This window comes from Lissotriton vulgaris, chromosome 7 (genome assembly GCF_964263255.1).
Source record: "Lissotriton vulgaris chromosome 7, aLisVul1.2, whole genome shotgun sequence".
Lineage (NCBI taxonomy): Eukaryota > Metazoa > Chordata > Amphibia > Caudata > Salamandridae > Lissotriton > Lissotriton vulgaris.
The window spans coordinates 1244039347-1244183525 of record NC_141695.1 but is presented as its reverse complement, the minus strand read 5'-3'; the positions used below and the strand labels follow the sequence as shown (position 1 = coordinate 1244183525).

General features: G+C 46.4%; 2 protein-coding genes and 1 pseudogene across 2 annotated transcripts; 1 reads left to right on the top strand and 2 right to left on the bottom strand.

Annotated features, from left to right (window-relative positions):
• Positions 1-49632: 49632 nt before the first annotated feature.
• Positions 49633-50811, bottom strand: LOC147703317 (ras-related protein Rab-39B pseudogene; annotated as a pseudogene).
• A 7231-nt stretch (positions 50812-58042) lies between these two features.
• On the bottom strand, positions 58043-84290 carry HIGD2A (HIG1 hypoxia inducible domain family member 2A). Its single transcript, XM_086931755.1, has 2 exons — positions 84097-84290; positions 58043-58737 (listed from the first exon to the last, which is right to left on the bottom strand). The coding sequence occupies exons 1-2, from the start codon at positions 84215-84217 to the stop codon at positions 58571-58573; spliced, it is 288 nt and encodes a 95-aa protein (XP_086787881.1). The 5' UTR covers positions 84218-84290; the 3' UTR covers positions 58043-58570.
• A 324-nt stretch (positions 84291-84614) lies between these two features.
• On the top strand, positions 84615-124441 carry NOP16 (NOP16 nucleolar protein). The gene is made up of 5 exons (XM_086931753.1): positions 84615-84851; positions 117482-117590; positions 118868-118937; positions 119580-119686; positions 122843-124441. Exons 1-5 carry the CDS (start codon positions 84751-84753, stop codon positions 122984-122986), a joined length of 531 nt encoding a protein of 176 aa, XP_086787879.1. The 5' UTR covers positions 84615-84750; the 3' UTR covers positions 122987-124441.
• Positions 124442-144179: the final 19738 nt, after the last annotated feature.

The window sequence follows — 144179 nt, the reverse complement described above, 5'->3', positions numbered from 1 at the left end:
ATCCAGGATATGTAGTAACGGACTCACAGGTCCTAACGTCAGGATACACAGGAGTGCAAAAGATGGGCGGCTCAGCGGAAGTGACACGACGGCAATGTCCCGAAACACTAGAGCGCGAAGCGTCAGGTCTTAGGGAAGTCAGGCTTTTGGCTCTGCCTGACCTCCCTCGCACATGCGCAGTACAGGGCGGCCATCTTTGTCGGACGGCGTACACGGGCAGGCGAGCTGGCAGGCATGACAGTGACTCTGCAATGGAAACAAAGAGTGGATGTTGAAATCTGATGTTGAAAGGGACATAGAACCATTTGAGGTGGGGGAAACTGGTAAACAAATCTATAAGATTAATGATACTTGTTATTTGCTACTGGAGGCTTTTCCTAGTTTGAGTTATATAGAAGATCCTTTATGTTCTCTGGAACATATCTGTGATTGCTGAATATGTTTGAGAGCATCTAGTTGACTTCTGGGGATCTTTAAATGGACTACCCCTTCAGAGGCGGTCTGTAGTCTAGCATTGCATAAAATGCATGTTTGCTTCTATGAACTGATTGTCACGGAGAGTGGCGCTCGAGACTTGACTATATGCTGAAGTCTCTGATAAAGGGCTACATAGGGAGTGCTCTGTTAGGTCCAGGGAAGTGAGGTGAAACCCAAGAACATTTCTTGCACAGGACAGACCATGTGTTCCCCTTCCTTTTGGTTGGTATTGTCAAGGATTTAACGCTTCCGCGGCTCGAGTTCTGAAACCACCTCTTGACACCATTCCGGCGAGCCCCGAGGCCATGCCCCTTGTCAGAGGCCATGCCCCCCGCCGCCCCATATAAATAGACGCTGACTACAAGCGCCACACCAGATTGCACGAACCTCCTGAGGCGGAAGCCGGGAGTGCGACTTGATCTTTTTAAAAATTGTTTGTCACCTGAATAAATTGTACTTTTTAAACTCACCACTTGCCTCGAGTTCCCCGCACAGCGGATTTAACGCTGCCGCTGCTCGAGTTCTCAAACCACCTCTTGACGCCATTCCGGCGAGCCCCGAGGCCACGCCCCTTCTTAGAGGCCACGCCCCGCCGCCGCATATAAATAGACGCTGACTACAAGCGCCACACCAGATTGCACGAACCTCCTGAGGCGGAAGCCGGGAGCGCGACTTGATCTTTTTAAAAATTGTTTGTCACCTGAATAAATTGTACTTTTTACACTCACCACTTGCCTCGAGTTCCCCGCACAGCGGATTTAACGCTGCCGCGGCTCGAGTTCTGAAACCACCTCTTGACGTCATTCTGGCAAGGCCCGAGGTCACGCCCCTTCTCAGAGGCCACGCCCCCCGCCGTCACCCTACCCTCTATAAATCATGTGCTTCTTTTGGACGCACAGCAGACGAGCGCAGCGGGCGCGACGATTGCGCGCCGAAGGCGCGCCTAAGGCAAGCCTGTCTGCGCCCTTCCGCGACCAGCCGGGCCTAGGGCCCACCCACCATGCCAAGATTGTACAATACTCCTCTGCGCAACTGTATAAACTCCAAGGCCTGTGGATGACCCTGTGACTGAGCACATCGACAGATTGGGATTGACTGCCTTGTGCCCTTCCCCTTCTCTCTCGTTCTCGCCCTGTTCTCCCTCTCCCCCCTTAGCCCCTCTACCGATCCCCCTGAGCCTACTACCCTCTCCATCTACTATCTTAACACCCGGTCAGCAGTTAAGCACTGCCACAAACTTTTTGTCCTACTGGACTCGCACAAACCAGATCTCTTATTTCTTACAGAGACTTGGTTCTGTGACAGTTCCCTCCCTTCCCTGTTTGCTGCTCTCCCCGCTACTTATTACGCACCGACCGACCCTCCGGCAAATCGGGTGGTGGTGTCGCCCTGATCACCCGCAGAGAATTCCCCTTTCAGCCTCTAACCTTCCCCTCCATTGGCTCATCAGATTTTTTAGTCGTCCGCTCCCTATCCCTTAAAGTTCCACTTACCTGCTTGCTCATATATCGTCCCTCCCAACTCTTTCTCGCCGGGTTTCAAGATCTTGTGGCCACCTTAGCGGTCAACAATTCCTCCATCGTGGTATTAGGTGATTTCAACTTTTGGCCCTCTGACCCCGCAGAATGTTCTACCTCCAAAGAATTCTCTGACACCCTTCGTTCCCTCAACTTTGACTCTCACGTCCACTCCCCTACTCACATTCAGGGCCACATCCTTGATCAGATTTGGTCCCTCAACTGTCCTATAGTCTCCTTGTCCATCTCCCCCTGTCCCTGGTCCGACCACTCCTTGATTTCTTTTTCCCTGCACCTTAGCCCAGCCACCAAGCCCTCTCTTCCCAAAAACATCTGGGCACGCTCTTGGAGCCGGGTGGATGTGGCCTCACTGTCCGCCACACTCTCTTCCTCCAGCCCAGGTTTACTCGGTCTGTCAACTTCTGCACAAGCCGACTCCATCAATTCCTGGCTTCTGTCAGGCTGCGACTTGGTCGCCCCCCTCAGGCGAGTGTCCTCCAGACGGGCGAACGATGCCAACCGCTGGTTCAACGAGGAATTGAAAGCCTTAAAACTTACAGTCCGTCATACTGAGCGAGCCTGAAGGCAAGACTATTGCCCCACCTTAAAGCTCAGTACACCACCCTTCTGTCTCAATATAAAAAAGCTATTCTGACCACTAAAACTGCCTATTTCTCCTCAAAAATCTTGGCTGCCCAGAGAAATCTTCTCTATTGTCCACGATCTCGCCTACTCCAATAGAAATACCCTCAAACCCTCCCCTTCACAGGCTCTATGCGACTCCCTGAATACTTATTTCTTAGATAAAATTTCAAAGATCAAAGCCAATATCCCCCGCCCCCTCCCCTTCTTTTCTTGACCCCCGGTGTCCATCAGCCGAGGCACGCCTCGACTCGTTCCCCCTTCTGACTGAAGAGACTTTCCTCTCCCTTCTTCCCTTGGTCAAATCTGGTTCCCCTTTAGACCCTTGTCCTGCTCACATCCTCAGGCACATCTACTTGATATGTGTGCAACCCCCTCTTACTTTTCTTAACAGCTCTCTGTCTCAGGGCATTGTTACTCTATCCCTAAAATCAGCCATCATCGTCCCCATCCTCAAAAAACCTGGCGCTGACCCTTCCGCTCTCGTCAACTATCGCCCCATCTCTCTACTACCCTTTCTAGGGAAAGTATTGGAGCGACATGTGACCAGAGCGCTCAACGCCTACGTGGAGGAAAACGGAGTGCTAGCCCCCCATCAGGCTGGCTTCCGCCCCGCACACTCCACGGAGTCTGTGGTGTTATCGGTCCTCGACAACCTCAGAGAGGGCATGGACACCAACCTTCCCTAGGCCCTGGTCCTCATCGACCTCTCCGTCGCCTTTGACACGGTTGATCATTCCATCTTACTCTCCCGTGTCAGGGCGGCCGGGGTTGGAGGCTCAGCCCTGGTCTGGCTGTCCTCCTTCCTCAGGGACCGTACCCAAGCGGTGCGCCTGGGTGACTTCTCGGCGGATCCACGGAAGGTACAATGCGGGGTTCCTCAGGGCTCCTCCCTTTCCCCACTTCTCTTTAATCTGTACATAGCCCCTCTCATTTTTGCCCTTCAGCAAATGGAGGTCTCCATCTATAACTATGCGGACGACCTCCAGCTTATTTTTTCTCTGTCACCATCCCCTGAGTCTATGGCCAAGTTCCAATCTATTATGAACCTCATCCGGGACTGGATGAACTACAACCACCTGAAATTAAATCCAGACAAAACCGAACTGGTTTTGACAGGTGGTTTCTCCAGTCCCTGGACCCCCCTTTTTTGGCCTCCCTCCCTAGGTCCCCCTCCCTTTCCTTCTTCCTCTGTGAAAACTCTTGGGATCAAGCTGAAAGATCAACTCACCCTGCACTCCCAGGTTAGTTCAGCGGTGTCCTCTTCTTTTCTTTCACTTTTCACCATCCGTAGGGTCTCCCGCTTCTTTTCTTTCTCTGCACTAAAACTCATTGTCCTGGCAATGGTTATCTCGCGCTTAGACTACGGCAACACCCTATACTGCGGTATGCCCGCATACAGTATGCAGCGATTACAGCTGGTCCAAAACCAGGCTGCCCGCCTAGTCTACAACCTGGCCAAATTCCATCACGTCACTCCGCTCCTCAAGTCATTGCACTGGCTCCCCATCCGAGAACGATCCCAGTTCAAGATGGGCTGTATCACTTTTCAGGCTCGGGTCGGATCCGCCCCTGCCTTTATCTCCTCGGAAATTAAAGCCTATGCCCCCGCCCGGGAACTGCGCTCATCTTCCCAACATCTGCTGACAGTTCCCCGCTTTAGGCGCAAAAAGTGGGGGGGCTCAAAATTCTCCACACTCGCCCCTACCTTCTGGAACTCTCTACCGGCCCACCTCAGATCTTCCACTCAATACTCTCACTTCGGAAAGGCGGTAAAAACCTTTCTCTTTCTACAAGCCTTCCCACTATAAACCACTCTATTCCCTCCTGACCTTCCTGTTCTCTGAGGTTCAGTAAACTATAGCGCCATGAAACCACCAGGTGAACGTGCGCTTTATAAATGATTTAAACTCAAACTCAAACTCAATGATGCATTGATGTTTTGGTAGCACGGATCTCATTATCTGTCTTGCTGTTGGGAGAAGGTAGATAAGATGCACACGAATAAGGCCATCATTTATCGGTTCTGCTGCAGACTGGGAGAAACACACACCTACAGAACACAGTGCCGCTTGATGGTGCAGATTTTGTGCATTTAAACTTGTGATTCCAGCATCCCCCCTCTCAAAATAGTTCAGGCATCACTTTTAACAGGAGCAGGCACCTGCAGATGTTGATAGGAAAACTAAAATAAGATAACAATGTCCCAGTGGATCCATTATGGATGCCCCTGCTTTAGCATTGCACAGGATGAAGGTGAGGACAGCGTCCTCTGATGGTGCATAGGTATTGCCTGCATTCCTTCCTGTGGCTTGAGGGTGGAGACCAGACACTGAAGTGAGAAAGATTGGAAAGCGCTCCCCATAAAAATTTAATGAGGGTCTAGTTAGGAAGGAGCTTCCGATTACTCGCTTTTCCTGAGCACTGGAGGTTTGGTAGATGGTAAGTTCAATGGGTGGGACTGCAGTTTCTATTGTTTAAGTGAGGCAGTTTCTAGGACGTGCCTTTCCTTTGTGTCTCCAATTACTGCTACCGGAAGGTTGATGACAGTCGGGTGCAAGATCTCACACTCCATTGTGCCCAAGTTGTGGGTGCTCCAAACTTGAGGCAGCCGCAGTGCTACCTGCCCTAAGAAGGATTGCGTTACACAAACTCACTAAAACAAGACTCTGTTCCCCTTCATCCCACCCTGACTAATAGAGGAATAACTAAGTAGCATCTCTAGCACCACCATTTAAAATAGAACATTCCTGTTTTGCATTTTACGTTCATTAGATTTTATAGGAAATTAAATCATATGTACTAAATTTCATTAATTCTGTTGCAGATTGTGGTGTATGTGTGAGTGCTGGGGTTCTCATGGGCTACAGTGGTATTGTGACATATGCAAATAATGTTGTTCCATCTAGAGTTTTGCATATTATCCCAGAGAGGATCTACAATATTCTTAAAAACACCTCATGATAACGGAGCTTGACATAAAACTTCTGATTGTTGACTCTCCTTTTTAGGTTTCGCCTGAACAATGCATGCAGCGCATGCACTGTCCATGCAAAACATCATACATTTTTTTTTAAAAGCTTAAAAGTGGCATAGAGCCTGCCCAATACTTACCATTACTTTCCTTGCTTTTCGCTCTTGTTTCCTTGCTTCTTATTGGTCAGCGGCTTCCTGCTTCCTTCAGGCGTCAATTTTCTGTCCCTGCAGAGGAGCGTGGACCAACTACATCATCTTGTCTGTGGCCAGTGTCCTTCCACAGGCTCCTGCAGGTACTTAAAAAAAGGTTTTAGACATGCTCTCTGTAAGAAAGTGCCCCGTTTTGTATGAAACACAGTTGATGGACAGAATGTAGAACAATGTCATACATTCACCCCAGTACAAGGATCTGGGCCTAAATCCATCGTTTTTTTGCACTCCACACCACCCTGGGTTAGACACTGGCTATATGCAAATCAGCTCTGACCCTGTGCCTCATGGGAACAGTCCAGTCCGAACTACCAAGCCATGTCTTTCCCAGACCGGAATCAAGCATCCAAGGACCGGTTTCTGGCTATCAGCCTTCATCAGCCTGGATAGCTTGACTCCAGTGGTGTGGAGAGCCTGGGACTCACGTCTGAGTATACCCAGCACACTCGGGGTGAAAATTGCAAAAAACACAGTTGATGGACAGAATGTAGAACAATGTCATACATTCACCCCAGTACAAGGATCTGGGCCTAAATCCATTGTTTTGTTGCACTCCACACCACCCTGGGTTAGACACTGGCTATATGCAAATCAGCTCTGACCCTGTGCCTCATGGGAACAGTCCAGTCCGAACTACCAAGCCATGTCTTTCCCAGACCGGAATCAAGCATCCAAGGACCGGTTTCTGGCTATCAGCCTTCATCAGCCTGGATAGCTTGACTCCAGTGGTGTGGAGAGCCTGGGACTCACGTCTGAGTATACCCAGCACACTCGGGGTGAAAATTGCAAAAAACACAGTTGATGGACAGAATGTAGAACAATGTCATACATTCACCCCAGTACAAGGATCTGGGCCTAAATCCATTGTTTTGTTGCACTCCACACCACCCTGGGTTAGACACTGGCTATATGCAAATCAGCTCTGACCCTGTGCCTCATCGGGTGATCCGAGGCGGCGTGGCCTAGGAGACACAGCAGAGCCACACCCTGCCGTGCGTGCGGCCCCGGCAGCAGAGCTGAGGCGGCGGAGCTGAGGCTTGGCGCCTCGGGGACTTGGACCCCGGGTCTGCTCCCGAACCCAGGCGGGTGGCGGTCATCCTCCTGGCCCTACAGACCCCTAGTGAACCGAGGAAAGGGCAACGGCGAAATTTATTTGGAGTTGGATTCGGCAGTCCGGTGATTACCGGCGGTACCCCAGCAGGGGCTGAGGGGCTGAGAAGCCGAGGAGCCTCGGAGTTCGCAGCAGTGCAGCATGCTCCGCGTTCAACACGTTCAACACTCCAACGGGGAGGGACTGCAGCTGTGGCCAAGTGCAGTCGGCGGGAGTTTGTTTTTTACCACGAAAAGGATTGCTGTGCCTGAGGGGAGAGCCCGTTGGTCTGGCGGCTTGTTTCTCAGCATTATTACTATTCCCGCCGAGACAGCTTCTCAAAACAACACGCCAACAGTGAGTCGATATATATATTTTTTTATTTATTTGAACTGAATTGGATTCATCGCTCGCTCCCTGTGACATGCAAGGCAATTGATATAGCGTGTTGCTACATTGTATCATCTTCAACCGCCCTAACTCTTAGAGGTCTCCTGGAGGGGATATCGAGGCTCTGACAATTGCTGGTAGTAGCTTTTGCAAACCTGACTGTTTGAGGGGTAAAAAGGAGAAACATCTAGTGTCATCATCCGACAATAGGAAAAAGTGACTATATTGATTAACTGGGGAGCCGCTTTGTTCTTTTGGAGTGGAAGCTACTTTTAGAACTGCATATCCCAGGGGGCGTGTGCCAGCGGAAACTACCGAGGACTGAGACTGCGTCAGCCACTGCACCAGCTTTTCTTCAGCTTAAACGGGACCAGCGCCCTGCACCGCGAGTCCTCCCGCCGCCGCTTTTGTCACTCTAAGCGGCCGCCGAGCGGAGGACTCGCTTTCCTGTGAACACCTGCGGCGGCACACCCACACGCCGTCATTGGAGCGCCCGGAGTAGCATTTAAAGCAGTGCCACCCCCGCGTTGTGGGAGCGCGCGGGAGCGCCCAGGCAAAGGGCGGGCCCTCTGTGGCCCTCAGAGGCGAGAAGAGGCTAGGCCAGGCCACCCCTATAACATCTATTAAGGAGTATCAAGTATTAATACCTGCGATACAAGATAACAGTGTATGTGCTGTTGACCTCTAGTGACCACCTCCCAAGTCCTGGTTACCAGACGGGGGTCGGTAGGCAGCTAGTTAGAACTGCCACCGAATCGCCCAGGAGCCTGGAAAGAGGAGGGGATTTGCTTTGAGGAGTTCTCAACAGCCCTTTCACCACCACTAAACAAGAAAAGGAAATCGCAGGAAAATATACCAATTGGATCTGTTTTTTTAAAATAATTTTTATTATCAATAAGTGGGTACAAAACTAACTCTAACTGTAGCACAAACATGTCTAAAAGAAATATTCCTGTGGCACCTGAAACACCAATTAACACCATGGACAATTATCTTGTTCAGGTGGTCAACAAGATAAACAGTGAACGAAGACAGTCGTTGGGTCTGAGTCAGTCACCTATCCTCCCCCCTACGAGTCCTACTCCTAATCCACAAATAACCGATGCAACACTTCAAGATCCTAACTGCGTTGCCCCCGAAAATAACTCCCTAGTCAATGTCAGTATGGATATAAGTGGACTAAATGCGGCTGACATGGAGATACATATGGATACTGATCCGGACACACATATTGACATTGTGGTAGAAGAAGTATCGCCTGCAAAGCGGGCGACTAGGCCAGTTAGAGCGTGTCGCAAGACACAAAATAAACGTAGGGGGGCACGGTCAGGGAAGAATAAAGTTACTCCAAAGCCAAAAACTAAAGGCAAATGTCGGGAGTATGAGGAGGAAAACACTAGGGAGCTATTGGATGAAGTTTTATTGTCTAAAATATCTGACTTGCTAGAGTTAAAAATTCAGACATTTATCAAACCACTTATTAGTAAAATTGACAAACTCTCTGCGGTCATAAAGAAATTGGGAGGTACTCAAGACATATTAGTTGATGCAATAGGCACTGTTTCAAATAGTGTTACTAAGCAGTATGAATGCCAGAAGATACCTAGTGTGGGTGGGACAGCTTCAGATGCGATTCCACTAGAGGTCACTGCACCGGAGAACCCACAAACTGGCCCAATCACCCATGAATTAGCAAAAGAGGTCCCAATAGACCCACCGCTTGTACCAGCACCCTATAGCTTCGAGAAAGATTCGTCACAATTTGTAGCAGAAGCTTCACCGTTGGTTTTAGTATTAGCAAATGTACCTACCCTACCACCTGGCCAAACAGAGTCAACATCATCACTAACAAGTAAGGCATTACACTGGCTGTCAAATAACATGAGGATGGCGCAGTGGGGAGAACAGCAGTTAGCTGATGAAATTAAAATGGCAAGGAGGGTTACATGGATTGGGAATAAGCCTAAAAAATGGAAGGGTGACTGTGTTATGTTAAATCTCTTAAACCCAATCACACTTCCGAATATTCTGTCTAACATTCTTCCCCCGCAACGAAGAAGTGGCACCATAATCCCCCTTACATTGGAATTTTTTTATAACGAGTTGCAAAAAGAACCCAAACAAAATACCTTGAAGTCAGCTTGGATGGTAAGAAATAACAGATGGGGTGGGGGACCTATAGTAACTGACACCAATATTGTCCCAGGTAATAGGGTTGGGGCATGGGTAGGTGACCACCAAAATGTGCCTTGTTTTACTACCCCTGGGCCAAATTGGAATTTAGTGAGTAGACGGGGGCCGTGTAATTTTGTCAATGAGTATGGGGCGACACGCAATGGCAATTATATTGGAGGATGGTTAGGTGACCAGCAGAACTTGCCATACCCTAATACCCCAGTGCCTAGATGGAATACAGCTATAAACGGATGGGGTTTTGGGGCTCCGTCCTGTAACTGGGGAATTAGCACTTCCAATAGGTTTAGGGCTTTGGCCGGTCTTAATGACTGTGATTGACTCAAGGGGGGGGGGGGTTCCAATGAAGTAAGGGATGTTACTCCCAGGGTTAACCCCAATGCTGAGTTCAATCAAAATGCACTGGACTATAGGTTAGAACTGCCGCACTACCATTCCACTAGACAAAATACAGTGGCTCAAACATTGAATATAGATGTCTCCGAGACTACTAGACAACCACAGGTACAGGTAAATCAAGAAATGTTAGAAATAGATAAAATATTTTGCTGGAACATTGCAGGGTTGAGAAAAAATGTATCTGATCCAGCTTGGCAACAATATCTTGCCAGTGGGGACCTTATCCTCTTCCAGGAAACCTGGGGGTTGGAGAACTACTTTAAGGTTGATTATAGATCATTTTTTATTCCCACAATAAACACAAATGGGGGTAGACCTTCTGGTGGTTTAACAATATGGGTCAAAATCACAGGGGGGGTAAGCTTAAAACAAATAGATACAAATAATCCTGACCTTCTGATGATTGAACTAAAAAAAAACAAGGGACAGACCATTTATGTGATCAATGTCTACAACAGACCACATCAAGCGTGCAAAGAGTCGCCAGTCATAACCCACTTAGGTAATATTATGGCAGGGTTAGATCAGAATGCAACGGTAATTATAGGTGGCGACTTTAATAGAAGTTTTGAGCCCATATTGGGTCTTGAAGACATCTACAAAGACGAGGATAGTGTCAACAATATACCCCTGGTTGACACGACCTACAAAGTAGCCTGTACTGCGAGTGCCCAACAATTACTGAGCTTAACGTTTGAGCGTGGGCTACGTGCATGTAATGGGTGTTTGCCTTCAGATTGTCCCAGTAAGCCAACATTCATTAGAGGAGTTTGTTCTAGCCATCTAGATTATTTTATAGTTTCCTCACATTTATGGCCTATGGTAGTGGATTTAAAAGTGGATGACCGCATGGAGAGCGATCATTATCCTCTGATCCTATCTATCCAAAATTTGATCTCTAACCCTACCAATAAGAGTGCCAGACAAAATATTTACCAACTACAAGACCCCTTAGAAGCAAACAATCGTAGGTCCTTAAAGTGGCCAGCAGTCTTAGGAAATACAAACACTATTAGCCAGATCTACCACGTCTTCGTTAGACATATGTCCCCCTTGGCTGAGAATACTACTGCTAACCATAACCCTTGTCTGACAGAATCCCATGACCATTTAATTGGCCAGCTCAGTGAGATCTTGACTAGAGTGGTAAAAAGATCAAATGCCGCTCACAAATGTAAAAAAATGGGTAATTCTTGGTACAACCAGGAATGCCGGAGAGCCAAATCAGATTTAATTATTGCAGTCCGGGAAAACTCACCAGACAATGTTAAAATCAAAAGAGCTCAGTACAAAAGAAGCTTACTTTCGGCCAAAAAAGAATGGGACGAGAGGGTATGGTCTGACCTGCTAGATGCTTGTAAGCGCAAAGATCAGACTTCCTTTTGGAGCCTTATTGCTAGAGGCACCATAGGGGTCACTGAAACTAAGGATAGATTTCTTGAGGAAAGGACTTGGGTCAGGCATTTTTCTTTACTATATGCTTGTGCCGACCCTGGTGACAATGAAGACCAGGCTAATATGTATCTTGACTTGGCATTGCATGAAACCCTTCTTGTATTTACCTTGAATGAAACAATTCTAGCAATCAAAGCTGTTAAGCCAGGAAAAGCCTCAGGCCCGGACAAAATACCTGGGGACCTCTGGAAACACGCAAATTACATTTGGGCTCCCTATATTAATTTATTATCAAATGAAATTGCTAGTGGAGCCCCTGTCCCCGAAACTTGGAAGGGGGCGGAGATTGTAACATTATTCAAAAAAGGTGATAGGTCGAATCCCTCGCACTATCGTCCTATCAGCTTGATTGACGTGTTACAAAAAAATTTTGCCCGCCAACTTTTCAGGCGTCCTGACTTATGGATCGAAGACAATTCTATTTTTACGAAGTACCAGGCTGGTTTTAGACCAAAAATAAGCACAGTGGACCAGGTTTTTAGATTTGTATGTTTAGTCTGGAAATACACTATTATAAAGAGCTCCCATATATATGTGGCTTTCGTCGACTTGAAAGCAGCCTTTGACATGGTTCCAAGGGCAGATCTATGGAAGACACTAAATAATATGGGCGTGCCCGGAAACATTCTACAGTTATTAATCAGACTGCATGAGAACAAGTATGCACGAGTCAGATGGGGAACCAATGGGGAGCTAAGTGAGAAAATTAAAATAGCTAAAGGGGTTAGGCAAGGGTGTGTAATGGCACCTACCCTATTCTCCCTTTATGTTAACGATATTCCTGACACCCTTTTGGGCTGCGAGCATGACTCTCCCAAATTGTGTGGTGAAGCCGTTCCGGCATTGTTATTTGCAGATGACACCCTTTTAATCTCTCAGACACCTAGAGGACTTTAGAACCTTTTAAAGAAATTTAGTTTGTATTGTCATGACAGGAAATTGGAAATTAATTCCTCAAAAACAAAGGTCATGACAATCAACCCTCATAAAGGTTTTAAGAAAGTTTTAAAAATAAATGATGAAACTATTGAAGAAGTCCCTAATTTTAAATACCTTGGTATTATTTTAGATAGCAAAATATTATGGAAAACTCAATTAGAAAATGCAAAACTGAGGTTGACCCAAAACCAGTTCCCGATTTTAAAAAAGCACAAGAACAGTCACTTTAAATCAGTTTCAGCGGCCATTGAATTATTTAAATGTAAAGCACAATCATCCTCCCTCTATGGAGCAGATCTTTGGGGTTATGCATTGAAGGACACCTTTCTAGTATGAGAGAATACTTTCATCAGACAGCTCCTAGGTGTACCTGGTTCCACGCCATTGACCCCTGTACTGTGGGACCTCAATTTTCGACGCACAGATGATTATGCTTCTCTTCGCCCGTTGCTTTACTGGGTCCGTCTGTGGTCTACAGAGGAGCTGGTAGACTACAGAGAAGCACTGAAAGAGATAATGGCTATAAAAAATATCACTTATCTACCATGGTTAGTGTACGTTGAAAAATGGTTTGGAAAACTGGGCCTGAGTAACTTCTGGTCAGACCCAGATTCCCTCACTAATAGTTCAAAAAAGCTTCTGAAACAAAAGGTACTGGGAGTTTATTAGTGACTCAGTGTTAGCCAACCCCAATATAGGGACTCTGACTTCAAAATTTTTTGAAGTAAAAATGAATATGCAACTAGAGCCCCTTATGGATGAAATCTACCCTCCGTTGGCTAAAAGTCTATATTTAAAATTCCGGTACAGCATTTTGCAAACGAGGGACAGGACAATCAAATGGCACTGTAGTAAGGGTGCAGACAGGAAAACTGATTCAGTTCTATGTGAGCTTTGTGAAATGGGGTTGAAAGAGGATGAGTCTCATGTTTTATTTATATGTCCTGCATATCTTAACGCAAGGAAAAAATGGTTAAAGCCCATATGCAAAATGTTAGGCCTTCGTCACATTGGGGTTGGGCTTAGAATTTTTAAGGGAGACACCTCTCAACCGATAGTGTTCAGCCTGAGCCGTTTCCTCTTAAGTGTAGCTTTGATCAGAAAGAGGAAAGGTTTTAAAATTTAATTTTATCTACCATTGTATTGCACTATCGGTGGTTAGAATTGAACGTATAAGTTAGGTGCAGAAGTATAATGAACTGGCTAGCTTAACATGATATTGGTCGCTAAATGACAAAGCGTTGTTGTTTTTAGTGATCCTGGTACTGTTTTATATAGAAAATATTTTATTGTTTTATTCTGTGTATTTATCAAGTGATCTCGTTAGATGAGGCAAGCTGACTATGATGAATTGTTTTCCAACCAAAAAAAACCTTCAGGGAAATGTAATTAAATACTCTGTATTATTTGATACAAGAAAATGTGCTGCTAATTGTACCCAAATTTTACTGTGACTTTGTATCCGCTTGTATTTATTAGTTATATGTATTGTATCTTACAAGGTTTTTTTTAACCGAATAAAGATTAAATTGAATTGAAGTTATGTTCGACTAGGTAATCCCAAATTGGCAAATAATTTACCCCCTTATAAGTCCCTGGTATATGGTACAAGGGGTCCCAGGGAAGCAGCATGGTTGCTGTGTCACACTGGGTAACCCAAGCAAAGTACTGACAGCAGGCCTGCCATTGCAGACTGTAGGAGTAGTGCAAACTGCTCAAACTCATCTGTGCCCTCACCACGTTTGGCCCAGTCAAATGCACTACCTTTAATATATGTATGCCACCCCTAAGGTAGGCCTCCTCAGCACAAGAGGCAGGGTGCAGTAAATTAAAGGTAAGGACACATAAGTGCAATCCTATGTGTCCTTATAGTGGTGTTCCCCATTGGAAACTACTATAAGTGTTAGCGGTCCATAGGATAGCAGGGGCTGCCACCCGGGCATATGTGAGGTTGGCACCTACATAATAGTACCGCAAAAATAGGTAAAGTTTGATATCAAACAATGTGTCTCCTAACCCCTGACACAAATATCATGCCCTTGGTGAGGTGGCATACACCCAGGTGCCAACCTTAGAGGTTGTCCACCTGGTTGCCACAGTTATACTATGCTCTAGATGACAAGCCCACACTTTCTCACGCCTGGTGATGCAAACACAGGATTCTGATCTCCTGCTAGGCAGTGTGATCATTTCCAGGAGTCAGGAACAAAGGCTTGGGCAAGAAGGAGGTCACACCTCCCTCCTCCCAAGCAGGCTAGGGAAGTTGCACATCAAGGCAGTGCGCTTCAAAGGCTGCACTGCCTTGGATATGCATCAGGGCTGACTTCCAGGGGATGAAACAGCCCTCCCCAGACACATTTGCACCCAGGCAGGCTGGAAATTAGCTATGCACGAAGGTGTACACCCCCAAAAGACTAGCTACACCTCCTGGGTGAGCACCCTGGTCTGTACACCACAATTTGATATCTGCCATCTTTAGGAATGGCAGAATAGAGGATTCTGGGTCGAAAAGATGATCTACACCACCTAATGTGGTCACCTCAAGGGCGGACTAGCTGCAGGGATTACCTGCCCTTTGGGTACTAGCTCCCACACCCTTAACTCCTCTAAATGTAGGATTTAAGGACCCCCGACACCAGAACCTCAGATCATGGAAGGAAAAGAGGAGATCAATGTCATCAACAACCGGGCTTTGTCCACAGCACCAAAGTAAAAGAGAGGTACTTTGGGGCACATGCATCAAGCTTTTTACCGTTCGCAAACGGGCCGATTCGCAGAATCGTCCCGTTTGCAAACGGTAAAAAGCCATTTCTGATGCATCAAACTTCAATGCATTTGCAAAATAGGTAATCAGAATTTTTGCGTTTACCTATTTCACGAATGCATTAAGGGAATCGCAATTAGCGATTTGCTATTAGGAAATGTGTAGGAATCGCAATTTATTTTGCGATTCCTACATGCATAAGGAATTGCGACTCCTAAATAGCGTTTCCTTAAAAATCGCTATTAAGGAATCGCAATTCCTTATCTTGATGCATATACCCCTTAGTCCCTGTAGCAACAGACTTGGAACTGAGTGAATAAACCTCGTCCAAAACTCTGCACTCCCAAAGAAAGGCACCCCTGTCAATGCCAGAAGCACCCTCAGACTCCCCTGTCCTAGTGGCTCGAGTCCCCTGAAAACTGCATGTAAAAACACTCACTGGATCCTTAGAATCGCTGGTCATCTTGCACTTCAAGGGATCGCCCAAATCCAGGTTGTCCAGTGCATTGTAGAAGTTGTAGTCTTGCCTGCCACGAAGTTTCAGGCCGCAAGTTCCTCCCCCGGACCCAGGTACTGTGTTTACCACTGCAAAGGCTTGTTGGTCGCAAACACGGCAACTAACTCTCACCCTCGATGCTGCATCTATAGAGAGCACTGTGCAACCTTCATCCAAAGTCAGCAACTGTGTATCTATTGTGCTTTTGCATCGTTTCTTGCAGCACCATGTAAGCGTTAAAACCAGCATTCCTGCAGCTCCTGTTCAGCACCAAGGATGGCCAGGGCAACTCTGCTCCCGGACTCCACAGGCTAGGTCAAATTGATCTGACTGTGGTGACATGGTCCACGGTATGCATTACAACAACCCTGTGAGGGTTCCAGTTAACTCGACCTGCAAGTGACCAATTGTCACTAGTGCTTTTTCCTATTGAACGCAATATTATATTTTCCATGTATCATTTTCCACTGATTTAATATTGCTTCAAAAATCTATAACTCGGATTATATGTGTGATAATCTGTTCCTTTTGGTGTTTAAAGTAAGATAAAAATTCACTTTATATTTTTTAAATGGTGTTAGATTTCTCTAGAGTCGTGTCAGTTACTTATTGTCCGTGTTGGAACTCTAAAATGCTTAACATATTTTTCTCTAGTAAGAGCTCTTTGCCACACTACCAGGACTGAGCTAAGGATTTATTAGGACGAATTCAACGACCATCTTAGAGATATTGTGATAGTATTGCATGGTGTGGTCTAACCTCATACCACATAATACTCTACTTTCCTACGCGCTCTCGAAGAGTGCATGTCTTTGCAGTCCATGTACTGCGTTCCTCCCGCTCCCTCGTGTAGTTTTTAACACCTCTACCCGTGCCCCCCCACTGACAATTGTTTGAGCTCCCTCCCAACTACCCCCTCCTGCTATCCATTATTGCTCCCCACATTTTTCTTGCGTTCCTTTGCTGTCCGTTCCTGCACTTCCCTCGTGTGGCTTTCGTTGGTGCTTACAGGTCCGCCACAAAAAAAGCATTAACAAAGCCAAATAGCTCCTGCAGAGCTATTTAGCTTTGTTGATGTTTTTTAACGATGTAGCACAGCAGAGCAGGCGCTGCTGTCCAACATGGACTAAAGTAAACAAAAAAGCACTAGAATGGGTCAAAGCAGGCTGTGCCATGGCGCTTGCTATTTATTTACTCTAAGCCATGTTGCACAGCAGTGCAGGCTTGCATAGGCGAAACCTATTGGCTTTGGCACTTCTGGTTCTTTCAAATTACTCTTTCCTTCCTTTAACATCATCTGCACGCCTAATTTCTTTGAGCACATCTACTAGAAGTCACATGCATGTTTGCCTTAATTCCCATTATTATATCTCTGTAAATTACCCACAGTTCCTTTCAAGTGGGTACCTGTCCCCTTTAAAAGTCATACTCCTGCATTCTAACAAGTTCTAATCTCCTGTCCCTCATCTATTAATACAGACATCCAATGCATAAATTCACATACCCTCCTCTCTCAAAAAAGATCACACCTACCTTCTATTAATGTAATCTACAATATAGAAAATTGAGTAAATGCATGGATTGGTTTATGTTAGAGCGCAAGACTAATCACAATATCTAATAAAAAAACAAAAAAAATCCCAGATCAGTATGCTGCCCAGCATAATGCACTGCAATGCCTCGTCAGGAGTAATAAGTGCTATATAAATTAAATTGCAATACAATATATGACCCACACTGATTATAACACTCAGGGTTTAGGTAGTCGATTGTAGTTCCTACAGGCTGCATAGTAATTTTCTTTACTGCTTGACTCTTACACTCACATAAGACCAAACTTCTATTGGCCATGTCCACAGCAACAGCCCACAGCAATAAACTACCCATTACTGTAAGAAGACGGGACTTTTTGCAAATGGCCCCCACTTTTTGGCACCATTTGGACTGGAAGATTCTGGTTTTTCGAATCAGACAGTGCACTCCCTAAAACTGGTGTTTGTAATTGGCAACCCCAATTGACAAGGACTTTACCCCCTTACAAGTCCCTAGTATATTTTACCAGTGGTACCCAGCGCATGAGTTGTAAAGTGGTCCCCAGGGCTTGCAGCACTCTTTGTGCCACTCTGAGTGAACCAAGTAAACTACTGACAGCAAGTCTGCCATTGCAGACTGCCTTCACCATGTGTGACAAAGTCATTGCACTGCTTTTAATATAGGTCAGTCACCCCTTATAAAGGCCTCCTGAGCCCAGGAGGCAGGGTGCAGTACATTAAGGGTGTGGGCATGTAAGTGCAAGCTTATATGTCTCTATAGTGGCCTTTACCTTTAAAGCAAACACAAGGAGATGATGGACGGAGCACTGAAACTTTTCAGACACTCACCACCAGTCACAGATCGGGGTTGAATCTATCATTGTTCTTTAGCTCACTTCGCCACCCCAGTTCAGACCCAGCCATATGCAAAACAGTCTTGACCCTGTTCCTCATGGGAATAGTTCAGCCCGAACTGCCAAGCCTGATCTTCCCTGGATCGGAAGCAAGCATTCTGGGACCGGTTACGGGGTAACACCCCTCATCAGCAAGGCTAGCTTGAATCCAGTGGAAAAGAGGGCAAGGAACCCACATCTGGGCATACACTGCCAACTTAGGGCGAACAAAGCAAACACATGGAGATGATGGACGGAGCTCTCCGTGACACTGGAGTCAAGCTAGCCTGGCTGATGATGGGTGATACCCTGAAACCGGTCAAAGGATGCTGGTTTCCACACCAGGGAGGACCTGGCCTAGCAGTTCGAGGTGGACTGTTCCCACGGAGAACAGGGTCACGACTGATTTGCATATGGATGGGTCTAAACTGGAATGGCATGGGGAGCAAAAAAAGGATGGATTGAGGCCCAGGTCTCTCTGCAGGGGTGAATGCATGACCTTGTTCAGCATTCTGTCGATCAATGTTTCTTTTTGCATTTGTTACCCCAGTGGGACAGGTATGCCCAGATGTGGGTCCAGTGGTCTCCATGCCTCTGGAGTCAAGCTAACCTGGCTGATGAGGGGTGACACCATGAAACCAGTCCTAGGATGCTTGTTTCCAGTCCAGGGAGAACCTGACCTAGCAGTTCAAGCTGTTCGGTTCCCATGGGGAACAAGGTCAAGACTGATTTGCATATGCCTGGGTCCAAACTGGAATGGCATGGGGAGAAAAATAAATGATGGATTTAGGCCCAGATCTATGTACTGGGGTGAATACATGACATTGTTCAGCATTCTGTCCATCAATTGTTCTTTTTGCCTTTACCATTAAAGTATGCTATAATTGATAGATGGTCCTTAGGCTAACATGGAATAGCGCCGTGGCACACCCAGGGGCTAGCTCCATTATGGTACCACCTAAATATGTGACGTTTAGTGTCAAACCACGTGCCTCATTACTCCTAACATGAATCTTGTGTCGATGGCGAGGTGGCCTGCATCCAGGTGGCAACCTTAGAGATTGCCCACTTGGTTATCCTAGCTACCCTGTGCCCTGGCTGACAGCCAGCACTGGCTGCTGCCAAGACAGGATTCTGACCTCCTGTCAGGCAGTTTGATCACTTCCAGGAGTCAGGATCAAAGGCCTGGGCAGGAAGGAGGTCACACCTCCTCCCTCGCAGGAAGGCTAGTGAAGTGGCACTTTATTGCAGTGAGCTTCATGCATGCATCATGGCTGCCGGCAAAATTAGTGAACAGCCCTCCCATGCCCAGGAACATTTGCCTCCGGACAGTCAGAAAATTAGGTAGGCAGGAAATTAGGTATGCAGGAGGGGTACACCCCCAGAAGGCTAGCCAAACCTCCAGGGTGAGATGGCTGGTCTGTACACCAAAAGAAGACTTCTGCAATTTTAAAAAGTGGTAGAAATAGTGGGTTCTGAGCAGAAAAGGTGACATACACCCCGGATGTGGTCACCTCAGGGGCAGATTAACTGCAGGGGTTAGCAGCCCATTGGCTACTTGCTCTCACACCCCTAACTCGCCTAATTGCAGGATTTAGGGGACCCCTGACATCAGAACCTAAGTTCTCATCTAACTTGCATCACAGAAGACAAAGAAGCCCCCTGTGTCAGTGACAACAGGACTTTGCCCAAAGCAAATCAAAAGAGGGATACTGTGCACAGTGGCAACACTCTTGGAACTGCAAGAATGATACTTGTCCTAGGCTAAAGGTCAGTTCCTCCAGACCCCTGTGAGATCCAGAAGCAACCTTAGACTCCCTTAGACTAGGCCCCTGCAACCTGCAGGTAAATCAGTGCTCTCGGTCCAAAGAATCCCTGGCCATCTGGCCCTGTGAGGGAGCGGTCCAAAACAGTTTGTCCAGTGCATTTTGGAAAGAAACTGTGGTCCTGCCCTCCACCAATTTTCAGGCCACTCTCATATTCCCCGGACCTCTGGACGTCAAAGAAGCTCCCTGCTGAGCTTACCGTTGCCAAGGCTTGTTGGCCGTCAATCCGGCAACTAATCCTACACTCGACGATGCTTCAAGATGGAACTCAGTAGCACCTCCAAACAACTTCAGTAGTGGGTGGTTGACGAGATTTTGCATTTGTTTTCTTCCTTGCACCCCCGCACCGTCTAAGTGCTAAAAGCAGTACCCCTGCTGCTCCCGTTCAGCACCAAGGCCAGCCAGGACAACACTGCACCCAGGATCTACGGTCGTGGCCTGGTACTGGGACCCGCACCACCATTACCTTGCAAGGGTACCATGCAACTCGACCTGCAAGAGACAGATTGTCACTACTACTTTTTACCATTGAACGCAGTGCAAAGGTTCTGTAGTATTGAATTGCTGTGATATATGTTTTCTTGTAAAATCCATAACTCTGGTTATATGAATGTTATTTCGTTTATTTTGGTGTCTAAATTAAGATAAAAATAGACTTTTATAAATTGGTGTCGGATTTCTCTTGGGTTGTGTCAATTACTTACCATCCATTTTGGTACTCTGAAATGCTTATCAAGTTTCCCTAATAAAGCCTGACTGCTCTTTGCCACACTACCAGTACTGAGCTAAGGATTTATTAGTGTGAATCCAAGGACCATATTTAGGGTTGGTGACAGTACTGCATGGTGAAGCCTAACCAGCATCATCACATAATACTCCATCTTTCAACATTAGTACCAACTGAACAGTCATGGAATTACTGAAGAGCTTTGCCATATGCCGCTGGACTTTGGAGGACTTTAATTTAGTCCACCACTGCAAGTTCCAACTCGCCACAAACTACAACCGCTTCTTGCCATCTCACAATGACAATAAAATATAGTATGATATTAACAAAGTACATACCAGCTCATTAGTGCACCATTTCTCCCTTTAACCTATGCCTGTTCAGGACCATAAACATTAAACATATCTCAGAAAGGACAACCTAGGGCAGTAATCAACTAAGTGGACTATGAACACAAGAAATGCCATAAATGGACTTGCACAGCTGCTCAAAGCTGCCAGCTTACTGAAAACCATAAACTGCCCTCCTGTCTCACACTTCTTCTTCCTTCAAACTGCATAGCGCTGTATTGCAGAAGGTAATAACCATACCTCAGTGATCATTAAGCACAAGGCAGAAACACTACCCATGCAGGATCAAAACATAGACAACGTGCTTCCAACCACACCCACTCCACGGTGTAGCTTGCTTTCCCATGTAGACAAGCACATTAGCACCCCATATAGCAGTGCTAAGTGTTATATAAATGTTGCAATACCATTGTTATGGAATTGGGAGTCTGTGCATTAGATACGATGTCGCCTTAACCAGGCTGCAGGTCAACACCTGAATTCACCAATCAAGAGTGATGTACAACAGCAAAGGCAGGACATCATAAGGACAATCTTGGTTCCTGAATAACAAATACATAGCAAAAGCCTCGCCGAATGAACTGCTGTCACCCGTCTTTTTTCTCATTTTCTTTTCCCACTCAAAAACATTAAAGAAAAGTTTATGCTTAGATTCTGAAGCATGCCTAAGAACTTTTTTTGGTAGCATAAAAAAAGGACTGTACAATAAAACAAATCATGAATGTTCATTTTTAGGTCTCAGACTAGCATTGCACTGTGCAGCAGTGCTCGCGCAGCTGAGATTTAATGTTTTTTAGTATGGGGACTTAAACCCTCCCCTCTTCTCCATTGGCTGGCTTCCTAAACCGAGGCCAGCCATTGGAGGAGAGGGGCGTCACTCGGTTCAAGCCCAGTCTTTTCCAGATTCGGGGGCATGTTTTTTCTCTTCTTCCTTGTTTTCGTTCTCTCCGCTTCCCATTGGCTGGAATTTTACCTTCCAGCCAATGGGAAGAGGAGAGAACGAAAACCACGCCCCGAACCTGAAAAAGACGCTGGTTTCTCCGAGGCATTCCTGCCTCGCCTCGGAGAAACGTGGTCGTGTGGAGCGCTCCTCTCTCGAAGTAATTTCTGCCCTCTGTTCTCTCGTTTTTCTTGCCCTCTGTTCTCTCGTTTTTCTTGCCCTCTACTCTCTCGTGTTTTTTTTCTTGCCCTCTGGTCACTAGTTTTTCTTGCCCCTTTGCTCTCTCGTTTTTCTTGCCCTCTGTTCCCTCGTTTTTCCTGCCCTCTCGTTTTACCTGCCCACTGTTCACTCGTTTTTTCTTGCCCTCTGCTCTCTCGTTTTTCTTGCCCTCTGCTCTCTCATTTTTCCTGCCCTCAACAGGGAATACACGCCCACCTGACGAAAGAGGGAGGGGACTGGTGCATGAGTTGGAGGGGCGTCTGGCACGGGCCTTACATCCTTCTGGGCCCGATAGGGATGGGGGTTTACTGCCGCAAGTGCTGGGGGGATAATGCGGGGGTCGGGCGCTGTCGGGAAAGGTGATTGCAGTAGAGGATGTGGGGATGGCCGAGGGCGATGGGGGCGGGGGGGTGCCGCACAGACAAGGGTGACAGTGTGAGCGAGCGATATACATGAGGTAGCAAACGGTGCAATACAGGAGGAAGAGTGACATGTGTGCAGGTTACGAGAGGAAAACAAAAAGTACAATTAGAGGTATAATACTGCAATTTATGGCAGACACTCAAGAACAAGAACAAACGTTAACATTACGTAGGCGATGGTGGCACTTGTGCAAGTTTAAATCAATAAAATATGTGAGAGGTAGCAAAGAGTGTGTTACAAGAGGAAAGTGGCGTTTGCAGGTTACAAAAGAGTACCAAAAGACAACAGGGAATGTACGTCCACCTGACGAAAGAGGGAGGGGACTGGAACTGAAGTACTGGGTTTTAAGAACCCAGCGGTGCCAGGGTACACACCCGAAGACTTCGAGTTCTTCCTGTTTCAGACTACAGAAACACAGAGTCTTCTAGGTGAAGTCAAAGATCGTATTTATTGGCTGCAGCCAGTAACAGGTATCCTAGAAGTACAACACGGTGTATGTTCTCAGGAGACTGCTCAATCTTACAAAGCCAGCCTTCTCTTTTATACAAAATATTATGCTTCAGGCAAACATTCCTTATTTTACAGTTGACCATTCACATATTTCCACTACAAAGAAAAAGCAGAGTCATGATGACAAGCCCGTATTTCAGTTTGTTCAGCCCACAATCAACTATCCGGCAAGGCCCAGTATTTCCATCAGATATAGACGGACCCCTAATAAAAACGGGCACCTCCTCATCGTAAAGCAAGTCATAAAGAAAGAAACAGAGACAGGTGTGTGTGTGAGATTAGACACAGTTTGTGTGCGATGAAAGGTTTACGACATGTGCGCCTTGATGCTAATCTCATTCGGCCACTGGGAAAGGAACTGGCCGAACAGGTTTGGCTTCAGGCAGTGGACTCAGCTCGCCCAGGTCACAGAGGAGTCAGCGAAGGTATACGTGTCCTTCTGACTCGCTCTCGCCTTTAGTCATTTAGCCTAGGTGAGGACAATCACAAAATGGCTGCCGTTCACAAAATGGAATCCGAAGGTTCAAGACGGAAACTCCGATTTCAGGGTGATTTCGTCACTCGAATATGACGGAAATGCTTGTGCATAGTATCTCAATCATTACTGGTCTGCTGATACCAAAATCGTCATGATACGACGATGTTTATAACACGGGTCCAGAATCTTCAGTACTACAGTCCCTCCTTTTGCCGTTACATAGGCAATAACCCATACTCACGCTAATCTGAGTCCAGGTCTATATTCATAAAGTCATTGAGATGCTGTTGTAGCATCATCCTATTATGCTTCTTGATACAGGTTTCCTTACACACGATGTAGCACAGAGGCCACATATTGCAGGAGCACACTGTACACACAGACAGAACAGAAAAAGAATGGCTAAGATCATCCCAATGACTATCAGAATTTTCCATCCCCAGGCGGATATCAGTTCCCAGAACCATCCCATCAATGACCAATCCCCTTTATCCATGTGGATAGATTCGGGGATCTTATGCAGTTTGAAATGGCCTGGTAAACTGTCGGAGCGTTATCGGGGATGAAAATACAGCAACTTGATTGGATCACTCTACATACCCCACCTCGGTCTGCAAGTATGACATCTAACGCGACCCTATTCTGAAGAGTCATAAGGCGATCCGACTGGCGCTCAGCCGTCAAGTTACTAAGGGCACCAGCAGTTTCAACTATAGTGGATTCAACCACCCTTGTCAATTGCCTGATGTTCCTGCTGTTAACCATAGGTCCCCAAAACAGCAGAAAACCCTTCACGAAATCTCCAAATTCTTGTCCTGCAGTGTCTTCTTCACTCACAACACCTCTAACTATGCTTGTCCTGTGGCAATCTGCTGTAGCAGTGTAGGTGGGAGGCAACAGGAACGAACGAAACAAAACATGTGCCAGAGAAGTCAGGGGGCAGCCATGTATAGGCTCTATCATGGCAGATGAAATAGGTACCGTCAGCTGCTAGAAACGGAGGGGAAGTCTGGGACGCAAAAACGTATGTCTCAGTGCAGATACTTCTCCCTAACTGAGCTCCAGGATTCTTGCCATTACCCTGCAGACATAGGTGACCCTGATGGGGTACGATCCAAATCGAGGAGGATCTCTTTGCTCGCTGGTTCTCACTCAAAGCAACTCCATATTTTGTTACATTCCATCTAACGTAAGCTTGCAACTCATCCCTAGGAATCGTTCTATACGAGTCAATTGTTCTGCTCATATTTGCAATTCCTACTACCAATGCTTTATTGCTCGAGTTACTTCTCGTGGAACGCGGAGGATATGGTTCGATAGCATATATGAACATCGTCTGAAATGCCCACAAAGAACCATTGTAGCTAAATGGTAAGACCAAGTATGGGATACCTTTATCTGTTGTATGTGGCATAAGACCACACACCCAACAATTAGTTGTGTTCACTACTAATTGGTGTTGGTGCAAAAGCTGGATGAAAGAGTTATTGATAAACTCTAATCGTCTAGTGGACTCATGCTCAGACAGAGGGTGAAAAGAATGCGAAGAAACAGTAGGAGGAGGTATGGGCTGTGTATTGGGTGCAAAGGTCACTTGAAAAGAGAATAAAGCATATCGTATTAAAAACATCATTACACTAAACATAAAAACGCATAATATCACAAATCGTGTCTGTCATTAATATACACATTCTGGCTTTAAAGTTCATCTGTTTGGCAGGTCTCTCCATCTCGAAAAACTCCATCCTCTCTAATTAGCTGCCCGCAGCGGTAGGGTGTTCCATGCTAAGGAATGTTTCTATCAGTCCAGGGCAACTCCCTTAGACCAACCAGAACTGTTGACCTAACGTCTTCAGCTGCACTCCAAAGACTTAAGCAACCGCGACCCTAGCAGCTGAACCGGATGGCAGTTCGAAAAACAAAAATAAGCAAGTTTCTCAGATGAGAGAGCTGCACATTCAAAAATAGAAAAATAATTTTTATTTGTCCATAGTTCTCGGCCTCAGATTATAACGGCTTTTTCCAGGTATTGTCTGGTTCTGAAACAAGAGTTCAAGCTCTGTAGTGTTCAATCGACTTGACGGTGGCACAGCTTCTTGCAAGATATTATCGCTTTCTTGTTCAAAAATTGTTCCTTTTACACGTGCATCGCTAAAAGGCAGAAAACGAGGCACAGTCTAAATTTCTCAGAGTCAGCGATACTCTCCTGGATCCTACGGTCGTACGGGAGAGGCAGTGGGACCCTCTTACAGTGTACGCCGTGGATTCAGTGCTTTTTCCCTTCTACTCGAACAGCTGATCTCGTTGACAGAAGAACAAGGTGAGGTCCGGTCCAACGGGGCTGGTCATTCTTTGTCCGCTGGAAATTCCGGATCAGCACCCACGATCCAGGATCGATAGGATGTCCTGGGGCTTCAGAGACCGGAGGCAGAGTATCATGAACCTGTTGGTGTAAAACACGCAATTTAGCCATCAATTCGTACAAATAATCAAGCAGTACAGGATGTTCGAGTTCACTATATTTTTTCGGCCTTGGAACTCCCCATATATTGGCCTGATGGTCAAACACAATCTCGTAGGGACTAAGTCCCACTCGCGAGTGAATAGTCATTCTCGTTGATAGGAGTGCTAAAGGCAGAGTGTCAGGCCATTTAAGACCAGAACTCGCTTGAATCTTTGCTAGTTTCAATTTCAATGTGCCATTATAGCATTCTACTAATCCAGCTGATTGGGGGTGATTTGCAGCGTGGAACTGTTGTTGGATGCCTAGCCCCTCACATACTTTCATCACTCGACCCACAAACTCACTTCCATTGTCACTCCAGACCATTCTCGGCATTCCAAATCTAGGGAAGAATTCCTTGACAAGGGCTTTAGCTGTGGATATGGCAGTATTGGCTTTTAGGGGGTATGCTTCTACCCATCTCGAAAAGGCACAAACAACGAGTACGTATTTCAAATTGTTGCACCTTTCCATGTGAATGAAATCTAGCTGCAAATCCTCGAACGGATACGTAGGAGGAGCAAAATGACCAGCTGGAGTTGGAGTTCCCCTACCAGGATTGTATTTCAGACACACCATACAGTTCTTCACCAAGTTCTCTGCACATTTTGGAATTCCCGTATTCTGCCAAACCGGAGCCAACAACTTACAAATCCCTTTCACACTAATATGTGCCATTCCATGAGCCATTGTCACCACTGCAAGCACATATGCATCGGGTAACAACCATCTCTGATGCTCTGACAAATCAATCCAACAACCATTCGAATCCAATCTACCCTTACTTTCTCTCCATTCATTCAACTCTTTCTCTGTAGCTTCAGCTTGAATGGATTTCACGCTCTCCATCGTATCTTCACACATTCCAACATCACCAACCCATCTTGCAGGGCCTGCTACATACATTCGATTCATTACATCTTTTGCTGTTTCTTTTGCGATTTCATCAGCAAATGCATTACCACGACCAACATCATCAGTAACCTTTTTGTGTGCACTGCATTTCACAATCGCAACTTGTAACGGTAAGGTCAGTGACTCAAGAAGCTCATTCACCAACTGTCCATGCTGGATCTTCGTCCCATGCGAAGTTAAAAATCCACGTTCACGCCACAAACGTCCAAAGCTATGAGCCACGCCAAAAGCGTATTGGCTGTCAGTATATATGGTCACTCTCATACCTTTCGATAACACGCATGCTCTCGTAAGTACAATCAATTCTGCTGCTTGTGCTGAATTATGTGGAATACGTGCAGTTTCAACAATCGTATGCAAACTCGTAACAGCATATGCCGCAGTCGTATCACCATTCGGCAACTTAAAGCACGAACCATCAACCCACAAAGTACCACCACATTCAGGAAGAGGAGTATCTCTCAAATCTATTCTCCCTTTCGTTTCTTCTTCAGTTCTCAGAAAACAGTCATGCTGTTCTTCATTATCATCATCTGTCTCAACTGAAATCAGCAACAATGTGGCTGGATTCAACGTGTTGCATCGTTTAATGTGCACATGACTCGCTAACAACGTCAACTCATTACCTGACAACCGAGCACTAGTTAAATGCTGTGTCTTCTTACGGTTCAACAAGGTATCCACTGCATGAGGAACCATAACAACTAACGTGTTATCCATAACCAAACCAGCAGACTGTCGAATTGAAACAGCCGCTGCCGCCATAGCTCTCAAGCAACTCGGCAACGCTCTAGCTACCGGATCTAAAGTCGACGAAAAGTACGCACATGGACGTTGCTTATCGCCAAACTGCTGAGTCAAGACCGACAATGTACATCCCTCTCTCTCGTGAACATACAATGTGAAAGGCTTACTGTAGTCGGGAGTACCCAACACAGGACCCGAACACAAAGCATTGTGTAATTCAGAAAAACTCGTTTGACATTTGTCAGTCCAAGGAATAGGATTTGGAATATCCTTAACAGTAAGTGCTATCAAAGGCTTCGCTAACAAAGAAAAATTAGGAATCCACTGTCTACAGTACGACGTAATACCCAAAAACGCACGTACTTCTCTCTGTGTCGTAGGCACACTCATTTTCGCGATAGCTTGAATTCTTTCTGGGGTCAGTTTCCTTCCCTCCTTCGATAAGAGGTGACCTTAGTAGGTTACTTCTTGTCGACGAAATTGCAACTTCGAGAGAGAAACTTTGTGATGACAATCAGACAAGTGATGTAGTAACGACAAAGTGGCTTCCCTGCAAATCTCCTCAGTGTCAGCAGCGACTAGTAAATCATCTACGTATTGAATAAGGGCTGCACCATCAGGTAAAATCAACAGATCAAGTTGTGTCTTCAAAGCTTGACTATAGATCGATGGACTCTCGCAATAGCCTTGAGGAGCGCGTTTAAAGCGAAAACTGCGACCTCCTAAAGAGAATCCAAAAATGTCCCTACTCTCCATGGCAATCGAGATGCTGAAGAAAGCATTCTTCAAGTCAATCACCGAAAACCATGTGACAGTAGCTGGAATCAGAGTCAACAAGGCTGTAATGTCAGGCACAACTGGAAATCGTGGAACAACAATCTTGTTTACTTCGTGAAGATCGATGACAAACCTATATACAGGAGGCTGTGAAGGATCAGTTCTCTTCAGAACAGGCAAAACAGGACTATTGCACACATTACCTCTCGCTTCCTCAATGACACCCTTTTCGATCAGATCATAAATAATCGCTAAAAGTGCACGCTCACCATCACTCGAGATGCGATATTGTGGAATGCGCGGTAACTTAGCATTCGCCTTCAGTGTCACGACATATGGAGGAATGTCCAATAGACCCACATCATTTGGACCAGTAGCCCACAATGAATCTGGTAAGAGAGACAATTCAGATGGAAGACAATCTTTTGACACGTACATTGGAGAGATCACTCTCTTACCTAAAGTAAGATGTACTCCTGATGGAGAACAATACAATGTCGCATACAATCTCTTCAACAAATCCAATCCCAACAAATTCTCATTACAACCTGTAGTCAAAAGAAGGGGTGCTTCGATCTTACGCGGACTAACAGAAAGACAATGGAGCAGAAATCGGATTCGTAACGGGGGCGCCAGAAAAACCTACAGAAACATTATCGAAGCCAGACAAAGGTGCGCCAGGGAGTTTAGAATGCATAATAGAACTCTTTGTAGCACCAGTATCCAACAGAAAAGGTTCTGACACACCTGATGTAATCACTTCAACATAAGGTCCACTCTGATCTACTGGAACTGAAACAACTCCCTCTCTTTGTCCATGGCTGTCCTAACAATCATTACCATTTGCTTCATCACCTTCAACATAGTAATCATCCACATAGTACTGTGTTGTCCTACCAGACGAACTTTGCTGTTGATCAAAACTATTCATTGAGTTCTGCGGAGGCAAAAGACGTACATTCTGTTCGCGACCTCTACCTCTAGGCACTTGTTGAGCAACTCCACCTCTCACACCAGAAGCACCATTTGTGCGTTGTAACAGAACAACTATTCTTGTAATGACCCTCTTCTTTACAATATGCACACGGATTAGGACCATACGGAAAACGCTGTTGAGAAGACTCGTTTCTTTGCGAGTTTCTCGAATACTGCGGAGGCTGCTGATAATCGCGCTGACTAGTAATACGGGGTGGATAAGCTTGCTGTAGAAGAACTTTAGTCTTCAATTCCTTAGTCTTCTTATCCACTTTCTTTAACTCATCTTTGGGCCTATTTTCATAGTACTGGGCAGTAGCCAAAATTTGAGCTGACGTGGAAACAGCCCAAGTATTTCAGAATCCTTCAACTTAGTGCACAATTCAGGAAGCATATTATGTGCAAACTTGTCAACAAACAATCTCTGACCACTTTCGGTAGCCATATCCTGACCACTATGATCTACGAAGGTCTCTTCGAACCTCGTGAAAAAGTCAGACACGTTTCGTCTTTCTTCTGCTTACATGCAGACAACTTGTCCCAACTGACACGCAATTCGGGCATTAAAGTCTTCATATACGTAATCATTTTCTCAGGAAGTTCAGTAATCAAATCCTCAGGCTTAGCACCGCCTACTTGCCTATTGTCGGCGTCTCTAAGATTAACCCATGTATCACCTAATTCATCCGCATGATCCGTATGACGAATCTTACTCCAAATAGGTTGTGGAACAACATTGCCAAACAACATGTCGATGTCCGCCAAATTCATAATACACGAACTCACAGTTTGAGTTAACTCTTTATAGTACCCTGCTGGATTTTTGCGTGGATCGGGCAAAGACTGCTTAATAGCTAAAACTTCAGCACGTTCCACGGAACATGTACCCAAACACGCTGAAAATGAGCCGGTACAGCTGGCGGATTATTACCTGGACCGGCAGCCACTTCTTCCTTCCACACCGGAGGAACTTCTCTCATCAGATATTGTCGTGCCTTTCTCCCAACTGAAGAATCAGACTTAAACAATTGTCGAGAAGGAGACTCTTTCCTAAATGACAACAACGTCGCAACCGCTTTCTCAACATCAGATGGACTCACCATCGTTCCCTTTGCAAATTCGGAACGGATGCTATACAACTTGTCAGGAGCTTGCCCTACTTCCTCATCCCATTTCTCAACAAGAAAAGCACACATCGTATTGAAAACGTACCGCTGCTTCGGTGCTTCCCATTGAAGGAAGACATGCATAACCCCCTCAAGATCATACCGTGTATCGTACATAATCCATTTACGCGCCATATGGTCCAAAATCGTACACTCATCCATATTCGGCAACTGACTGTCTACGTTCAATAACAGGGGACATACCCAACTGTCCCAACAAAGGAGAAAAGAAACCAGTAAATGCAGTAGTAATTCGTTGTCTAGCAGAAGGTGAAAGAATAAGAGAAGACGGAACAGTAGCAGAAGAATTCAAAGTCGGAATGGAGGAAACATTAAGAACAGGCGTAGAAGTAGCAGACGAAGAAGGAGACAAAGGTGGCGGCCCCTGAGGAGGCTGCGCCAAATGAAGAGTAGCCAACGGAAAAGGAGCTGGCTGTGGTGGAATCACAGGTGGCACAACAACTGGGGGTTGTGCATTTACAGCTGGTGGCAGTGGTGCCGTAGCACTCTGTGCATAAGGGGGTGGTGAACTCAAGAGATGTGACATTAAAGGATCTTTCTCAAGATCTTCCCTTCCTTCCTGTTCTTTACGCGGCAAAACTGGGTAGCATCTGTCTACCGCTAAAGTCTTCACCCTAAGCATTTGTTCACTTTCTTGCTCTTCCTCATTATCCCTAAACGCAACCGCTGCTTGTACCATAGACATACCTCGTTCTCGTTTATTTTTCTTCGCTAACTTCATTTCTCTCTGTTTGGCTTCTTTGCGCCACATGCGAAAAGAGTCAAACATTGCCAGCCGGGCTTTCTTCTTAAAAAGTTTAACCTCTAAATTATCCAAAATCTCTGTGTCAAAACTACCATATTGAGGCCATTTTAAAACAGCATCTTTTCTGGTGTATCGGATCCATACTTCATTATATGCGATAGGGCCTACGCCATGCTTCACATAGAGTTCATAGGTTGGAGTTCCAATCCGAGGAACCTGACACGAGTCCTCCAATCGGGAATCCTTCTAACAGCCAAAAAAAACATATTTCCAAGTCTGCTAAGACCAGGCATCCACGCTCTCTAGTCTAGCTTCAAACTTCAAAGGATTATCGAATACGATAGTCTCGCGAATACACGAGTCCTTCGGCTTTGGGATTTGCAAATTCCAAATCAAAGCGATCCAAAAAGGATACCAAAACTAAGAACCAAACTAAGGACTGGGAGATGCTCCACTCATACTTAACTGAAGATATCGATGACGTCACCAGAAGACTCGTCTATCGTTTCGCTCTACCAATCATCAAGGGTCCAAAACAGGGCGATAGTCAGGGCAGCAGTCCTTCGTAGCCGTCGGGAAGCGGGACACCTCACAGCAAAGACTTTCGGACCACGTCGACATACAGGGTGTCGATGAAGTGGTGGCCTTCCCCCAGAATTTTCACACGAAGCTCCTCACGAACCTCTGGCTTGGACCGGTACCGCTGAAATCGCCCCACGTTGGGCGCCAAACTGAAGTACTGGGTTTTAAGAACCCAGCGGTTGCAGGGTACACACCGGAAGACTTCGAGTTCTTCCTGTTTCAGACTACAGAAACACAGAGTCTTCTAGGTGAAGTCAAAGATGGTATTTATTGGCTGCAGCCAGTAACAGGTATCCTAGAAGTACAACACGGTGTATGTTCTCAGGAGACTGCTCAATCTTACAAAGCCAGCCTTCTCTTTTATACAAAATATTATGCTTCAGGCAAACATTCCTTATTTTACAGTTGACCAATCACATATTTCCACTACAAAGAAAAAGCAGAGTCATGATGACAAGCCCATATTTCAGTTTGTTCAGCCCAAAATCAACTATCCGGCAAGGCCCAGTATTTCCATCAGATATCGACGGACCCCTAATAAAAACGGGCACCTCCTCATCGTAAAGCAAGTCATAAAGAAAGAAACAGAGACAGGTGTGTGTGAGATTAGACACAGTTTGTGTGCGATGAAAGGTTTAGGACATGTGCGCCTTGATGCTAATCTCATTCGGCCACTGGGAAAGGAACTGGCCGAACAGGTTTGACTTCAGGCAGTGGACTCAGCTCGCCCAGGTCACAGAGGAGTCAGTGAAGGTATACGTGTCCTTCTGACTCGCTCTCGGCTTTAGTCATTTAGCCTAGGTGAGGGCAATCACAAAATGGCTGCCGTTCACAAAATGAAACCCGAAGGTTCAAGACGGAAACCCCGATTTCAGGGTGATTTCGTCACTCGAATATGACGGAAATGCTTGTGCATAGTATCTCAATCATTACCGGTCTGCTGATACCAAAATCGTCATGATACGACGATGTTTATAGCACGGGTCCAGAATCTTCAGTACTACAGTGCGTGAGTTGGAGGGGCATCAGGCACGGGCCTTTCATCCTTCTGGGGCCGATTGGGATGGGGGTTTACTGTCGCGGGCGCTGGGGGGACAATGCGGGGGGGTCGGGCGCTGTCGGGAAAGGTGATTGCAGTAGAGGATTTGGGGATGGCCCAGGGCGATGGGGGAGGGGAGTGCCGCACAGACAAGGGTGACAGTGTGAGCGAGCGGAATACATGAGGTAGCAAACGGTGCAATACAGGAGGAAGAGCGACATGTGTGCAGGTTAGGAGAGAAAAACAAAAAGTACAATTAGATGTATAATACTGCAATATATGGCAGACACTCTAGAACAAGAGCAAACGTTAACATTACGTAGGCGATGGTGGCACTTGTGCAAGTATAAACAAACAAAATATGTGAGAGGTAGCAACGAGTGTGTTACAAGAGGAAAGTGGCGTGTGCAGGTTACAAAAGAGTACCAAAAGACAACAGGGAATATACGTCCACCTGATGAAAGAGGGAGGGGACTGGTGCGTGAGTTGGAGGGGCGTCAGGCACGGGCCTTTCATCCTTCTGGGGCAGATTGGGATGGGGTTTACTGCCGCGGGCGCTGGGGGGACAATGCGGGGGGTTGGGCGCTGCCGGGAAAGGTGATTGCAGTAGAGGATGTGGAGATGGCCGAGGGCGATTGGGGGGGGGGGGGGACGGGTGCCGCACAGACAAGGGTGACAGTGTGAGCGAGCAGAATACATGAGGTAGCAAACGGTGCACTACAGGAGGAAGAGTGACGAATGCAGGTTACGAGAGAAAAACAAAAAGTACAATTAGAGGTATAATACTGCAATATATGGCAGACACTTAAGAACAAGAACAAACGTTAATGTTACGTAGGCAATGGTGGCACTTGTGCAAGTATAAAAACAAGCATTTGCAATGCAATGGTCTCGGCATCATTAAAGGTAGAGCTATTGGCATTGCTCATGACATTTTTTTTTCTTTAAATCAAAAATAAATGGCAGTCATTAACATTGCCAATACACAGCACTCTGCACTCAACAGCACACAATGCTCTGCACACTCACTCTGCACTCACTGCTCTGCACACTCACTCTGCACTCACTGCTCTGCACACTCACTCTGCACTCACTGCTCTGCACACTCACTCTGCACTCACTGCTCTGCACACTCACTCTGCACTCACTACTCTGCACACTCACTCTGCACACTCACTCTGCACACTCACTCTGCACTCACTACTCTGCACTCACTACTCACTACTCTGCACTCACTACTCACTACTCTGCACTCACTACTCTGCACACTCTCTCTGCACTCACTACTCTGCACACTCACTACTCACTGCTCTGCACACTCACTCTGCACTCACTACTCTGCACACTCACTACTCACTGCTCTGCACACTCACTCTGCACTCACTACTCTGCACACTCACTACTCACTACTCTGCACTCACTACTCTGCACACTCACTACTCACTACTCTGCACTCACTACTCACTACTCTGCACACTCACTACTCTGCACTCACTACTCTGCACACTCTCTCTGCACTCACTACTCTGCACACTCACTACTCACTACTCTGCACTCACTACTCTGCACACTCACTACTCTGCACACTCACTACTCTGCACACTCACTACTCACTACTCTGCACTCACTACTCTGCACACTCACTACTCACTACTCTGCACTCACTACTCTGCACACTCACTACTCACTACTCTGCACACTCACTACTCTGCACACTCACTACTCACTACTCTGCACACTCACTCTGCACACTCTCTCTGTACTCACTACTCTGCACACTCACTACTCACTACTCTGCACACTCACTACTCACTACTCTGCATTACCACTCTGCACTCACTACTCTGCATTACCACTCTGCATTCACTACTCTGCACTCACTACTCTGCACACTCACTACTCACTACTCTGCACTCACTACTCTGCACACTCACTACTCACTACTCTGCACTCACTACTCTGCACACTCACTACTCACTACTCTGCACTCACTACACACTACTCTGCACTCCCTACTCTGCACTCACTACTCACTACTCTGCACTCACTACTCTGCACTCACTACTCACTACTCTGCACTCACTACTCACTACTCTGCACTCACTACTCTGCACACTCTCTCTGCACTCACTACTCTGCATTACCACTCTGCACTCACTACTCACTACTCTGCATTACCACTCTGCACTCACTACTCTGCACTCACTACTCTGCACACTCTCTCTGCACTCACTACTCTGCACACTCACTGCACACTCTCTGCACTCACTACTCTGCACACTCACTACTCACTACTCTGCACTCACTACTCTGCACACTCACTACTCACTACTCTGCACTCACTACTCTGCACACTCACTACTCACTACTCTGCACACTCACTACTCTGCACACTCACTACTCACTACTCTGCACTCACTACTCTGCACACTCTCTCTGCACTCACTACTCTACACACTCACTACTCACTACTCTGCACTCACTACTCTGCACACTCTCTCTGCACTCACTACTCTGCACACTCACTACTCTGCACACTCACTACTCACTACTCTGCACACTCACTACTCTACTCTGCACTCACTACTCTGCACACTCACTACTCACTACTCACTACTCTGCACTCACTACTCTGCACACTCTCTCTGCACTCACTACTCTGCACACTCACTACTCACTACTCTGCACTCACTACTCTGCACACTCTCTCTGCACTCACTACTCTGCACACTCACTACTCACTACTCTGCACTCACTACTCTGCACACTCACTACTCACTACTCTGCACACTCACTCTGCACACTCACTACTCACTACTTTGCACACTCACTCTGCACACTCTCTCTGTACTCACTACTCTGCACACTCACTACTCACTACTCTGCACTCACTACTCTGCACACTCTCTCTGCACTCACTACTCTGCACACTCACTACTCACTACTCTGCACTCGCTACTCTGCACACTCTCTCTGCACTCACTACTCTGCACACTCACTACTCACTACTCTGCACACTCACTCTGCACACTCACTACTCACTACTCTGCACACTCACTCTGCACACTCTCTCTGTACTCACTACTCTGCACACTCACTACTCTGCACTCACTACTCACTACTCTGCACTCACTACTCTGCACTCACTACTCACTACTCTGCACTCACTACTCACTACTCTGCACTCACTACTCACTACTCTGCACTCACTACTCACTACTCACTACTCTGCACTCACTACTCTGCACACTCTCTCTGCACTCACTACTCTGCACACTCACTACTCACTACTCTGCACACTCACTACTCTGCACACTCACTACTCACTACTCTGCACTCACTACTCTGCACACTCACTACTCACTACTCACTACTCTGCACTCACTACTCTGCACACTCTCTCTGCACTCACTACTCTGCACACTCACTACTCACTACTCTGCACTCACTACTCTGCACACTCTCTCTGCACTCACTACTCTGCACACTCACTACTCACTACTCTGCACTCACTACTCTGCACACTCACTACTCACTACTCTGCACACTCACTCTGCACACTCACTACTCACTACTCTGCACACTCACTCTGCACACTCTCTCTGTACTCACTACTCTGCACACTCACTACTCACTACTCTGCACTCACTACTCTGCACACTCTCTCTGCACTCACTACTCTGCACACTCACTACTCACTACTCTGCACTCACTACTCTGCACTCACTACTCTGCACACTCACTACTCACTACTCTGCACACTCACTCTGCACACTCACTACTCACTACTCTGCACACTCACTCTGCACACTCTCTCTGTACTCACTACTCTGCACACTCACTACTCTGCACTCACTACTCACTACTCTGCACTCACTACTCACTACTCTGCACTCACTACTCACTACTCTGCACTCACTACTCTGCACACTCTCTCTGCACTCACTACTCTGCACACTCTCTCTGCACTCACTACTCTGCACACTCACTACTCACTACTCTGCACACTCACTCTGCACACTCACTACTCTGCACACTCACTCTGCATACTCTCTGTACTCACTACTCTGCACACTCACTACTCACTACTCTGCACACTCACTACTCACTACTCTGCACTCACTACTCTGCACACTCACTACTCACTACTCTGCACTCACTACTCTGCACACTCACTACTCACTACTCACTACTCTGCACACTCACTACTCACTACTCTGCACACTCACTACTCACTACTCTGCACTCACTACTCTGCCCACTCTCTCTGCACTCACTACTCTACACACTCACTACTCACTACTCTGCACTCACTACTCTGCACACTCTCTCTGCACTCACTACTCTGCACAATCACTACTCACTACTCTGCACACTCACTACTCACTACTCTGCACACTCACTACTCTACTCTGCACTCACTACTCTGCACACTCACTACTCACTACTCACTACTCTGCACTCACTACTCTGCACACTCTCTCTGCACTCACTACTCTGCACACTCACTACTCACTACTCTGCACTCACTACTCTGCACACTCTCTCTGCACTCACTACTCTGCACACTCACTACTCACTACTCTGCACTCACTACTCTGCACACTCACTACTCACTACTCTGCACACTCACTCTGCACACTCACTACTCTGCACACTCACTCTGCACACTCTCTCTGTACTCACTACTCTGCACACTCACTACTCTGCACTCACTACTCTGCACACTCTCTCTGCACTCACTACTCTGCACACTCACTACTCACTACTCTGCACTCGCTACTCTGCACACTCTCTCTGCACTCACTACTCTGCACACTCACTACTCACTACTCTGCACACTCACTCTGCACACTCACTACTCACTACTCTGCACACTCACTCTGCACACTCTCTCTGTACTCACTACTCTGCACACTCACTACTCTGCACTCACTACTCACTACTCTGCACTCACTACTCTGCACTCACTACTCTGCACTCACTACTCTGCACACTCTGCACTCACTACTCTGCACTCACTACTCTGCACACTCTGCACTCACTACTCACTACTCTGCACTCACTACTCACTACTCTGCACTCACTACTCACTACTCTGCACTCACTACTCTGCACACTCTCTCTGCACTCACTACTCTGCACACTCACTACTCACTACTCACTACTCTGCACACACACTACTCACTACTCTGCACTCACTACTCTGCACACTCACTACTCACTACTCTGCACTCACTACTCTGCACACTCTCTCTGCACTCACTACTCTGCACACTCACTACTCACTACTCTGCACTCACTACTCTGCACACTCACTACTCTGCACACTCACTCTGCACACTCACTACTCACTACTCTGCACACTCACTCTGCACACTCTCTCTGTACTCACTACTCTGCACACTCACTACTCACTACTCTGCACTCACTACTCTGCACACTCTCTCTGCACTCACTACTCTGCACACTCACTACTCACTACTCTGCACTCACTACTCTGCACTCACTACTCTGCACACTCACTACTCACTACTCTGCACACTCACTCTGCACACTCTCTCTGTACTCACTACTCTGCACACTTACTACTCTGCACTCACTACTCTGCACTCACTACTCACTACTCTGCACACTTACTACTCTGCACTCACTACTCTGCACTCACTACTCTGCACTCACTACTCACTACTCTGCACTCACTACTCTGCACACTCTCTCTGTACTCACTACTCTGCACACTTACTACTCTGCACTCACTACTCTGCACTCACTACTCACTACTCTGCACACTTACTACTCTGCACTCACTACTCTGCACTCACTACTCACTACTCTGCACTCACTACTCACTACTCTGCACTCACTACTCTGCACACTCTCTCTGCACTCACTACTCTGCACACTCTCTGCACTCACTACTCTGCACACTCACTACTCACTACTCTGCACACTCACTCTGCACACTCACTACTCACTACTCTGCACACTCACTCTGCATACTCTCTGTACTCACTACTCTGCACACTCACTACTCACTACTCTGCACACTCACTACTCACTACTCTGCACTCACTACTCTGCACTCACTACTCACTACTCTGCACTCACTACTCACTACTCACTACTCTGCACTCACTACTCACTACTCTGCACTCACTACTCACTACTCTGCACTCACTACTCTGCACTCACTACTCACTACTCTGCACTCACTACTCACTACTCTGCACTCACTACTCACTACTCCGCACTCACTACTCACTACTCTGCACTCACTACTCTGCACACTCTGCACTCACTACTCACTACTCACTACTCTGCACACTCTGCACTCACTACTCTGCACTCACTACTCTGCACACTCTCTCTGCACTCACTACTCTGCACACTCACTACTCTGCACACTCTGCACTCACTACTCTGCACTCACTACTCTGCACACTCTGCACTCACTACTCACTACTCTGCACACTCTGCACTCACTACTCTGCACACTCTCTCTGCACTCACTACTCTGCACACTCACTACTCACTACTCTGCACACTCACTCTGCACACTCACTACTCACTACTCTACACACTCACTCACTACTCTGCACTCACTACTCACTACTCTGCACTCACTACTCTGCACTCACTACTCACTACTCTGCACTCACTACTTTGCACTCACTACTCTGCACTCACTACTCACTACTCTGCACTCACTACTCACTACTCTGCACTCACTACTCACTACTCTGCACTCACTACTCACTACTCTGCACTCACTACTCACTACTCTGCACTCACTACTCACTACTCTGCACTCACTACTCTGCACACTCTGCACTCACTACTCTGCACACTCTGCACTCACTACTCTGCATACTCTGCACTCACTACTCTGCACACTCTGCACTCACTACTCTGCACTCACTACTCACTACTCACTACTCTGCACACTCTGCACTCACTACTCTGCACACTCTGCACTCACTACTCTGCACTCACTACTCTGCACTCACTACTCTGCACTCACTACTCTGCACTCACTACTCTGCGCACTCTGCACTCACTACTCACTACTCTGCACTCTGCACTCACTACTCTGCACTCACTACTCTGCACTCACTACTCTGCATTACCACTCTGCACTCACTACTCTGCATTACCACTCTGCACTCACTACTCTGCATTACCACTCTGCACTCACTACTCTGCATTACCACTCTGCACTCACTACTCTGCATTACCACACTGCACTCACTACTCTGCACACTCACTACTCACTACGCACTCTGCACTCACTACTTTGCACTCACTACTCTGCACTCACTACTCTGCACTCACTACTCTGCACTCACTACTCAGCACTCTGCACTCACTACTCTGCATTACCACTCTGCACTCACTACTCTGCATTACCACTCACTACTCTGCATTACCACTCTGCACTCACTACTCTGCACTCACTACTCTGCACTCACTACTCTGCACTCACTACTCTGCACTCACTAATCTGCACTCTGCACTCACTACTCTGCACTCACTACTCTGCACTCACTACTCTGCACTCACTACTCTGCACTCTGCACTCACTACTCTGCACTCACTACTCTGCACTCACTACTCTGCACTCACTACTCTGCACTCTGCACTCACTACTCTGCACTCACTACTCTGCACTCACTACTCTGCACTCACTACTCTGCACTCACTACTCTGCACTCTGCACTCACTACTCTGCACTCACTACTCTGCACTCACTACTCTGCACTCACTACTCTGCACTCACTACTCTGCATTACCACTCTGCACTCACTACTCTGCACTCACTACTCTGCACTCACTACTCTGCACTCTGCACTCACTACTCTGCACTCACTACTCTGCACTCACTACTCTGCACTCACTACTCTGCACTCACTACTCTGCACTCACTACTCTGCACTCACTACTCTGCACTCTGCACTCACTACTCTGCACTCACTACTCAGCACTCACTACTCAGCACTCACTACTCTGCACTCACTACTCTGCACTCACTACTCTGCACTCACTACTCTGCACTCACTACTCTGCACTCACTACTCTGCATTACCACTCTGCACTCACTACTCACTACTCTGCATTACCACTCTGCACTCACTCTGCACTCATTTAATAGGTCTCACCGTTTTCTGCATACTTTTGTGAGAGACTGTTCTATTTCCTTGTCACTATTTCGTTCCATACTTCGTCTTTTGTTTGTAAAATTCTGGTACATTTCCTGTTTGTCTCCAATGCCGTCGTTTTGTTTAGTCTGCAAATTCTTCTTTCAAAGAGATCTTTTAAAAGTTTACATCATAAAAACGTCTCGCAAAACATAATTTCAGGCCGCCTGTCACATTACACAGTAGGAGGCACTTTAAATATAGAATTGAGTATGCCCCCGGAATGCCGCCGCGGCCGCCCCGGAAGTCAGGCACAGTCGCCTGTGACGGGGGCGGGGCCACGTCCAGACCGGAAGAGGAGGCAGGCGGAGTGAAATGCATCTCGCGCCCGGGGCTCCTGTGAGCGGTGTGGAGCCCCGGGCCGCGCCAGCAGGAGGTTGGGCGCCGCGTGCTGAGCAGAGTCCCCGACATTGGCCAGGTAAGTTCAAAAAAAGGCTGGGGGGGCTTGGTGCACTTGTGTGTGTGTGTGTGCGTGTATGCTCGTGTGTGTATGTATGCGTGCGACGGTGACGGCGGGGGAGGGAGGGAGGGGGGCCTCAGTGCACTTGTGTGTGTGTGTGCGCGTGTGTGTGTATGTGTCAGGGGGGGTGTCTCTGTATGTATGTATGTGCGTGCGTGCATGGGCGCTTGTGTGTGTGTATGCGCATGCGTGTGGGGTGCTTGCGCTTCCCAGGAGACAGCGCCTGGCCACAGCGCGCGTTCCAGTTACAAATCGCCTCAAAGGATGCGCGTGGCCGACACGGTCTCCTGGGAAGCATAGTCGCTGACAAAAGATCTCGGCGGAGACGCGCTTCCGCGCGTTGAGCCGAGACCTAAAAAAATGTGAGAGGTAGCAAAAAGTGTGTTTCAAGAGGAAAGTGGCGTGTGCAGGTTACAACAAAAGAGTCTCTCGTTTTTCTTGTCCTCTGTTCTCTCGTTTTTCTTGCCCTCTGTTCACTTGTTTTTCTTGCCCTCTGCTCTCTCGTTTTTCTTGCCCACTGTTACCTCGTTTTTCTTGCCCTCTGTTCACTCGTTTTTCTTGCCCTCTGCGCTCTCGTTTTTCTTGCCCTGTGTGTGTGTGTGTGACTGTGTATGGCTCTGTGTGTGTGTGTGTGTGTGTGTGTGTGACTGTGTGTGTGTGTGTGTGAGACTGTGTGTGTGTGGCTCTGTGTGTGTGGGGGTGGCTCTGTGTGTGTGTGGGGGGGGGGGCTGTGTGTGTATGTGTGTGGGGCTCTGTGTGTGTAGGGGGTCTCTGTGTGGCGCTCTTTGTGTGTGTGGGGGGCTCTGTGTGTGTGCGGCTGTGTGTGTGACTGTGTGTGCATGAGTGTGTGCATGACTGTGTGCGTGACTGTGTGTGGGTGGCTCTGTGTGTGTGTGGGTGGCTCTGTGTGTGTGGGGGGGATGCTGTGTGGGGGGCTGTGTGTGTGTGTGTGTGGGGCTGTGTGTGTGTGTGGGGGGGTCTCTGTGTGGCGGTCTGTGTGTGTGTGGCGGTCTGTGTGTGTGTGGCTCTCAGTGTCGGCAAATACTCTCTACTACTCTCTAATGCTCACCTATTGCCATTGTAAATGACAATACCATTTATTTAGGTTTTTTAAAAAAATGTCATGACCAATGCCAATAGCTCTAACTTTAATAATGCTGAGACCATTGCATTGTAAATGCTTGTTTTTAGTTGGCTTGCAACAATTTCCAAAAGCTCAAAGGTCGGCTTACACAAAGTCGAGATATTTATAGGGATTCTTAACTTGTTATACCAACAATGAACTGAGTCACTCGAAGGGCGTTGTTCAGTACGCATAGCTGTTCTGCAGACATTTCCACACCCAATGTTTGATTGCTTTGGTCTTGTGCAAGGGGGTGGGTGTGGCGTCTGAGACCAAGGACGGAGAATTGAATATTAAGTGCATCGCACTTTTACATCTTACATAACTACAAAAAAAGAACAGGGCCCATTTTCTGTGCGTCTTTTCTTCGAGCTCAGTTTGGTGCTCTGTTTTAAACCGAAGCCTTTAAAAATACAAGCATTTGCAATGCAATAGGTCTCGCAATTGCAAGATTTTGAGCTATTGGCGATGTAAATGACAATACCTTTTATTTATGTGTTTAAAACACCTGCAATAATAAAAGGCATTGCAATTTACAAAACAAATAGGTCAAAGTTTCTAAAATGCGAGACCCATTGCATTGCAAATGCTGGTTTAGGACTATAAATGTGATGGGTGGGAGGGGCTGATCGGTGTAAATGTATATGTATATACACATATGCATATACATACATACGTGCTAGACTCAGTTCATCTATCTATCTGCAGAGTCACGCTCGCTGGCCCGGGACATAAAAGCCACACGCAATTATACTGTGCCATTCAAAGAATCTTAGGATTTGTGGTCACAGTAACCAATGGCAGGCATCATTCAGCATCTGGTTGTTGTCGCTCTGTTCTCCCCCTGAACAGCTGACTGAGGGATGCCAGGAAAAGATAACCTTTGGAGGCATTGGGGATTTAAAAAAATATTTTAAAGAATCTATTTCCAGGGAAACTTAAGCAACCTGCCGAAGATCACAGTTGATGCAGGGACTCAAACATTGTTACCTGGTTTAAGAGCAGGCTGTTATACCACTTCTGCCCTGGAACTGAAGGAGGTGCTCTGTGCCACATCAACCGTCGGCAAGGATATATCTCATGGCATAAATAATCATTGGAATGTATGGATCTGTGTAGTAATTGCACTGGTAAATCTAAAAGTGCTCTTTATCATCAATGTAATCATTTTACATTCCTCATAGCACGGGAAACTTCTTTTAATTGACAACATTGGAGCAGCCAACGTGCATCTCTTTCCCCTCGAAACAAGCCCAGCCCACCACTCACAAACCTCACCAGTCACCACTGCATCTCCGCCCCTCAAATGTCACCTTCTCCTCCCCAGTCTTCATCTGATCCACCCCCTTCTGCCACCCTGTGTTATAGTGAACCCGGGAGAACCAAAACATTGAAACCAATAATTAGAACTGTAAAAAGTTGGCAGCATGCGCGATGCTATGCAATACACGCCGTGCCAGGACCGACTAGAACCTTCTCAGAGGAAGACCAGAGAAGTCATGAGGACCAGTTTCCTCCTGAACAGAATTAGTTATTTATATAAATATAGGTTTACAAAAAAAAAAAATAAGCTCAAAAGAGGAATTCATGCTCTTAAATCTCCGACGAGCAGCAGGCAGAACGGTGGGACTTCAGGGAGGTTTCGACTGCTCTTCTTGACAAGAGCAATAAACAAGATTCAGGATTTTGAACTGCAGGAACCCCTTTGGGTCTACCTTTAAAATATATGGTAGTGTTCTGTCCAGGGTTCATTTTTATGACAACCTGGGTATTTGATGGCAAGCTATCATGGTTCGAGCAAGAAACAAAAAATTCGAAGGTACTCTGCGCCCAATGGAGTAGTCTGGTGGTCCAGCTTACTGTCGACAGCACAGGCCTCCCTCAAAAACACATGAACATTCCTGTGTTCTCAGAATATCGTCTATAAGGAAAGTTAAGACCACGTTTCATACCCACTCCCATACACCTAACATACCAGCTCCACCCCTCGCCCAGCTGGACATCTATTTTACTGTTTAGAAGAGCGCGTCACGGAAAGGCGTCTCACTGTACAACTAGGTATCCGGAATAGAAAACGGTGATCCCAACTTCAAACTGGCTGCAGAGGCAATCCACTGGAAATACCTCGAACAAATGTACATTCCGAGCAGATAGGAGCGCTAGTTTTTAGATAAAAAAAACCTCAAAAGAATAGGTGCCACAGCTATGACACCTGACCACATGCGGCGTTGTTATGGTGGCCCCAGCTGGCTGACCATTATCTCTGTACACTAAACCACCACCTCGCGAACATAGTTCCTTAAATACCACAGAAAAGCAACTGTGCTATGCTCATTTTTTATCAGCCTTCAACACATTCTCCTGCAACCGAGACTATGGCTGCAGGCATGGGGCACAGGGGCAGTGTCCTATAACGCCGGTATGACAGCCACACCTAGCTCTACTCCTAGAATCGGGAACAGGTTGTGGCTCCATTCAGACAGCTGTACTCGGGCTCTTATATAAACTCATGTAAATGCATTCTGAAACCCACCCCTATCCAGACGGTTAAGCTACCCAGCAGCCTTTAAAATTAATATGTACTCACAGGTATGCTTAAGCACAGTTGGTCCGTTCGGCATGCCCCGAAGTCAGGCGTTCCGTCACTAATCGTGCCTGATCAGAGGATGTGGAGGGCAGACAAACACACAACTTACCACTGGCAGGACTATAATGACTCAAGTCGAATTAAGTCTCAGCCTCGCCAGTTTTCAATACCTAGCCCGGCCTAGCCGGCACGGTGAGTCAGCAGTGTGTGACAGTGAAGCCCTTCACCCTCGCTAACCACTCACAAGATAGTCCCAGCATAAGCCCACCATGGCCTCTCATCGATAGAATGCAGGATGTCGATGCTCGCGTCCCGGTCCGTGCTGAGCAGGGTCTGCGCCCGCTGAAACTCCACTACCGCCGAGGCCGCCATATTCCACTCAACTCAGCAGCACCAGCCTCCGCACAGCCAGGCGACCGGAAATGCGTGCCGGAAGTACCGACGCCGGTTTGTCAAGCGCTGCGCGCTGGGAATCTTAGTCCTGCAGCAATCTAAGGGTGCACAAAGATCTAAAACAATTAGACCGCCCAATCGACGGAATCTCCCATGGTCGGCATGCCAGAGTGGTGTCCTCATTCCTTCCACAAGGGTGGAAATCAGAAACTTAGTGCTTTTTTTCACGCACACGCTTATTGGTTTTCGATCTAGTCTTTGAAATGGTTTGAAAACCGATAGACAGTAAAATAGGACTACCACACCAAAGCTTCCGAGTACGAGTGAATAATTCTATGGCCGAGGCGAGGATTATGCATTTTTTTATTTTTTTTATTTAAAGCGATTTATATAGCACGAACTTTACCCGAAGCTGTCATAGCGCTTTACATAAAAAAACAAGTCTTAAAACCAGCACCCCCTCTCCCCTACCTCCTCCACCGCCGAGGAACGTGCTGCAATGACGGCACAAACGAAAACAAAAAAAACAAAAACAGGGCGGGAACAGCTACTGAATCCCTCCCCTCCAGGACTCCATGACCTGCCTCATGGTTGCCAAGGCAATATTTCTGAAAATATTGTCGTGCTACCGTAAGGCAGGTCATGGGGTCCTCGAGAGGAGGGATCCAGAGCAGACAAATCTGCTAAACAGGAGCTTTTTCCAATGGCAGGCCTCCGTTTCGAGAGGCCTGCCAATGGAAAAAGGGGGCGTGGTTTCACGCAGTACTGAAATTCTCCTGTTCACAATAAGTCTTTGCCTCCAGCAGGGCCATGCCCTGCATTGGAGGCTTCGACCTAATAAATGATATATTAGTTCTAAGAGGGTGGCTTTCCGTTGAGAAATTAAGCTTTCATAACATTCCAAACCCTCTAAGAGTTTGGGGCAAAGTCTGTGGCCTGACTCTTTAACCAGCCCCACGAGTTTTTCGGTGGTAAAAACCTGTTGCAATACTTCCAGATTTCTCCACATGCCTGTTTGCCCGTGAGCATTGTTGATGTCTAACTCTTCACGTCTGGTTTTGCCTTATGCCTTCCAGTTCTAAATGATAAACAAGCATTTACAATGCAATGGTTTCGCCTTTTGAAAAGTTTGAGCTATTGGCACTGTAAATGACAAAATTTGTATTTATGTGTTGGTCTTCACAACAGATAAATAAATGGCATTGTCATTTACAATGCCAATAGTTTAATCTCTGGCAAATGCCACACAAAGACACACATACAGACACATACAGACACACACAGACCCACACACACCAACAGAGCCCCCCCAACACACGCACAAGCAGGCAACAGGGGCACACAGAGGCACAAGCAGGCAACAGGGGCACACAGAGGCACAAGCAGGCAACAGGGGCACACAGAGGCACAAGCAGGCAACAGGGGCACACAGAGGCACAAGCAGGGGCACACAGAGGCACAAGCAGGCAACAGGGGCACACAGAGGCACAAGCAGGCAACAGGGGCACACAGAGGCACAAGCAGACAACAGGGGCACACAGAGGCACAAGCAGACAACAGGGGCACACAGAGGCACAAGCAGGGGCACACAGAGGCACAAGCAGGCAACAGGGGCACACAGAGGCACAAGCAGGCAACAGGGGCACACAGAGGCACAAGCAGACAACAGGGGCACACAGAGGCACAAGCAGACAACAGGGGCACACACGTGCAAAAGACACCCACAAGCTGACAGCCCAATTATCTTGAGCCACAAAATGTATACAGACCCTTAATTCGGATCACGTTTATTTTAGTTTCAAGTCACCATACCTAGAAAAGACATTATGTAAATGCAAAGATTGTTTACTAAGTGTTTGTGAGTATATCTGGCTGCACCAGGTTTGAAGTGTGCTTACATCGGCACAGTGGCTGTAGTGGGGTTTGTGGAGGGTTTTTGTTTAAATCTGACTGGAAGGGTTGAAATGATGAGTGGTCTTCCCGCGCAGCTTCTGATCTGCTCTACAATGGCTGTCACATCCCTCCACACGGACCCATCCTTGCACCCCTTGCCCCCAGACATCACTCCACTTACCACCGGCGGCTTCTTCATGGTGAGCCCTGTGCGGGGCGGCTCAGGCGGTGCTCCCCGGGCACCCCCGCCTCCTGGCGCCTTCCATTGTATGCTGTCCACCGGTCTGGTGCTCCGGGAGCAGTGAGGCTGCGAGCCCTGGTTCGGAGCTGCTGCTGCTGAGCTGCAGATTGAAGGCAGCGTTCAGCAGCACTCTCTTTGGGCTTCCAGTGATATCCACACACACCGCCGCCTCCCGCCGTCTCTGCTGGGTCCTAAAGCCCGCCCCCGCCATCAGCTTCGGTGTTTCATAGACACGCTCATCTCCAAAGCTAAGCATGTTTCCTAGAGCATTTCACCATGTGTGTGCCTTACCTAATGACGAGGGGTTATTACCTAACGTGCCTTTACTTTGACCAGTGTAAAACGCAGAAAAAACAGCATGCTGTAGATTTTACACTTCTACGTTTTATCTAACAGGAATGATTCTCGCAACTGAAATACCGACTTATTCCGATGATCCTTTTATAATTTGATTGGGTCGAGGCGGGGCTTTCTGATGTTTCCTGCAGAGCCGAAATTTAAATAAATTGTACTTCCGTTGTGAACTTGGCATCAAGTATTTTATTTTATGCATTTTCGCTGTCTCTCGTCATATTTACATAGACAGAGACTGTGTTCAATTGGGTCTATATTTAAGTACCGAGGTGAGCACTTGCTCGCGCAGCTCCAGGTGTGGCGGAGGGGCAGACGGAGGCGTGCTCTGCCTCCTCATAGCTGACAGACACCGTGTGTAGCCTCCATCAGCAGGCAGGTGATGTCTGCCGCAACCTCGGGTCTGCCGGATCATATCCCAGCAGGACTGACTCCCGGCCCCGCGGAGCGACAGCGGACTGCGCCTCTAATGGGGTCTAACCGAGAAGTGACATGTCAGCAGGGCAAGAAGGAGGGAGGCTCGGGAGGGGTAAGTGCCGCACCCGGAATTAGAGCGAGCAGACCCTTGCCGGCCAAGGACTCCCGCGCACCAGCCTCTCTCTCTCACCTTGTGATCTGTGGCATGTATCCTCGGGTGGAGAGACCGAGTTTGGAACGTCCCGCGGGGAGGCAAAGCCGATATACCAATAAGGCCAAGTATACAAAAGAGAGCGATTAAGAATCCGGGAAGATCGGAAAGATAGTGGATCCGCCACACCATACAAAATTAGATCATTAAAATATACAAACTCCTGTGGTACATCTGTTTCACATTTTAGGACGGAGGAGAAAGAGCAACATAAAAACACATAAAAACAGTAATTAAATATAAAAGTTTTGGCAAATAGGATTTCTCCAAGGGCTGAAAGTTAGTTCACACAACAAAAGAAAAATCACAGTAAATGGATTTGAGCGTCCTCCGAGATCTGTAAAGTCGGGTACAAGTCCCAGGGAAGGCTAAAGAAGGCTTGGAGTTCACAAATGTAAAGTCTAATGGAACAGAGTTACAAATAATTTGAACAAACCCTTGGGTTGCACTAGTTTGAAGCTTTACTTTAAACCAATGCTACACAGACAATTGGCCTTTGGTGCATGCGCATCAACCCACACACACACATACATATGTTGTACCCTCTTACTTTTTCTCAAAACAATGCAACATTTTTATTCACACACCCACGATAGGCAGTGCAGGCTTTAAATGAAAGCTCACCTGCCAAATCACAGCACAAGCCATCCCTCAGGGCCTGCACCAAATATCTTGCTATTGCAACCCAGTCGAGTCCCAGACAGACAACCTCTTGAGCAAGTCACCCCAGCACTGAGCACTCTGCCAAGAACCCCATTCTATGCCAGTGGGGAGGCATCATTAGCACCCACCAGTGTCCTGTTCCCAAGAGCACTAGATATGACACTACTGGGACATTCACTCAGACCATCACACTAGCAGTGTCTTCAGCTAAACACCCCACTGGGGCCTCACTCCCACCATCCTTCCTGGTTCTCATCCTAGCAGCACAAAGAGGAAACCCCTTTAATTGAGATGGCCCAGCAGGCGGCACTTCGGTGGAAGGTTCTCCCTCCCACTTATACTAAAGTACATGGATTGTGGATACATAAAATTATAAAATAAATATTAAGAACAGTTTATAAAAAATGCTGTAGTGTAAACATCATCCCGACTGCACAGGCTTACCCCTCTTATTTATACAGCTGGAGGTGGTCCTCGCCACCTTGATTACAGTTATTGCTATCAATGTTCATTGCCAACTCTTCAACTTTCCCTCTTGGCACTACACTTCTTCACCAAGCGTCCGGTGCTAGCAACATGTGATGAACTGCACTTCTTTCCTAATAGCCTTCAATAGAAGTGTCCCAGCATTGTCCCACTCAGCACTGGCACTGGCTTGCAGTCTTTTCTTTCTTGGGAGTGAAGTTATGAACCCTAAAAACCACCTTCACTCCATCCCAGCCTTCAGAAGGGACAACCATACCTCGGTCTACAGCCCCATGGGTGACCGCATCATAGATTTTGGTTGCAAGGGTGTGGAATAGGTGGTCTACGTTTAAGTTGCTCTTGGCTGATGTTTCGATGTAGGTCATGCCCAGATGAGCAGCCCAGGCTGCAGCCTCCTCACTAGGCACAAGATAGCCAGAATCCCGGTCGCTTTTCTGTCCCACCAGCACAAAGACAGCCCGTTCGGAAAGCACATTCATGGCCTCCATATACCAGTCGTCCAAGGAAAGGAAGGTGGACCGATTACTCCGATCAAAGACCAGGAGAACACCAACAGCATTACGATAGAAAGACCGTGTAATGCACCTGAAGCGCTCCTGCCCCGCAGTGTCCCACATCTGCAGCTTGACCCGCACGCCGGGCGCCAGCGTCAGCATCTTCACGTGGAACTCCACGCCCAGGGTGCACACCGCCTGCTCCAGGAAGGACTTCTCGGTGTAGCGCTGCACCAGCGACGTCTTCCCCGCCGTGGCGTCCCCCAGCAGGATGACTCGGAACTGGTAGTGTCAGTCGGCGGCGCGGACCGGGGCAGGGGAGGTGCGGTGGTGGCGGTCCATGCCTGCAGAGCCAAGCGGTGTTTGTAGTGGTCCCATTCACTGCCTGCCTGTGGGGAGGGCCGGGGGCTCCAAACAACTCGACGAAGCCCCGCCCTCCCCACACTTCTAGCTCTGCCCACTCTCCCTGTTCCCCATGGCTTTCCTCTCTCTCTTTCGGCTACCCCCACCCTTTCACCCGGGAAGATCGTGCTTGGCCTCCTCCTCCGCCTTCTTCCTCTGCAGGCCCCGGTCCGCCAGGGTCATCAGGTAGGCCCACACCTCGCTCCTCGGCCGGGGGGCACGAGCGGGCCCTGGGGGGGCCTGGAGCGGCCCGGGAGAGGTCCAGACGGAGCCGCTGTGTCCCGCCCGCCTCCATGGAGCTGTGTCCAGGCTCAGCCTCCAGGAAAGAAGCGGGAGGGGGCGGGAAAGGGGGAGGAGAGAGCTGACGACGGCCGGCCGGGGCAGAAGGCGGGCATCAGAGAGAAGCGGGAGGGGGCGGGAAAGGGGGAGGAGAGAGCTGACGACGGCCGGCCGGAGCAGAAGACGGGCACCAGGAACAAGCGCGGGAGAGAACGAGGGGGGCGGGAGAGTACACGAACGGCGGGAGGGGGGCGGGAGAGGACGAGGGAGGCGGGAGAGTACACGAACGGCGGGAGGGGGGCGGGAGAGGACGAGGGAGGCGGGAGAGGGGCAGCTAGGAACAAATAAGGAGACCCGAGCAGCAAGGGAGGTGCCGGCAATGCCGGAACAGACTCGGGGGCGTTCCCGGCGTCGCGTGACGTCGGCAAAAGCCAAAGAATCTCGGGAACGCCCCCGTGTCTGGTCCGGCATTGATGGACAGGCCCCTCGTCCAATGGCTAGGCTCCATTTATGGAGCTAGCCAATGGGACGGGGGGGCGTGTTCTATAGTGCTTACTATACTCAATAGATTTCTCTGGAGGAGGAGCCTAACGGCTCCGCCCCCCCAGCGAAACCTAAAAATTGAGGATATTTGTGTTGCCTTCCCACTGCAAAACAGCTATGTGAAAATAGGTAAAATAAAATGTACCTCCAACTTCACATAGGCCAGCCTGGTCTTGCCTTGAGTCAGGCCAGCGTTTACAAGAACTAGGTTTCGGTCCCTGAGCACATCTGCAGATAATCTCCAGCAATCACTATAGAGAACCGCTTTCAATGCCTCATCAGGGGTAGTAAGCATAAGCGCTATATATATAAATACTATAACAGTTTGATCCGCTTCCACCATATATTCAGCATGTGAAACTGCTGGTCACTTAACAGATACACAGACTTATGTGAATTATCACAAAACTCCATATATCCGGGGGAGACCAGGTAGAAACTCCAAAGACCACCACACTGAAGAACCAATATGCCCTGAAGGCACCTGAGACAAGGTAAGTAAAGCTGGTACTCATCAACCCCCTCGTCTCTGAGGGCATTGTAAATCAGTAAATGTTGGACATTCTTGCACTTAACTGGAGATATCGTTGAATAATTTTTCCAACCGAAGAGTCTGTAACCGCTGAACAAAACAGTTAGGAAGAAATATATTGTTAATATATTGTTTAATAAGAATAAGATAAAATAAGAATTGATAATGAAGTCTCAATGCACCATCATTCCCCTACGCCCCACCTTAGTAATTTGCAAAGGTAGGAGTAGAAAGGTTCCAGGGGGAGGGGGTTGTTTGCACATGAGGTAGGGAGCATAGGGAGAAAATGAAAAAAATGCCTCACTCAGGTTGGTTAGGGTCACAATTGTGGGGAGAATTAGGTTCAGGATTATGGGGGTGGGGGACTGCCAATTTTATGCTGGAATGTGAAAGGGCTGTGGGTCAGAAGAAGACAGCGCCCGGTGCTTCAATATTTGAGAGAAATCATCCTGCTGCAGGAAACCGATTTATTGCGGTCGAAGTGCATGAATCTCTTCACAAAGCAAAGGTGGGTGGAGAAAGTAGTGGCCTCAGATCAGAAACATTGCACAAGGGGGACAGCCATTCTGATTAAGGCAATAATGGGGTTGAAGTAGCGAGATATAAAGCAAACACAAGGAGATGATGGACGGAGTGCTGAAACTTTTCAGACACTCACCCCCTGTCACAGATCTGGGTTGAATCAATCATGCTATTTTAGCTGACTTAGCCACATCAGTTCAGACCCAGCTATATGCAAATCAGCCTGGACGCTGTGCCTCATGGGAACAGTCCAGCCCGAACTGCCAAGCCAGGTCTTCCCTGCACCAGAAACAAGCATCCTGTGACCGGTTTCTGGGTAACACCCTTCATCAGCCAGGATAGCTTGAATCCAGTGGCAAAGTGAGCAAGGGACCCAAGTCTGGGCATAGCCTGCCAACTTAGGGTGAACAAAGCAAACATCATTCTTTAGCTCGCTTTTGCCACCTTAGTTCAGACCCAGCAAATGGCAAATCAGTCTTGACCCTGTGCCTCATAGGAACAGTCCAGCCTGGGGTGAATGTAGGACATTGTTCTGCATTCTGTGCAATCATTGTTCTTTTTGCATTTGTCACCCCGAGTGGGACGGGTATGCCCAGACGTGGGTCCTGTGCTCTCCATGCCACTGGAGTCAAGCTATCCTGGCTGATGAGGGCTGAAATCCCCAAACCAGTCCTGAGATGCTTGGTTGCAGTCCAGGGAGGACCTGGCCTGGCAGTTTGGGCTGGACTGTTCCCACTGGGCAAAGGGTCAAGACTGATTTGCACATGGCTGGGTTCAACCTGGAATGGCATGGTGAGCAAAAAACAATGGATTTAGGCCCAGATCTATGTACTGGGGTGAATGTATGACATGGTTCTGCATTCTGTCCATCAATTGTTCATTTTGAAGTTGTGAGATATAAGGCTGATGAAGGGTGCAATGGATAGTAGCAGAAAGAACCTGAAAGAAGAGGGGACAGAGTCTGGGTCACTTGCCAGTGACCAGGGGCATGATAGTCAAATGCCCACCGATGTCGGGTGATTTCAGGTGAAAGAGGTGAAGCTTGACTCTTCAGCCACGAGGACCAGGAGGCGTCGACGACAACCAGGATCTGAAATCGAGCTGTCCCACGAAGGATGTCGAGTGCTGCGGTGTCGGTGCCTGGATTGGACCCAACAAGCCTTGGCAACAGCAACCCACGCAGGAATCAAAGAAATGCTTCAGTGTGGACCAGCAAGTTCCGAGGGACTCACCACGCGGTGGAGAGTCAGGGCACGTATGGAGCAACCAGGGAAGCCCAAGGAAAATCAGAGTTGCCTTCGTAGGGACCTACCAGTTGACGGACCAGGGATTGCAAAGGAGCCTCGAGCTGAAATGCAAACAGCGGGCTCACGGAACATTGGTGCAAAAGGTGCTTAGGGCTTGGGCTAAAAGTAAGAGACCTCGAGAAGTCAATGCTCTTGCAAATGTGCACAGTGTCCAGGAGTTCCAGTTCCACGTCACTCACGAGGGCTGCGGGTCTCAGCTTTGCTGGGGACTCGGGTCGGCCTCTGAGAAGTCTGGAAATCCTCTTCCTGGGCTGCAAATTCTTCAGAGTCCGGCGGGAGCTTCGGAGATACAGACCGACAAATGCTTCATTGGTGCCTGCCAAGCAGGGAAGTCACTCCTTGACCCCAAGGGAGATTCTTCCGTCCTCTAGGCTTGAGTAGAGCGTCGAAGTTCCAGGATTCAGTTTCAGACTTTCGTCCACGTGTAATCTAAAATCCTATTGCCAGGGGTTCCTTACTTATACTAAAGGAAGGGGTTGGACATACTCTGGGGACCCACCTAGGGGAGGGTCTGGAGAGAGGGGTGGCTACACCCATTTCCTTTGTCCAGTTTCGCGCCAGAGAAGGGGTAGCCCCTGCAACCGGTTTGAACTGGACTATGCACAGGGACACCAAATGTGCCCCCAGTGCAGACTTCAAAGCACTCTCAGAGTGTACCCACCCAGCCCCAATACACTAAAGCCTGTCTGGGAGGTGGATACACGCCTCCCTGTGACAGGAAACCTATTGTCCAGATCTCCCCTGGCAGGGTTTCGGTCAGCAGCAGGAGGTCAGACTCGTGTCTGTGGCAGCAGTATCCATTTTGTTATGCCAGAACTCTTTAAAACTGGTACTGGGTATACCGGTGTGTACATGTTTCTCCCTCTAGAAGGGTGGAATTCTACCCCCGCCACCAGGACTGGCGGGGGGGGGGGGGGGGGTAGGATTCCAAAGTGTTTGGCACCAAACACGACATGTTTCCATGCAGCCATTCCAAAGTTAGCATTTACCCCAAGGTTATAATGCACTTAAGAGTATATGGTCTGGCTGCATCACTGAACAGCCCCAGAGAATAGGTTCTGAAGCCTGCAGAGGGGCCCTGCTCATGCACCCTCTCACACAAAACCAAGCTCTCTGCTTTCAGGATTGATAAGGCCTGCCATAGGGGTGAATGATGGGTTTCTATGTGCAGTGATTAAAAGGTAGATATAGGCAACATATATCTTAGTAAGGGGTGCATGCACCACTTTACCCAGGCTGCAGTAGCAGTCCTGTGGTGTAATTTTCGAAGGCTTCCCAGGGGTGGAATAATACATGCTGCAGCCCCTGGTAGGCGTCTGTAGTACCTATGCCCTTAGTACCTGGTGTACCATAGACTAGGGACTCACAAGGGTACCCCAGTAACCAAACTGGAGTGTACCTAAAGTACTTGCAATCAATTTAGAGAGGAAGCGGCTGGGGTCCTGGTTAGCAGGGCCCCAGCCAGACTAAAGTCGAAAAACAGTGAAACATCAGCAAAAGTGGGGTAACCATAGTAAGCAGATCCTACTCTCCTACAGTTTAAAAATCTGAACCTCTGCGATGTGTGGCGCAAGGTAAGTGGAATATGCAGGATTTTTTCTTTTTAGAGTAAGAAGAATGGTCATTACTCGAGGATTGACTATTTCTTTTTAGATGAGGGGCAAGGCAGATTTTCGATAGACAACGAAGGAGAACATATAAAAAAAATAGAAACCCACTTGGCGATGCGGCAAGCGCAAGGTAAGCAGTTTTCTTTTACATTTTATTATCCATCGTCATCTGTTGTTCTGGCAAGGAGGGAAATATGTAAAGTATGCTGCCAACCTTTACCACCAAGTGGACAGGAGTGGTGGAACTCCGTGAGATACTTTTAGGGAATTGCATAATAAGGCCAGTTGGAATAGGAGCAATGAAGAATCTGGGTCATTTTGGAATCAGATAGAGGTTTATGATGGCCGATGATTATACTTCCTGGTCCGATTCAAATGTATGGTATCAGGTGGTGCCTCGGCTCTGCCATTAACTGAAAATGGACCCCAAAATAAGAAAGAGGGGCAGACTGATCAAGAGCGTTCTTGCTTATCCGAGGTAATACGAGGACAACAAAAACAAGGGATTTGCACTCTCCAGACCGGAATATAACCACCATTTAATATTATTTTTACACGCTGGCGTAAATATAATAGCAAGGAAAACAAATAAAATTACGATGAAAGGGCAGTAGGAACTCTAGGGGACAGAAATCTCGACGCCAAGAACTCGGTGGATCTTGGGCCATGTGCTTGGGAATTAAGAGGACAAACAAATGACCAGTCACAAGAAGCAGCCAGAAACTTTAAACAAATGTTACCTGCAAGGTGAAATGACGTTCTACAGTTATTCATTGGAAGGCCCTTGTTTATCATCACAGTCACAACCGGGAGGAAATCTGATGGCACCTTCCTCGTGGACAAGAACTTATAGAAGAGAGCAATTTTCTTTCGTAGTCAAGCTGCTTTCTTTTGCCTGTCTCAGGGATTTTTTTCTTACTAATCATCATAAGTAAAATCGACTGCATCCTCTGAATGCTTCTTTTGTACACCTGATTGAACAGTAAAGACGCATGCAAGACCATTTTTTTTTTTTTTTTACCAATTATTTAAAATATAGACATACCAGAGGAGTACTTCTCTCAATCATTGCTATTGGCTTTTTGCTGGATAATGTCACTTGGGAGTGCTTGCATGGCAATGCGAATGGACAATATTAGATGTAAAAAATACTCTGAAAGATGATAGAAGTCATTATTTATCTCATAGATACAACTTATACAGACAGTAATCACATGTTGCTTGGTTTTTCATTGCAACGATTTTTTAAAATAACTTTTTTTGTCCGTACTTAAATGCAGGTAGACCTACTGGCTTTACCAATGCTTGTTTTTATTTGGGACACCTGAATCAATGAGCCCTACATCATAAATTTAGTTCCCTTGAAAAAGATTAAATTAGTTTCTAAACCAAGAAGACTTCTTATGCAGTTACCGGCCTCCAACTTGTGTGCAAGTCCCAGAGGCTGCCCCTTGAAGGAAACCCGCACCAGTCTTTCAAATGCAACGTTTTACCAGTGTTCTAGGACTGCTCCCAAAAACGTCTCGCTACAAAAGCTAGAATATAACCATGCTCTCCTTTTAGCTATGTCAGGACACAGAAGATGTGCACACCGAGAAAGGAAGTAATATTAAACTGTGGTGTACTAAGTTTCATGTGCAAAATTATTAGGAACCTTAGAGCACATTAAAGGAGGCAAGTGTGGAATCTCTCTGGAAAGACAAGCAAGTATAGCAAGCCCAGAACGGTTCATATACTACAGAAGATACAAAGCTGGTCTGTACGTCCTGGAACATAGTTAAATACAATAAGACAAAACGTGGTACTTATTGGTGCACCATTCATAAATAATAATACAATACCAGCGTAATGTATTACTGTCTTGGTGTGCACAATAGGAAAGGAGCCCTTAGGAGGCAGAATGATTGGGTGGGAAATGTCATAATTGATAGGTAAGCCACTGAAGGAGGCCTACCAACACCAATATTACCATCAGTTTTCTAACCCCCCAACACATTTTCCCCGATGACATTTCTACTAATAAAGATAACATTGTCCACGAAAGCTCTCTGCTGTGTAAGGACACAGAGCCTGATGTCCAGCTTTTAAATTAGCATTGATAATATCAGGACATTACTACCTTGGCTCGTGGTAAAGCTGGAAAGATGAAGAATATCAGCTGGAATAACTACCTATCATTATATAAGATTACATTAGCACCATCATAAGAGTACTTACATCATAGCATTTCAACGCACTTTTGTTCCCAGCAGCTTCAGTGCCCTGAATCCGATTCTGGTTAACATTTTTCAGGAGAGAAGTGCACATCTAGTGCCTCTAAAACTCTGGGACCCTTAAAAGGCTCATCTAAATGGGGGTACAGATTAAATAATGACACAGCTAAATGCTTCACATAATCTTCGTAAAGATGAATGTCCAAAAATATGAAAATTGTTTATTGCACAGGGTAGATTAGACTTCCTACTACTACGGCATTAGGAATATGTAAAATCCTCGTTACAATTTTCAAACGGAATCCATTTTTATTTTAAAATGGGGTCCCGTAATGGCAAGTTAAGGTACATTTGCCAACATTTTTGATCCACAGCACTGCATTCCCATCCAATAAACTCACAATTACTACATTTACAAGTCTCTGCTACCTGAAAGGAAGCCAGTCACTTGAATTAAAGAAACAAAATATATACACGTCCACTTGAAAGTACTAATTATCAAATTTACAGAGTGCCTTTTTAATATTACATGTTTATGCATACCATTTCAATACAGTAAACAATGAGCATTTAAAAGTGCTCCTTGTTTAAATGTCCAAAGAAGGTCGAGGTGGCAGAAGTAAACGCGGGAGGGGCTAAAAAGGTAGAAAAGGCTCTTCCCTTTCTAAGGCTGTGCTATGACATGGTCCTTTCCTGAAGGCTGCAGCTGGGACCTCAGTACAATTGGCATCATTGGCGAGGTTTCATTGCCGCAGTGACCACTCCCACCATAATGGCCGCCACTGTGAAGCCCTGGGCCAGGATGCGGGCCCGCATTGAAAGTTGGGATTGCCGGGTCTTTCCCTGTCGGAAAGCGATGAGTCCATACGTCAGGGCGCCTGCTGTGGCCAAACAACCTGTGGAGAGATGTCGGAGAAGTAAAAACAACTATTACACTGGAGCAGTGCCGTAACAAAGGCCTCGCATCCCCAACAGTGCCCCCCACCACCAAGCTCCAGGGGTACCCCCTCAGCCCTGTCCTGAGATCTCCTGAGTTAGTCCAGAGGGTGCCTCTCATTGTGCTTTGCAGGGGGATCCCCTCAACGTTTGTTACGCCACTGGAGATATGGCAACAGCCTGCGCGCAGACATTACCTGCTATAGGTCAGTTAGACTGAGCCACCTTATCTTTGTGTGCAAAAAGGTGGACCAATATTAAAAGTAACTACCAACGACAAGAGGCTTTGCTTATAATGAAATGTTATATATAAAATGCGTCACTTTTTTGTGTTTCTACGTGTAGATGTGTTTCGTTGGGGCAAAAATACAACTGTGTAAGATAGTTAACGTCGAAGAATAGTATTGTTGACAGGGGAGTCAATGAAATGGCGGCAAAAGCGCCACCAGCATTTTGACATCTGTCACCTTCTTCTGGCTTGTCAGTGCGACCCGAAAGCAACACAAGTAAGCCAGTGCCAGAGGGACTAGCACATCACAACTAAAGGCCCTCCCAGCCGTCACTGTAGGATGTGCCTCATCATCAGCAAGCCATTGCTCTGGAGGAGAGGACCACAACATGAAAAATACTTTTACGGACTTGGGAAGGCAAAAGGATGCTGTGTTTAATCTTTCCCTGTATATAAAGCACTATGTAGTTTATAAACAGGGAAAAGAGGAAATGTGCATGCCATTGGTATGTTACACACATAATGTGGCAGGACAATGGTGCCATGGTTCACATACAGTAAGTATGGAAACGGATATAGCAATGGTATTCTACATATTATAGGTCAATTGTCCTCGAGGCTGAGAACAATCATAATAATTCGAACATTTGCAAAATAAAATGTTTGAATCCATATTTCTAAAAGCCTTTTCGTGGGTGGAAGCAGGATGTGGGTCAGCATCCATTTGCCAGGTTGCTTTTGGTTCTTGGTCTGTCCTTTTTCCTCAACTTGTCAAAATGTGCAAGAGTTGCCGTACCATGGAATACTATACCAACTTAAACTGTTCATTAAGTCAGTGGTCTGTCTAAATCAATAAGTAAGGAAGTAGTGATTTTTGTAAGACAAAAACCGTTCAAAATATGCACCGATAATTCAATCGTTGTTTTTGCTTGATTCAATCACTTTTTCAAGCTAGAGTCATATACAGGCTTGGGCAGCAGTAGCGGATGCGGATTTCCAATACAGAGGAAATCATGCGCTTCGTTTTATCTGTTCCATGTGTGTAAGAACCCACACTTTGTTGTCCGCTATAGTATAACTGGTTTCACAGTTAGGAAAATCTTACACTGCTGCCCATGTTCTACCTGTGGTGTATGTTAATAAATCTTCGTTACCACCTTTTAACCATAGATTAAGTAAATCAATTGTCTGTATTGGTGAAGTAAAGGGGAGCTCAGGAGTGTTCAGGGCACAGAGGACTGGGGGGTGGAGAGCGCACGACGCAAGGGAAGGAGCGCATGATGAACAAAAAGTGCAAGGTCTTTTGGTACAAATAAAACAAATAATACATGGATCTCAGCAGTAGAAGCCTTCCACAAACGTAGAAGAGTTATAGGTTAAGAAGCAGAGATGCAAGCCCATACACAAACAGACACTAAATGTACATTTGAATTGCAAGCTTACCTCGCTTACAAAGAACTAATACCACAAAAGCATCAGGAGTGCAAACAGCACACACAAATACAAACAAGCATTTGCAATGCAATAGGTCTCGCATTAGGAAAGTTTGAGCTATTGGTATAGTAAATGACAAATTTGTTATTTATGTGTTGGTTTTGAAAATAGCGAAATTAATAGCTTTGTCATTTACAATGTCAATAGTTTTAACTTTCGCAAATGTGACACCTATAGCATTTGAAATGCAATATATAGTGTATTAACGTGACTTAGATGTATTGATATTACAAATAACAATGGCTTTACTTTATTTTTAATAATTAATACTTAAATAAAAGTTCTTGTAATTTATAATGGCAATAGTTTAAACTTTAGTAAATAACTTTTGTGAAGATTATGTTCAGTGTATTTTATTGTGACTAAAATCCAAGAACAGAAGTGAAATATTAACATCTTTTTGTGACATTTTTAATAAAGCTTGAAACATTGAGAGAACATATTTGAAACAGTTGTTGTTGAATGGTTGCACAGATTGATGCTGTGGTGGCGCTGAGTGATGTGGTTGTGACGAGTGATGCTGTGGCTTTCAGTGATGCTGGGGTAGCGCATAGTAGTGATGTGGTGCCCCTGAGTGATGCTGTGGTGGTGCTGAGTGATGCTGTGGAGGTGCTGAGTGATGCTTTGGGGGTGCGATTGAGTGCGATAGATAGATAGAGGGAGGGCGATAGATAGATAGATAGATAGATAAGAGTGTTGGCGACAGAGTGAGTGCCATGGATAGACCGATAGAGTGAGTTAATAATTTTCTGCTGTGGGCAGCGTGCTCCTCAGAAGCATTCCCCATGTAAAGAGAGGCTTTGTGTGAGCCGCATTCCAGACAATTTACAGTGACGGTATGACGAGAGAGGCAGAGAATGTGATGAGAATTGCCGACCTGCAGGCCTCCATTTTTGCTGATGCGCATGAATCTTAGTAATTAGTCTGCACACAAAGTGATAAATGTATCCCCCTTAGCCGTAGCCGTTGAACCACTGGCTCTATGTGTTCCATGCATGTGTGAATGTGGCAGTCTATTTTGGCCAGCAGGCGCACTCACAACACAATGAAAATGAACTACTATTACCCAATGTAACGGTACTCAATTCATCCACCTTAGAAGCTGGAAGTGTGAGTTGGTCCTGCAAGGATGTGTATTGATGACCTTCATTACATAACTGCAGATGTATGCAGCGAGCATTTTAAACACAGAAAAATATTGCTGTGAATGTGTGTGTGTATGTGTGTGCCTGCATGTGTGTGAAAGAATTAGCACTAAATAGCACGTGTGTGAGTTGGTCCTGTCAGGATGTGAACTCATGACCTTTATTACATAACTGAAGATGTCAGCAGCGAGTGTTTAAAACAAAGAAAAATCTTGCTGTGAATGTGTGTGTGTGTGCGTGTGTGTGCGCGTGTGTGCGTGCATGTGTGTGAAAGAATTAGCACTAAATAGCACGTGTATGAGTTGGTCCTGCCAGGATGTGACCTGATGACCTTTATTACATAACTGAAGATATCAGCAGCGAGCGTTTAAAACACAGAAAAATCTTGCTGTGAGTGTGTGCATGTGTGTGAACTGATGACCTTTATTACATAACTGAAGATGTCAGCAGCGAGCGTTTAAAACACAGAAAAATCTTGCTGTGAATGTGTGTGTGTGTGCGTGCGCGTGTGTGCGTGCATGTGTTTTGAAGCATTAGCACTAAATAGCACGTGTGTGAGTTGGTCCTGCCAGGATGTGAACTGATGACCTTTATTACATAACTGAAGATGTCAGCAGCGAGCGTTTAAAACACAGAAAAATCTTGCTGTGAGTGTGTGCATGTGTGTGAACTGATGACCTTTATTACATAACTGAAGATGTCAGCAGCAAGCGTTTAAAACACAGAAAAATATTGCTGTGAATGTGTGTGTGTGTGTGTGTGTGTGTGTGGGTGGGTGGGTGTGTGTGTGTGTGTGCTTGTATGCGTGTGTGCATGTGTGTGAAAGAATTAGCACTAAATAGCACGTGTGCGAGTTGGTCCTGCCAGGATGTGAACTAAAGACCTTTATTACATAGCTGAAGATGTCAGTAGCAAGCGTTTAAAACACAGAAAAATCTTGCTGTGAATATGTGTGTGTGCTTGCGTGCATGTGTGTGAAAGAATTAGGACTAAATAGCACGTGTGCGAGTTGGTCCTACCAGGATGTGAACTGATGACCTTTATTACATAACTGAAGATGTCAGCAGCGAGCGTTTAAAACACAGAAAAATCTTGCTGTGAATGTGTGTGTGTGTGTGTGTGTGTTTTCCTGGTCGTGGTGTGCGAGGCTTCCTTTCAAGTCGGGTGGGGGAGCAGGGGAGCCAGTAAGTGGGAGGGAATAGCTCTCGGCATTGCTGGGTGGGCGGGGGAGCAGCAGCCTGTCGTGTGAGAGACAAATGTTGGGGTGAGGAGGAGGGAGGGGGGAGAGAGTGCGCTGCAGGGGAAGAGGCTGAAGGTGGGAGGGCGGGGGAGATAGTGAAAGGGTGAGAGAAGAGGCATGGGGGGGGGGAGAGCATTCCTTTGAAGTGTGAAGCTCTCCGCATTGCTGTAGCGGGTCTGATGCAATAATGGAGGCGGCTCGGGGAGCAAACGGTAAGCGCGTGCACCGGCACATGCACTCAGCGTAATCCGCCTGGTTCAGCTTTCCTTTTTCCACCTCTATATGTCACGACATCTGAAATGCGCAAGCACATTGGCAAAGGTCGAGACCTAAAAACAGGTACTAAATGAATATCAAAAAGACAAGCTTAACTTGCACACACAAAGCAGGTACTGGATGGGTATGTGAAGTGCATGCGTCGATCTAACACACCAAAAGCACGCAAGAGCAGCACACATCAACTGCACAAGCATCCCTCATGGACACATAAATTAGGTATCACATACACATATTATTTGCAAAAATGCAGCTGACTTGAAAAACAGTTAATGTAACATATAAAATCCAGGCTATACCAATACTAAATACTTCCAATAGGTCACAACAGCTCTCAAACACTGTTTAAGAATAATAACAACTAGGTTCTTATATAGCTCTTAATTACGTCCTTCTGGAATTTCTAAACATTCTAAATAGCACATATTATTACCCAATTTAATATAGCCTTAGAGTCCTCCGTAACAGGCTCTAATGCCATCAAAGGCCCGTTTCTGCGTTAAAGCCTTTAACAAGGCAGCGGGCCTTTAATGGGCAGTAGAGCCCGCTACGGAGGGCTTCAACGCTACTGGAACATTCCGCCCTTGAGGACAGAATGTTCTAATTTGTAAAACCAAGGCCTCACGGAGCCAGAGGGGGTTGAAACCCACTTGGGCTCTGTGAGGCCTTTGTTCACAGCTGTTGCTGTGAACAAACATTGAAATACTGATGCTCCGGGATTCTACCATCCATTAGAAGCCCAGAGCACTCCACTAACTTCAATGGAGCGGTCAATATTCCAATATTCTAATATTATTTAATGTACTTACCTAGGACCAATGGAATGCTAAGTATGTTGAAGTACCCAACAACTATTGTACAAAACAGTACAGTCGTACTACATATGTCCCCTCAGACAGAATCAAATAACAATGCCCTCTTTCAGTGAGAAAACTTCTTACTTCAGTTCGGACTTCTCTGCCACCTTCTTCACTGTTGTAACAGGAATGTCACCTACTTGGAGTACAGTAGTGTCCTCTAAGTGTCAAACTGAAAGTATCCTGCTTTTTGTGTTGTGGCCCCAGCCTCCTACTAATCAACTTGTGCACAAAGGCCTAGGTCTGTGCTTTAACAAAAGGCCGGTCTCGGACCAGTCCTGAACCTGGAGGAGTGCACAAACCACAACTTCAATAGCAACTTGACTACTGCCACACATTCATGCATGCAATGAGGTGGTGGCAACACTACCATGTTTTAGAACTAGTTGGGTGACGGTCTGGCCCACTTGTGAAACATTATGCGATTGCAGATTAACATGTGTCTAGTGCCAAGTGCCCAGGCTCATGTATGTATGTGTGTTGTGCGTGATAAGCATCTTACACACCAAATGATTGATGGAGTGAGCCCAGAGTGGCCTGTGGTTCCACTTGGAAACCCCTGGCCTGTTCATTTTTGACAAGGTGGAGGTGAGATACTTTCCCAGACAGTGGAAATGTATTGCTGACATTCCTGACACTGGAGGGAGGGAACGCAGATGAGTGCGGAAAGAGGAGCTATGTTTCCCTTTAGAAATTAAATTTGGTCTTTTTGATTAAGAGTGTTGCGGATTAGTTTTTCTGAAATTACCAGTTGGTGGATTGTAGGGATGAAAGGTGTGACTGTAGTTCCTGTTGTCAAGAGTGCGAAGTGTCCTTTGGAAGTGGGTCAGCCTTAAGTCTCTCTTCCTGATCACAGCTGGGTGCTGGTATTGATAGTGAGATGCAGTCTGCTCATACCTATTTGTCTCTCTGTGTGGGTGTTCCCCCCACTGTGAGGAGCATCATGCTAAACAAAGAAAGTCTGGAGACAGCCTGAGATGGACACATGAATGAAGAAACAACCTAAACCAGTTCTGAAAGGTAAGTGCAGACAGAGAATGATCATCCCCTGGCTGCTATCTAGCTGCCCGGGGATGATCATCCCCTGGCAGCGCTGCTGGGTGCTCTACAGAGCACCCAGGGGGTTAGTGCGTGAACACAGCTGGTGCCTGTCTGAGGCTGAAAGCAAGCTTACTGTAGGTGAGGAGACATCACCTAAAAGCTATTCTAGAAGAACTGGTTTCACTCTCCTAGACTACTTAGAGAGTCCTGTCTGAAAAAAGGGTGGACTGGAGAAATCCATCACTTGACGAGGAGCTAACATCTAGTGTGGATAAGAGCAGGTGACCCCGGAGGTGTAGGTCCGTTCATCGGAGGATTATGAAGAATGTGAATGGCGTGATCCAGACAGAGTCAGTCAAGGACGCCCAAGTGTGCCCAAACAAATTCCCTTTCCAACGCTGCAGTCACAGCCTGGCACTTGTCTGTGTGTACCCAAGCGATCTGCCTTGCTGAAGAAGAGACCTGTGAAGCCGTGGCACTAGCCCAAGTGTGCCCAACGGACTAACACGGTGGCAATAATGACATTAACTGCCTTCACACTAAACAATTTTGTTGAAAACATTTTTGATGGCTAATTTAACTAGACAATGTATTATTACTTTCTTTTCCAAGTTGTCTTAAGTATGTCTTCAAGCAACACTTCGTATTACACAGAGGAATTCATTAAAAAACAAAAAAATCACAGGTGGGACATTTTTTCTTGGTAAGAACATAAGTAAATCATATGCTTATGGCTACACAAATGTGAAGAATTGAAAAATTAAATTAAAAACATGAATTTGCCCAGATCTACGAGCCTTAACTGACTATATCCAAGCCAACATTATCCCTGTAGGCTTTCAGGTGCAAAATGATTATTTTTGTTGCTGACCTCATAGAAAAAGATCTATGGCAAAAAGCCCCATCGCGGGGCCTGTCTGGCATTGCAGAGCCAGCCTGATGAGGAGCGCAGGCCAATGATGAAGCATGCCACTTTTTTGGCGAGTGAGGGTTTATGCTTCATAAAAAGGACGCCTCTGAAGACCTCGATTGATCCAACTACCAAAAGCGGACATACTGCTCCTTCACTATGGAACTGCATAACCATTTACAGATTCTTATTTCTAGGGAAGACTTCTGCTGGACCAGAACCCTTCTGTTCCCATCCTTTTGTCTGGAAAGCTCAAAGAAGTGCAGCAGAAATTAGGTTGTGCTCAATACTGAAACTATACTTTCTAATATGAAACTGATACAAGCACAACTACACGAGTTAGAAAAGAAGATCTTGAATTTGGATTCTCTTCGTCATGTGAAAAGCCTGGTATATAAAATAAACAGATCTATTCATGAATTTAGAAAATAAATAGCTCCAAAAGGTCTGAAAAACTGCAACAGAATATCCAGTTTTACAATAAATAGAGGTTGGACATGTACCTACTCAGGTATTTTTCCAACTAGACAGGAAGAGTGAGACATCAAACAGTTTTTTCTTTATAAAATAGTGACATATTTGGATTCCTACATACTCTGATAATGACCAGTAGCCTAGTACATCTAGACAAGCCCCTAGTATTGATTCTAATCAACAATCCTCGTTTTTAGGTCTCGACCAGCGATGCAGCACATGTGCTGCCCGCCTTGGCTAGACCTATTGTTGTGGGTTTTTCGGCAGAAGGGAGACAGGAGATGTATGTGCACACGCCCGGACAGGCAATGTGCACGTGTACGGCTCCCGTCGCACTTTCACTTTCCTAGTACACGATCCTGGACAACACTGAGCGAGGCATCCGCTTCAGGGACACCACGCTTGATTTATTTCTTTTTTCAGAGGCCTGGTCTGTGTCGACGCAGGGCGGGACAGACACACCACTGGCTCTTCCTGGTCCTGGCTTCAGTGAGCTTTTGCACTCTGAGGCCTCACTGTCCGTATCCACACTGCTCTCGCAGCGACTGCAGCCCCATTTCTCACTGCCCTCTGAAGGAGTCCCACTGACAACGGCGTCAAGCGTTCTATATACATTTCCATCAGTCAGAGGCCTGTCTTCCCCTTCAGAAGTTCTACTCTTCTGCTGCGTTATAAGACGACTCTCGTCTTCGCATGAGGACACCCTCGTAAGTCCCCCTTCTTGGTTTAATACATTATATAAAAGAAAGATTGAAGACACAGTGTTAAACTATGCATATTCAGTTACTCTGTACAGACATCTAACATGCATTTTTACTAATTTACAACTCATGACCAGGGATGACGTGTAAGCTCGCAATAATGCGACGACGTTCATCCTACAGCGACGTTACAGTTTCACTACAGGACAGCAAATTAACAATTGCTAGAACTATCAGACAGCAAATTAACACTTGCTAAAAAAAAGTCTGTGAAATCGCACGAACACCAAAAGAAGTTTTGAGATGCCTGTTTATGCCACACGTTAACCCCATCAGAAAAACAAATCAGAGAAAGACACAATATGCCAAAGGAGAAACACAGTTGATGTTAAAATAAAACAGTAATTAAAAAGTAATAGGCTCCACACAAAAAATGCTGGGTGTCACCGGAAAACAAATGATCATGTTCGAAAACAAATTCACAAACCCAATGCCAAATTAGAAAATGTTTAATTCCCTTAATATATCTCCCGAGTTTCATTGTATGATTTACTTTTTATAGACCAAGAATTTCCATAACCTCTCCGAGAATTACAGACTGGGTAAATGAACTAGACAGGTACCAACAGGCATTTGCAATGCAATAGGTCTCGCATTAACGCGAGTTTAAGCTATTGGCATGGTAAATGACAATTTTTTTAATGTATGTTTTAAAAACAAAAACAAAATTAAAAGGCATTGTGATTTACAATGCCAATAGCTCAAATTTGAGTAATGCGAGACCTATTGCATTGCAAATGCTTGTTATTAAGGGGACAGCCCTGGGGATGACAAAGACAGGGAGGACAAAAGCGACAGAGAGGGTGGTATTGCAACTAATTAAAACCCCAGAAAATGACAAACAAGGAACTAAAACTAGGAGTTGTTAAAAATGTAAATATGATTATCAAACAGAACACAAATATTCAGATTTTCAATCTATTTCCATTTATTCTGAATGGACATGAGATTAATGTGTTAAGTGAAAGACTTTCTTTTGTTCCTACACATACAAATGTATTTTTATCATTTTTAAGAATTATTATATTTTAAACAATGTCTTCTAAAAAATAGAGTGTCGTTAGCAATGAAGTCGCTCTGTTTAAGATTTTGTTTGGCCGAGGTTGATGTGCATTTTGAAAAAATGAATATGTATATTTTTTTCGTCAACTAACGAGTCCCAAATCATAAAGAAAATGTCAAAGCATAGAGATGCGATAATCAAGCAGATTGACAATGGAGGAGGCATTGTGGTTCAAAATAAGACAAAATACATGGCTGAAATTAACCTGGAGAAGTAAGGAAAGACTTATCAATAGACCATGACCTGATTAGAGGTTGAATCATTACTTCAAAATCTAAAAGAACCGCCGAATGATCCGACAGGTGAGAATGGTAAGTAGAGAGCACTCTTTGTTAAATTAAGCAAAGCTCTACTTACTAGAAAGAAATCGATCCTGGATCTACGACGATATTTATAATTTCGAAAAGAAAAATCGGTTTTCTGTCCTGACCTCACCCTCCAAATGTCTATAATACCGTATTGAGACATGGCTTTTAGTAAAAAATCTCTAGATTTAGACAAAGTATATTATCGACTAGAAATAGTCTTGTCTAATGCGGGGTCGAGTACAATATTCAGGGCTCGAAAAATGTACTCGCCCGCTCGCAAATGCGAGTCAATTTCTTCAAGGGCGAGTCAGTTTTTAGGCCTACTTGACCGGCCTGGCGAGTGAGATCTGTTGCCGTCGCAACCAGAGTTTCCATGCAGCTACTGCAGTGCCAGGAGAAGGCTATAGGGGACAGCATGCTGAAATGATTACGTGAAAATGCGGGAAAACCACAGGTTGATTGGCTGATTGAAACTAGGCCTCATCAGGCCGAGCCCGTGTTGCAATCAGCCTATCAGGTGATAGAAGATAATTTGTGCCCTCCCGATACGTGTATGCTACGCATGTTTACACGCTTCTCATTGGCTGATTACAGTTAGCCGCGGCAAGATATACTGCCAGAAAAGGGTGTAAGCTGCCTTTCCAAGCCCCGGCCTGCACATTCAACCACAGGAAAAGATTTGCGGACAGCAGTGAACTCGCAGAGCACAGTACGGCTGCCATATTCCGTAGGGGGCCACTCCACTGGCCGTATACTATGACAGTCACTGGTGTCCGCGCAGTGGCGAAGTTCTCCTCCTGCACCCCGGGTGTTGTCATCCAGAGAGGACCTGTAAGTGAAGTAAGCCACAGCCTGTCAAGGACAGCTCAGTCTCTCAGAGGGGCCCTAGACGGTAGGTGCGCTTGGATGGGGTCAGTCCACCAGCCACAGGTTCAGGGGTTCTTGCTCCGATTGTAGTGCTGGGGTGGGAATTCATGGCCGGTGCTGTGGGGTGGTGTGGGGTGGGGTGGGGCGGGACGGTGGGGCCTACCGCACCTACACCAGCCGTGACTTGCATTGCATTTACAGTGGATTTTCTCTGAGCCTTTATGTTTGAAAACAAGCTGAATGTCAAGCAGGTTTTTTTTTTCAAATGAACTCCAATGTTTTTTTTGTTGTAATCTGAGCTTTGTTGTTTCAGTGTGTAATTTCGCAGCCGCCCCTCTAGCATTACATGGCGGACTTTTCCTACCTTTAGCCTCGAGTGTACTAATACTATTTTCCTACACAATCATCTTTGAAATGGAACAGTTTTTTATTTACTCTCACTGACAACTGCGAGCTGCGCATTAGGTCTACGCAGCTGGTGCCAAATTCTCTCTTCGGCGCAGCTACTGCCCATTGTTATGCATGTGAGGCTGAGATAGTGAAGCATTTACGTGCACCATTCTGAGCGCCAGTGCAGCTCTACAGACACCAGTAAAAACATGCCGCTTAGGTCCATCTCTCTCCTCTCAGATGGCTCCGCTCACCTTGCTATTAATTCATTGGTACCAAAAATGTCAAACAACTTGAATTTTCAGCAGGCAGTAAAGAAACGTAGCTGCCCAGGAAAAAGAAATACGCATCAATTTATTGACTCAACAGTGTGCGTGTGCTTTCCCCTTGTCACTGTGCGTGTGTGTTGTATTTCTTACTGACAGGCCCAACTAACTGCGTCACACAGGCTGTACTAGAGCTTGAATAGTCGGAGCAACAAGCTTGACCCCGCACCATCTGCCTTGGCCTTTCCAGTAGGCTGAGTAACTTGATTCTTGTGTCATGGGGTGGCATCTAAGAACGGGTGCCGCAGCTAGCACATTTCCGGCAATCACTTACAACATGAAGTACTTCCCAGTTCCTCGGTCCCTTGTGAGTACGGTCCTTCTCGGTAAATCACTGTAAATAGTGTTCTTTTACTGAATTGTACAGTAGCTGATCAAGCCAAAGTGCTGATGGCCGATCGTGTAACCTGCAAAGGAAGAGAGGGATTGGGAGGGTGAGCAAGGTGGGCCCATCTCTGTTAAAGGGTTCCCAGGCTACTGCATCATCTGTTCTCCCATGGTTCATTTAATTATTTTATTAAGGTTATGGAGCCTGGGTCTGCATTACAGTCCCGCACTAGTTTATTCTGCTGCGCCTAAAGCACACACAATTATTAGAGTGCAGTGAAGCAGAACTCAAGTTGTCGTCACAACAGCCTGTTAACCTGCCAGTATTACAAAGCTGTTTATGCTTTTTGGGAGGCTAGGGAAAGATACTGCAGATGTATGAATAGCGAGAAGTAGCAAACTATCGACAGGAAGAAAAGAAAGGAAAACGAGAAAGTGGTGAAATAGATTGTGTGTGGAAGTGAAACAGGGTGGAAAATGGGTAAAAGAAAACTAGAGAATGATGAGAATGGAAAAAGTCAAAGGGTTAAAGAAGATTGGGAAATAGACAAGAGAAAAGAGAAGAAAAGGACAAAACTAATTTGGAGACATGGGAAGAAGAGTGAAGCAAAGAGAGGAGAGAGGCAAGGAGAAAGAAAGCAGCGAGAGAGGAGAGATGTGAAGGAAAAGGAAGAGGTGGAGATAAATATGAAGAGCGGTGAAATATCAAAAGGGAAATGCAAAATGCAGACCTGGGAGATAAAGCACAGTGACAAGGGGAAAGCATATGAGTGTGGACAGCAATTTATAAGCTAATAAAACGCCTACAAAGAATGAGAACGAAGATTCCTTAAATGCTAAGCTTGCCTTCTCGCCCCGCCCCTAGACAGCGCCTGGCTCCACCGCTAGTGCACAGTTTAGTGGTGGTGAGTACCTGCACTATTTATTTCCACTTAAAGAACTGTCTATCGATGATCCAACACCTGGCCCACTAAATAGACACAGGTCTTAAAGCATGCATCTTTATCCCCATGAATTTGCTGTTTACAATTTGGTTTGCCAACGTTTTCTTGGGTTGTTGGTGCTGAAAATGTTTGAAGAAAATTCGTATGCAGCCAATTTGTGGGTCAAGTGCATTGATGTTAGGTCTAGTAGAAAATTCTACTCACTCGACCTGCAGGTCAAGTAAGATTTTAGATTTGTCGAGCCCTGATATTTAAATCTCCTGCTATTATGATCGGTTCTGAAAAGTGCAAAAGCTCAGAGAATAATGATACCAAGGCAGCGGGGTCATCCCGGTTGGGCCCATAATACCCCACTATCGTAAGGCGTGAGCCACCTATCACAACTGTTGCAATAGCCCACCTACCTGTGGGATCTACTTTCTGCTCTATGAGTCTGGTAGTAATTGTTTTTTTAACAGCTTGAGAAGTGGTAACAGCTAGATCTATCCAACTGTTTTTATTTACCAAATCACGCACTTCAGCTTCAACCAGATGTGTCTCCTGGAGAATAATGACCTGCGCATCAAAATCACGTATATATTGTAGTATCGTGTTAGATCTAGGTTTGGTGCGCGGGCCATTAACATTCCAGGAGAGAATCTTAATAGTACCCATGGCTGATGTATCTAGTGAGGCGAGATCTTACTGACTTATAGCCCTTGGTATATATCTGAGATATATGTTCTGTCCATTTTTTAAAGATAATTTTGTCGACTACCAATTTAGAGACGAGAAACTTTTTATACTTTTTTGCCCTAACCCTCACCCCCGTGAATCCCAACCCATCCTCCCTTGAGGAACCCTTGTATGTTCACCAGAACACGTCCGGTTTGGTACCCCAAACCCTCTCTAAGCCCCATGAAGCGCCATTAGTTATAGTGTTGAGGACTAACTAAATCTGCCTATAGTTTAACTTATTATGGCTATTCCCAAAAGTCCCAAAAAATCAGGAGTAAATTCCTCAAGGAATAAGATGTTTAAGTTATGTTCTTTTTTTTTTGATGGTTGATACTATTGATATGTAATTTCTTATTATATTATAGCTCTACTAAAAGATTTAATTGGATTTTTTTTTTCTTGTGAAGGGTTTTTTTTTTCCTCCCACTTTTCTTTCTCTTTTCCCTTTCTTTTTCTTTCCTTTCACCTTTTCTTCCTTTTTTTCCCCCTTTTTCCCCATTTCTTCTTCCTCTTTTTTTTTCTCTTTACCCTTCTTCTCCTTTCTTCTTTCTCTCTTTACTTCTTTCTTTTTTTTAAATATATTTTTCCTTTCTTTTATGAGCTTCTTAAAGTAAGGAAAACCTAAAGCTGGGGAAGATCAAGATAGAGTTATAATATGTATACTCAATACTCAAGCCCAGAAACAAAAAGAGTGGACATACCCCAATCTCCAGCCAATCCTAACCCGGTCAAGCCTCAATTTTTAGGAGTACCAATACTCATCAATAGGTCATCTGCTGCCTGAACTGTGCGGATGTTATACATTTTGTTATTAAACAATCTTCAGAGCAGCAGGAAAGCTCAACTGAACTGATGCACCCAGATTTCTGAAGGCCTCCATTCTCCTGACCAGTTCCCACTGTCTATCAAGGGTTGCCCTTGAGAGATCAGATCTGATTTGAAAAGTGAAGTCACCACCAGATAATGATTTTTGTTTAAGGGCTAAGTTAAGAATGTGATCCTTCAATGAGAAAGTGTGAAAGTTAACTAATATCTTCTGGGGCTTAGTCCGCTGAGGATTTCGCCTGTAGGGGCCCGGTGAACCCGCTGGATGTCTCTGTTCAGTTCCTCCTCTGTATGGGATAGATTGAGAGATCTTTTAAGGAGTTGAATGATATAAGATTTAATATCAGAACCTTCTCCTCTTTCGGGTACATTTAAAATGCGGATATTACAGCGCCTCGCATTATTTTCCAGGACCTCCATTCTATCAGCTAGAGCAATGTCCTCTCTTTTAAGTTTGACTATATCCTCCTTAGCGTTTTCCAATTCAAGTGACATTGCAGCTGTTGTTTCTTCCAGCACCCCAGTTCTTGCAAAAAGCCCGTCTATTTTGCTATCTAACGACTCACAGTAGGACCTGATCTCTCTTTGAATTTTTGATGACTCCTCGAACCCCCGTTTAATGTCAGCCGATAAATTGCAAAACATAGATGTTACTGAGGAGAGTGAGAGATCAGGGGGTATACTTGTGGCAAGAGCAGGTAATTCAAGGGGGATGTCTAAGCTAGGAGGAGGGTTATAAGTGGGCTGCTGCTGAATGTTTCGGCTTACATTTAGAGGACACTCAAGTTGTTGATATCCTGTCTCTTCTGGCTCAAGGCTTGCATCAGTATCCTGTCTTATATGCTCACCAGGAAAGCTACAGACTTCTGTTTTCACAGAACTAATTAGTACCGTGGGAGTTGTGACAGTCTCGTGGAGAGCTAGGGAGTCACTAAGACTATTGTGATTTTCAAGGCCCTGCTCTGCTAATGTATCAGTAGACAGGATAGCTGAATTAACATCTGTCAAAACAGAATCAGTAGATACAACCCTTCTCAGAAGGTTGATCCTCATTATTATGAACCTCCACCTCCATATTTAGTGAACTACACCCTAAAGAGGCCTGACTGTCTGATGTAGCGATATTCGAAGTTATACCCGAAGATATACAAACTACGGAGGGATTGCTCTGGCCAAATTCAAAACCTGAGGAAGGACCTTAAAATAGGATCTCAATGAAGGCGTTATCTTAGAGCCCGAGTCTAGAATTGTTTTTTCCTTTCTTAGATTTTTTTGCCCGTTTGGGCTTCGCATCAGAGGAGAGGTAAGAAGAGGTTTTTAATGATGTTTTATTGGCGCTGTTACTGGCACTGGCACTATAACTGTCGTTGGTGCTATTAGTTCTGTTCGATTTGACCAACTCAGGTCTCGCTGCAATGGTATCTTGAGCTTCCCCCTCAAACTCCAGCCTGTTCTCCGGGACCGGGGGCCCACACACTCCCCCTTTTTTCGAATTGGTCAGTTTAGCCTTTCTTCCTCTTTTTTTAGATAGATTCTGTAGCTTGCTAGCTTTATTCCCTCTACGACCCTTTATAGTGCTTGATGAAAATGAGTTTGTGGAGAACTTGTCTTGGTTTACATATAGGCTTCCAAAGGTAGTAGAGCGTACATTTTTAACCAGACTACTGCCTCTCTGTTTCTCCCTGTCCAACCCCTCTTCAAATATCTCCTCCTCCGGTGCCTTGTCACATTTACTTTTCTCTACTTTCCCCCCTCCTTGCCCCCCCTTCACCTTCTTTACTGCTGTCGATTCCGATGGACACAATTCACTTGCTTCAGCTGCAGCCTCCGTCGTACATACCGATACAGTCACCGCTAGTGCTGTAGTGTCTTTCCGTACGATCTCGCCCCCCTCCGCGGCCTCACTTACAAGGCACAGGTCTCTGCGAAGGGACCGCAGCCTTCTCCCCTGACGGAGCTTCAGGGCGGCTCGACACCACTTCCACGATACCGCTGGCGTCCGTGTCCGCTGCGACGGCAGAGCTGATTCTGAGCTTCTCGAGAGAGCTCCGACGAGTGTAGAATCAACTCGGAACACGCCCCTCTGGAAGCACATGAAGAGCAAGGAGAGACCGGGCCAACGGCTCGCCCGGAGACAAGGTTTTCCGTTTTTCTCTTTGTTTCTTATTGCAATATTAAACTCTAGCCTGTTATTAGCTCACCCATGTTACAAAGGAACAAAAAACATCTTAAGATGTCCTCATTACTGCCAAAGTATACAAACGCTCCGCAAGGGCTCAGAGCGGAGTACAGCGGCAGTTCAGCCTACTGCCGCCATGTTCCCCATTTTTTCTTTTCGAAATTATAAATATCGTCATAGATCCAGGATCAATTTCTTTCTAGTAAGTAGAGCTTTGCTTAATTTAACAAAGAGTGTTATCTACTTACCATCCCACCTGTCTGATCATTCGGCGGTTCTTTTAGATTTTGAAGTAATGATTCAACCTCCAATCAGGTCATGGTCTATTGATAAGTCTTTCCTTACTTCTCCAGATGACTTGGAGTACATTAGAGTAGAAACACAAGAATTTTTTCTAGCTAATATCGATTCTGCAAGGTCAAGTTCTGTATGGGACGCTTTTAAATGTTCCTTATTAGGGGTTATAAAGAACAAAATTACGTTCCGAAGGAGGCAGTACACCCAAGAAGTAGCATCTATTGAAGCTAACCTTCTGCTAGCCCAGACTGGACTAGAAAACTTTTAACAATGTTTCGGATTCTGTGACATCAGCTAAACAGGAGGAATTGCTGAAACTCAAAGGGCAACTAGCTTCAGTACTTAATCAACGCATACTTCAAAGGTGGGAAGCAAGTAAACTGGCCCATTTTGAATTTGGAGAAGGGGCAGGCAAGCTACTTGCTTGGAAAGCAAGAACTGACCGGACACGTAATAATATAGGGTCTATAAAAACTAGTTCAGGTACTGTAACTACAGACTTAGAAATAGGATCTGCCTTTAAAGAATTCTTTCAGACCATATACCAGGAGGACAATGACATCTCCTCTGAAAAAATAACGAAGTGGCTGAGTAACATTTCACTGCCATCACTTTCCCCAGAACATAGGGCCTTTTTAGATCAGGCAATAACGGAAGAAGAGGTAGTGACTGCTATACATAATAGCAAAAGCGGTAAGGCGGCGGGGCCAGATGGTTTGCCCGCTGAGATATATAAACACCTAGCAGGTGAAATTGCTCCTTTTCTAACCGTATTATTTAATCAAATTCTGCTGGAGGGGGATCCACCGCCCATATCTTGGAATAAAGCATCTATTACACTCATTTTGAAACCAGGCAAGGTTTCTTCCGACTGTGGCTCTTATCGCCCTATATCAATACTCAACACAGACTATAAGATCTTCAAGTCACTCTTGGCTAAGAGGTTGGGTCAGGTTGCTCCCTCAATCCTACATTCCAACCAAAAGGGCTTTGTTAAAGGTCGCCAGCTATTTGAGTTGACGTACGACTTGATAGGAGCAATCGATATAGCTACTAGCTCCTCATTACCCTTGGCTATTCTTACGTTGGACGCCACCAAGGCCTTCGACAGGGTTAACTGGGTACATCTGTCGGAGGCCTTGGAAAAATTCGGCGTGGGTAGGGCCTTCCGCAGGGCGGTGGAACTTCTATATCATAATCCATCTGCTTCGGTCTTGGTTAATGGCGGCTTGTCGGAACCATTTACTATTACAAGGGGTACACGTCAGGGTTGCCCTCTATCGCCCCTGCTTTTTGATCTCTATATTGAGCCGTTTGCTCAAAAAATTCGGGAGGAAAATAACATCATACCTTTTAAATATAGAGACTGGGAAAAAAAGGTGTCCCTTTATGCCGACGATATCATGATCATGACTTCAAATATCAGCACAGCATTTCCAACAGCCATAAAGTTAGCATTGGAATTTAGTAACATCTCGGGTATGTAGTAAATGCCACCAAGACTGAAGTTATGGTGTGGAATAGCGTAACGACTGGGCTTCCTGTGCAACTTTGTGATAACATGAGATATCTAGGCATAAGAATTGTTAAGGATATAAATCTGATCGCTTCTACTAACTTTACCCTTGTCGCTAAAGAATGTAGAAAATTAATGGGCTCCTGGGGTCATCTCCAATTGACACTTCTGGGTCGCTCAAATCTAGTTAAAATGTCCATTTTACCCAAGTTGACTTTTATTTTTAACAGTATACCACTATATTTTGAAACTTCACTAATAGCGAAGATGCAGAGTGATATCTCTTCATTTGTTTGGAAGTACAAAGGTGCAAGAATAGCCTGGAAGAAATTAAGGCGTCGCAGGGAGAAGGGTGGTTTAGCAGGCCCGGACCTCCAGATTTACGCCTGGGCTTTCAGATGTCACATGCCCGAATGTTATTAAAAACTCCATTAGATCAAGACATCGGGTTGATGTTTGCAACATTATTACAATGTGAAGGGATAGGGCACACGGGGTTTCTTTTTAAGTTTGGAGACCCCAAATTTTTCAAGAAGATTAAACTGAAGGTATTGCTGGGCCTAGCAAAAACTTGGTATAACCTTAGAGTAACTACTAAAATAGGATACTATTCAAATAGATCTCTTATATGGGATCTCCCTGTTTCCCCTGGTTGGGTTAACGATGTGTTGATAAATCCATTAATAGACGCTGGAATTTCAACATGGGGCGACCTGTTTGTGGAAGGGGACATGCTTTCCTGGGAACATCTAGCAAGCAAGGTGGGCCCCAATCTCTCCAGAATGAAGTTTTTAAAAATTTCAAGTTGGGCGCAAGCACAAGCATCTGGAACTCCTCGTCGTCCCCAAATGCACATAGGAGGAAGTAGTCAATTGGAATCTTCTCTACTAGATAAAACACCGGCACCCAAGGAGGTTTCTTTTTTCTGCAACTTAATCTTGGAGGAGATAGACGGGGAATTCCATCTTCCAGACCAACTTTGGGGCTCCCTATTGCCTTCTTTTAATTTGCATGAACTATGGTTAGCCTCCTGTAATGTACTCTGGGATATAGTTAAACCAGCTTGGCTTCACAGAAACCACCTATATACTCTCCACAGGGCTTACTACTCCCCCCAGAGACTATCTAAATTTTCAAACAGGGAGCCGGTGGCGTGTGCCCGGTGCGGCCTAGTGGAGGCCTCGGACGCCCACATGTTTTAGGATTGTCCACATTTAACATCTTATTGGCAATCAATAAGCAATAAATTAACATCTTCAATAGGCTCCACTGTGGCTATAGATCTCTGGTTAGTAATATTTGGAGTAGTAGATCAGAAGCGAAGCCCAACTAATAATCTTTTGTTCTACTCTATGCTGGTGGCCCGACGAGAAATCTGCAAGCGATGGAAAGAGGCTTCTCCTCCGACGTTACATGACTGGTGTTCCTCCATGTTACAAATTTCAAAGATGGATCTTTCCAGGGCCTGGAAACCAGATAAAAGTGCCTTTTGGCAGAAACTCGATTGGTCTCAATAGTTTGAGCTGGGGTTTTTTTTTTCCTCCCCCAGTTCCAATGATTACGAAGCCATGATACACTTTTTCTGCTATAACATCTCCATCCTTTTCCTAGGCGAATTGGTGATTAAAGCAATGGTGGTAACTGGCTAATGGTAAATATCTGTTTAAAATGATACAGGGTGCATAGATGGAACGGTTGAACGACATAGCTGAAGGGTTTTGGCGGATCCTTATATCGAATATACCCCAACCAGTCCTTGACTGAGATAGCATGTCAGACTCAACCTAAGCCACTCTTCCCTGTCCATTGGTTTGACGGATTAGTACCATGGTGGAGATGAGGAACAAAAAAAAATGGCTGAAATTAACCTTCAGTCATCTGAAGCTCAATATTATCGCAAACCGATCCAACTAACCGGATTAAGCAAAACAAATACACGCCCTAAGAGATCTGCCATTTAGTAAGGGATGAATGAATAATCCAGGTTTGCAAGCCTGGGCCAAAGACCTTGGTAGCATAGATGATGAGGACTGGCAGGAGGCACTACAGACCCCAAGGGAGATCGCAATACGCGCTAGATTCCGATTAGTACAGATGAAGATTCTACATCACACCTACTATCCCTGCACACAACTTTACTCATGGGGCAGGATTCCGTCAGCGCTATGTGTTAGGGGATGCCAGCAAAAAGGTACCTTCCTGCATATCCTATGGGAGTGCCTCGAGATAGTTTGCTTTTGGAAGCAAGTTACTGATACCATGTCCTGGGTGGTGGGGGAGACGGTCCCGATGGAGCCGAAATGGCTATTGCTGATGATCAAAGGTGACACGGACTGGTCTAGATATATGGGAATATGGTTGGCCCTGACTGCGGGAATCGCAAAATGCAACATTGCTAGGGGGTGGGGGTTGCCGACACCTCTGCAGCAGGAGGAATGAAACATGATCTTGACTGGTGCCAACGGGCCGAAGAAACTGTGTATAAAAGCAGGGGATGTGCTAAAAAATGGGAAAGAGTGTGGGCGCCCTGGTGAAAATACAGGGAATTTGGGGTGTTTACAAATATGTGTGCTGGATGGGTATTTCTCTATTGCCATCGCTGTTCCCTCATGAATATATTGCTATTGATATCTGTGGTCTCTTAATGGATGGATTTACGGAACTGTTTTTGTACTGTATGGTGTCTTGAGCACTTGTATTATACTATATACTTATATAAAGAATTACAAAAAAATATTAATAATCCAGGCTTGCACCCTGAATGTAGCCATTTTGTATGTTGCACAGTTTGCTGAGGAAGCCATTTACGATGAGGAGAATCCATTTAGTCTATAAGGCTGTAGCTGTGCTTTATCAATAGGTTTGTGGTGATTTGCTGAGACGTGGCTGAGGTTGATTTACTTTTTTTGAAAAAATTAAATATGTAAATTTAGTTAGCCAACTAACAAGACCTAAGTCATAAAGAAAATGTCATAGCACAGAGATGCACTAATAAAGCCAACTAACAAAGGAGGAGGATTTATGGTTCAAAATAAGGCAAATTATATGGCTTAGATTAACCTCCAGTTATCTGATGCTCAATATTATTGCTTATTGCAAACCAATACGACTAACCAGATTAAGAAAAAAAATACACACCCTACAAGATCTGGCATTTGGTAAAGGATAAATGAATAATCCAGGCTTGATTCCTGAATTTTGCCATTTTTTATGCGGCACAGTTTCCTGAGGAAGCCATTTACGATAAGGAGAATCCATTTAGTCTATAAGGCTTTAACTGTGTTTGATCAACATGTCTGTGCTGATTTGGTGAGGTGTGGTGGATGCAATCTAAGTATTCCATGGATGTTTGAATCGTAGCTGTGAGGATCTAAAATTCATTATTAACTACAATAAAATAAGTATTTGTTTTTTCGAGTTATTAGCAGGGGCTGAAGATAGTATGCTCAACATCACTCGGTTTAGAAAAGCTAGAGATGGAAATATACTCAAATTAGAGTAATGCACATCTGTGTAATCTATGTGATCACTTGCTATATGGGCAATGCCTCTGAATAAAATGGAACAGTTTTAAGAGTGCAGATTACTTCACAAAGGTGGATATTTTGTAACATCAATTTGATGCCCATTGTATATCCTAGGAGACTGGTTCATAGAGCACTTAAAAGAACATGGCACAATAAAAGAGACTCATTGTTTGCTACAAAGAATAAGAAAATGAATACAAAGAAGTTGGCATGACTACCTATGGGAATTTGAGTTATTTTGGACTGATTTTTTTTAAATAAAATGCCATTTAATTCCAGGTACATTTAAGTACCAGAACAGTTGTTTGAATTTAAAAGATTGAACATTCGTGACAAGGTTGCAAAGGAATTTATTCAACCATCTGCGAAGACTGCTATTACGGCCTTCTGGGAAAAGTAACAACTGTAAATATTTTGAATGCGACCTTAGTGCTTCTTGTAGTGCAACTGCTGATTTAAAGCTGTTTTCAGTTATTGATCATGTAGTAGCAAAAAAATGGCTATTGTATTGTTTGCCCATGTGGTCTTCGATATACAAGGGCAAAACTATTCAGGAAATGAGACGCTGTATTTTGTTGAAACAATCAAGAATTAGGTGCAGATTTGCCAATGCTCTGTTGTTGTATAAACAACATTGGGAAACTGATTTATTTTGGTTCCTTATTGACTCTGTATGTCCATCCAGGAGTAGGTCAAATATTGGAAAATGTTTATCATTTAAAGAAAATGAATGGAACTGGAAAGTGAGGCTTGAATACAGTAGTGGAATTGTGTTGTTCCCTTGCTGTATTGTAATACACCTGATCTTGTTTTGACTTATTATAGTAATGGGTGCTTTGACCAATGTGATCACAATAAAAACACTTAATTTGTGTGCTAAGCTGATCTGTCTATTGTATTGCTGCGACCTGCTTATTTGTTTGATTTTTGGAAGGGTAAACAAATCATAGGCTTAAACTGTGAATTATTAAAGATAATGTTTTTCATCAGTTGACCCTGGATAAGCCCATGTGCTGGTATTATTTATAGGCAAGGAAAATTAGTGGGTTAGTTCCTTGAATAAGTTGACTAACAATATAATTTAAGCCACAGTGTTTGTACACAACACTATTACGAAAGCTGCTTTAGCTTAGATCAATTTAGGTTGCATGGTCATTGTTGCTTGTACATTACCCTATTCTTATGTGGACTTCTTTTATACGTCATGTTTACATCAGGTTGGGTCAGATCATTATTGATGTGACAAAAGGCATCTACTGGCAAAACTGAAGAATCAAGTGACGATTCTGCAACCACCTCAGTGCAAGATAGTTGTTCTAATCTTTTCAACTGAATAAAGATTAAAATTAATTGTTTGGACCGAAGATGGCAGACATATTTGGCTACTGTGACTACATTAGCATCACACAATGCAAGGAAGATGGTGGCGAGGTTGTATTTTCATGGAAGAATGTTTTCTCCCTTGGTTTCTTTCGATTTTATGATGATGCTGGTCCTGGTGTGAAACTTCACAAGTAAATAGCAACATAGATCTGAAAGTACACAAAGTCCAGCTCAATTTGGCGAGCATTTTCTGACGCCAGGAAATGGATACGCTTAATTGTGGGTATTACCGAGGTGGGCAAGGTTATTCATTAACTCATTTAGAGATAACTATGTATATTGTAAAACAAGGCTCCCATCAAAGGAACATCGAGGATCACTCTGCGGGTATTTTAATGTAGCAATTTATTGCAGTCAAAGACACGTTTCGGCATCCCTGCCTTTTTCAATCCTGGTATCGCACAGGATAACAGATGATGTGTTCTTAAATAGGTTCCAATTTGCTCTGACTGGTTGGCGGAGTGTGATCACCACGAGAGGAGTGTTACTTTTGCATGGTCTGGCCGCCACTACAGCATGTACATTCAAGCACTACATAGTGGGGGAATTATCAGTATATTGCATAATGAGCAGAGAAACACCGTCACTAAGATCTGAAGGGCTTGAATATACATGCTATATTAGCCCTTTCCTGTTGCAGGCACTAGGCCTACCCACACAAGCGAGGTACCATTTTTACCAGGAGACATGTGGGACTACAGAATAGTAGAACTTTGTTATTACCAATTGTATTTCTGTGCATTTGTGCCTTCCAAATGTAAGGCAGTGCGTTAGAAAGAAAATGTTTAGATAAATTCCCTTTACAATCACATGGTAATATGGATACCAAAAAGATTAGCGATGTACAAATAACCCCTGCTCACAAACTCTGTATCTGGTGTCTACTTCAGAAATACATAGGTTTCTATGATACCCATTTTTCCCTCTTTACATATTTTACCATTTGAATTGCTCTACACAAAAAAAAATTTGAAAGGTGCAATTAAGTTGTTGGCTCTGGGTACCTCACGTTTTTGGAGTACCTACAAACCCTATACATCCCTGCAACCAGAAGGGTATACTGGATGTAAAGGCATATTGCGTTTGTAAATATACCATTGTGACAAGAAGTTACAAATGAAAATGTTGTCACAAGTGGCAATTTTTTTCTACTTTCAGTCAATATTTCTTTATTTCAGCAGTTAGTTTCTTTGGAAAACCTTGAGGGATCTCCACAAACGACTCCTTGCTGAATTTAGCATTTTGTCCATTTTTCATAAATCTACAGCTTTCCGGATCACCCATGGGCTGCTCCCTGGTTTACATCACAGGCTGGAAGTAGGTTGAAAGCACAAACATTAGGAAAAAATGGCTACCACTTTGACAAATGTCATACCGGTCATTTATGCAATTTTTAGGGGGATAAAACAAAGCATTTTGTGGAGTACTTTTTTCCAAAAAATATTTTGCTTTATTCTAGCTGTTTTCTCAGTCTGCTCCAGGGGAATCTGCAAGCCCTAGGTTCCTTTGGAACTCCCAGGATGTTGGAAAAAAGAAAGCAAATTTGGCATAGATACTTTCTATGAAAAAAAAAGTTATGGAGGCCCAAGTTCAAACTACCAAATACCAAATACCCCAAAAAGGGCTTAGCATTCTTGGGCTAAAAGGCCTAGCAGCAAAAGGGCTAAATATCTGACATCATTCTGATTTGAGAGCCATGGAGTAAGCAGGGATGACAATGATGTGTGAAAGGAAAGTACAGGACTGAAAATAAAAAAAGATTGGTGCAATAAGGTAAGAAGTGCTCCTGTATAAAAACGATCAACACGTCACCTGTATTTTAAAAAGGTGGCTTCTACATCCATGCAGATCAATTGCTTCAGCTGTTTAATAATACTAGAGCAAGTGATAGTGCCAGCCTGTCTTTTTCGCCCAACCTTTTTTTATGGAATTTATTTTCCTTGTGCCACTGCCATGTGGTAATGAAAAGTACGCGGTAATCAGGTTCAAAGTTTTTTACAATACAGCCCCACGGGGAGTACGCTTCAGTTAGGCTAAGGAGGAATAAAGGTAGTTACTGTCACGCGCTGGCATGAATACAAGTTGATTACAACATGCCACATCGTAAAAACATAACCAGGACTTGTTACCCTAATGATGCTCGATTTGCAACAACTTGAAAAATCTAAAATAATAGTACATGTTGAAACTGTCACCCTAACCCCGGTATCCTTCAGGTCTCACCAATGGGCACGAAGGGATTCTGCTGCACTTTCCTCATAAATTTGCCACGGAAGGTCTCCGCCTCCGGGTGCTCAAGGCGCAGAAAGCCTGGGATATCAGGGGGCGATCCAGAGTCGGACATGATTAAAATTGGAGATAGTTCCGTCTTTCTTCAATGTCCATCAGGGGTCACCTACAGAATAGCTTCTTCTGACGTCACGATGAACACGTTTTCATAGACAAAGAAGACAGACACTGGGTGTCTTGGTGGGAAGCTTATTTGGAGCGGTGAAATCTTCACCGATATATATCATAGATTAAAATCATCTTGTTATATATTTTCTAATAGTAGCATTTAAAAATCGATTATTTTAAAGTACAATGTTACAGTAAATAGGCGTTGTTCTCATATGTAACAGCTATCTAAGCCACCAATTCAAGATGGCTGCCCCAGTTACGATCCATGAGGGTATCACATGAGTCATCGCTACGGCGTTCTGTTAAAGAAATACATTACCTAGTATTCCTTGCGCGGGCACAAGTTGGGGTCAGAGGGTAACTCGTTTTACGTACGCAGTGCGTTGTGCGTACTCGAGATCTCGTCCCTCGTGTCTGTTGCGGCTGCAGTTAGGAGTGAGTGGCTTATATAGATTTCCTTTTTCGTCCCCACTCAGCATGCCGAAAGCTAAGGGAAAAAATCGCAGAAAAAAGTTTAACTACAATGTGAACCGGAAGAAACTGAAGAGGAAGAGCCAGAAAAAGCCTAGGATACAGTGGTAAGGAGAGGCGGGGGCTAGGGTAGATTATATTTTAACGTAGGTTCGGTATAGCTGGTGTTTTTCCTAAAGAATGGTTTTAGCTTGTCCAGTTTTGATATTATGGGCCCACTGAAAGCTCCTGTGGTCTTTTGATATCTGTTGGTGAACTTGATGGAACGTGTCACCTCACCAGACATAGAAACTAGGGGAGAAACAGGGAAGAGAGTAAGAGAGAATATCTTGACTGGAGCCCACTCTCAAAGGTGTTGTCTTCTTGCCTGAATATTATGATGGGTGATAGATCTGCCTAGCGGTTTCAGCAGCAGATGGTAGTGTGATGAACCGGGAGCCGCTATTTAACTCTGCACATGCCGCTGAACGCTGCTTAACACACATAGGTAAGACCACGCTAAATGGGACAAAAAAAAACTACAACCAACAATGCATTGCATAGCCTGATCTAAGGAAGAAAAAGAATATAAGCAAAAAGTTAATAATTAGGCAAACAGTGAGGGGAAGGGAGACAAACAAGTAGGTGGTTGACACAATCCAGTAACCACCTATCCTTGAAGGTCAAGTGAGAGGGAAGTCAACTAGGTCATTATTCTAGGTTAGTTGACAATGGTCAGTAAAGTATTTGGGGAGATGGAGTTTCAGGTCCCTTTTGGAGCAGTAGAAGGAGGGGTTGCATCTGAGGACTCTAGGGAGTGAGTTCCACATCCTGGGTACATTCCCATAAAAGGATCGGCACTGAGTTTTCTTTTTCAATTGCAGATTGATGAGAAGAAGTGAGTTAGAGATTCTCAGAGTCCTGGATTTTCCGGCTATTAATATGGCGTTCCCCTAGGCCAGTTTGGAGAGGACTAGGGATTGTACTGTTGTCTTGAGATCATCTTGGAGAATGAAAGGGTTACTTTTCTTGAGGTGTTTTAGTGAGTAAAGCGCACCTTTTGCAGAGTTTTTGATGTTGTCCTTCATTGATAGGTTCTTGTCCAGGGTAATGCCTACTGACTTAACTGAGTCGGATAGGACGATGGAGCAGTTTAGGGCATCAAGATTCTTGAGCCAGTCTTGGATTGGTCGGTGGTTACTTTTTGGAGAGAACAGTAATAATTCCCTTTTGTCTGGGTTCAGCTTTAAGTGGTTTGCGTTGAACCAAGTTTGGATCTTGGTTAGTGTGACATTGAGGTGACGGATGTCGCTGAAAGTTTTGCATTTGCAGTAGATTTGTGTGTCATCTGTATAAAGGTGGTAGTTAACTCCTGCTTGTTTCAGAATGATTGTCAGGGGTTCTATGAAGAGATTGAAGAGGGATGGTGAGAGGATCGATCCTTGCGGGACCCCAATTGTGACTTGTGTTGGTCTAGAGAGACAGGAGTTGATTTTAATTTGTTGTGAACTTTGCTGAAGGAAGTGAACCATTTTAGTACTATGCCATTAATGCCGGCGCGCCTCTTCAAAGTCTCAAGTAAAGCTGGATGATTTATTGTGTCGAATGCCGCTGCTAAGTCAATAAGGATGAGGAGACAGGCTCCGCCTTCATTTAAGGCTCTGTGGATATTGTCAGAAACATTGAGCATAGCTGTTTCGGTGCTACAACCTTTTCTAAATCCTGATTGAAAGGTGTCAAGGAGGTTGAAATAGTCATGTGTTTGTTGGAGAATGCACTTCTCCAATGTTTTAGCTAAGAACGGGAGATAGGTCTGAGGTTGTTGAGTGTGTTCGGGTTGGCTCCTGGTTTCTTGAGTATGGGTGTGATTTGTTATAGTTGAAGGGAATCGGGGACACAGCCTGACGTGAAGAGGAGTTTATGATTTTTATCCAAAAAGGGGTAATGATGTGATTGAGTTTTTTTTACTAGAGGATGGGAAAAGGGTTTTATGCTTGCAATTCTATTAAACACCTCGTTTTCCGACAAGAGTTCGAAGTCTGACCAGTAAGCATTATTTTTAAGTTGGAGGCAGACCTGGTTGTCCTTGGTATGATCTCTTTGTTTGATCCAAGGTGCTTAAAGGAGGAGAAGTTAAGAGGGAGGGAGGATTTGAGGTTTGGATGAAGGATTGATAAATGTTTGACTTTATCTATGAAGAAGCTGGCAATTTCTTCGCAACGGTCTTTGATGGCTTTGATTTCGAGTTCTCAAGATGACTTAAAAAAAAGGACCCTAAATGACCTAAATGAATGGCAGGACGCAACGGGTCAGACTCCCCCCTTTCCTCTCAGACCCCACACCTACCCCCTGCGGGGTCCCACAGGGCTCCTCCCTCAGCCCGACGCTCTTCAACGTCTACATGGCTCCACTTGCCCCCATCGTCAGAACCTACAGACTCAACATCGTGTCATACGCAGACGACACCCAGCTCATACTCTCCCTATCCAACAAGCACAACACCGCCAGACGCAACTTTCGAGAAGGCATGGAAGCCATCGCCAAATGGATGAAAAACAGCTGCCTACAACTAAACCCCAACAAAACAGAAGTACTCATCATGGGCCCAAACCCCGATGCCTGGAGCGACACCTGGTGGTCCACCGCCCTCGGAAACCCGCCAACCCCCACAGACCACGCACGCAACCTGGGAATCATCCTGGACTCCGAGCTCAAAATGGACCGCCAGATCAACTCTGTCTCATCTTCCTGCTTCCACAACCTCCGCCTCCTTCATAAGACCTTCAAATGGATCCCCCTCGAACACCGAAAGACAGTCACTCATGCCCTGGTCACCAGCAGACTCGACTACGGCAACGCACTCTACGCCGGAATAAACAAAAACCTCATCCGCAAGCTACAGAACATCCAGAACGCCCCCACAAGACTGGTCCTCAACCTGCCAAAACACTGCCACATCTCCCAGCACCTGCGCACACTCCACTGGCTCCCCGTCGAGGCGAGAATCACCTTTAAGATGCTCACCCACGCACACAAGGCCCTCCACGGCACCGGACCAGCACACCTGAACAGCCGGCTCAAATTCCACGCACCCCAATGGACCCTACGATCAGCCCAGCTCTCCTACGCCATGGTCCCCCGCACCAGAAAGACCAGATCGGGAGGCCGCTCCTTCTCCTTCCTCACGGCCAAAGCATGGAACGCCCTTCCGCTCCACCTCAGACAGACAAGATCGCTCCCCATCTTTGCAAGAAACCTCAAAACCTGGCTCTTCGACAGACCCCCTCCTTGATGGAATGGAACCTGCACCCCCCCACCCCTAGCGCCTTGAGACCCTTACGGGTGAGTAGTTGCGCTTTAACAAACTCCTGATTGATTGATTGACCTAGAAATTGCCCAAACCCAGGAGGTGTGTGAATAAGACACTAACATTGAGCTTCCTAGTGTTCTTTTTCTGCCTTCATCGACCCATTTTTCTCTACCTCCTGTTCACGTGGGTCCCTTTTGCATTAATCTTGATACAACCCTACTATAGTCTTTGGTGGCAGATGCCCCCATTCATAGGAAGACTTTTGCATTCAAGAGTCCCAAGGCTAAACAGAGAGAGTGGTCATGGCCATCATAAAGTGTTGAGAGAGGGGCATTTTAGTGAATGTGGAAAACTAGGGACAGTAGTGAGGGTGGAGCATTGTGAGGATATAATGGAGAAATCCAAAGCAACAGTGGTGAGATGGGTGCATGTCAATGGCAAGCCAGTTGTGGTAATGACGAGATCAGTACAAAATTTGTAAAATAAAATAAAAAGTACCGGCCTCACAGTTTTATCACAGAATCCCGATCCCAGCGCTGCCGAATGCGGGGTGGACATTTGATTTATCTACCACTAGACACTTCCTTGCAAAGTACGAAAAGTCTCAAGGAAAAAAATGTTTTGCTCTAATGCGTTTACCAAAACAATGTTACCTGTGAATAGACGTATATCTACTGGCAACACTTTAAAAATAGAATAATAAAAAGTTTGCGCTGGCTGACAAAACACACACTACCCTTTTATTGTGCAGAACTTTTTTCAAGGGGCCCTCCTGTTTGGAGAAAAACAATTGTTCACTTAACCAGTCCTTCGCCTGGTCACCAAAAATAAGCATTGGAGAAAAATGCTATGTTTGATGACCAACAAGGCCCGGTACTAGAGGAGGCAGAAAGAGATACCCACTGACAGATTCACACTGAAGTCCAGTGGTCCTGTCCAGCTCTGCACCCAGGAACAGAGTGCCCAAGAGGCTGTCCCAGGCAGCGAGATGCACACACTTGTAGTCACCTCTGCACACCACTGGTGCGGCATTATTCTCTGAGAAATTATCAGCACTGCCGTAGCCTGCATAAAAGAAAACTAAAGCACCAGCCCTGTAAAATAAGGGCCGGTGCTAAGCACCGGAAACCACGGCACAAATTAAGCACTGGGAGGAATAGGCACACCCTCCTTGTGTACGGCGGTGAGAGAAAGGGTGAATGGTTTTGATGCATTGATGAGGAAGGGATAACAGTTGCTGCATATTGGAACTCGAGACGTAGCAGGCTTTTAATGTAGCACTGCAAGGGAAAGCATTTTCATGTTAGAGTGCTGAGGAGAAATGGCAGTTGGTTGACCCTGGATTGGCAAAGAGACTCAAAACCAAAATACAGTAACCATAAGAACGCCTGGCACAATATAGCTGGTGCAACGCTATATTCCTCACAAATGTACAACCCCAAAACATATAGCCTTTAAACCAAGGTGTCTGATCCCAAAATGTTGCTGCCAACACTCTAAAGACTGCGCTTGAGGCAATACATGCACATGGAAGGTTGGAGATGAACCATCATAAGGCGCATGCGCACCACATTGGTCCATATATACAGTTCCAGTATATTGTATCTTTTCTCTTCTTTGGAAACATTAATGCATATGGGGCAGTCTCTGAATTGGTAGGAAACTCTACATTGCAAGAATTGCAACCAACCAACCTGCAGCATTGACTAACTGACAGGCCCACATTCGTATTGCTCATAACCTCCACAGAACCTGCATCAAAGTGAGTTGCAGCATGCATTGTCACTCGCAATAGAAAGACATTCTTTGCCAACTGAACCAGAGTAGTATCACATGCACTCCTTCCATCTCTACACTCAAGCTTATGTTTTTTTTCCCGATGGCTTGGAGTGATGTAATTTCAGAACAGGAGCCGTTCCACCACTGGCCGTTCTCAATCAGTTGCCACATTCAACTTGCCTTTGGCCATGTGGGTGATACAGGGATGCCTTGCTATGGGAAAAACCATTCACAACAAAAAGGTGGTAACTTTGGCTGATACAAATTGAGTCCCATTGTCACTCACAATTTGGGGAAGCCTTCTCTCAAGAACATTTCTTTGAAGACTTCTGGTGTTCTAGAAACTTCAGCTCAATCAGTTTGCTATGGTAGTCTAGTATTATGACCATAGCACAGCGCTGGGAAGTAGGTAATTTTTTCATAGCTCCAATAAGATCTGTATCCACTCTCTGCAATGGTCCTTAAGGCGTGGTTGCGGGTGTGAGTTACTTGTCATCACCTGGTATATTTTGTCTAATTCTCTGCATACCAAAGCAGGCCACAAATAATACATTGTAAGTCTCTTTTTGGTACCAGTTATTTCCAGTAGACCATGCGCTAGGGCAGTAATATGGGATTTCAGTTTAATTGGAGCTACTAAAACATTCCTGATAATAACATCATCTTCTACAGTGAGTCAAGTGTTCAATATGTATGCAGATTACCTTCTAGACACTCTTTTTCAACTATTCACTATTAAATTCAACACTCTGGCATACCCTACTCCTACTGAATCACTTATATCCTTTACCTGTGGTTCGTTGCATGCTCGGAACTCCGCTCATCCATCAAATAATCAACTGGGACATCCTCATTACACTTTTCACAAACATTGGGATCACATTGGATCAGTCAGCCACTAGACTTGCTTATTCCAGGTAGGTGGTCCATGTGCCGTAACATCAAGTCTAGTCCATTGTACAGTGACAAGCTTGCCAGCATGCGTAAATCCTGCAAAAGGTTGGAACGGGTGTGGAGACTCGACTATGATTTGATCTCGAAGGGGCACTATCAGGCAGCGATTATGGACTACCACAGGGCCATCCAGTCAGAGCGGGCAGCCTATTACGCAGCTGAGATAAAGGGCAGTAAAAACCCTGCTAAATGTATCTTTGGTATACTCAAGGATCTTAAACAAGCAGGTTTACCCCCAGCACCCCGCATAACATCAGATGAGCAATTTGAGGCTCTTGCCACCTTCTTCATGGAAAAGGTGGAGAAAATCTACAACACCTTCTTGCCAGCTGCCCCATCTTTGGGCTCAGCATTCAGTCCCTGTACCACCTACGCTCTTGCGTCCTTTCCATCAATCTCTCAGGACGAGCTGCGTGTGCTATGCAGCAAGGTGAAAACAGGTTCTCTGCTGACCCCCTTAAACTGGAGCAATTTATGAACTCCCTACCCATGCTCTGTATCCTGTGTGTCAGGTGAATAATTTGTCCCTGTCCAGGGCAGTTGTCCCCAGGACATGGAAGCAAGCGAGAGTGACTCCACTGTTAAGCCTTCCCTGGACAGTACCTAATTGGAGCATTTCCGTCCCATATCTCTCCTGCCATGGATATCTAAGATTGCTGAGTCCCATGTCAACTCCATTCTGACAAGCTACCGGGAAGATAACATCTTGGACATCTTTCAGAACTGTTTCCGCCCTGAGCACAGCATGGAATCGGCCTTCCTAGCAGTGACTGAACATCTGAGGGCCGCACTGGATGAGTCGTACGTCGGCACTGATCTTATTTAAAAAAAAAAAAAAATTCAGTTTTATTGTTTTAAAGGTACGCATTACAGTACAGGCATCATTTATAAACGCTCACGTTCATAGGCAAGTCATTCAACATTGCATTAGCACATGGTCATATTGTGTCGCAAGTGTTTGAACTTTGCAGTGAATAGAACAAAGATGCCCGCCCAAAGTCAACTGGACTACACTGCGCCAGCCTTGTTTCAGACACTGAAGGTGTCCATGAGGGTCGATGTGTTGACCTCACAATAGTCCTTGCTGTTCAAGGCTGACCCTCCATCTTGGGCATGCAAACAGATATCATATGTACGGAACAAGAAACATTAACTGAAGCAGGGTTGACATTAGGCCCTGGTTAAGCGTGAGTAAAACATGCTAGATTATCCCAGCAGGAGAACAGTCTGTGGCATGCACCCACCCGCTTATGCACTCCCTGCGCCTACCGTGCCCCCACCCCTATCCGCTCGCTGTAATGCACCAAGCATCCGCTCCCAGTGTACCGCTATAGGTTCCTTTCGGAGCCCCAGTGTTTCCTCCCTGCGAATAGCAGTCTACTTCGCTCTGGCCCACACCTGAAGTGGAGTGCCATGCTTGTGCGCATGGTGGATCATGCGCCTTCCACCTCCTTGTAAGGAGATGCTTTGCTACCACTAGTCCCAGGTCCAGAAAACGGGATGACACCTTATTTTTGGGGGATCTTTTGAAGTGATGAAGGATGTATTCGGGCCAGTCAAAGGGTATGGTGCGACCTGTGCAACTCTGCAGCGACTCACTAATTGCGTGCCAGTAAGTGCCCAACCCAAGACTAACTCCACAGTATATGCAGGAATCCCGCCCCCAACTCTCCACACCTGGGACAGAGCACATCTTCGGGACAGAAATACTTATTAATCAGCTCAGGCGTTAGGTAAGCCCTGTGGGCAATAAAAAGCTGAATTTGGTGGAAGCGCATGTTTCTGGGTATGCGCACCGGATTTCTGAGTACCCTTTCACACTCCTATCAGCTAGCAGCCGCCCCAAGTCCAGCTCCCACTTGCCTCTGAGGGGACCCAAACTAAGCGCCACATGCTCCCTTAAGGATGCAGCAAACCAACGAACCAGATGTTTGCCCCTCCTCATAACATTGAGATACTGCATGGTTAAATGCTGCCTGGGCTCCGTAGTTACATCTCCCCATCTGGCAGTCAGCTACGCTATCAATGAGCGGTGTATTAACCCCTTCAGCACTACCTCGCGGGTGCTGACGTCGGCCAACAGCCGACGGAGCCCGCCCTCTCTTTAGAACGCCCGCAACACGGGGGAAAAACCGCTGCGGTTAAGGCGTTAAGAACCCCCCAAGGGGAAGCCCCTCCTCCTTTACCAGCGTCTCATATGCTATGAGCTCCCCTTCTCTGTACAGGTCCCCAAGTGTATGGATGTCGGCCTCCTGCCGCTCCGTGAGCATGGAGGTCGTGAGCACCCCTCCACCGCTAAGCGAGCCCTCCAGGGGCATAGCCGGCGCCTAGGGAGCCGTACTTACGGGTAAGGTACAAAGCCCACCAATGGCACTTGTATGCCACTGCCCGGAGGAGCGGTGTTGGGCACTCTTATCGCGGCCAACGGATTGAAGTTTGATTATACGCTCTAGTGAGTAAGGTGACATTGCTGTAGCTGTATCATCTCTGCCTCTATCCCCCAGCCAACAAGCAACCCATTGTAGCTGCGCGGCTAGATAGTAGTGCACAAAACAAGGTGCAGCCAGGCCCCTCCGGTCCGTCGGCAGGTATAGCTACGCTAGCGCCAGCCTATGCCGTGAGGTGCCCTAGATGAAGTCCTACAGCATCTTACTGAGCATTGTGAAAAAGGACGCCAGGATTAATAGCGGCAAGTTGACGAAGTAGTACAGGAGGCGGGGAAGCATAACCATTTTAGGAAGCGCCACTTTCCCCATGGTCGTCAGCGGGAGTGTGGACCAGAAGCGTATCTGCGACCTAAGTGCTGCAACCGCCTTCCCAAGGTTCCCATCGAACAGGTCAGCCGGGTTGCGGTATATCTGTATCCCCAGGTACCTGAAGGTATTCTCCTTCCACTGGACTTGTGTGCCCCCAAGGCAGTATCCCGGATCCTCCGTCCCTGCACTGAAGGCGTAAAGGCAGGATTTACCGCATTCACTCGGAGCCCGAGATGGTAGCGAATGTGTGCAGCAGCTGGTCCAGCTGCTGGGGTATGCGCCCCACATCCCTCACGAACACCAGCAGATCATCGGCGTATAGTGATACCTGATGAACTGCGTCCCCCATCGGAATGCCGTCGCCGAGAGTCGTCCGTATAGCCGCGGCCAAGGGCTCAATTGCCAGCGCGAACAGCAGCGGGGACATAGGGCACCCCTGCCGGGTGCCTCGGCCCACCGCCACCGAGATATACGGGCCCCGCTGTACCTGGACTATGTGCCGACTATATGAAGGAACCCCTTGTCTAATCCGTAGCGTACCAGCACCGCAGACAAATAGCCCCATTTTAGGCAATCAAACGCCTTCTCCAGGATCAGGCACCACGCCCTAGGCCACTCCCGTGTGGCTTCAGCTGCTATCCTGAAGTATCTCCTGAGGTTCAATGAAGTTGATCTCGCAGGGACAAACCCGTTCTGGTCAGTATGGATTAACTGGGGGACCACCGGCGCCAACAATTCCGCCAGCATCTTAGCGAAGATTTTGTAGTCCACGTTAAGCATCGCCAGGGGTCTGTATGAGCCCAAAGCCGTGGGGTCCCTGTCCGGTTTGGGCAGGGAGACCAGGAACGCCTCCAGCATGGAAGGGGGCAGTGAGATGTCCTCCACTGCTTCCTTATATAACTTATGGAGCAGTGGCGTCGGGGTTTCCCAATATGCCTTGCAGTAGTCCAGTGCAATGGCTAGTGGGGTGCGTGTGTTGTCAGCAGCCAATCTGCACTATTCCTCTATCTCAAACCTCCTGTGCTCGCAAGAGGTGTGCAAGTAGTCATCTGCTAGTCAAACTCGCAGGTCCGATGGGGGACGCAGTGGTGGGAGCCCGCGGTTACGCTATCCGTGCAGCCCCCGCCCCCCCCCCCCTCCCCCGCATCAAGCTAACTCTCGGTCGCCCGCGTGCACCGCGTCAAGTGGCAGAGACGCCCCCGGCGCACAGCACATTTCACCAACATGCGTATGGACATATGAGAGAAAGAACAGTACATGACATATACATGCTTGTGAGTTACATAGCATGCAACACAGCACCACTCAATCACATGAGCTGGTCCTCCGTCTGGGGCGTCATCACAGGCAAGTTCGAGTCTTCAGAGAACACAGTGGATGGGGATGGCGAGCCACTAGTTCCTGGGTCACTTCGCGCATGTGTCTCCATGCGGCCATTGTTGGTCGCTGTCCTAAGAGTCGACACCGCCTCAAGGGCTTCCTGGCGGTCCATCCTGATCTTCTCCGGGCTGGGCGCCACTGGGCCCGGACGTATGTCTCGATATGCCCCCCTCTGTCTGCGCCGTCTCTATCTCCTTTCCGGCCGGCTGCCATCCTCCGAGCCTGGGGGCCTTTGTCCTGTCCACTGCCCTGACTCCTCCAGCCAGTCCCAGACTTCCGACGGGGCATTAAAGAAGCGGGTACCCTCCTTCGAGACCACTCTGAGGTGGGATGGAAACAGCAGGGAGTAAGGCAACTCCAACTCCCTAAGTTGACGCTTCACTGCCATATAGGTACTCCTCCATCTTTGTACTGTTGCTGTGTAGTCCGGAAAAAATATCACCCGACCATTTCCCACAGTCAGGTCACCCAGCTTCCTCGTTTCACGAAGCACCATGTCTCTGTCCCTATAGTTAAGAAGTTTGAAAAGGAATGGGCGAGGTCGAGCTCCCGGCCTGGGCTTCTGCACCGGTACCCTGTGCGCCCTCTCCACCACAAACTGTTGCGACACCGACCCCTGGGGCAGGAGGCCGCGCAACCAGCTCTAGACATATGCCTCTGGGTGTCTGCCCACCTCTCCCTCCGGAAGGCCCACCACACAGACATTGTTGCGCCGGGAGCGCCCCTCTGCGTCCTCAATGCGGTCCTCAAGCGCATGGACTCGGTCGATCAGATCTTGGAGCGCAATAGTGTGGTTTTGGACCACAGGCTGGATCTCCTGTAGCGTCTCGTTTTGCAAGGCAACAGACTCCGCTAATTTACGATCGGTATGGAGCAGTGTAAAATCCGACGTGACTTTGTCGATTCTTGTCTCTGGGGACTTCTTAGTTTGCCCCAGGGTGGTGCCGCTCCGCTCCACCGCTGCAAGCACAGTGTCCGTTTTGGCTGCAAGGACTACCGCCTGGGGTTCCATGCTTCCACACTGATGCCCCTGCGGTGGGTCAAGACTGCCAGCCCTCTGCTGTCCATGCTGTGATTTGTCCCGCAGCCAGCCCATCACTATCTGCTGCGCCATTGGCATCCGCAGACGGGCTGTTAGTTCGGACAGACACAATCAACCACAGGCCACCAGCGTTCAGGCCTCTTCCTAATACCAGATAGAGGTCCTCTGCAGCTCTGGGGCTATCCCGCCGTCATCGTGCGCCCTGGGCGCCACACCACTGTTCATACCTTCCTGGCAGTCTCGGCTCGGCCCCATTTGGCCAACAATCACTGTGTGTGCGCAGGAGTGTTGGGCACAGCTCACCTATGACACCACAGATTGTACAGAATTCCCTCTATAGTTGAAGCAACTCTTGCGCTGGGGGCACACCACTCCAACGATGATCTTGCCCAAAATGGCACCCAGTTCGCAATACACCAGCCTCCGGCTTCCCAGGCTCTGCCAGCTAGCATTCCCCCAGCACCTCTGGGCCCTCCAGGTTCAACGATTTCTCGCTTCCCCCTGGTCTGGAAGCCTGTACCTCTACCAGCACTCCAGGTGCAGCGCGGCTTCCTTCCGACTCAGTAGCTGCAGGCCCAACCACCTTCTCCACTCCTCATGTCCTGGTCTCATAGCGTATGAGCCTGCTCTTTGGGGAACGTTCACAGTAACCACCCCAGATCATCAGCCGGGCACTACACCTTGGTCCTCGCCGCCTTGATTGCCGAATGCGCCAGCCCTCGCAGGGCCCCAAGTCGATGCTAGCTTCGTGGGCCTGCCCCTACGTGGTCCCTACGGGGCCGTAGCACCTCACCAAGTAGACTCCAGGCCCGGACTATGGCCCTCGCTGAGCAGGCTTGCAGTGGGTCCCCAGGCTGCAGGATTAGACTTCGCTCCAAGGGGCACCAAACTCCCCTCCCAGTTTAGGGCCCCAGTGCATGTCCAGGCCTCAGCACCCCTCCGGCAGGCAGGTGGCAGCCTTCTCCCTCAGCGTTGTGGGACTCCCTTCCCGGTGCCTTGCTGCCGTCTCGGGTCTTCCTCCCGCCCAGGGCCTCACACCTCACCTCGGAGTCCAGCGGCGGGCTCGCGACGGCGATCAGGCCTCCGCTTCCGAACAGCGCGGGCCAGTCCCTCAGCACCCACACCTCGGGGCTCAGCAGCAGCCTCCGCCTCTGGGACACAGGCGCATTTCCCCTGCCCGGTCCTTGCAGTGCAGCTCTCTAGGGGGCCCACCGCTCACTCAGCGGCGCCCGCGGCGGTCGACTCGGATTGTAGAGCGGGGCGCCTCCATCTGCGCCCCGCTGTCACAGTGTGTTCGCTTCCTGCCCTGGGCCTCTTTCCTCCTCTCAGCGCCCGATGGCCTCAGGTAGCGGGGGACCGTGATGTCCGCTGGTCCTCCGTGATGCACCACTCTGATCGCCTCGTCAGGGTGCCATGCAATGCCTGTGCAACACTGGATGGGGTCCTCGGTGCCCCCCACGTGTCATGGTGCCGCCTCGGACTCCAGCAGCGACGGTTGGCTCCCGGGGCACTTTTCGTGCCTTCACTCCAGGGCTGCGCTACTCAGCCGGGCCGCAGCCCGCTCTCCGGCACCTCCCGAACAGCAGCCACCAAGCTTCAGTCTCCCCGCCACGTCCCCTCACCGGCCCCACTTGATGTGAGCGTGCTGGGCACCTCTGGAGGAGAAATGTCAGGAGAATTAGGGGTCGTCGGACAGGGTGCTAGCAAGTCGCGTCCGCCATGTTAGCTGGCTGGAAGTCGGCACTGATCTTATTAGACTTCAGTGCCGCGTTTGATACGGTCTCCCACCAGATTATGCTACAACAGCTGGAGGAGGCAGGGATTTCGGGTTTAGCCCTAGACTGGTTCACCTCCTTCCTCTCTGCGAGGACCTTTCAGGGGTCAGCTCTCCCTTTTTGCTTTCGGATCCATACCATTCAAAAAGGGGTGCCACAGGTCTCCGCATTGAGCCCTATACTGTTCAATCTGTACGTTCAACCTCTGGCAGTGGTGGCTAGGATCAGAGACCTGACACTGGTATCGTATGCCGCCGATACTCGGTATTGGCACTGTCTGGCAACTCCGCACAGGATGCCTCCATGTTCCGGAGCAATCTTATGGCCATCTCTGAGTGGATGTCTGCCAACTGTCTGCAGCTTAACGCTAGCAAGACTGAAATCCTGTTGGTTTGGCGGGATGGTGAGCTGTGGAGTGAGCATTGGTGGCCCACAACCTTTGGCTGTATCCCCACCCCAAAACAGATGGTAAAGAATCTGGGTGTTTGGGTGTACTCCGCGCTCAGCTTTCAGGCCCAAACCAAGAAAGTGGCGGGGACCTGTATGGGTATTCTGCGGGGGCTTAACCATTGTTGGGTTACTTTGACCCGTCCACTCGGCAGGTCATCATCCAGGCTGCCATCCTGTCGAGATTGGAGTACGCCAACTCGCTCTACTTGGGGACCAACAAGTCAGATCTTAAGATTAAATGGGGTTCAGAATGCTTTCGGTCAGAACTCTCCTCGGCCTCCAGAGGACTTGCTTTACCTCTGCTGCCATTTGCTGACTACATTGGTTGCCTGTGGCCAGACGTGTGGAATTGAAGTCCCTTTGCATCACTTTTAAGACCCTGAATTCCTTTTCTCTGGCCACCTTGCTCTCGCCCTACATTCCCCCCCCGCCAACATCGTTCTATGGGCCAACATTTGGCAGTGGTTCCTAGGGTAAGGAGAGCTCTAGCTGGGGGGGCGTGCCTTCCGCACACTGGCAGCCAAACTTTGGAACTCTTTCCCACTGTCAATCCGCAGCCTAAACAAATACTTGGCATTCCATAAGGCAACTAAGACACATCTTTTTCCCTTCACTGTAGGCTCCTGTGCCTTTTCCGGTGGTTTTCGCCATCTGACTGTTATTAGCGCCGGGACATCACTTTGCTGGGCAGCTGTGCGCCCTATAAGCTACATAACATGCCATGCATGTTTTGAAGAGTTAGTTACCTAAAAGGGTAAACACAAAATGCGTCACTGGGACCTGGGTATATGGCAGTACATGGGAACAATGGTCCCAGTAAACAATAAGTAAACACACAAAGTATATCAATCAAAAGCAATAATTCAAAAACACATATTTTTGATTAACACAGTGTTATTTAATCACACTGGGCGTATATACGTTAATAGTAGAATTCAATTGTTTTCAAAAGTGCCCTGAGAGGAGAGACGCGGGTGACGTGTTTAAAGTGAGGATAGAAAGGTCATTAGGAAGTGTAAATCATACACATATATTATTTACAAAATACATGGGCTTATATCTAAAACCCAACAAATTTGCAATATACCAAAACATTAAATAGCCATGATTTTTTGACATTGACATGGTGATGGATCGCTGTTGATCAAACTGGCTAAAAATAAGATGTCAACATTTTGACCCCTGGTTGGTAGGTTAGTATATACCTTACAGCGGGGTCTTCATCAGGACAGGGTCAAGGGGAAAGGGGTGGGTCCCATTGGAAAAACACTCCACAAACGTTGGAGGGATGGGTGTTGGCGCGTAGGCTCCAAAACAAGGCGGGAGCGAGGGCACTTGTATGAGAAAATGTACTGGAAAATCTGCCCGGCAAATCCTCTGGGCCTCTGAATAAATCCAATTCTGGAGAGTTCTGGGACTCAAGGGAAACAGCTCTACTGTCTTCTGATCGGTTTTATAATGCTCTCAGTCCGTGTAATGAAACGAAGCGTGGAAACGTCTTCCTCTGTTTCCATGTTTCGCTTCATTATAAGGTCACAAAGGCGAGACCTATTGGCTATGCCAATGCCTGTTATATTTGAGCCCCAGCCTAATGCTAACTTTGTATGTAGTTGAACGACTGTCCATTGCCAGGAGGGCCCGGATATGGAGTGACGCATCAAGCGTGCCCTCATTTGTTTAGAAGTGAACAGTCGTCCCTGTCATAGGTTTAGTATGTAGAGTGGTGGTGGCAGCTTACTGAGATATGTGAATTAGTAAGTGTTACCAGGCCTTTTGTATCTGTCACAGAAGTGGAGGCCTGATGGCCCACTGATGTAAAATTCTGAGTTGGGGTACACCCTACCCCAGGTCCTAGCGTTTCAGCATCCCAGTGCATGTTTGCAAGTAGGTATGTGAGTACGTGGCCTGCATTGTGTTAACATTGTAAGTATGCATAAATTAGAGTAATTGAGGCCTATGGGCTCCACTTTGAAAGCCTCTTCCATGTTAATGTGCACTAGATGGAGGTGTAATTATTTTCCCAGACAGTGGAAGTGTATTGCTGACATTCCTGGAGCTGGGGGGAGGAGACCTAGAGAGTCAAGGAGGAGGAGCAGAGAGGGCTGACTTCAGAAATTTGATTCAGTCTGTTAGCTGCAAGGATCTGTTGTTGATGTATCCCGAACATAGCAGTTTCGTATAGGATGGTAATGAAGGGTAGTTGGTGAGATTTACTTTTTGGGACTAAGACTGAAACCGCTTGGTAGCACAGCAGCTGTGCTTGAAACCTGACCTACCTTATCTTATACCACTTTATTGGAAGGTGGGGGCCATGACCAGCACCAGTAGATATTCTTACTTGCATATCATAGTATGTAGTATTTTAGATTTTAGTGTATTACCGTATTGTTTAAAAAAAAAAAAAAAAGAAAGACCAGCACTGAATTAAACGATCAATTACTGCACCCCCACGCAACTACTTTAAGCAGCCTGTGACTACTTGCCATCGATATCACTGAGAGCCAAGTGTTGAAGGGGTTGTGTTTGGCCCCGTTTGCATAGCCATAGTAGGTCTGACCCTGGGCATCAAAGGAAAACCAACCCGCCCCATGTGTGCGACAGAGTAGCCCTTGTTTGCAATGTGGCTCCCAAATCTGGGCTTAACAAAGACATACATGTGTAGTTTATGCACCAATTTTGCTATGCAGTGTGACACTTTCTCAAGTCCCCCTTTTTCCAACATGATCACCAATAGTTTGTGGTCTGTGTGAATGAGGAAGGGTCTACCTCACATTAAACTCTTTATTTTTGCCACAGCCCACACCAATCCTAGGAGCACAGGTTCAATTACAGAATATCTCATCTCTGGACCCCTTTATTTGGGGATTTGGTTTTTGCCCTGGCCAGCTAGGCTTTTAGAATAACCATGTCCAGTTTGGCTTGCATTAAACGTTACTGAAGACTTTAATGTTTCACTAAAATATTTTGAGGGCCCCTTTTGTAGTTATTTTCTCAGTTCTTGCTTATTCCTTTCACATTCTTTTAGCCATTCAAAGTCCGCATGCTCCATGATCATGTTCCTCATTGACTCCAGCAACTATGCATGGTTCTTAATACATCTTGCATAAAATTTGAATAAATCTTCCTTGTTGCTTGGTTTTGGAGCTTCTTTTGTAGCGGACACCAAAAATGGTTTGGAAGCTATGCCTTGAAGATTGAAAATATGTCCCAAGATTGCCACGCTCTGCTTCACGAATTTGAACCTCTCCTCTCTGAGTGTGCATCTGGTACTCTGAATTCTCAGAAGCATCTCACCTTGCCAGATCACATATTCCTCCTCAGTGACAGAAGAAATCCAATTGTCCTCTTGGAGTGCATGCCCACCTTCCATTCATTCAAACAGTTTGCTTTTTGGAATATTCAGGCAGAATTTAGACTAAAAGGCATGTAGCAGTACCCAAATGCACCATAAGATTTTATTAATGCAATGGGGTTCCTTAAGACTTAGTGAAAACTGATCTGCTTATACATAGCTGGGAAGCAGAGTTTGGTAAAGACTTTTGGCTCACCCAGAATAGTTGTCATTTTGTGGTTGATTCTCTACCACTACTTGGCAACTCAGTTCACGAAGATCCATGGATAACCTTATATTGCCATTCCTTTTCTTTGCAACTACAACTGGAGACAATTATTGGAATGCTGAAATGGTTCAATGATGCCATCAACTTGCCGGGTGTCAAGAACCTCTTTGGCATCCTTGAACACAGATGAAAGATGTGCTGCTTATATTCTACCTAACTGGCTGTGCAGCTCCCTTCAGAATTATACAGTGCTGTGTTGGAAACCCAGATCGAAGATTTGAAAGAATTTCATACTCACTGGATATTCTCAAAATCTTTTCAGTCACCCTGAACACATATACTGTCTTACATGGGTTTATTGGGATTCATAGATATTGCTCGGACCAACCCAAATTATTTCAGATCTTGGTCAAGTCAATATAGTCTTTATTTCGATTGTCGCAATCATAAAAGACAAAATACATCTACAATTAAAAGTGACTTGGAAAATTCTTAATATAAAAGCTTTCCTATATTTCCACGTCCTTCTAGACTTTATAAAAACTGCAGTTATATGAACAAGTATTTAAAAAAGTACATGATTACAATAAATCCTCAATGATGTAAAACACAGGGTGTTATAACATTATTAAAATGATTTGATAAGGATGTATAAAATACTTAAAAACAAGAAATAAGTAACTGACAAATACTTTCCTTCTTTTGTCAATACTACTGTGCCCATATTTGGGCAGGGGACGAACAGTTAGTCATTCCTGGATAACGATTACCAAAGCCTTAACAAATGATGGGGTAAAGACAGCAGGCCATAATGTTTAAAGCCTCATACAAAAAGACTGGCAAAATGAATGTACCCTCATCTTATTACCTCGGATGATCCACATCCAGCTCAGACATGTTGCCACGGCAATCATAATGGATTCCTGAGTGTTTGTCTTTAAAATCCTTAGTGCCTCCATAGCTATTATTGTGCCCAGGTTCATACAAACGGGTTTGAGCAATTTGTTCCTAGGTGACTTATAGGCTGGGCAAACACACAAAATATGTGCTAGTGTCTTAGTTTGGGCTGGACATGAAAAACATTTGTCATTCGTTGGGGGGTGCCATCTACTAGTAAGTGCTTTTATTGGAAGTGAACCCACCCTAAACTGGTGGTACAACTTCCTATCATTCGGTCTGGTGATGAGGTCCCAATATGTTTCAAACTTGATCTCATGTTTAACCTCCAAAAATTCCCTTATCATAGTGGGCTTCATAAGGGATGCAAAGTGCTTGGTTTTAACCATATTCCAATCTGCTGCCTTAAAGTCCTTTTTCGATGGAAATAAGTTGTCAGCTGGGTCCTCCCACAAAATGCTCATCCCCATATTAATCGAAGTGTTTATGTTGTTTAACCAAGAGATCTTACGTAAGCAACCCAATACCCTAACTACAGAGAGAGCCTTGGCATACAGTGAAAGCTAAGGAGTGGTCCAGAGCCTTCTTCAGAATGCTATGGGTCTAAAACTATTCAAGTCTTCTATGCTGTAGCAACCCAAATCTAGGTATGAGGGGGTGAGTGGTGTAGATCGCGGGAGGCCTATTAATGTTGTCACAAACTTATTTTGCGCTAGTGCCAAGGATGAGAAGTCCTCAAAGCCCAAAAAGTTCGGCACCATATAGTATTGATGTTCTGATTTTAGAATTGTATATCTTTAGGGATGGGGCAATAGGCTTGGTCTGCGAGAGCCTGTGCCCTTTTATCAATACACCAGCTAAATGTACATGTTTGAGGACCAGCATATCAATCTGGGGCTTCCAATTTAGTTTCCTACCTAGTATTATCCCCAGGTATGTAAATACGTCGGTCTGATCCAAGGGGACATTATTTATATACACTCTCCCTTTTATAACTTTGTTTGTGGAGCGCCATAAACTTTTCCTCCACATTTACCACTAGCTTATGGTCGCGGCAAAACACCTCAAAGCGGGACAAAGCAGCCTGCTAACCCTTTTGAGTTTTTGATATTCTCAAGGTATCACCCGCGAACATGAGCAGGGGTATTTTCATACCAGCTAGTGTTGGAGCATCCGTGGGGTGAGTGGAAAAGTACTGGACAACCCTGTTAATGAATAGAGAAAACAGGGTCGGTACTAAAACGCACCCTTGTCGAACCCCCTTAGTACAGGGAACTTATCTGTGACATTCCCCTGCGTTCCCCAGCGAACCTGTGAGTAATTTGAATCATGCAGTTTTACCAAAATGGCCCACAGTTGCAGTGGCATCCCCAGATCATAAAAGCTCTCCACATTTTGGTACAAGGGACTAAATCGAATGCAGATTTAAGGTCAATAAAGCCGTATAGATTGAGCCCCCTCCAATAATAACTACCCACCAATAGATGAGCACAAACCTAAAAACCTGATCTATGGTGCTAGTGTGAGGTCGAAACCATGCCTGCAGTGGTGTCAGCATATCGGTCTCTTCTATCCAGGCCTGAATTCTACCCAAGACTAGCCTGGCAAAAGCCTCCTGAATAGTCTACAAGGCTTTTTGGCCTATAGTTGCCTGGTAGTGAACAATCTCCCTTTTTATATATAGGTAAGATTTCGGCACCTGACCATGTGTCTGGAATAGGAGCACCACTGACTATCGCATTGGCGCGTATCTTAATTTAGGTTACCTAGTGTTCTTTGTCAAACACGAACAAGTCCGCCGGTATACAGTCCGGACCTGGGACCCTACATCTTGGGATCGATCGTAAAACCGATTCTACCTCAAGATTTGTAAAACATAGAGTGGTGATTGGAGTAGGCCATTCGGGTAAATCTGTGCTACAATTATTGGCGGTAAACTGTACCTCATAATATAAAGCCCACAATTCTGGAGCTACATGATTAGTTGGTATCTGGGTTTATTCGCCACTGCCCCATTTTACAAGCTGCCGAAATTGGACCATGTTTTTCCCTTTACTGGCTGCAAGCCGATCTTGCCAGCGATGCTCATCCCAGTCCTTCTTTGCCTGTAGTTGGGTTTTCCTACACCTGGCCCTTGCCTTTTTAATATCACCCATGACTTTTGATCTAATGGCCCTTGATAATAACTTATAGGCCTCTCTACAGGATTTATAATACCATGAAGCTGCCTTTATGCAGGGTTTTTTCCTAAGTTTGTTAGTTTTGATATAGACATTTTTAAAATGTCTTAAACGGATCATTGTGAACCTTGAGGACGATAAAATTAATGTCCTCCTGGGAATCGCAATTATGGAGAGTGGTTATCACGCGAGCACCCATTGTCTTTACCTGTTCCAGATCCCCATCATGGTCAATGATCCTGGCCCATCTAACTCTCCTCATGTCATTTGTGAGCATGACCTCTGCTGTTACATGCTTGGCAACCCTATTATTAAAATTAGATAAACCTGGTGCCTGCAATAGTAGTACCAGCTGGTTACGGTCACTTTCGACCCGCTCCTGCACCGACGTGTCCAAAAGGGATGTCCAGAATTCTACTTTAAGGAATATATAATCTATACGGCTACTTCTCAACCGTTGTTAAAGGTATGAGCGCCCTTTCTGTCAGACTGCGACCTCCCGTTACCTGCCCTTAGTCCCCTTTCTAAACACAACCCTTTTAACTGTAGTGCGGCCTCAGTCCATTTTTTGAGGGGGCATAAATCTAATTGCGGAATATTCCACTGTGCATCCTCCTCTGCACTAAGGTTACCATAGTCATAGTCCAATGGCTCAAATTAGTAGTTAGTTGCCTGCTATTATCAAGTTACAACTTCCCCGCAGGCTTTCTAAGAAGCTATCAAGGAGGGTGACTACGTTGGAACCCCTGCCACCCTGTAGTCCCCTTGCATAGACATTAATAATCAGAACATCAGGGTTGTGCGCCGTCCGAAGCCGTATGGCCATGATGTCCGGACTATCAATGTATACTTCCTCTACTGTGTAACCAGCTTGCTGTCTGACCCAACAGGTAAGTCCACCCAAGGGTCTACCTTTCTAACCCCCCCCCCCCCTCCCCCCACCCAGTGCAGCTTTTGAATTTTTTTAAATCCAGGATGATAGATTTGGTCCATGGACCAGGTTTCCTGAAATACCCAAACATCATAGTTGTCAATATAAGCTGACCATTCGGTTGAGATGGTTTTAGAGGATAATCCCGCTATATTCCAGGAAACTATGGACATGTGTGGTTTTAAATGCCCTTGAGTTGTATTACCTCTTTTAACACTGGCAAGGTCCCTCACGGGTGGAAACAGGCAGTCGTACTGCCTCTGAAGAAAAAACCCAACATCAGTGCGTCCCAGCTTAGCAATTTACGCCCCATTTCGCTTCTACCCTTATTCTCTAAACTGGCGGAAAAGCTGGTCAACCAACAACTCTCAGCGCACATAGAGTCCAGAGGCCTCCTGCATACCAACCAATCGGGCTTTCGGGCACGCCACTCCACAGAATCAGCCCTCCTTTTTTCGACTGAGGCACTGAGGAAGCACGTAGATGCCGGACATGTGGCAGCACTAGTGCTCCTGGACCTCAGTGCAGCCTTCGACACTGTAGCACATCATACGCTGCTACAGTGTCTGAAGAAAGGAGGGGTGACAGGTATGGCCTGGTTATGGCTGGAATCTTTTCTCACCAACCGTAGCTTCTCGGTAGAGCAAGGAGGAGCACGTTCCGACACCTTTGACCTCGGTCAAGGAGTGCCACAGGGCTCAAGCCTCAGTCCAACACTTTTTAATTTATATGTCACCCCCGTGGCTACTACCGCGGAACGATATGGGGTAGAAGTAGTGACATACGCAGACGACACACAGTTGGTGGTCGCTCTGACCCAACCTGCTGAACAAGCCGCCGCGAACTTCTCAGCATGCCTCCAGGAGATGGCTGGATGGATGGCAAAGAACTGCCTCCGTCTTAACGGTGACAAGACTGAGGTGCTGATTGTTGGAAAACCCCCCTCAGTCTGGTCATCTGCCTGGTGGCCACAGACCCTGGGGCCCCTCCCTACCCCTAGTGATCAGGTCAAGAATCTGGGAGTATGGGTGGACTCAAAGTTGGACTACGACTACCACACCAGACGGGTAGCCGGTACGTGCTTCTCGATTCTACGGAAACTCCGCAAAACCATCGACCTGCTCCCAGAATCATCTAGGAAGACCCTGGTCCACGCCCTTGTCACGTCAAGACTGGACTACGGCAATGCCCTGTATCTGGGTGCCAATGCCACTAGCCGGCGGCGACTGCAGACAATTCAGAATGCTGCCGCCCGCCTGGTCCTCCGGCTGCCCAGAAGAGCCGCCTCAAAAAAATCCTTACAAACACTACATTGGCTTCCGATCAATGAAAGAATCGATTTCAAAGTCCTTTGTATTGGTCACAGGATCGTACATGGCAAGGGCCCGGCCTTCCTTCGGAACCTTCTCTGCCCCTATACGCCCACTCGACAACTCCGCTCGTTAGGAGCAGGCCTTCTCGCTGTCCCCAGACACAAGAAAGCCAGAATGGGAGGAAGATCCTTTCGTACTTTGGCGGCACACAAATGGAACTCTCTCCCCCTGAGCTTAAGAGTGGAAACATCGGAGCTCATCTTCCGCAGAAAGCTTAAAACATTCCTCTTTCCTAAAGATTAGCCCGTCTTGTTTTGACTGACGGAGTAGCTGGCTCTTCTGACAGCGCGGGGACACACTGACAGTGTAACCATGCGCTTTACAAATTCAGAAATTGTATTACAATTATTTGTTTGTGGGTTAGGCATATGATCGTTAGCCAAAGCTACCACGCTAGGAGTGCTAGATGGTATAGGAGTTTTTACAAGAGGAAATTTAGTTAGACCTTTCACCCGCCACATGAATGCTCGTTTCCACCTCTATTCGACACACACCCCCTGAAATATCTGGACTACAGGCATATACAGCCTTCTCCTTTGAGACAACCCTATATTTAGATGGTCCAGCAGGATCAAGAGTGGACAATCCTAATTCCGACCCTAGCTGGACCTTAGGGCCTTTTGTTTCTGATTAAAAAGGGACCAGCAGATGTTCCAAGTCAATCAGTCTTCCAAGGAGGTGAAGATTTCAAAACGATTACTAGTGGTGACCTGATAATTGTATTGGCCGTCTGCTTGGGGTGCCCCCCTATTCTCAATGCACCTAAAAACGCTGTCTGGTTGACCCAAAGGAAAGATGTTAATGATCCACCTTAGTGAAGCAGTTCCCGGCCTTCTCCAATATGTGCTGGACCAGGGTTGGTGACCTAAAGCTTAGGACTACACAGTCACCGGGTAGAGACTTGTATGATTTCCCAACCCAGACTACTCAGCGAACCATTTTAAATTCAGAAAAAGATGATCTTTTATGCCAGTCCTATTACTCAATAACTGTGTAGCCTTGTTACTTAACGCTGACCAGTGCTCCTGTGCATTAGGAGAGAGCACTGGAACATTAGCCAGAACAACTGTGTGTGGTGTAGCTTCTGGGGGGAGATATAAAAAGTTACGTGGATTCTGAATGCAGACAGCATGAAGCTGAGAGGACCGTGCACTAATGCCACTCTTCCCTTGCTGCGATGTCGGTAGCAAAGATGTACCTCCTTGGGGTGGATTAGTTGGTTGGATTACCTCTGGGGTTATTTCTATTGGAGGTGGGGGACAGCATACATTCATTAGGGGTTCCCTTGGCACTGTTTCAACTCCCCTCACCGATTGTATTGCAATCCACCACCCTTCTGCCCATTAAGATTAGTTGGAGGACTACCAAAAATACCCTGCTCTATTTTGTTAAATCTTTCTTCAATTGAGGTCAACTTCTTGAGTAGAGGATAAATCAGACCAGAAACTTTCACTTCTTTCCATTTACAGAGCTCATTCACATAGGACGGGAGAAGTGGCTCAATAGCACCAGTGGGAGGGCATATATTAGTTGACGTGTTTTTAAATTGACTATCATTATTTCCATTAACAACTACCTTACGCTTGGTTGCTCTAAAAGGCTAAAGGTTGGACTTCTGTGGCCCACGAGCTTTCCTATTTTTATGGGCGGTTCACCGCCTGTAGCCTGACAGGACTTGTGACCCCTTGTGGTGACCATGGTGATGCTGGGAGAACGAACCAGGCTAGGTGAAATAGGTAGCTCTACATCTGATTGTACTGAGGGAGCCCGGCTAGAATGCAGTGTGGTATCATCTGTGTGGTTTAGCGGGGGTTGGGAAGAAAATGCATTGGTACTAAGGGTGCCAAGAGATGTTTGTGGTTCTAGCAATAACTTACGCTCAGATAATTGGATCTCGTGCATTAACGCTGATTCTGCCCTAGAAAGAAAAGTGTCAAGTGTACCCACAACCCCCGCACCCACTCCCGCCTTACTTTTACTCATATTACCAGTCCCTGACAACCAGTATACACACTAAATCTCTATTTCTATTTCATACTATGGAGGCTTATGGAGTTAGTGGGATGGGCCCAGCCCAGCCTCTTCGTTCTGTGACTCGCACAGATTGGCCCGCCCTTGGCCCGGGCTTCTCCTGGCACGCGCGTCCCACGTAGCTGGGGGCTGAGCTCACTTTATGGGCAGTCTGTCGTGGGGGCTTGACGAATGCGGCTCCTGACGCAGCGCGCGCTGGTTCCTGGGCCCTGTGGTCCTCAATAGGCAGGCTGCGGAGAGGAAATGCGGCGGCAGCAGAAAGAGTTCAAAGCGCCACAAGGGGCTATGGCGGTAAGCAGGAATGTGGCGTGCTTTCAGAAAGGGCTCCCGCTATGCAGAGGCCCGACCCCGCTTTATGGGCAGTTTGTTTTGGAGGCATGATGCATGTGGCTCCTGCCACAGTGTGCGCTGGTTCCTGGGCCCTGTGCTCCTCAATGGGCAGGCTGCAGAGAGGAAATGCGGCGGCAGCAGAAAGAGTTCAAAGCGCCACAAGGCGCTATGGCAGTAAGCAGGAATGTGGCGTGCTTTCAGAAAAGGCTCCACTTGGTCTACAACATAAACCTTGGTGGTGCACCCTCCTCCAAAGCATAATTTTTCTTTGGAAACACATTTAGACTTGATCTAGCGCTCCTGGGGTTCTTCTGGGACAGATGGGACTTAAGGAGTTAGTTGCTCTGGCACGCAGTGCTTAGTTGGTTTATTGTTTGAGGATAACCGGCATGAATGGGTAGAAGTGCACATGATGTCTTCAAGGACGAGACATCAGTTACCAAGGGCTTTGGTGACCGTCTTCTGCCCAGGAGGTGTGGTGCTGATTGCTCTGATTGCATGATTTGGATCATGGTATCTCTGCTGAATTGGGGGCCTGGATAGGAAGCATATGTCGATGATACATCTTTGGCCCATGTCAGACTGCACAAAGACGAGGGATGGCACATAAAGCAGGCACATACATGACACAATAACAGGGGTTTAACCAGGGCCACTTGACACAATAACAGAGGTTTAACCAGGGCCACTGGAATTGCCTGCAGCAGGATTGACTACATTATGCAGTAGGAAGCATATTAACACTGTCTGGGGATGGGTTGCACCTCATTCGTACCAATTTAACACCCAAACAATAACGAGCAGCAGAACGATGACCAGTGCACCGTTGCAAAGGGCCTTTCATCTGCGCAGCAACACATGAGTCTGTGTTTATAGTCATTTTTGAACCGTTTGAGCTAGAAGAACAAGTTACTTGCCTTCGGTAACGCCTTATCGTGTACAGACTGTATCTAGCTGTACATTTCTTACCATAGCATATTGCCTAGGTGTTAGACTGGATCCAGAATTTTTTGTTGAGCAGTACCCCTGCGTGCCGGTAGGTCGCGTAGTTTGGCTCAGTGTGGCGTCCTCTGCACTAGAAGTTCTTTGCGCATGCCTATATAGGCGCGACTCCAGTGCACAAACATCAGTTTCATCTTGCAACTTTCCACGGCAGGAGCGTGGAGCCACGAAGAACACTGGCCACTGATGTGTGGATCTAGGACCTTGAAAAGCGAGTAGCCTTGTACCTATAAATCCATTTGCAGTGTAGGGAGGATGGGTGGGTCGGTATGGAATCTGCAGCTAGATAGTCTCTACCAGATACGGCATTACTGAAGGTAGGTAACTTGGTCTTCTAATAGAGACTTCTAGCCGCAGATTCCTTACCTTTGAATAGATACCCAAATAATAACTCCCTGAAGGTGGGTCTGCAAACCTAATTTAGACGAGAAAGTCGTGCAAAACCAAGTGGATAAATGGCCTGTCCCAACGGATGTGATTGTCCTGGCCGTACTGATAGATGAATGTGTGCAGCGAGGCCCACGTTGCTGCTTGGCAGATGTCCAGGACTGGAACTCAGTGCGCTAACGCGGTGGTAGCTGCTTTGCTCTGGTGGAATGAGTACGCAAACCACCTCGGGGTTCCTTCCTGGCCAGTGCATAACTGATATTAATAGCGGGTACAATCCATCGGAAGATGGTTTGTTTCTGCACAGCGTTCCCTTTTTTTGCCCCCCGACATATCCCACGAAGAGTTGCTCATTTACCCGAAATGGTTTTATGCAGTCGGGGTAGAATGACGCCACTATTTTTGCATCCAGCTGGAGGAGTCTCTCCTCTTCCTTCAAGGGATGAGGTGGAGAGTAAAAGGTAGCCAAAGTGATGGTCTGGCTTATATGGAATGGGGTAATCCCCTTCGGGAAGAAAAAGATGCTGTGGTCCGAAGGATCAGTTTGTCCAGAAAGAAAGATGTATGGAGGCTGAGATGACAGTGCCTGCAGTTCACCGATCTTCCGGGCCGATGTAAATGCCACCAGAAAGGCCGTCCCGATGGTGAGAAGTCTAAGACTGCAGGTATGAAGCGTCTCAAAGAGAGCTCACATTAGAACGGTAAGGACGGAATTGCATTCCCATTGAGGCATAATGAAGGGAGCTGAAGGAAATAAGTGCTGCAAACCTCAAAGGAACCTACTTGCAATAGGAGATTGAAAAAGGAAGGCTGATCTGGCAGCTGCAGGAAGGAGGAGATGGTAAATCAATAACCATTCAATGTGCCCAGCGCAGAGACATCCTTTGCTAGGGTAAGGATAAACAAGAGTTTGGAAAAGGGATGCAGTGTCAACCGGCCTAAATATGCACAATGCCACAAACTTGCTTCAGAGCCCGTTTATACTGTCTTGGTGGAGGGACGCCAAGATAACGTTACAGACTTTGAGAGGAATGTCAAAAGCAGTCAACTGTCGCAGCTCAATTTCCATGCCTGAAGGCAGAGCATTGACTGGTTCGGATGGCGGACACTCTCCTGCGTCAGAAGATCCTCCCGAAGGAGCAGCCTAAAATGAAGACTGATGGCCATGCTCAACGGCTCAGTATACCGGACTGTCCAAGCCCGGGCCGGAGCCACAAGGATGGCTTGTGTCTGATCGTTCCTGATCTTCTTGGCAGGAGTGGTGTGGGCAGAAAGGCTTAGAGGAGGCTGGCACTCCACTTGAGATGTCTTCCAGTGAAAGCCTCCTTGGAAACCTCAGAGTTGGAACAGCTGACATTGCGCTTCTTGGTGGTGGCGAACAGATCTAACCAAGGCTCTCCCCCGTTGCTGAAAGAAACCTTGCACAATCTCCGGTTGGAGATGCCATTTGTAATCCGCTTGGCACCTTCTGCTGAGTTCATCCGCTCTGGCGTTCAGAGAGCCAGTGAGGTGTTGAGCCACCGGGGAAATGCCCTGAGGTTCCCGCCATGTCCAGAGACTTTGGGCTTCTTGACAGAGAGTTCACAACCCCACCCTGTTTGTTGCAGTACCACTTGGCAGTGGTGTTCTTGAACACCTGCACTAGCCTTCCCTTGATGAAGGGTAAAAAGACTTTCAATGCCAGTTAGATCGCTCTGAGCTCCAACAAGTTGAGGTGGAGTCTAGATTCCACCGGAGACCAGAGGCCTCTGATATTTACCTCTCTCAGATGGTCACCCCAGCCCAGGAGCGAAGCTTCTATTACTGCTATCAGATCTGGTTGGGGAAAGGAGAGGGGTCTGCTGTTGACCCAATCAAGGTTTCTTAGCCACCACTGCAGATCTTTTGCGGTGCCCTCCAAGATCTTGATGATGTCAAGAGATTCCCCTGATGCTGCTCCCACTGGAATTCAGGCCCCACTGGAGAGTCCGCATATGTCACAAGCAGGATGCAGGAGGCCAAGCAGCCTCAGTCCGTCTCACTGAAATCTAGAATAGGGGCTGAAACCTCTGTATAGCCTGAAGATCCTGGACTCACCGCTCTGAAAGATAAGTCTGAAACTGCACTGTGTCCAGAACAACTCTGAAATGGAGTCTGAGAAGGTGTCCTGTGTGAGTTCAGCCCATTGATGGTGAACCCCAGTGAGTGCAGGAGGTCTTCTGTAGTCTGGAGGTGGGAGGCGGCCTCCTGGGGTGAGCCCACCTTCTACGGTCGCTCGAGATGGGGGGAGACTGGTACCCCTGATCTCAGCAGATGAGCTGCTATTACCGCCATCACCTTGATGAACACCTGCGGAGCACTAGTGAGGCCAAATGGGAGCACAGTGACCTGAAAATGCTTGTGACCTACCATGAACCGTAGAACTGTGTGCAGGCAAGACTGGAATGTGCAAGTATGCATCTAGCAAGTCCTACGCTACCATTCATTCTTCTTGGTCTAGGGCAGACAGATAATGAGAGAGTACAAGCCTTTTTAATTTCTCCTTTTTCAGTAAGAAATTGAGAGGGCGCCGGTCTAGGATAGGACGAAAGCTCCCGTCATTCTTGGGCACTAGAAAGTAGTGGGAATAACAACAATGACCTACTTCTGATGCCGGCGCACCAACTATGGCTCCCTTGGCCAAGAGAGACACCACTTACTTGCGGAGTAAGGAGATGTGGTCCTCCATCTGCCTTTCGCAAGTGGGTGGCATGAGTGGAGGAGTAATCATGAAGGGGAGGGAGTAGCCCATTGGAGAATCTGGAGAACCCAGCGGTCAGATGTTATCGATCTCCAGTGGTGCAATTGATGACCTATTTGGTTGGATTGGTCTGACCTTTTGGCTACCTGGCCCATGAGGTCTATGGGTCTGCATCCTCTGCCACGCACAGGCCCTGGTTGCTGGGCAGGTAGAGATTCACCTGGAAGACACTTCGGTGGTCTCAGAAGAGAAAGGTGGACTGGGGTTGGCAAGGGGCCATGGAAAAGCCCAAGGACCTGGCTATATTTCTGCTGTCATTGAAGCGCTCCGGTGCTGAGTTCGGCTTGTCTCCGAAAAGATGGGAATCATCAAAGGGCATGTCCATGAGAACATTCTGAACATTTCCTGAAAAGCCAGTAGTCCTCAACCAGGTGTAGTGCTAAGGGCCACCGACTGTGAAACTGCTCTGCCGGTTGAGTGTCGTATCCAGCCCACAGCATAATGGTGAACTTAGCTGCATCCCTCCCATCAACAGTAGCTTGGGAGAGTATGGCTTGGGCCTCCTCTGAGACCATAGACCGCACCTGCGCAACACAGTCCCAATCCGGTGGAATGGATTTTCTCTCCAAGTGGAGGCTTGGACCACCAAGCACTCTGGGGTAGGATGCTGGCAGAGGAAGTTGGGGTCCCCTGGGGCGGGGTAATAGCGGGCAATTGTCTTATTCTCAGGCGCTCCTGTGCAGGGTTTGGGCCAGGCCCAGAGTAGGATGTCCATGAGGGATTTGTTAAATGGGAGACTCGGTTTGGATGTGGTCACCCCGGTTCAAGCACCTCAGTCAAGACGTTTGTCTTGACTGCCACAGAGGGCAGCTGAAGGTCTAGAACTTCAGCTGCCCCACCCACCAACACAGAGGGCAGCTGAAGTCCTAGAAACTCGTCTTCACCCAAATCATAAACCCCGAAGTCCTAGTCCACAGGAATGCCTCCAGTTGGTACCGGATTCTGCATCGGGGTATGCCAATCTGGCTCCGTGTGGGAGTCTGGGTGAGAGTGGGACCGGCCATGGACCTCAGCAGTGGAGCTGTCGCAGGGGAAGGTTGAGGTGGTTTGACCTTAATCGGTCTAGATCTATCCTTGAATCCAAGAGGCTTGACTGGCGGCAGGTGTGAGCCTGCTGGCGGAAAACCAATAGGAACCCTTCCCAAACCGTTGGGCCCGAGGGTGTGCCAGCCTGGACAGGCCACTCAGATAAGAGGTGCATGGCCTCATAAAAAGTTGGGTGGGGTAGCTCAGTCTCCAGGAGACTCCTGGAAGCGCAGAGGCGGTCCTGGCGCAGTCTCGACTGCGGAGTCAGGCTTCAAATGCAGGCATTGCCTTGTATCTTTGGATGACTCAAATGGCTGGGGCAAAGTGGAAGACCTCTTTGACTTATTTTTCTTCTTATGCTTGCGGGACTTACCCAAACACCCTGATTACTTTGACTGCGATAACGAGCGCTTGGAATGGCTCCACGATTGATCCCGGGACCTTCAAGGCCATGGGTGCAGGACAAGACAATCTATGCAGGGCTTGGTGTCGTGGAGCACTCGAGACACCGCAGGCAGACTAGTTGTGGATCCCTCATAGACATTTTCAGGGGACAGGTGTCTCGGGGCTTGAAACCAGCCTTCCTCTCAGACATCCCTGCCACACCAAGAGACAATGTCTCAAAAAAAATATTAATCAAAAGGAGACTGGGGGTAGCTCTTCTCTGACTCTGCGCTGACTGGCGCAGAAAAAAAAGAACTAATATCAACGCGTTGGGTGGTGTCTATATAGGCACAGAGCACGTCACTTCTGACACCACATGGAGCCGAATTACGCCACGTACCAGCATGCAGGGATACTGATCACGAAAAATTTTCAGATCCAGTCTGATGCTTGAGGAATATTCTGAGGTAAGGAATCTGCAGCTAGAAGCCTTTATCAGATGCAAAAAATATTTTTTTTATTCGAATCTGCAGAGTATGCAGCAGTTGGTGGATTATGTAGCCAACTCAGCAGCATGTTATGTATGATACGAAAATCTGAAGGGTTTGCCCCTCATTTCATTTAATGTTTACTTCCAGATATCCGCTGACGAAGTGCATAATGTTGCACGAAATGCATTGGGAATAATCTCTCTGTAAGAAGTCTTTTATCACAGGAAAACAAATGTGAAAAGCTAGACAAATTTCGAAATACTAAAGAATATTCATGAATTGAATGAATAAATAACATATGATTCTTTCACCTTGGATAACCTGCAATTTATTTTGGGAGTACTATTTTGAATAACAATTAACCGCATCACTGCATTTCTATGCTGCGCCCAGAGGGTCATCCTTTGAGTCCAAAGGATGCTTCTTTTCAAGTTATAGCCTAACACTCCATGGTCTAGTGAGTGAAACCTCCGTGGCACGTTACAAATTCTATCCTTTTTTCCTCCATACAACCGCTTGTGCACAACCATCACAGTACTGCAAACGCAGCAGATCCATATGTGGACAGTAAAAGGTTTTAGGGCCTTTATGTTTTCGATCTTTAACTTGTTTTTGTTTCTTACTTTCCTATTATAAAATTCATATTCATTTTGAAAGTAAAGAACTATACATTGAAATTATAAAGTGTTATCTACTGTGCTGTAATGATTCTTAGTCTAAGCCTAAACCGTTCCTAGACATGGCTCTTATACTAGCACTAGCCAAGAGCTGAATTGCAATGGCATGCAAGTCTGCAGTGGGGCCTGTTGTGGAAACTTGCCTGAGAGATGTCACCATGAGCACCAGAGCGGAAGACGCTAAGGAGGAGAGACAACGCCCAGTAGCTGGATTGTAGATGGAGGTGTTGGAGGCCTGGGAACATCCTGGGTGTGAAGAGCGGACAGGGACTGATGACCAGAATGGCCCTGGCGATGGGCACCCGCACAGTGACCCGGGAGATAGGGAAGCAGAGAGTCCACATTAGAAGACATTTGCCTCTTAATCCCTATGATAATATGCCCCCTCAGCTATCAGTCTCACTGACTGTTCATACTCTCCCCTCTGAAATGGTGACATAACCCATGCACTTTGTAGCATTTTTGACTGGCTGGTATCTTCCTGGCCCCCATCCTCTGATGCTACTCACTACCGGCAGCTTACATGCACTCTGAAAGTTAGTTTTGCTTTCTCTTTTAGTTTGTTTGTGTTTTCCCCATCCCTTCCTCCTGAACCAAGGCATTATAGACCACAGGAACCTAGCAGATTGTGCGATTCCAGAGGCTGTACATGGGCTGGACTGGGGCGGGGGCATGCTCTAGGGGAGAACCGAACGAGTGGATTAATGTTGAGTAGTTTGGTTGTGGGCTTTCAGAACCTCCTGGGGATGTCCCTAATATGTGTGTTTGACACTTATGCGCTTGTTCTGACACAGTCCTGAGATACATGCCAATGTGTTTCTTAAATGGCCTTCCTGAGGTAATGTCCTGAATTTTGAATGTTTGTTATTTCAAATTGTTGCAGTGACTTCTTCTCATGCCCCAGCAAAGGAAACGTTTCTTCTTCTTGTTCTCAGTTCCAAGAGCAAGAAAGGCTATGTTCATTGGTAAGCGGATGGCTAAAGGTGTTTGTTTTTTCAACTCCTTTGTTTTGTGCAGGGACTGGGTTGGCAATCCCAGGTTAGCGAGTCCATCCAACTGCAGAGGCCAGCTAGCCACTCCTTGTTCCCAGTCACACTTGAGCTTGCAGTTTCTGTGCATTCTGCCAAAACTCGTGCCAAAGACCTGCCCTTTCCATTGCTACACTTTTCCACTGTCCGGAAAGGGAAAGTATTTATCAGATGTTCCTATTGCCTTGGCATATAAGCGACTGAAGCTAAGCACCTTCTCTTTTATTTGTACACAGTGAACAGATCCGCAATGCCTGGGATGACACGAAATCTGTGGGTCGTAATTTGGCAGAAATGGGCTTGGCTGTAGATCCAAACCAGACACAGTCCACTAGAAAAGGAAAGGTATGTAGCCATTTTTTTGTGTATCCGTTTTGTGGGGCGGAAATGAGCACGGGTACAAGGCATAAACCTTGTGGACAGTGGGGGTGGCAAATGGAATAGACTTCAGATGTCTTATGTGCCAGACGGTGCTGTGTCTTACTCCTCTGATTTATTGTGGGCTCGTTGCAGACCTGTCTGACTCTATTCTGCCAATAACAGGGGATCTCAAGAGATGGGGAGCCAGGCAGCTTTGTGGTAAGTTAACTCCAGAGATATTAACACCTTGGCTGCTATGGGGTTTTCCCGCTGTGCGCTGGAAATGGACATTTTCCATTGTTCATGACAAGGTCAGCTCGTCAAACGCACAGCGCAGGTAACACCCATGACGAGCTGACCTTGTCATTAGCATGGAAGGGGTTAAATTAGGTGAGGTAGGAATAAGAGACAGAGGGACTCTAGTATATTGACATTTGGAGAGACAATACCTGCCATTTGGAAAAAGTACTTGATAACAGAAATGGGGAGCTCTCCCATCTGTAGGGAGACAGGGAGATGAATTGATAGGAGACTAGATTGGGAGCAATACCTGTACTACGAAGACTTGAATACAACACATTTCACTTAATCAGGATCCCTCGCAGATGCTAAACGGCTCTGCCATTGATTATAGTTTAGATGGCGAGCCGTATGACTTGACACCCAACTCCCTTATTTGCAAGGATAATCCATGGCTTAATTCTTACTTTCGCTGGAGGGCCTCGAGATCCAGCCACCTAGTGGCATATGCAAGGCTTCTTGCTCCGCCCTTTTGGCTAAGGTTAAGCGGACTATGTACCCTTCGTCATTGTGTGTTTTTTTTTTTTAGAGGAGTTTTGCTATAATGTGGTCGAGAGGGGGTTATTTGTGGTAAGTGTCTTTAAAAAAAAAAGATGCTGTAGAGCAGTGGGCGGCAGTGCATGTGATGGAAGAGTCCATAATCTAGGACAGAGTTTCTGAATAATTTTTTAGACTTGTGCTTTCATAGATAAAGTTGTGTGCTCTTGTTGTAAACTTTTTGTAAAATACACCTAGAAGTACAATATCTGCAGTAGTTCAAATTGTTACATAATAAATGTTACCAGATACATTGTGCTCAACATCGCAAATCATTAAGTCTGCGTTTTAAGAAATTGAAATGAGGTATAAGGCATTGTTGTTTTGATGATGCCTTGTCTGTGTGGTTGTCTAAATATATTTTCCCAGCCTATAGTTCTTGAAGCCTCTGTTTACGAACAGTAATGTATTTTCTATTAATGCAGATGCTGCAAATGGATGTGGACTTGAAACCAGGACAAAGTCAACTTGTCCGAAAGCCCTACGTTTTAAAAGGTCTGTGTCCTGTTTGGCACATCACACGCCTGCTTTTACCTTGTGCTTTAAGGATTCTTCCCAGAGGTCGCTGATCAGTGTCTGAGTGCATGTGGGGGAGGAGGGGTGAAGGGGTGATATGCCATTTCTGGTTTTTTTCCTCGCTCTGTTTCTGCTGACCAAGGATGTGGTGAAGGGGGCAGGTGGGATTAGTAGATTCCATTGCTCCTGTTTAATAGTGTAAAAGAGCAGGCTCCATTCCTTACCTAGTACGCATGGTTTGCCAGACGCTCTGGTGTTGAGGTCTGGGTGCGGACAAGCAGATGTTGTTCCTTTGCACCCAAAGACTGTTCATGTTGATTCTGGGTTTGAAGAGGCATGTGCCATTTTTTTTTTTGTGTGCCACTCTATCGCAGGCTGCAAATTCAGTCTGGGCGTAGGGGCAGAAGATGTTCTTTCCTTGTACCCTGAGGCTGCTGACCTTGAGGGCTCCTATGGGGAATGTCATTATCATCATTGTGTCCCGGTGCATCTCCTTCCGGAAGCATCTAGTTTGTAGTGCCTGTGACCTTTAATGGCATTGCTTTCTGTAGTGTGCTCAGGATCTTACATGTTTTTGACACCTCTTATTTCTGCTTATGTCCTCTGTGTTTGTTCATGCAGGTCTGCAGGAGGTGGCCAGTCTCCCTGAGAAAAGCTCCAAGGGAATCTCCTCGGACATGATAGAGTATGTGAAGCACATGATAGAGAACCACGGGCTGAATTACAAGGTTTGTGAAACACAGGCGCTCATGCGAGAAGAGGTACAAAAAAGTGCCAACCGCCTGTACTTAGTGGGACGTCCATACTCTAGAGCTCAGGTTGATCCTTTTCTGTGAAATGTTGATGCTTCATAGACGAGGGATACCAAATGTGTAGTGCTTTAGGTCTAAACAGAAACAGATGACGCCCAAACAACCATCTAGCCTATCTCCACCCATAGAAGGGAGTCTCGAGTGAGCACAGCAGTTTCAGCACCTCCCATGCCATTTAGCCTTCAGCAGTATTTTTCTGAGTGTAGTGATTGTTTTTTGCTGAGATTGATTCAGTAACTGTTTTGTGCATTCATTAATCACATATAAAAGTATTAAGGAGAGTAATCATTTTGATCAAATTATATATGCACAAGAAATCTGAACTTGGTGCCTGGACAAAAGTGATGGAGTAATAAATCAGCAAGGAGCCTATTCGCTGCTTTTCAATGGACATGCTGACATTTCTGGAGCATGGGTTCACTGATGACTTGCTTCTTACCTTTGTTTATCACAAGGGCCTGCTAAGGTGACGTGTGAAAGGACAGTAGTAATGGCCCATATCTCTAGTTGTGCAAAAGTGTCTCTTGATTTAAAAAGAAAAACGAATTAAGCCTGCATGACAAGTACTGCAGCTCTTCGTCCCCACTCTTCCCTCCTAGAAGGGCTGCCCTTAAAGGAATGTATCCCCAGGCCTCCCTTTTAGTGTCAATCCTGATGCCCATAAACAGAGCCTTGTGATTTGGCTTCACCCCTCCCTGAAAGAAAAATTCTGCTCTGTCGTCATTACTGAAAAATAAGGAGTAGACTGGAACCTGCAGCTTAAGCATACTGGGACTGGATTAAATAGAAAGAGTGTAACCAACACAGATAAAGGCTTCCGAAACCTTACTGAGGTGGCTATGTCAGTAATTATAGCAGCAAACAAGGGTCCTATTTGTCCTGTCCTGAACTTTCTAATGAAATTTCTTTGCACAATAATGAGGTTCAAGCACCAGCAACTGTACAATAAGTAATTAGCATGTGTGTTCTATGAGAGAGATGATATAAAAAATATTTTTTGACAATGCAAGAGTAGAAATCTAGTGCTTTTTAGGTTGAGGCATGCTGTATATACTTCGTGGGATTACAGCCCGCACCACTGTTTTTTGTTTGTTCATTTCAATGTCATTTACAAATCCTTGCTTCTACGTGGTTATTTTTGCTATTTGTACCTCCTTATTTGTTGTTTGGGCCCTCCCATGTAGCAGGCCCCCCATTACTTGTAGCATTCCACCTGTCCTATTTTAGTTAATAGCTCAGGGAGTGCTTTTTCTTTATTGTTCCAAGCGCTTTTTGAGTCCGAGGCTCCCCCGACCCTTCTTTAACCATTTTCGTAGTAAGTGCTCATGTTTCTTGTCTCCTACGGCCCTATAAATCTTTTCACATTTTTTTTATCCTTATTCTTTTTGGGGTGCTACAGCTGAAACTTCATCTGCGTTGAGCAGAGCGGCATCTTTGGTGCTTTGGACCGCCGAGAGCCATCCATCATGTACATAATAGACAGGTTTACGACACCTAGCTGCATTTGTTTTAGTCTGAAGGCAGCCCATGACCTACATAATAAGCCCATCCTGTTTTGCTGGGCACCCCATCGTATGTCCCTGGGTGCTCATAACAGCACTCACTGCAGTGTGTGGGGTATCCACGCGTGCATCTTCGGGACCTTTGTTAAAAGCTAGTCCCATGTTACTTTCACTATTTTATAATTGTGCCTTTCTATCTCCTGCTAATCCTCACCATTCCCTGTGCCCCCTCTTTCCATTCCTCTTGTGCGCTCTGGCTTTCTCCTCCATCACCTGACTTATCTCTGTGGTTCTCCACTTCTGTATCTATTTGGAGAAAAACAGACAGAGATCTCACTAGCCCTCAGTACACGAGAAGGGCTCAAACATTTCCACTGATCATGTGTACCTTCTGGCTATTGGTAACTCTTTCAATTATTCAATCTATGAAAATAAATTGATACCATTTGCTATAGTTGTGTGATATATTGCTGAGGCAGGCAAAGTTAAGTTTCTGTGTGTTTCTCGGCTTGTTTGTGCGCAAAAGAATTGAAATGGTTCTGTATCGCCTGGCTGCTCAGTAGTATACATGTGTGCTTCAAAAGCTTATCAAGCATTCGGTCAGTCATGGGCATTGTCTACCGTTTACGCCCTTTTTTAGTAAATGGGAAGAGTATAAAGAATCTTAAGTATTTTATGATGTGTTTGTTAAGAATTACTTTTGAAAGGCAAATGTAGGAACTTTGGTGTCCAAAGATTTACAGCTAAGTACATTGAGACATTTCTTTTGAGTACAATTTGATATTGCATTTTCTGGTTTTTGTCTCCCGAGACCTGGGGGAAAAAAATATTTAACACCTGCCCTTCGCTTCTAACCATGAGTTTCTGTGAACTTGGCACAGGTACCAGTGTCCACGAGTACACTTGTTCTCTGTATGTGCCAATGTAATTATTTTTTTAATATAGGTTTTTATAGCGCTCTTTACCAGAATGGGTAGGGCCAATGCTGGGGGCACTGGCAGCATTTACCTTACCCCCACAAGCCCCACTCCTGTGTATTCTTCCCCCTGCCTGTTTCTTCTGTCTCAACACTATCTCTCCCTTCTGTCCGTGTTTCTTTTCCCCTCCCTGGAGTAAAAAAACGAAACCAACATTGCACCCACCATCCCTTTATTCACAATAACCTATCCCCGCCCCCTGTTACCCACCCTGTTGCCAGAGCCAGTAATTACTCGCCCACATGCGTGACCTATTAGCATGGCCAATGCTTGTTCTTATGTAGCTATATGAAATTTGAATTGACTGTGGCTTTGGTGCTAATGAAAATGGCTCTCCACTGTCTGCATATGTCCGTTGCTCATGCTGCTTCTGTGTGGCCCTTCACTCGTGCACGGGCTTTGACTGTTTTAGACCTTCAGTAGGACTCTTCACTTATGTTCCAATGCCTTGACTGAGGGAATTGATAGAACTAATCTGATATTTTTGTGTTTCAATCTATGTGCATTAACAAACAACGTGACTGTGTCCATCGTGTTAAATAAAGCTGTAGACACAGGGAAGAAGTATCTAAACATTGCCTCTTTTCCTGCAGGCGATGGCCAGGGACGAGAAGAACTATTACCAGGACACTCCAAAGCAGATCAAGAGGAAGATTGATATGTATCAACGCTATCACCCCATTGAGTGCAATGCTCTGATTGCCTCTGTGCAGGAGAACAAAATGGACTTGCAGTGACTGACGTCTTCTTGCCACCAAGCGTACCTCTACAGGGTCTACTCAAGCCTTTTTTAGAGGGAGAACCCTAGCTGGGCACATCTGGATACTGGTGGGAAATTGGAAGCACTACAGTTGGCTTCCTGTAAAACTACAGATCTAATGTTGCACCCCATTCAGTGCAGCCAAGTGATAGTGCGATGTGCTTTCGCTCTTCTGACATCTAATGACTGCAAACTACCCTTAGTCCTTCTGTCTCCTTTCAGATCTCTTGGACAAGGAGGTTGGGACTTCATCAAAATGGTCTGGAGTTGAGATGCCTTTGTCAGATTTGTCTTTTTATGCAGACCCGAAGCACATTTCTGCTTCAGTACATTAAAAACTGTGCATGGATATTGTTCGCAGATTTCTCCAGTGTCCCGGTGGTTGTGCTGAACAGGTTTAACATACTATCTTGCTCTGTGAGCAAAATGTCTCAATTAAGTAACAAAGTAAACTTCTGACACAACCTATTCTATTTGTCAACCACTTTCCCGCCTTTGAGGAGGGTGCCGCGTTTTTTCTTATGTAAGCTTCAGGTTTTCTTTTGTTTTTCGTTTACACTTCTACCAATAGATTCTCATACCTAGCTGACCTCCTTCTCACTGCACCTACCAGTATAGCGGGCATTTAATTAGGCTCTGCAAATAAAAACGATAATCTAATGTTAAATTTAGTGTGGAGTTTTGCAGGTTTAATTGCTGCTTTTTATATCCTTAATGTTTTGGAGAAGCCTAACATATTGAACTGCTGTGCAAAAAGATCTTGTTGTAGATGCTTAAGACCATTTTTTAAACATTGGATTTGGCAATGTATAGCACCGTGGGCAAATGCAAAGTAGTGACAGGATTCTACGGCTACCACGTTGTATTTTTTCCCCCTACCTTTACCAGCCTTATATCACTCTTTCCTCTACCTGCCTCTTCCCCTGTAGGTTTCTTGTAATTGGGCACCAAGATCAATGTCCTATGAGGATGGTTGCCTGCTCACAAGTCACAATAGAGCAATAGTTATTCAGGTGCTTGAAGCTAATTTGTAGATCAGAAATGCGACCGTGCTGAACTCTTAAGTGAATATGCATTAGTAGATTAGGCTCTGTGAACTGAGGGATTGGTACAGCAACACCAAGCTTTGTCCACTTGCTTCTTGGGATACACCCCGAAGGACAACAATATAGCACATGTGCTAAAACGGCTGAAAAATCAAATTGGATTACTGCTATAACCCTGTTGTCTAGCTTCATTCTTAAATAACAAGTAATTGGAAAAGACACACAACTCTTCTTCACTGGGTGAAAGCCAGCATGAATCATGAATGCCCCCCAGAATGTTATTACTCCTCTGTTTTTTGCTGCTGAATGACAACCGTCTTGGAAAACTTTCTTGGGTATGAGGGACGAAGTACTGCTAATGGTACAATAAAGTCCAGGGAAATCCATGGCGTAGGTTTTATGTGACCACAAACTGATGTGACAGTTGGGTGAATGCAGAGGTTTGTTTCCAATGTGCTCTGCCTTTCCGTCCTCCAGATGTGTTTCCATTTTCATTCCCATACTATTGGGCTTTGTTTCCTTTTGCCAAATACTTTGTACTCCTGAACCCCTCTTTGATTTTTTTACATTTTGTTTTAGGCCTCCCTGGTTTCTGATAACTTTTCTTTACTCCCTGCTCCTTGTATTTCTATTGCTTAGCTTGGAACTATTAAGTCCCGCGGCCACGGTCCAGCTGTCCTTGGGAATGTTATGTATATTTCCTGACCAGTGTTACATTGCCTTATTGTGCAGCAGTGATACAGTCCTGAGCTGCTGTTGATCAGGATACCAGTGTAGTAGGGGTCTCTCCACACCACAGATATTGTTAGAAAACATTGAGCCGGTGCTAGATAGCAGCATGAGTGTTGCACAGTGCTTGTGAAATAGATGTACTTAGGCATCCTTAGTCTATCTACCCTCCCAATCTGAAACTGCCCTACCTTCAGTAGCTACTTGTAACTGTATACTTCCTGTTTACTTCCTCTCTGTGACCCTGCACATTAACTGATTGTGCTCTGCCTTTTCTGTTGGTTGATGATATCTCAGCCAACCCTATTCTAGGAAGTTGATAGCCCTCACATTTGCTTGTATCCAGAGAATCCACATTGCTACAATCTGTTTGGTGTTCCCCAAAAGTCTGTTGCTCCCAACTCTTAATCCTGCCTAGCTTTTTACCCCACCCAAGATTGTGCCCCATCTATGGGATCCGCAATATCCCAGTTGATACATCTTAAACCCTTCATGTAAACAATTACAAGTTATACAAGGCCCCACACTCAGGTTTCCTATTGAAAGAGTAAAACGGCTCTAGATTAAATAATTAATCTCAGATTCTAAGTGCTGACGATTATGTGCCCTGTCAACAATTATGCAATATCTTGACAGATCATTTTGTGAAGAAATCACACGATCTTAAAACTCTCCTTACAAATGTAAATCTTGACTAAAACCCAGTCTCACATCTGCTGCACTACACTCAGTTGTTAACCACTGAGTTGTCCCAGTTTGTTGTTTCGTGTCTGACAACCAGCTCCCTTTCAGACTTGATCCCTCAGGCTGTCTTCAAGGAGCTCCTCCTAGCCACATTTCTGCTCGGCTTGTGTAGTAGCACAAACTAGTAAGGACCTGCTTCAATAATCCTTAAAAAGATGCCTTTTCTCTGCATCCCTCGTGGGGTCCAAACTAATATTGCTGTGGTGCCTTTTTCTCTGAACAAAGGTAATGTTCTCTACCTTGGTGTACCTGAATATATTTTACAAAGACTCCAATCAATTGAGTGTTATGGCAAGACTTCTTCCATATATTCAACCATGTCAGTGCCACACTTGCTTCTTGTAACCAGGACTATCTGCTTTAAGGTCCTCTGCACTGCCCACTGCAGGAACCTGTCCTCATCTCGAGTAGAAACTATGTACCTATCAGCCAAGATACAGGCTCGAGCAACTGCTTATCTTTGTATTTAAATCATGACTTTTAACGCATCTTGGTTTGCCAACTTGCTTTGTCTGGAGACACAACAAAATTGTAGAACTCTCTTCTGACCATCTGTCTTTTTTTTATAGAGCTCCTAAGATCTCTGTTCCCAAATACCTTTATTGACTTATTGTAGAGATTATAATGAATTACTTGCTTTGCACCAACGCTCAGTTCATCTCCAAGCAGGTCTATGGCTCTCATAATAGGTAACATAATATACTACTTTATTTTATTTTGAAAGTTTTATATAGCGCGAACAAGATCTTTGCAGATATCCGAGCGCTTTACAAAGAGGGGGTACATGAGGGTGCATAGTCAAACAGGTAATTCAATAAAGCTAACCGTACAAATAGGTGGGGGCAAAGCCAATCATGTAAATCAATAATACAAGTGATACAAATAAGCAAAGGGGTCGAACAAGTAGTACAGATCTGTGCAGAGTCTTTAAGAGTCCGAAATAATAGTTCAGGTGTATTTAGCCATGAGGATAGCTTTTACTTCTTTCTTAAAAAGTGTAGTGGAGGAGTTGAGCCGGGTTTCAGGAGGGAGTGAGTTCCAGATCCTGGGTGCCATTCCTGAGAAGGAGCGTTAATACGTTTTTTCCTTCCGGAATCTTCGAGGCTTCAGCAGAAGATTGTTTGTGCCTCTAGTGTTTCTATAGCCGCCGGAGATTGTCAGCTTCTGAGTGAGGTAGCCGGGTGAGTTCAGGTGTACCGCCTTGTGTCTTGCAGGCGATTTTCAGGTGTATTGTAGCTTCAAAAGGCAGCCAGTTCAGGGATTTCAAGTCAGGGGAAATATGAGAGTGCTTTTTTGACCCAGTGATGAGTCTCGCTGCAGCGTTTAGAGAAGCTCTTAGGGGTGCTGTAGTAGTTAGGGGGAGACCGCAGAGGGCGATACTGCCATATTCTATTCGAGGGATGACTAGTGCTTGTACTGCAGTTTGGAAGTCTTTGGCTGGGAGGAAGGGTTTAAGTTTCCTCAAGGTATTGATTTGGAAGTTCGCTCCCTTAGTTGCCTTGCTGATATGTTGCTGTATGTTGAGATTGGTGTCAAGTGTTATGCCTAAAGATTTTGCGGAGTCCACGATGGTGGGTTGGACATTGAGTGCGGTTAGGTGTTTAAGCCAAATTTAAGTGGTAGAGATCTTCGCTGGGGGTGAGATCAGAAGGAACTCTGCTTTCAGAGCATTGAGTTTGAGATGATTATCGGCAAGCCAGGATTGGGTGCTTCTGATCGTTGAGTTCAGGAGCAAAATGTCTTTGGGGGATTGTAATTTGAGATAAAGTTGGGTGTCATCGGCGTACATGTGAAAGAGTACATTGGATGCTTGTAGCAAAGAGGTGAGCGGTTCCATAACTAGGTTAAACAGAGTCGGGGATAGGGAGGATCCTTGGGGGACGCCTAGCGATACAGATATTGGCGAGGACATCATGTTGTTGCTCTTGAATTTCTGCGACCTGTTGTGTAGAAAGGAAGTGAACCACTTGAGAACAGTTCCAGATATACCCATTCTTGTGTTTAGTAGTTCGAGTAACTTCTCATGTTTAATGGTGTCGAATGCTGAAGAAAGATCAAGAAGGATGAGGAGGCATGTGTCGTTTTGGTCTAGGATTTGAAGTGCGTCGTCAATTATGTGAGTCATAGCAGTTTCTGTACTGTGCCCTGCTCGGAAGCCTGATTGAGGGTTGGGGAGTTCAAACTGATCAATGTGTTTAGTCAATTGTAGTTGTGCGCATTTTTCCAGCAGTTTGTCGAGAGTGGGAATATTGGTAATGGGACGGTAATTGTTCAGATCAGAGGGGTCGGCTGTAGGTTTCTTTAGTAAGGGTGTGACTTGTCCAACTTTGAGGGAGTCTGGTATGGTTCCTTGTTGAAGTGAGCTGCTGATAATTTTAGTGCAGAGTGGGAGAAGCAAAGGGGTAAAGTCTTTTACAGCGTTAGCAGGAAGGGGGTCCGTGAGGTGATTGGATGGTTTCAAGGTGCTGAGCAGTTTGCCAATTTCTTCAGAGTAGGTGTCAAAGGATGACCATGTAGCATTGTTTTTTGGTTCAGTGGGTGCTATGCAGTGGGGTTTGGAGTAGAGGCTTGCGTCAATGAGGAGATCGCTCTTTATGTTATCAGTTTTTTGGCTAAAGAAAGCAGAGAAGTCTTCACAGGAGGGTGCTTCGCGCACAGTGCTGAGTGGTTGTGGTTGTTCCTTTGATTGTGTTCTGATTAGCTCAAACATTTTTCTCTGACATTTTTTTGCTTGGTCGAGCTGGTGGCTTAAGAAATCTGATTTTGAGAGTTGAATTTTCCTGAAATAGGCGTTTCTCTTTTTCTTCAGAGTTTTTAGGTGCAGTGCAGAGGGAGCTGATCTCCAGGTGTGCTCTGCCATTCGCATGTCTCGTCTATCCTCATTGAGTCTCCCGTCGTACCAAGGATTGGAGATTTTAGTGGAGACTCTTTTTAGCTGCATAGGTGCAGCCTCATTAATTATTGAGGTCATAGCGTTGAGATAGTGGTCAGTCAAGGATTGAACGTCCGTAGCGCCTGTAGGTGGAAGTAGGAGATTGCAGCTGTTAGGAGGCAGAGAGCTTGGGTTGAGTTTTTTCAGGTCTCTTTTCCAGATTTTGGGCTTGGGGGATTGAACCGGGTTAAATTTAACTTTTTCATTGATGAAGAATGTGAGCAGCATGTAAGATGGGACCCCCTCAAAAGGTTAAGTCGTGGCCACGGAACAGAGGGGAAGGCAAACCAGACACTACAAGAAGGTTGTTCCAACAATGGCCCTAATTCTAAAGAATAATATACATCTATTTACTTCAAATCCAGTGACAGAAATATAATCAACATATTCTCATTTCATTTCTTATTTTATAATTTTTTATATATTTCCTTGTTGTTCAGTATAAAACATCTTGTCACAAATACACTTTTTATAAATATTTTTTTCTCTCAAAAGGCAAGATTTTTAGCAAGTACAAGCAAGTATCACAAGATAATTATAAATACACATGGTTCAAAAATAGAAAAAACCACCTGATATCATATACACACACTCCTAATCCTCACACCCTCACATCCAAAACTTCATTCACACCACACCAATAAAGGAAAAAAGGGAAAGAACTGAGTCTAAGTTGGTATGATCTAAACGCCAATGTTAGGGTCTCAAAAGATTTTCTGAGACCCCTGCACCAGGTCGACGCGCGTTTCGGCGGCTCTAGGCCACCTTCCTCAGGACCTTCTTCTTACAGATTCCTTCGCGATATCAGGGGACACTCAAAATAAGATTGTCTTGATTCCTATTTCTTGAGTCCTAATGTCATCAGGGATAGACGAATTGGAGAGACAGGGTATATATAGGGCACCAATTATTGGTATCACGTAGGTGATTTTGAAAGATGGAGCGTTTTTTTTTTTTTTTAGTTTTTTTTCCCTTCTAGTGGTATACGTGTGATCTCTATATATGGCTGGCTTCTGGACAGCTAATATCTGCCGCCCTTCTTGATACGAAACAAAATTGTGAGACGGTTGTTTCTGCAAACGAAGTTATTTAACTCGTGTAAGTTAATTATCCGTATCAAATAGTTCCCAGGGGAGTGAAGCAAGATAATGTGGCGGCTCGATCATTCCGTCCGGCCATCGGCACGTCTTAACTTCGTGCAGTTCACTCCCCTCTGTCTCCGGTTTTCGCCATCATATTGATGAAGAATGTGACAATATGATGATCTGACCAGTCACAGGGTTGGATGGACTCGAGTTGGATATAGTCCTCTTTGGAGATGATAAGGTCGAGGATAGAACCTTTCTCGTGGGTCGGGCTGTTGCATATTTGGGTGAGGTCAAGGGCATTGAGGACATTTTTAAGGCTATTTACCACCGCGTCATTGCGATCGTTCCAGTGGAGGTTGAAGTCGCCAAGGTATATTTGGGTGAGCTGCCGTCCGGAATTGGTTGAGATCATATCCATGATTTGTTGGGAAAAGGTGAGGTTGTCCCTGGGTGGGTGGTAAATGCTGTGAAGAGAGCATATCGGTTTGCCCTCACTGATAATGTCGAGGCAGATGTATTCACAGGATGTGGGGATGGTAGGGAGGTGGAGTTGACTTTCAGAACAGAGAGGTTGTTCCTGTAGATGCATGCGAATCCACCACCTATTTTGCCGGACCTGTCAAGTCTAATGATGTGGTAGTTGGGAGGAACCAGAATATCCATTATAGGTGACGAAGATTCAGTTAGCCAGGTTTCAGTCAAAATGATTAGGTCAAGGTCCAGTGTTAAGATGAGATCAGTGATGGCGGCGGAATGTTTCGAGGCCGATCTGCAGTTGAGGAGAGTGCATTTGAGACTGGGTGTGTTGAGGGTGGTAGAGGGTTCTAGAGAGAGGGACTTTTCTAAGGTTATTAGGGAAGGAGATTCTGCTGTTTAGAGTGGGGGGTCTAAGGGCATTTGAGTGTATCGTGGGAATGGTGAGGTGTGTGGTGGATGTGTGGGGGGCTGAGTCGTATGAGAGGAGGAGGGTGAGTGTGTCGAGGTCCGAAAGAGGGTTGCAGGGGCGATGAGGGCGGTTGTTGCGATTGCGAGCAGGAATTGAAGTCCAGTGTGGAGAGTGTTGAGTGAAAGAGTCAACCGGAAGGGTGGGGGACATGTTGGGAGGGGAGGTGGAGGTGGGTGAGGGTTGTATGGGGTGTGTGGAGAGTAGTTCTTTGATGATGTGCACGTCTTCTTTGACCTGGATGAGGGTGGCCATAATCTTGTCCAACGTGGGGTAGGTGTTGGAGGTGGGAGTGGAAATCAGAGAATGACTGACCAGGGAATTAGCGTGCAGGTGGGGGAGTGGGCTGGTGTTCGTGTTGTGTCAGTGTACGGGATGGTGTTAGGGAGGAGAGAGGGTTTGGGCGGGAGGGGTGTGGATGAGGTAGGGAGGAGGTTGGTGGTATGAGTGAGGGCATTGGTAGTAGGCGGAGAGAGCAAGGTGGAGGATGGGTGTATGTTGGTGGTGGGGGTGCAGGAAGGGTAATGGGGGCTGAGAATGGGGGGGGAAATGGGATTGGAGATGGTCCTGTTGTGAGGAGGGGGAGTTAAATTAAGAGAGGAGGTGTGTTCTGCACAGTTAGTTAGAGGGGAGTGGAGACTGAGAAGGTGGGGGCTAAAGGGTGGGATTTGTCATTGTTTGTGTCGTTCTGGTGCTGAACTAGGTTAGATGTGTTGTGGGTGGGAGCTGTGATGTCAGGGGTGAGAGGAGTGCTAATGGTATGCGTGGAGGTCTGAGGGTTGGTGGGGGGGGTGGGGGTGGTGTTGTGAGTGAGAGCAGTGGAGTCGGGGTGAAAGGAATGGGAGTGGTATGAGTGGAGGTCCGAGTGTTGGTATGGGGGGTGGGGTTGCGGCTGGTGCATGTGGGGGAGAGACCTGTGTGTGATTGAGGAGTGTGGGGTAGCTACAGCAGGTGGGTGATTGCCTAAGGTGCTGGGGGTAGAGGTGAGGTGCGTGTCGTTCTGGGTCTGAACTACGTTAGAAGGGTTTTGAGTGGGGGCTGTGAAGTCAGGGGTGATAGGATTGGAGGGGATATGAGTGGGGGTCCTAGGATTGGAGAGGTGCTCTTTGAAGGTGGGGAACAGGCTGTCTAGTAGTTCCAGGTTCCTGTCTGTGGATTGAATTAGGACAATCCCGTTATTGTAGATAGTGATGGTGGTTCTGCCTGGGAAGAGTTGGGATGGTGTAATGGAGAGTGTTAGTCCATGAACGGATTTCCTGGTGGTGGAGACGGTGAGTAAGGTGAGGAACGCTTTTCTCCATTGAGCTCTGTGTGTGGTGTGGAAGATGATCTCAGTATTCAGGGATCCATTGATCGGTGAGAAGTAGGTGTCTGCAAAGGGGGTTTCAGGGTGGGACCTCAGGAAGTTGTGTTTAAAGCGTTTAGCGGCTTTTTTGGTGATTGCGGGTGGGTAGTTGATTTTATATGTGTGCTTGCCGATGAGATCCATGTTGGGATGGCGGTATAGGTAGGTGCGGCTAGGAGGCAACGTACAAGCGCAAACAATAAGTTACATGGAACAAAAGTGACCCTAGTGAGGAACCAAAATACATGAGGTAGTCATCGGTGCATTACAGGAATAAAAGTGAAATGGGTGCAGTTTGTAGAAATGTACAGAATACAAGTAGAAGTATAATACTGACGATATACTTGAGCAAAGTACAAATGCAACAGTAAGTTACATGAATCAAAAGTGACACTAGTGAGCAACCAAAAATATATGAGGTAGCAATCGGTGCATTACAGGAGAATAAAAAAGTGAAATGCGTGCAGTGACACTAGTGAGCAACCAAAAATATACAAGGTAGCAATCTGTGCATTACAGGAGAATAAAAAAGTGAAATGAGTGCAGGTTATAAAACAAGTACAAAAAACAATTAGATGTAAAATACTGCAATAAAAGGCAGACACTATCACGAGAAGGTGTAGATGCAAAGCTATGTAAAGTGCGCGGTAGTTGAGATTAGTCTAAAATGGCCAGTTCTTAGGGTATGATCAAATAGTGAAAATGACTAGTCCATGATGGCCGCCAATGAGAGAGACCAGTCTAAAATGCCGCCAAATAGGGGAGATAGACAGTAGTCCTCTGTTTGTTGTTGTTGCTATGAGAGCAGGGAAGGTCAGTTTCACCTTCTATTTGAGTAAGTCCAGTTCCTAGCTTGCTGGGAGGGAGTCTTATTTCTATTTTGGTGGTCCTATGTGGAGGAGTTATGTCGAGTAGCCTCGTGGGCATCTGGAGGTACAGGAGGAGATTTCTAGTTTCATTTAATGACCCATGCCATTTTGAACAAATGAGGTCTAAAAATGTGAGGCGAGTGATGTGAATTAAATACCTTTTAGACATTTTCTGCTCAGTCGGTCCCTTAATGTTGACAGTGAAGTTTTGCAGACATCGCGTTTTGCAAGCATCGAGGGTCTAAGCAAAATGTGAAATGTGAAAGATGCGGTGAGCATCAGGCTGCATGCTAGTCCCCATGCACGTCCGGGGAGCCTCGATCCCCACCAGCAACTACAGGTCCGCTTTCATTTTGCCCAAGATGGGATCTGCTCCCAGGGTCCCGGCAGCAGCAGGGGGGACCGCAGGGAGTCCCCATGCACGTCCGGAGAACCTCGATGATCCTCGCCAGCGTCCGCAGGTCTGCTCCCAGGGTCCCGGCAGCAGCAGGGGGGGGGACCACAGGGAGTCTCATCCGCCGAGGGAACCTCGCTGTTGCCCGCAAGGCGGCCAGAGCTCCTGAGCTGCAGCCCCTCCCGCCCTGATAGGCGATGTCGTGTGTCTCCCGCTCTCCTCGCAGTCTGCCTCGGGGCTCCACTCCAGCAGCTCACCGGGCAGCGGCGCAACACTCCCGCTCACAACCAGCTCCCGCAGTCCGATGCAGATGGGGGCAAGCTCCAGTCGACCCCTCAGAGCCTGACGCCACCTCTCCGATGGGCGCCGCAGGAGTCCGGGCCAGAATCCGACCCCCACAGGCGGCGCCGGTGGCGGTGCTCACTGGCGTACCAAACGCTTCCGATGCCAGAGCAGCTCCCTCTCAGTCCCTCACAACGGGCACCCGTCTTCCATAGGCGCCGCCAGCTCCCAGCGGACTCCAGGCAAACAGGGAACCCGTCCCGGGCTCCGCCGATGTCCAGGGGCAGGAGGGGGGTGTCTCTGTCCTCTCCTGCGACGGTCCCAGCCTGTGACCAGGGAACCCCTGAAGGCTCCTGTCAGTTCCCCAGCAGGCTCCAGGCAGCCAAACGTCCGTCCCAGACTCCTCCGATGGCCAGGGGCAGCCCGGTGTCCGGCAAAGGCGGGGGCGATTCGGTCCTCTCCCGCGCCGATCACAGCCTCTGTGGAGATGATGGACCCTCAGATGCTCCAGCCACCGCCAGCCAGGTAAGGGTGATGAAAATAATATTCCAGTTACTTGAGGTAGTTGATGTAGTTACGTTACAGTTGCGTAGCTCAAGATGCCCGGGATGCTGGGTGCCAACAGGGATTAAATCCAGAATTGGAATACCAAGCACTCGGAGCTCTGACAAAGAGCTCCCACCCGGCGGCCATCTTGCCTTGAAAGGTGGTTGAGGCCTTCTGGCTAAGCTTAACCCAGGCAGAAACCACAGATCCTGCTCCTCTGGCACCGCCTATGAATCTGTCCTGCTCCCCCAGCCTCTGTGCAAGATTCCCTTTTCCGAGCTGAGATAGTCAATGATGGGGCCAATCTCTATCCCTCTCACAACTACTCACAGCTCTGTCTCCACATGTGCAAGCAGGCTCTGTTCCAAAAGCCTTGGAGTGATCTCTGCCCTATTGTCTTCGCATATTTGATAAAGATTTATAATGCGCAAAACAATAACCCGCAGGTATCAAGGCGCCTAACAATAACATCTAAAAAATGGAAACATCATCCTTACAAATAGGCTTGCAGGAAGAGGCGAGTTTTAAGGGCACTTCCGAATTTCTGTAGGGAGGGTAGGGACCTGAGATCCAGAGGGAGATCATTCCACCATTTAGGGGCCAGGGTGGAGAAAGCCCTGCCACCCCACTTGGCTCTTCGTATGCGGGGGACTGTCAGGAGCAGTTTCCTGGAGGAGCGCAAGTCCCTTCCAGGAGTGTAATGGGAGATGATGGAACCAACTCCCGTGTCGCTGTTCTTTGCAATGGCTCTATAGGTCATGCATAGGACTTTAAACCGTACTCGGTGCTCTACCGGTAGCCAATGCAGCGCTTTCCTGGCCAACGTGGCCGAGGAGCGTCTGGGAACATCCAGAACAAATCTGGCTGCAGCATTCTGGACTACCTGCAAGCGCTGCAGCAGGCTCCTGTTTAGCCCCGCATACAGCGCATTACAGTAGTCCAGTCGTGAGCCGATAAGTGCGACAGCTATTTGCTTTCTGGATTGCTGAGAGAGAGATTTCCTGATTCTTTGCAGAGTGTGGATTAAGCCCCAACAGGTGGAGATGGTTCTACTAACCTGTCTGCCCATATCCAGGGCAGGGTCTATCATCACCCCAAGATTCTTAGCAGATGTCGTAGGGGAAGGGCACACTCCTAGCGAGTCAGGCCACCAGCTGGCTGGCCAGATGTTCTCTTTCCCTCCAAACACCATTACCTCAGTCTTCTCCCCATTCAGTTTGAGTGAGTTCTGGATCATCCACTGACCAATCGCCTCCATGCAAGATCTAAAGTTGGAGGCAGTTGGTACATCTGAATGGGAAAGAGAGACGAGGATTTGAGTGTCATCTGCATAAGAAACTACCTCCATCCCGAAAGTTCTAATTAGTCTGGCTAGTGGGGTCACGTAGATGTTAAATAGGGTCGGACTAAGAGCCGACCCTTGCGGGACCCCACAAAGCACCGGTCGGGATGGAGATAGGAACTCCCCCAGCTTGACTCTTTGTTCCCTTCCGTCAAGGAAAGAGGTCAGTAGATCTAGAGCTGCGTCCTTCACCCCCACTTCCCTCAGACGAGATGTGAGTACTGAGGGGGAGAGGGTATCAAAGGCGGAGTTAGATCTAACAGGACAGGAGGGTGGTCTGGCCCCCATCCACTTTCGTGCGGATCTTATCAAGCACAATAGTGAGGGCCGACTCAGTGCTGTGTTCCCTCCTGAATCCGTGCTGGGAAAAGTCCAGACAGCCCGAGTCTTCCACAAAGGCAGAGAGATGCTTGTTTAGATGTGCCTCAAGCATCTTCGCAGGGGCTGGGAGCAGTGAGATCGGACGGAAGTTTTTTAGGACCTCCGGATCAAGGGAGGCCTTCTTTAGCAGGGGTTTCACTACTGCACTCTTCCACTCCGAGGGGAAGACACTGTCTCTCATAGCTAGATTCATGATTTCTAGCAGAGGCAGTAGGAAGGTTTCCCTACACTGCTTAATGATTTTCAGTGGGCAGATAACTAGGGGGGAGCCAGATTTGGTCTTATTAAGCAAGATCTCCAGATCTTGTAAAACCAGTGGGGGAAAGGAGTCCAGGGTGCTCAATGGGGAGATATCTGTGGTGGTCATGTTCATCTCAACCCGAGCAGGGGGCCCACTGATATATGCTCTTTGTTCCTCAAGAGCCAGGTAGATATCCTGTATTTTGGTGTGAAAGAAGGAAGCAATTTTATCACATAGATCTTGCGAGGGTACAACAGGGTCAGGTGTTTGTAGGTTGACTAAGGAGTCAGCGATTCTTAAAAGCTCCTTCGGCGAGGAGAGCGAGGTTGTCATGGCCACAAAGTGATCTTGTTTGGCCTGCACAATCTCAGCCTTGTATTTCCTGATCAGGAGTTTGTGAGCTTCCTTGTTCTTGAGGTCCCAGCCTGAGTGCCAGAACCTCTCCATCCTCCTCACTTCTTGCCTGAGGAGTCTGAGAGATTCAGAAAACCATGGGGCAGATGGTCTTTTTCTGGCTCGGCGGTGGGTCTGTACTGGGGCCAGTTCATTCAGGGCCTCAGTAATAACCTGTTCAAAATGACCAACCGCGGTCTGAACACTGTCCGTGCCAGTAGTAAAAAGGCTGACAGCCCATGGTGCGAAGGAGTCATAGCTGATATTTCTAAAATTTCTGGCAGTTTCCACTGAGTTTCCCTATTTTACTTCTATCCATCCTATGGCATTCCAAAAGGAAAGGGATCGCAAGGTGATCGGACCAAGACAGATACACCGGATCCTTGATGGTCGTTAGAGAAAATACCATCTAGTGTGTGGCCCGCACGATGGGTAACCCCGCTAACTCGCTGCGTGAGTCCACAGGCTGCCAAGGCCTCAATAAGACATGAAGTATCAGATAAATCATGCCGTTCTAAATGGTAATTAAAATCACCTAGAATGGAAAAATTTTCTCGACCAAAGTAGGGTTCCAAGGACTGGAGGAAGGTGTGCATGAAGTCGGTCCTCGGGCCAGGAGGTCGATACAGCAGAATTCCATTGAAAAAAGGGCATTGCACTTCCTTTATGGTGAAATAGAAAGCTTGAAAGCTATCCGGAAAGTCGGGTATAGGTACTGTGTGGCATTGCAGGTGGTCTTTATAGAGGATCGCTATACCCCCTCCCACTCGTCCCTGTCTGTCCAGTCTGGCCAGGCAGTACCCTTCCGGGACCGCTTCGATCAGATCAGGACCAGATGAGTCTTTAGCCCAAGTTTCAGTGATAAACACTAGGGCAGGCTTTCTGTCTAGGACATACATCTGCAGTGTCCTACATCATAATGAGTGGAGCATTTTCCCAGCTTATTCTGAAAGTTTTGACCACTCTATATATTCCTTTAAAAGTGTGCCAGCAAAACATCCATGCAGGCAAGCACCGCCATTATTGAGCAGCCAAGCAAACAGTGCTTTGGGGTTACACTGTCTGTAGTACAACAGCGATTGAGTTAAGGCTAGGGCCTCTTGTTTGAAGATTTGTGATGATACTCACCTGTAATAAGTTATTAGAAGTGATCAAAGATTTCACTTTAAGGTATGGTCTAACATCAGAACAACTCAGTATTAAGAAAATAAAATCATCCACTTACCGATGTCCCCGGGTTGCTTTAAATACCCAGGGATCCATGCCACTTGGACCCCCAGCTTTTTTACAATTCCAACCTAGTTCCTATCCTGGAACGTTTAGCTGTGGATGTCTGACACTGGAGGGCCTTGCTTCTCTCCCTACTGGGTAGGGCGGGGCGATGTTTAAAATGATGACGCTGACCCGGGTGCTTTACGTGTTACAAAATACCCCATATCGCATACCGAAGGAATTCTTCCGTAAGACAGAGTCCCTTCTCCGCCTGCTTTTATGGAAAACGAGCCTGCAGCACATAATCCTCCACAAACCAATGAGTGAAGTGTATGATGGAGGGATCGGCATCTCAGACAATTAAAAATATTACTGGGTTACACAACTAACCGTGAGCAATGTTTGGCCGTTTTGCACCGTGGGACGGCCCCGTATGTAGACTAGAGAGATTTCATTAATACAACTTCAAGCAGTCATTTTAAAGTTACATCACAAAGCAAAGCTCTAGAATATACATATGTAACGATGGCAACAAGGAACACACAGATCTGCCACTTTTAAATGCGTCTTCGAGCAGATAAGTTTACTTTTACCTTACTCTCTACGTTTTTCTATTAACGTTTTTGTCTTAAATGCCTCTCTTTATGCCATTACATGACCTAACACGTTTATTTTAATAATGCTGCTTATGTAATGCTTTTATCTTCATAACACACGGGTCGCATTCCAAGCTTACTGTGCTTTTTATTTTGCCATTCGTGAAATGCTTTATCTTCAGCAATACTAGTTTGCATACAGAGTTTGCACCATACTGAGCTTTATCCGCTATTGCCTTTGATGCCACATACCCCTGTTGGTTACTCGGCGGGCCCTCTGCATTATTCTTCTCCTACATACTTTTCTCTCTACGTCCTCTACGTATGCGATCTACTCTGCTGACTGCTTGGAGCTCACTGTTTGAAACCTCTGCATTACGCGACCCTCCCTCCCATCTCCAATTTATGGAGTGTGGGTTGCATTGAGCCGCTATAGTTTCCAGCATCCTCTGGTCCATTTCATTTCATTTCATTATTCTTTATTTCGGTTAAACAACCTTAAAAGAATGCAATACAATACATTTTAAAACATAACAATACGATATATAGATCTACACAGTACCGGGTTGAAATTAAGGAGAACTAGCAGCAAGATCCTTCTCGGTTAAATTAACACACGTATTCGAGGAACACTTAATAAATAGCAATTCAATAAATTAAAAATAATACTATTGAACGATAAAAACAAGGCACCAGGAAACACTAAGATCAGGCCAATTCCTATTATAATTATTCTAATTTAGGTTGCAGTATGAATCTAGGTCAAATTCGATTACATGCACCACTTGGTAATAATAGTATCAATTTGGTTACATTTATAATTGCATATTACACACACGTTCCAGTAGAAGTTAGATATGTACAATTAGTTCAGATACAATGGGGTACAAATCAAAATACATTTCAGCTGCTAGACTACAATCATGCCGAGACTCAGTTTACATTTTGTGGCCTTTTCTCTTCCTGACTATCGCTGCTGCTAGAAGGAAGCGGCTCAAACTGAATACTATTGGGCGTGCAGTGTCGCCTTTAAACACTCTTTCGCCATCTTTAATGTGGCAAAGACCCAAAAGTTGGCATATGGGTTTTAACCATTTTTTCCTCGCCTGTAAGTAAGCGGGGCATAAGAATAACTGGTCCCTTTCATTTCCTCCATTCGTCCCTTTGTTCGTCAAGCAATAATAAAAATAAAAAAATAAAAGCAGAAAGAGCACGCTACGTCATTTCTGACAAGGGCTCTTCCCCATTAGAGGAGGGACCCATGGCAACGTCCTTCATGCACTTCAATATTTTGTATTGTTGCCCAGCAACGTTTTCCCCTCAACAGCTGTTCACCTTTCCGACCTTTGACATGACGATAGGATTAGCTTACTTCTGGCTCAATTTTTGCCTTCATTTCCAATTCCACCGATTCCTGGCGCCATTCCATATTCAACTGATTCCCTTGGTCTAATTTTATTTTAAAAAGACATATATTCAGCGTAGAACTAATCTTCCCTTCACCTTTTAACCCCTATATATATCTTGAGGTTGTGATCCTTTTTCCTTGATTTTACCTAACTAGTGGTCCTTTCTCTATTCTAATATATCTGACGACTCTCGGACCCAGACACCCGCTCCTAGTACTAATGTGGAGCTCATTAAGTAAATTAATCCAAAAGGAGATGCATTCTTGTATGAGGGAGACTATAAGCAAAATTGTTGCCGATAAGAGCTACCTTCCCGATCCTAATAACTCCACCACTCTCCACGGAGGGCATATTGGCAAACTGAAGTGTGGGGGTAAAAGATTACGAAAAATTAATAATTTGCAAGTGGAGAGCACACTGGGAGGTCCAAGCACCTCTAACCTATTGGGAGGTTTACACACTTCACGAACTGAAGGTGGACAAAGCGCCTCAAATACTAAGGGAGGCTTACACGCCCCAAAAAGACCATGTGTCCATAACAGCACTACTTATTTGGATGCCCTAAGCGGCTCACAGTATGCAAGTGGTCGAACTGATCCCCTCTTAACTGATGAGGAAAATGTTACAAAATGAATCCTTGGACAAATATATTTCCGACTTGGACCAATTGGATAACAATGACGATTTTGATCTCTCGGGATAGAAGATTATTGTTGATCCCTTAGGCGGGGAAATGTTCTCCCCTGATAACACACCAGCATCACTCCACACCAACACAACAGCATCATTCAGCAACACCACAATATCGCTCTGCACCGACACGGCAGCACGCAGCACTTCCACAATACATTACACCAGGCACACACACACCACCAGCTTTCAGTGCACGCTTTCAACAGGCATACACACACACCAACAGCCATCACTGCACGCTTTCAACAGGCATACACACACACCAACAGCCATCAGTGCACACTTTCACCAGTCATACACACACACCAACAGCCATCAGTGCACGCTTTCACCAGGCATACACACACACAAACAGCCATCAGTGCACGCTTTCACCAGGCATACACAACTCCGGCCGTAAGTGCACGCTTTCACCACATGTTTCAACTAACACACAATAACAGGTATAAAAGCATGCTTTGTTGCTGTTGAGTAGTGTTGATGAATGAGGCTGTTGTGCTAAGTACGGCTGAGGTGGTGCACAGTGATGCTGTGTTGGTGCTCAGTGATACTGTGGGGGTGCAGAGTGATACTGTGGTGTTGCTGCGTGGTGCTTTGGTGGGGCTCAGTGATGCTGTGGTGGTGTTGTTGAGTGGTGCTTGTGGTGGTGCAGAGTGCTGCTGTGTCGGTGCAGAGTGATATTGTGGTGTTGCTGAATGATGCTGTTGTGGTGGTGTGGAGTGATGCTGGTGTGTTGCCGAGTGATGTTAGTGTGGTGCTGAGTAATGTTGTTGTGGTGATGAGTGGTGCTGTGCTGGTGATGAGTGCTGCTGTGTTGGTGTTCACTGATTACCACCACAGCATAACTCAGCACCACAACAGTAGCACTTATCACAACAACTGCATCACTGAGCCCCACCAATGCACCACGCAGCAACACCACAGTACCACTGCGCACCAACACAGCATCGCTCTGCACCACCACAGCCGTACTTAGCACCACAACAGCCTCATTCATCAACACTACTGCACTACTCAACAGCAACAAAGCATGCTTTTATACCTGTTATTGTGTGTGCCACGTTGAAGCATGTAGTGATGTCAGACAACTATTGTATAATTAGTGTTTTGTTTGTGTGCCTGGCGAAATGTAGGTGCAACTGCTATTGGTATGTATGATGATGTGGTACTTGTTTAAAGTTTTGTTTAAAAAATATACCCACCCCCAAAGAGAATGACCATGCAAGTGGATATGTTGAAATTTGTATATTTATTTTTTCCAAACAAAAAACTTTATTTATTTAACTTTGTACATTTATGTTTTTTAGAATTGTTCATTCTAAACTTAAATCTTCCTCTGATTTTTCTTTAACCATTTTAGTAATTTTGCCATTACAAAATATAACTTAACATATTTGAGGCAAATAATGAATTAGTGCTTCGCCAATGTCGTCCACCTCTTCGTCCAACATAAACCACTGTATAAGTGTTTGATTTTGAACGTCCATTGATTGGTAAATATCGGTGTTGGTTATTTTTGTTGTTATAGTGCTCCAATCTCCGTTTGTGCTTTCCACTCCATATATTTCCACGTCGATTTTTTCTTGTGGTGCCGTTGTTACCTGTTGTAGTAAGCAACAGCTTCCTCACATACGACAACTCCCACTTGTCTTTCCACGTGGGGCCAGGTCACTATAGACGAAGTGAGAAATACGTTCAATTCCATGAAGAGCGGCTCCCCTAGAGACCCTGCTCCTCTTCGGATCCTCAAGGAGGTAGCCCCCACTATCATTCCCTCCCTCACCCATCTGATTAATACCTCACTCCAACAAGGAGTGGTACCCCTGAGTTGGAAGACGGCTGTTGTAAAAGCCCTACTGAAGAAACCCTCTCTCGACCCTGATAATCTGGCGAACTACAGGCCCATCTCCCTTCTCCCAGGAGTTAGTAAGATCGCGGAAAAATTGGTCAACAGGAAACTCTCGCAGTTTCTGGAGGCCAATAACAAACTAAAAAGTTCCCAGACGGGCTTCCGACCAGGGCAGGGAACTGACATCGCCCTCCTGGCAGCGGTAGAGGAGGCCAGAGCGCTACTGGATGGGGGAGGATCAGTGGCAGTGATCCTCCTCGACCTTAGTGCGGCGTTCGACACCGTTGACCACCAACTCCTTATAGATAGATTGGCAAGAGTGGGAGTGGAAGGCACAGCCTTATCTTGGCTTTCATCCTTCCTGGCCCAACGGACCTATCAGATCTGGGAGAAGAACGCCCGCTCCTCCGAAATGCCCCTCCAATGTGGTGTGCCTCAGGGCTCTTCCCTGAGCCCCACATTATTTAATATCTATATGTCCACATTGGAGGAGGTTATCACCCCATTCGGAGTGAGCGTCGTCAGCTATGCTGACGTCACACAACTAGTGGTGTCTTTGTCCCACCCCAAACAACAGAAAGCTGATCTCTTCAACTGCCTTACGCAGGTCCATCAATGGATGAATAGATCAGCCCTAAAGCTAAATGGGACAAAAACCGAGGTCCTCTTACTTGGCCCGAAAGGAACCTCACTCCCCCTGGACATCTGGCCACCCTGTTTAGGTCCCCCCCCTGATCCTAAAACAGAGGTAAAAAGCCTGGGTGTATGGATTGATTCAGATCTCTCATTCACTTCGCAAGCAAAGAAGGTAGCAGGGACCTGCTTTGGTCTCCTAAAATTCCTGAGGAAAGTCCTGCCCCTTCTTCCCCCCAAATCCCAAAAACTACTAATTCAAGGTCTCATAATATCGAGACTAGATTACAGTAATGTGATTTATCTGGGCGCTCCTGAAGCGACCCTCAATAAACTTCAGAGAATTCAGAACACCGCTGCCCGGATTATCACAAACACTCCGGCCAGATCATCTGCTAAACCTGCTCTCAAACTCCTCCATTGGCTCCCCATAAGGGAGCGAGTCAAGTTCAAGGCCTTGTGCCTCGTCCATAAAACTTTGCATAATCAAGGCCCCCCAGTCCTCAGCAACTTTGTCACCCCTTACATAACCACCAGATCCCTCCGTTCTAACGCAGAAAACCTCATCAATACCCCAAGATTCAGGAAAGCTCGATCAGGAGGAAGACGTTTTTCGGTACAAGCTGCTCGTCTTTGGAATTCACTCCCTCGCCTCCTGCGTCTTGAACCACAATATCTGCGCTTCAGGAAGCTGCTAAAGACTCATCTCTTTCCCTAGCTTTTTATGTCCCCCCCCTGTTTGAACCCTCACCCCTGCTCTCTTCTGCTCTCAGCTCCTGGGCCTCAGGCCTGTTGATTTAGGGTTTTTAGCGCTGGGATACCTCCGGGTGACTACGCGCTTTATAAAAATAAATAATAATAATAATAATAAACACATAGTTAGTTTTTTTTTTCCCTAAAGTTTTTATTCTTAAACTAATGTTTTGGGTTGTGCGTTAGAGTTTGTGTACGTGTTAGTGTGTGTCAGAGAGAGAGTGTGTTGGAGACAGAGCGTGTGTTGGAGACAGAGCGTGTGTTGGAGAGAGAGAGTGTTTTGGAGAGAGAGTGTTGGAGAGAGAGAGAGAGAGTGTGTTGGGGAGAGAGTGTGTTGGAGAGAGAGAGAGAGCGTGTTGGAGAGAGAGAGTGTGTTGGGGAGAGAGAGAGAGAGTGTGTTGGAGAGAGAGAGTGTGTTGGAGAGAGAGAGTGTGTTGGAGAGAGAGAGTGTGTTAGAGAGAGAGAGTGTTGGAGAGAGAGAGTGTGTTGGAGAGAGAGTGTGTTGGCGAGAGAGAGAGTGTGTTGGCGAGAGAGAGAGTGTGTTGGAGAGAGAGAGAGTGTGTTGGAGAGAGTGTGTTGGAGAGAGAGAGTGTGTTGGGGAGAGAGAGAGAGAGTGTGTTGGGGAGAGAGAGAGAGAGAGAGTGTTGGAGAGAGAGTGTTGTAGAGAGAGTGTTGTAGAGAGAGTGTGTTGTAGAGAGAGAGTGTGTGGGATAGCTAAAGAGTGTGTTGTTGAAAGAGAGAGAGTGTGTG

Bases quoted from the DNA above. Each gene is read 5' to 3' on its own strand.
- HIGD2A (XM_086931755.1), bottom strand. From the start codon at position 84,217: ATGTCCGACTCTGGATCGCCCCCTGATATCCCAGGCTTTCTGCGCCTT. The intron at 58,738-84,096 runs GTGAGACCTGAA...ATCTCTCCACAG, and splicing joins GAATCCCTTCGTGCCCATTG to GTTGTTTGGCCACAGCAGGC.
- NOP16 (XM_086931753.1), top strand. From the start codon at position 84,751: ATGCCGAAAGCTAAGGGAAAAAATCGCAGAAAAAAGTTTAACTACAAT. The intron at 118,938-119,579 runs GTCTGTGTCCTG...TTGTTCATGCAG, and splicing joins AAAGCCCTACGTTTTAAAAG to GTCTGCAGGAGGTGGCCAGT. The intron at 119,687-122,842 runs GTTTGTGAAACA...CTTTTCCTGCAG, and splicing joins ACCACGGGCTGAATTACAAG to GCGATGGCCAGGGACGAGAA.